The 133,125-nt window shown below is 42.7% G+C and overlaps 3 protein-coding genes, 1 non-coding gene and 2 pseudogenes across 7 annotated transcripts; 4 read left to right on the forward strand and 2 right to left on the reverse strand.

Annotated features, from left to right (window-relative positions):
• Positions 1–2,994: 2,994 nt before the first annotated feature.
• CRK (CRK proto-oncogene, adaptor protein) lies at positions 2,995–31,267 on the forward strand. 2 transcript variants are annotated; one of them, XM_006214430.4, is made up of 3 exons: positions 2,995–3,383; positions 11,717–12,082; positions 21,983–31,267. In XM_006214430.4, exons 1-3 carry the CDS (start codon positions 3,143–3,145, stop codon positions 21,988–21,990), a joined length of 615 nt encoding a protein of 204 aa, XP_006214492.1. In that variant the 5' UTR covers positions 2,995–3,142; the 3' UTR covers positions 21,991–31,267. The 2 variants fall into 2 exon arrangements, with proteins under 2 accessions (XP_006214492.1, XP_006214491.1); XM_006214429.4 differs by having other exon boundaries at positions 2,999–3,383; positions 11,717–12,252.
• On the forward strand, positions 14,071–14,176 carry LOC116283761 (U6 spliceosomal RNA). The gene has a single exon (XR_004193472.1). It is a non-coding gene; the product is annotated as a U6 spliceosomal RNA (small nuclear RNA).
• An 11,140-nt stretch (positions 31,268–42,407) lies between the features above and the next one.
• LOC116283738 (ATP synthase subunit ATP5MJ, mitochondrial pseudogene) lies at positions 42,408–42,832 on the reverse strand (annotated as a pseudogene).
• A 1,709-nt stretch (positions 42,833–44,541) lies between these two features.
• YWHAE (tyrosine 3-monooxygenase/tryptophan 5-monooxygenase activation protein epsilon) lies at positions 44,542–80,049 on the forward strand. Its single transcript, XM_006214428.4, has 6 exons — positions 44,542–44,721; positions 69,211–69,410; positions 71,845–71,951; positions 72,628–72,834; positions 74,569–74,705; positions 79,104–80,049. The coding sequence occupies exons 1-6, from the start codon at positions 44,658–44,660 to the stop codon at positions 79,154–79,156; spliced, it is 768 nt and encodes a 255-aa protein (XP_006214490.1). The 5' UTR covers positions 44,542–44,657; the 3' UTR covers positions 79,157–80,049.
• A 1,387-nt stretch (positions 80,050–81,436) lies between these two features.
• LOC102528051 (HIG1 domain family member 1A, mitochondrial pseudogene) lies at positions 81,437–89,123 on the forward strand (annotated as a pseudogene).
• A 6,037-nt stretch (positions 89,124–95,160) lies between these two features.
• Positions 95,161–120,474, reverse strand: DOC2B (double C2 domain beta). 3 transcript variants are annotated; one of them, XM_072939061.1, is made up of 10 exons: positions 119,873–120,474; positions 113,951–114,007; positions 112,294–112,373; positions 109,369–109,443; positions 106,714–106,823; positions 106,434–106,560; positions 103,590–103,747; positions 99,579–99,660; positions 98,887–98,983; positions 95,161–98,425 (listed from the first exon to the last, which is right to left on the reverse strand). In XM_072939061.1, the coding sequence occupies exons 1-10, from the start codon at positions 120,255–120,257 to the stop codon at positions 98,289–98,291; spliced, it is 1,308 nt and encodes a 435-aa protein (XP_072795162.1). In that variant the 5' UTR covers positions 120,258–120,474; the 3' UTR covers positions 95,161–98,288. The 3 variants fall into 3 exon arrangements, with proteins under 3 accessions (XP_072795162.1, XP_072795163.1, XP_072795164.1); XM_072939062.1 differs by lacking the exon at positions 113,951–114,007 and having other exon boundaries at positions 119,873–120,469; XM_072939063.1 differs by lacking the exons at positions 109,369–109,443; positions 113,951–114,007 and having other exon boundaries at positions 119,873–120,471.
• Between the last annotated feature and the right edge of the window lie 12,651 nt (positions 120,475–133,125).

A 133,125-nucleotide genomic window follows, 5' to 3' on the forward strand; every position in this document is an offset into this window, starting at 1 on the left:
AGCACCAACTGAGCTATACCCCCACCCCCATCACATCTTAAGACAGGTCATTGTTTCTAGAAAACTAAGGACTACCCACTGGGGGATGGGGCATCTCTCTTCTTCATCATCCAGAAACTCCAACAGAAATCTGGAAATTTCTCTGTCTCCTCTCTCTTTCCTCATTTCCATACATGGATGAGAACTGGGCAGAACTGTATTTTCCTACTAACACAAATGGTGCCTATACACCCATCACCTTTTCTCTTTCTCTCTCATGCACACTTTGGAAGGTGATACTGTCAGTTTTCTCTCTAAATAGCAATTTTTGTCTTCCTTTTTTTTTTTTTTTAAGGAAAAGTGAGTGTAAGTAGCCCAACTCTAGAGGGTTCCATTTACATAGGACCCTGGAGTTGTGCAGTGCACAACATGCACAGCCATATGAAGCAACTCTCATCACTTTAAGAGACACAGAGCAGGCAGGCAAAAAGGTCCCTGAATCCGTGCTCCTGGGCCACTGCTACAACAAAGAATGCCGTTCTTTGGCTAGAGGGAATGGGATGGATGACTCTGACATGTTTTTCTTTTGAACTGGGCAGCCTTCCTTTTCTTTTCCTCTTTCATCTTTGCTTCTCCTTCAGGCATATCCAGGAGCATCTTCCTAAACTAAAAGGTCACATGCTTTACATTCTTGTAGAGCAGATGTCAGGCTTATCAGGGGCAAAAGCTACCATTAGAGCTGTAATGTAAGATGTACGAAGGGGAGAGGAGGAGAAGAGAAAGGAAGAGGGGGGGGGCTGCTTTCTTCTTGTCCTGAGGTCATTCCTGTTCCAAGCTTGTTGACCTCTGAATTTGTAGGTCCTCTGTGCTCCAAGGAAGAACACCATTGAGTAGCTGCTTGGTGCTGAGTATCCCCTCCTCACCAGTCTCCTTCCTTATTTTCCAGCTCAGCTATGACTTGTTCTCCCCTCCCTCCCCTCTTTCTTTCTTCTTTTCTTTCCTTTTCTTTTATTCTTCCCTTCCTCCCTTTCTTCCTTCCCTCCTTCCTTCCTTTCCTTTTCTTCTTTTAAGGAATGTCCATGTGCCCTAGAGAGGGGACTTAGAGGCACAGCTTCAGAGCCTCACAGGCAGTCCCTGGTAAGGTCTGACCTTGAAGCCCAGGCATCCTGGGGAAATGAAGAGCAGGCGCTTCTCTTTCCCAAAGGACCAGAATTCATCCTGGGCTGGCTTCTATTGCTGGCTTGTGGTGACATGCTGTGACTAAGCCAGGGTCATGATGAGTCACTCACAGCAGGGAAGGTGCCCTTGCTCCCCACCCCTTCCCAGAGCAGGCCCAGGGATGTGTGAAGTGGGTACGGAAGAGATGTGTTATTCATGGAAGACTGTAAAACCCAGGGCTGACTGATTTTCTTTAAATGTCTATTTCTGCAGTCTTCCCCTACTCCCTATCTGCCCGCTAGTCCTATCCCAGAAGTCTGGGGATACAGCAGAGTGACCACAGCTCTCTTCTTCTAGGAGTTGAAACCCAGCTTCCAACTCAATAGCTATGTGTCACTGGACAAGTTACCTAACCTCTCTGAGCTTCATCTGTAAAGTGAGAATCATTGTAAAATATCAGCCCATAAGGTTGTTGAGACGATTACATGAAATGATCCTTATAAGGGCAGTTAGTCCTATGCCTGGAAGGTAGTAGTCCCTGAATAAATGTTAGCCATCATTATGAAATGTTTATGGCATGCCTCCTACACTAGATGCCTGGCTTTTGAGGAGATCTAGCATGGAGCAGACAGACATGTAAATGAAAGATTACAGTACAACGGGTAAGAACTGTAATGGAGATAATATGGACATAGTGCTATAGATGAAGAGAGGGAGTGCTGTGATGTCAGGAAAGGGGAGGCATTTGAGTTTGAGACCCCAAAAAGATCCCAGGAAGGAGAAACACAAGATTCGTGTAGGAACAATGAAGATGAGACTGTGGCCCAGTTTTATAGTGTGAGATAAACTGGGAGTTCTAACACCTGGAGACTGTTAAAAGTTTTATACAGGGTAGCAGCAGATTCAGAGCTATAATTTGGAAAGCACAAACTGGCAGATGTGTGTTGTGCAATTAGGGGCAGCAAGACTATAGAACACTATGTGCAGGCTGTCACAGGAATACAGATATAGATATGGAATATAAAGATAAAAATGATTGTGATGGCAGGGAGAGTAGAGGGTAACCCAAAGCTACAATTAGGGTTTAGAGAATCTGGGAAGATAACTTGAGAGCCTCAACAGAGAGATCTCCATACTTCCAACTGGCTTGGCACACTCTGTTCCCTTCATCTTGAATGCTCTTCCCCCACTTGCTATTTGATATTCAGCTCAAGCCACCTCCTCTGGGAAGCCCTCTTGGATCCCTCTACAGTGAATTAGGGGGCCTGTTCTGAGTTCCTAGAGCCCCTTGTCCCTTCCCCATCATACCACTTAGCATTCCTTCGTCATTGACTGTTTCCTGGTTCCTCCCACTGGTCTGAGAATTCGGTGAGGGATGGGCCCAGCCTTGAAGACCTTTGCACCCGCAGTGTAAGTGTGGTGTCAAATGTTTGCTGAATGAATCAATGAAAACAAGAACTTTAGCAGGCCTGGGGAGAAGCTGGAGGAACCATCAGAAAAAGACCGTCTCAGGGAACTCAGGCTGTGGGGCCATATGACCTTTTTCTACGCCAGTTCTGTCTCCTAATCGCTGCCTAGAAGCCCTGGCTCTTACAGGAACCTGAAGCCTGGAGGAGCGTAGAATGGCGCGCGGCCAAAAGTGCAAATACAAACCTCTGCGGACAGATAGCTGAGGCCCCGCCCCTCAGCCGTAGACTCCGCCTCTGCACCTTCTGCAGTCCCGGTCCCCGCCAGGCGGCGACGCCCATGAGGTCGCATGCGCAGTGAACGGGCGAGCTGTCCCTTGCCCTTCTCCCAATGGCGGGCAGCGGTCCCCTTCCCGGCATTCTCTCGGGGAGAGGGAGAGCGTCATTTCCGGTGGGGAAGGCCCGCGGCCGCCGCCGCCATTTCGGGTGCTGCTGTGAGGCTGAGACCCGAGCCGGTCCGCTGGGCGGCGGGCGCCGGGGTTGGAGGGGCGCGCGCGGCGGCGGCGGCGGCGGCCCAGCGTGTAGGCGCGGAGGCGGCCATGGCGGGCAACTTCGACTCGGAGGAGCGGAGTAGCTGGTACTGGGGGCGGCTGAGCCGGCAGGAGGCGGTGGCGCTGTTGCAGGGCCAGCGGCACGGGGTGTTCCTGGTGCGGGACTCGAGCACCAGCCCCGGGGACTATGTGCTCAGCGTCTCCGAGAACTCGCGCGTCTCCCACTACATCATCAACAGCAGCGGCCCGCGCCCGCCAGTGCCACCGTCGCCCGCCCAGCCTCCGCCCGGTGAGGGACGGACGGGACGGGAGGCCCCGGGCGGGGGTGAGGGCCGCGGAACTCCCCAGCTTGGCCGGCTGCTCTTCGAGAGCTGACCTCCACGAGGGACGTGGGCAGAGGGCTGGAGTGACCGTGGCTGGGGAGCAGGGAATTCGCTCCCACGGATGAGCGGGAGTGTGTGGGGGAGGAGGAGCCGCTGACCCAGGCCTCTGGGTGTGACTTGGGAGGACAGCCCAGGGGAAGGGGAACTGCTTCGGCCCCAGGGTGGGGCTAGTGCCTGAGCAGGGCCGGGCAACGTGGGGACAAAGAGCTGAGGGGGCTGTTGGCACTGCGGGGGCATCACTTGGCAGCGTTGCCCGGAATGAATCCTATAATCCTACAAGTGGCTTTTTAGGCTTTAAACATTTCCTGCAGTGTTGGAGAGCAGGGTTTGGCCATACTCCCCTGGTGGCCTTTGGTAGGAAGTCACCACATACTAGCCGGGAGGGATGGAGACACCCTCAGGAAATCGGTCAGCTTTTTCCTTTCTTGGGCATTTTTCCAAAATACTTTTACCGTCCTCTTCCCCCACGCAGGACGAAGGTGGTGAGCTAAGTGCCTTGGTTATAGAAGAAAGGCCTCTGTGACCAGCCTAGAATAAACTGATGCTTGGCGGACTGTCCAAGAGATGTTAGTGTCCAGAGACTGCCCTCCACAATTATGGAGTTCTAGTTTTCAAAGCGATTAGTGGAGGAAAGATTTTTTTTTCAGGAAATAAACTAGAAATAAGCCAATGGAAACAATCCTTCCCCTGAAAGTGAACGGAACTCCATTTTCCCTTGGACTTAAAACATTGTCAGTTTTGTATTTCAGGGCCTCTCCTTGCTCAGTAAGTGGGGGACTGTGGCCTGAGTCTTCCAAAATGTTGGGAACAGACCTGGCTGAACTGAGTCTCTGAGAATTTAAATTATCTGCACTGGATCTTCCTGGCCAAAGATGGAGATATGACTGTCTTACCCATGCCATTGGAGTTGTCTGGGGAGTGTTGAAGAAATTTATGCACTTGGTACCTGAGATTTGTGAGGTACAGAGTAATTCTGAGGTTACCATTATCTGTGAACAGCACCAAGAGTCTTAGTGCCTTCTCACTGTTCCCGAGTTGAAGCAGTTTCCTCCTGACCAGCTGAGACTAGATCCAGGTCAGTCTCACGTGAATTAGGAGGCTCCTGAACCAACCTTTGCAGATTTGGCCTTTTAGGGTAGTCCTAATTTAGATTTATTCACTCTGGCCAGAAATAGGGAGATGGAATAGTGTCTTTGTTGTTAACACATTCCAATTTTTAAAAGAATATGAAATCTTTAAGCCCACAAATTATCCTAGGTCTTTCTCAGTCTGGTTGGTTAAATAGGGTTATAACATGAGACTGGAACATTTATGTAACATGTATTTACCCTAAACCGAGTATGTTCTATTTTTCACCACCTTCATAGTGTCTAGAGTTTTGCATTACTGTGCAGTGGCATGATGGCAGTCAGTCACTGAAACTCAATTTTCAACCTTTTGTTTGTGTATGTGTTTTGTTGGTTGCAAAATTTGGAAATGGTGGCAGGCATTTTTATTTGAACTTTCCCCACATCTTGGCGTTACAGCTTAATCTCAGCTCTTACATTAATATGGAGCTCCACCTTTTCATAACAGATATGAGTTCAGATCCTTGGCCCAAGAGAGAAAGTGCAGATTGCCAGAGTTTGTGCATGGGGTGTGGAAAGTTCATGGGCATGGTAATTCTTTCTGCCATGTACCCTATTTTCCACATAGGAAAATTGATTCAGTTGCTGTTTTTGTAAGGATTACTTAATCTTTGTTCTCCCTCTCCTCTGTCAAGCTCTTTTTCTTTTGAAACCACACAATAGAATTTCTTGGATTTTAGAAAGGCATATACAATATTAATAGCTAACATTTATTGATTGGTTATTCCATGCCAGGTACTTCATGTGCCTTGGCTCACTTACTGTCTGTAACAGTCTAGTGAAGAAATTACTGTGATCTCCATTTATTAAAATATTTCTACCTTATAAATGAGGAAACTGAAAGTAACTTGCCCAAGGTCACACAGCTAGTAAATGACTGAGCCAGAATTTGAACCTACGAATTGTGACCTGAGAGCTGTCACTATTACACCGTACTCCTTTCTGTCAAAGCCAGTTTTCTTTTGAGATCCCAGCTGTGCACTTTGAGGACTCAACACTTTTGTCTCTGTCCTGGGTCTCAGATTCTGTTTAAAGATTAAAAGGAAAGGATAACAAGAAGAACCTGGCTTTAATATTCAGACAGTACACATCTGCCGCTCAAAGTCAGTCATGAAGAGGCTTTAATAACCTTATTTGGCAAACTGAATATGGGAATGAGCTTTTTGCTTAGAATTATATAGTGTATTTTGTGAACATAATGCATAGGTTGAATTTGTATGACTTAGATACAGATTTTAGAGGCATAGGGGCAGAATAGACCAGGTATTCTCAACCTTTTCCAGTGACCCTGTTTTTTAACTTAAGTGTTTCACTCCCACAGGCTACTAATGATGTCATAGCCTGGGATTGTCCTAACTGTGCCCAGAGCCATAGGGCAGGGCTTAGTCAAGTTTTATGGTCATACTCTGTCAGGTATACCTCTTGGGAAGGCCTTGCAATCATTGATCCACTAATTTCTTCCTCTTGGAACATTAGGTTTTATTAGATCTTGTCCGGTAGACAGTCAACAAAACTAAGTATGAATTGAGAGAGTAGTTACAAGCTTGCACTCTGAAGCCTGGATTTGAACCTTCCTTCCCTACCTCTTACTACTTATGTAACTTTGGGCAAGTTCTTTAATTTCTCTCTGCCTCAGTTTCCTCATCTGTGAAAGAGGAGAATTAGTTATACTGACCTTACAGGGTAGTTGTGAGGATTAAAAGAGCTTTAGTATATTAAATGCTTAAGAATGGGGCTGGTATATAGTAAGTACTCAATAAGCGTTAGATATATCAGTCTCTGGTTGAAGGGGAAAAGTTGAAGCAAAATGGAAAACTGTTCTCAGCTTTGAGAGGCTCACAGGACATCTGAAGGAGTAAGTGCTGGGGTGGAGCGGGTAGGGGTGCATCAAGATGTGTGAAAGAACCTTGGAGTCAGTACATGGGAATAGGATGGCACCTGCTGTTACCTGCTCAACCCAGAGCCTCCCACCTGTTGCCCTAGTGGGTGAGGGGAGCATAAAAGCTTGCCTCATTTTGGGTGTGGGGGCAGAAGCTAGGGTAATAATTATTTGTGCTGCTTCTTCAAGGTGTTGCTGGGCCAAGCCACCTCTAGAGATCCTAGGGGACTGCTGATTACCTGCTGCCACCTTTTTGTACCTTCAGCATCTGTTTCATTTGTTTACCTCGTCTTTGTAGTTCTTAAACCTGGTCCACATGTTTTACTCTTTAATATCAAAATAGTTCTCCATCCACTGGTTCTGGTGAGTTACTTAAAGGTTTTAGCACCCCCCCCCAAAATCCATTGTGAAAGGAATTGGGTTTATTTATGGCTAACTTTCCAAGCTATTACTATGCTCATGTGAAACTATGATTCCCTAAGAGAGGCAAGTATTGGATACTGGGTATTTCAAACCAATTTGACCACAGAACTTTTTGAGAAGCGTCTTGAGATTCTATGGAATCTTCTCTGGGAAACAGAACAGCAGACTCTGGATTTAGGGATGAATAGAAGATTTCTAATGGAATTTGGAGGTTTGGGGTGTGTATTAAGCTTAATTGCTTTTTCACTGGGCATTTATAATATACCAGCTACTTTCAGGAACTTTATTAGATAGATAATAGTCCCCGTAAGAAGTTAAATAACAGCTCATATAGCTAGTAAGTAGCAGAGCCAAAGTTCATCAAACTTAGTCAAACTGCTATCCCCCATTTTTAGAAAGTTCTGTTTGCTTAGGAGACCATACATCTTAATACCTCTTTGGGTGCCTTCTCAAATGGAAGTCATTGGCCTTTTTAGCCCTTTGTATTGGAGAGATGGTGAGTGTGTTTATGTAACCTCTATAAAGACCATAGGCACGAGGGGGTAGGGTATAGCTCAAGTGGTAGAGTGCATGCTTAGCATACATGAGGTCCTGGGTTCAATCCCCATTATCTCCACTAAAAAAGAAAAATAAATAATAAGCCTAATTACCTCCCCCTACAAAACAAATTTTAAAAAGGATATAATGAAATATGAAAGGTGAATAATAAAATTACTTTATTTAAAAAAAGACCATAGGCAGAAGAGGGAATGGGAATTGAGGAAAGAGGAAAGGGAGAAAAAGGAAGTGCTGTGAGATTAAGGAGAGGCTAATGATGGAGCCACTGAGGTGGTACCCATGAGAGAAATGACCTGGCCTGTTTAGCGCACAGAGCTCTTGGGTGCTCTTCATAAAACCCTCAGGGAGTGGTGTAAAAACTGACGTAATCTGAGGGACAGAATGCTTTGAAGTAGTGAGTTGAGCTTGTACAGATACATCTGACTGCACTGATTCTGACTGTTCATAACCACATTAAGAATCCAGCACAGGTTTGATGTAGAACAGTCAGTGAGGTTTTCCAAGTCCCAGCTATGAGAACTCTGTCATTGGTTCTCTTCTCTAGACTGACTGACTGTATCTCCTTTCCCGCCCTTCTATTTCCTGCCTTTGGCTGTTTGTGGTTGGAAGGAGATGAACTAGGGAAAAGAAGCTGGACATACATAGCTGTGGTGAGGTTTGGGCTTATCTGGGACTTACGGGTGTTCTGTTCCCCTCCCTTCCCTTCTGGATCAATGAAGCTTGATTGCCCCATGTATCTAACTCTGACTGCTGCAGCAGTACACAAAAAATAAGTATTCCTCTATTAAATAATTATAGTGCTATTAGAATAGAAAAAGAATTGTAGGTAAAGTAGATTTTCTCTTGGTGTTTCCTGTGTATTTATGTGTCTGTCTGGATTGCCAAGCAAAAAGCAAAAAAACATAGTGGATCCAGTTCACATTGTAAAGTATTTGAACAAGAAATGAATTGAACCAACTTCCTACCTTTCTGGCACGTGAGCTGACAGTTTTTCTTTTCAGGTTTCTCGCACTGATCTTTCTAAGGGACTTGGCTTAGTGGTATTTGTTCTTCTAAACCCCGTCTCCCACCTCCCACCCCCCCCCCCATAAAAAACACATCACTTACGGTAGTACAGGAATTGGAGGACCCATAACAATAGATGAAAGGAAATGGTTGCCTTCTTAGATGGAAAAGAGTACATTGGAAACATTCAGGAATGGGAAGAGCTGCTCTTTTATCATTATTTTGTTGTATCTTAGAGCATTGTTGCTGCTACTGTTTTTTTTGTTTTTTTGTAAGAACACATCTCCAGTGGAAAGTGAAAGCTAGGGGTCAAAAATAATGTCTTCTAAGACATGATGCTTTGCTCCTTGCTCACCAGCCACACTATGTATGCCTTTATATCCTCAGCTACACTGAGTTTCCAGAGCTGGGAACAGATTTTCATTTAACTTCTCCTCACTTCAGAGTTATGTTCATTAAGAATAATATTTAACACTTACTGAGCGATTATAGTCTGCCAACTTGGGTGACTAGTGAAAACCATTTTGGCTGTTGACATGTAGTTGGGTAAACGCTAGCAAGGGAGCTTTTCTTCCCAGGTGTCATCAGGATCATTTTCTAATCCAGGGGTGCTCTGCTGGTATGAAGGTTCTCCCTACCATTCTGCCCTGGAGTCTTTCTTGACTGGGCAGTGCAAAGTAGGTCTGGTTGGAGCTCATGCTGACCCTGTCCTTAACATAGTTTGATAGGCCTGAAGGATCTCTGAGTTAGTCTTCAGGTGATAGGTGAGGTGGACATGCATCTCCTTATTTACCAGACTTGAATAGGAATAACTGCCCATCAGTGATCCGCTTCAGTGAAGAGAAACTCCAGGATATAGCACTGCCATGCTCTGGTATGGTCATAACCAGAGTCAGCTCTCCAGTCTTGCACTTGGAACTATTGGGGCTGCATTCTGCTGGTGTCTAATGAGTGTGTTTACCATAGATTCCCAAACCCAGGATTGTCTATTTCAACATCTTGCATTAGAGAGACAGCCAACATTACTGAATGTAGGCTATTAACTTGTTTTAGTTTACAGCCATGAATTCCAAAGATGGACTTTTGCAATGTAAGAAATGTACATCTGTCCTCTAAATTGTGTCTCAGTTTTCTTTCATTTGGGTGAAAAGAGAAGGCACTCATCAGTACTCATTCTGCATTGAGGAATTTTGATTGACTTCCAGAGTTTATTTTTTTACCTCTCCCTGGTAAAGAATTTTAAAAGTACTTTTTCTTGTCTTTCTGGAACAAGTGCTTTTCTAACATTGAACAAAACAATTAGGTCTCATGTGTTTTAGAGTGGCGAAGTAATTTAGGCATCTGGGCTACCACAGTGTTCCTGTTTCACAGCATTAATAGCTATGGCTTTAGATGGGTGGGCCGGTGTTAATAGGAGTGGAGAGGGTAGGTTGGCCATTCTCCCTTAACAAAGGAGTTGAACAACTATTTCACAAAAGAAGTACAGATAATCAATAAACATGAAAAACATCAATCAAAGATGATATTTAAGAAAAGATAATATTTCTCATTAAATTTGCAGTGAGTTGCACTGATTTTCAAAATGCTATTTTGGCAAGAATATGAGGAAATGGGGCCTCAAACCACTTGTGTGGGTGTGTAAAATTGTACAAACTTTTTGGAGGGTAAGTTAGCAGCAATCACATTTCAAGGAATTTATTGTAAGGAAATAATAAAAAATGTTCATTAATACACCAAAACAAAAATACTCATAAGAACATTATTTGCAACAGTGAAAAGTTGGGAATATTTTATGGCCATTAAAAGTCATCTTCCTTTGACATATTGTAAACTGACTATACCTCATTAAAAAAAATCATCTCGAAGAACACAGGGCAATTTTTATTATCTAAAATGTTTTATTACATAATAAGAAAAGCAAAGTATAAAGCTATAGTAATCTAATTGTAAAAATTGTATTTATGACATACTGTATATACATACACATACGTGTATAATATATAAAAAAATCTGGGAGGTTATGACTCAAGTGAGTGATAATGTCCTGTGGCAGAGTTAAGGCTGATTAATAAATAAAAGTTCTGTACAGCTATGCATTACTTTATCAGGAAACCAAATAGTAAAAAAATTCAATTAAGATGATTTTATATTTTGGGTGCTTAGCAGAGTACAAGTTAAAGGTCGTATTCCCCATTAGAAACTTTGTTTCTTATATGAAATGAAATACATTCATTTTTCAATTCTATAATTGGAGAGAGAGAAATTGGAGAAGGAAAATACATTTTTCAAATATGCCATGTCTAGGACCACACACATCTTTGCGTCATGAGAATTTTAAGCCTTTCTAAGATGTCCTTTCTCTTGGACCCTCAGAGATTGAGGGTTTTAATACGTATATATTTTCCTGAGTATCCTTCTATACCTTTTTCAAGGTTGGTTTGTTTCTAAGGGAACAATCCAGTTTCTAAGCTTTATTTAAGCGAAGACCTTAGGAATTGGTTTTTAAGCAGTTAGCTTCTTAGTTTCTCTTTTTAGCTTTTTTTAGCTGTCAGAAATGAAATTGAGATCAGTAACTGTAGATTAAAAAAGATAGTCTAAAACCTTTTTCTTACTAGGAATTTATATTCTAGATATGAAGAGACAAATGTGTGAACCTAGTATAGATACCAATTTCTCCCCACCTCTTCCTGGGAAAGCTGCTGGGACCTGTGAAAAAGGAGAGCTTGCTACATTTCCTGAGAATGAAAGGAAGATTGCAACACAACCTTGAACCCTTTGTACTCTGTGAATGGGATAGCAACAATAGTTTGGGAATATGCACAGAAAGTCTCCATGTTGCTCTGTCTTTGATCCAGTATGGGAGCTGATCCTGACTGGAGCAGTTGGTCTTTCATAGCCTTCTGTTCCTTTTCTGCTGCTGGTGGTTATGAGCATCTTTCTTCCCAGGGAGTGTTTGAGCTGCAAAGTATGATTTGAGTTTACTGCGAGGAAAAGGAGTTATTTATTCTAAACAAGCTTTTTTAATCCTGATTCAATATTGACTAAATGTGTGTGGGCAATGCATAAAATCTGCATTTCATATAATATATCTTTTTTTTTTTGAGATTTAATTTTTTTAAATGGCAGTACTGGAAATTGAGCCCAGGACCTCACGCATGCTAAGCATGCACTTTACCACTGAGTTATACCCCCACCCACCTCCAATATAATGTATCTTTAAATAATACCCTGCTCTGTTTTTTTCCAGGGGTGAGCCCCTCCAGACTCCGAATAGGAGATCAAGAATTTGATTCATTGCCTGCTTTACTGGAATTCTACAAAATACACTATTTGGACACTACAACGTTGATAGAACCAGTTTCCAGATCCAGGCAGGGTAGTGGCGTGATTCTCAGGCAGGAGGAGGCAGAGTATGTACGAGCCCTCTTTGACTTTAATGGGAATGATGAAGAAGATCTTCCCTTTAAGAAAGGAGACATCCTGAGAATCCGGGATAAGCCTGAAGAGCAGTGGTGGAATGCAGAGGACAGCGAAGGCAAGAGGGGGATGATTCCAGTCCCTTACGTCGAGAAGTATAGACCTGCCTCCGCCTCAGTATCGGCTCTGATTGGAGGTAACCAGGAGGGTTCCCACCCACAGCCACTGGGTGGGCCGGAGCCCGGGCCCTATGCCCAACCCAGCGTCAACACTCCGCTCCCTAACCTCCAGAATGGGCCCATTTATGCCAGGGTAATCCAGAAGCGAGTCCCTAATGCCTACGACAAGACAGCCTTGGCTTTGGAGGTACATAATGTGTAAAATGTAGAAAGAAGAGATCTGCTACAGGGTCTCCCTTTCAGACCTCTTAGAGCTTTGTAGGAATGCTGATACGAGCACCAGCATTGTGATGTTGTTATAGATGTTGAACCATTAAGTACTGATTTTGGCATTTAATGTTGGGTTTTCTCTTTTTTTGTAGAAAACCTATTTTGGAATGAGTAAGCTTAAAATGTATAACTGAATGTTCTGATTGATCTACTAAACATACTTTGACTACTTTAATAACACCACCTGAATTCACAGGAATTAACCTAAAGTAGTTTTTCTCATCTATTTTCTAATCTGTTTCTTTCTTTTTATTTATCGTTATCTAAAATGAGGGGGGGTCACTTGCAGATTTGAGTATAATAAGTTGTCTCTATCAAAACAGTTAAATGGAATTTTCTTACACAAATTTTTTTTACTTAGGGGGTATGGGGTTTCTCACTGTTGATTGATTGTATTCAGGAGGAACAGTAAATCATATAGGTACGAAGGGGTACATACCTAAAAGTATTAATTCCAGGGAGGAACAGATTTATTTGGTCTTTGTTCAATGCATTTTATAGGCAAGAAAGCTGAGGAATACATTTTTGCCTTTTAGTGGTGAATTGTTATCCTTGGTAGCCCATCTCCTTTTGCCAACCATTGCATTGTGTTTATTCTTGTCTTTAGCATTCACAGCTTTGTCTCTTCCTCCTTCCTCCCAACTCCCTCTTCCTTTCTTCCTTTCTGAATTATGCAGAGCTAGTGGTTCAGCTTAAGAGCTAGTACCGAAGTGGCAGTGAAGTCTCATCTTTCAGAACCTATGGATACGGTAACTTGAATGTAAGCAAGTAGCTAACTTTCATAAGTACAGGCTGAAGTTATGTGAGCATAGATTAGCACAGACAGGGGCAAAGTGTATTCTTATAAAGTGAAATCTTCTCTAAATTTTGTTTTCTTTGGGTCATGTTTATACACCAAGGAGTGGGAGCTGCCCTCTGTCTAAGTGGGAGTGTTAACCTACAGAATGAGCTAGAACTTATTTGGACTAGTCTGATACTACTGGGTTTGAAATTTTTCTTCTGTGTTCTGGATAGCAGATGTAGAGGAGGAGAGTTAGTTGGATCTTACAGGTTTTACTGAAAAATGTGTTTCTAAAGCGTATTTTGTTTGAGATCATGACTTAAAAGTATTGTGCCCCAGCTTTGATGAGAAATAAAATGTATGTTGTATAGGTCACACCACTTTTTCCCACTTAAAGAGTTCCTAGCCTCATATTTTCCTTTAAGTTCAGGTGATGGCAGCATCCAACACGGTGCTGTGCATGTGACAGTGTGTGACTCTTGACATTTACTGCAGACCTTGTTAGCGCTGGGCTGGAGTGTGAAAATAGCATTCATGGAACAAGCCAGCTAACACCCCGAAAGAATGGTTATCACATTAATTTTGCTTCCGTTTGCAATTCCTTTCTCCAAGAGAATTGTTTTTAATGATGCCTGACTTGATTAAAGGCTTTAGTGCTCAAAAATAGTTCAGCTGCTCTCTGGCTGTGAAACATAAATATTGTGAAATAAAGACTTAAGTAGAAAACTAGTTCATGATTTCGGTAAGTTTTCTTTTTTGGTTGAGTATTAGTTTTGAGCCACATATGGTGATTGCTGAAGATAGCTCCTTTCAAGTTCGAAGAGATATCCCAAATAATAGCTTTAAAACACCTCATGTAGTTAAAAAAACATGGTATTAGTTTAGCATCATAGACTTATAGAGCTGGAAAAGTCCTTAGGTATCCTTATTTGCTGTATGAAAAAAGCTGGTACTGTGCTCGCTTCGGCAGCACATACACTAAAATGGGAACCATTTAGGGAAGGTTAGCATGGCCCTGCGCAAGGATGACATGCAAATTTGTGAAGCGTTCCATGTTTAAAAAAAGAAAGAAAGAAAAAAGCTGATATTAAGACAGATTGAATGAGTTGCTTAAAATAGTGGGAGATGGGGGGTAGAAGTGGGGGGAAGGGGGGAAGTGGTAGAGCACATGCTCAGCACCCAAGAAGTCAAGGATTCAAACCCCAGTACCCTCTCTAAGCAGAAATCAATGAAGAAACCTAATTACCTCCCCCTCATAAAACGAATAATACAAGCCAAAAACGTGTGCTTTAAAATAGTAGGAAGTGGAAGTATGATGAACCCACATCTACCTTGCTGCCTTTTCTAGCATACCCAGATTCAAACTGTGATTCTTCTCATCTTGTTCCAGTGATGTTGCCCTCCTCAGTGCAAGTTTTGTGTGGTTTCACTGACAGCATACCCTCAGTTGTACTGTCTGTGCAGGGAGGCAGTTTTCCTTTCCCATCTGATTTTTCATAGGAGATGATTCATAGTCCTTATTGAGATAGGGCTGGAAGATAAGATTGAGACTCTGGCTTTCTGACCTTAGCATTCTGATAAGAAAAACATTCATTGCTGTATTTGACCCAGCTATAAATTTAAACCTGTAGTTGAGCTAGGCTCATTTTAGTGGATTTTTATAGTTAACTTGAAATTAATAAATTGGAGTCATTACATTTCAGAATTGGGCAGGACTCTAAACACATGTTAGAACAACAGCAGCAAGTATCATAATAGTTCCTAGGAGGTAGCTGAGGATGCAGGGCTCTGGGTTCCCTCTCATGCTTCAGTCAAAGGAAGTCTGTTTTTGTCTGTTATATATTGGGGTCTCTCAGAGATTTTTCTTTTCCCTTCCCCTCCCTTCCCTCCCTTCCTTTCCCTTCCCTTCCAGGGTTTCTGTACTTCAGAAAAATAAATTTAAAAAATAGTTCAAGAGCACCTACCCTCACCTTACAGGTGGATGTTTCCTACATGGTATATTTGTTGTGACCAGAGTCTTGCAGTAGAGTATAAGTTACTGGCTGTTTCCTTTTTTCCCACCCACCAAATTTCTCTAGTAGGGATGAAAGCTGTGGAAAGAAGGGATTAATTCTAGGTAACAGCCAAAGTAGGGGTATTCCTCTGCCATCTGTAGTTCTGAGGGGCTATAACTGAACCAGGAAGACACTATCTGTTCCATCCTGGAGCTCCTAATGAAGAAAGATTTTAAACAAATGCAGATAGGCTGAGTGTTTTGAAGAAGAAATACTGGAAATAACACAAGAATAGTGCACAGGCACATTTAATTTTTTTAATTTTAGATTTGATCTAAGATTTTGATCTTTAATTTTTGTTTGATGGCTCCTTGGGAACTGGAATAGTGATTTGATGAATCTTATCTTATGAATGGCAGGTGTTAAAATTTATTTTATGCTTCTATAGACTGTCCAGAATAATTACACTATCTTTAAGTTACTAATCATGTAACTTCCGTTTTCTGATTCAGTGTGTCATTTTGCCTTTGATTAGATAAGACTTCAGAGTAACCAAAGAGCTCCTTTGGCTTGGACCTATTCTTCAGGGCATGGATAGGGGAGGTGTAAAGTGCTTTGGGTCCCTGACCTGATTATATGCAGCACTGACTACGTCAACTCCATATCCTCATGTGGCACTTTGTGAAACCTAGGTTTTTTTAGGCCTTTTGGCCTATATATATGGAAAATTGGAGTAAACACCCCAATTTTCCCTTTATTCCACAGGGGAAAAATGAGATTGGAAAGTATAAGAATATGAGTGATGACAAATTCTTGCTGTGTCCAATTTATCTTTTTCTGGAATTGTAGCTAATTTCTGTACTGTTGATTGAGACAGGTGTCTATTTTCCCTCTCCTTCCAGCTTTTTTGGACATCTCCTTCATTTCAGATCACAGTATCTCAATGGGGAGAGACTTTGGAAGTAACTAATCTAGCCTCTCAGACATTGAAGGCAGGCCACTGGTACCTGCACAGATGAATTTAAAGAAGTTTTTTTAATTGAAGTATAGTTGAGGTACAATATTATATGTTACAGGTGTACAAATAGTGATTTCTAATTTTTAAAGATTATACTCCATGTATAGTTATTGTAAAATATTGGCTATGTTTCCATTGTTGTACAATATGTCCTTGTAGCTTATTTTTTACATAATAGTTTGTACCTCTTAAATTCCTACGCCTATCTTACCCCTTCCCTCCAGGTGATTTTTAAACATGTGTTTGAATATCTCTGCTTTTGGGGGACTTGCCATCAACCACAACAATGCAGTCTAGAGGTTCCAAACTTTCTTGGTTCATAGAACCCATAGTGTTTCAGTAATATTTTACAATGTTCCAAGCCAGATGAAATACTTAGCAGTTCCATTTATTAAGTAAGTAGGTTCAAATAGCTTATTTATATCCTAATCACTTAAAACTCTTTTGAAAAAATAATAAACATAATTGAAAGAAAATAATGTTTTTATTTTAATAAAATAATTTCAATTACTTAACTAATGTGATGTGTACACCTGTTAGACATTGCACAGTTTCTCAAACCTTACGATTATATGAAACATTGCCATCTTCATTTTCTGTTCCACACTTATTTTTATGAGGTACTGGATTTTTATCATAGTAACTACCAAAGCTCGGGTTTGCAAAGGTATGACATCTTTGAAAGCCATATAGTATGATCTGATGTTGAAATTGTCAACTGCCTTGAGCTAGTAGTTCACGTGGCATAACAGATGTTAAATATTGCTGTGTTTCCCTCAGAAATTTAAAATACTTTGTGGCATCCCTCTGAATTTGCTGCATGCCTCTGACATGTACAGTTTGGGAACTTCAGGTCTAGTTCACTGTACTAGTTCTTAGAAGATTCTTTATGTTGAACTAAAATGTACCTCCTATATATGGTCACCTCCCCATCTCTCACCAAGGGAATTGGGAACTTAGTTTCAGTCATTATCAATTGTTGAGCTACAGAAGGTCTTTTCTGACTTGGTCTAGAATCAGGGTAAGACATATCTTCAGGATGCGGTAGAATGCTTTTCCTCTAGAATAAGAAGCCTACCTACCAGTTAAATCTCAAACACATGCAACTCTCCACCAGTACAAGCCATGCCCATTTCAGTCCATCTCTGAGGCAAGTGAATCATTAAGGCTGAATGGTCCTCACTTGTTTCCATTGATTTGGAAGGTTGTAGATGGGGACTAAATATTACCTATTCCTTAGATAAAGAGTCTGCAAACTTTTCCTGTAAAGGAACTTTACAGGCCATCTGGCCTCTGTCACTCAACTCTGCCATTGTAGCAGGAAAGCTATAGACAAAACAGATGAGCTTGCTGTGTTCCAATAAAACTATTTACAAAAACAGGCAGCAAGCTGGATATGGCTCATGGGCCATGGTTTATTGACCCCTATCTTAGGTTGCTATATGCAGTTTTTTCTTAACATTTTTCCTCCTTCAGTCAAATCGTGAAATATTTACTAAATGTGTTCTTGATGTGTTTGAAAGTGTTTGAAGACAAAGCCCTTGTACTCTGTATTTTCCATGGCTTTGTTTATATGAAATTGTATGTGTTTCCTGCCCTGAGCTCACTGGAATCCTGCAGCAAATCTGAATCAAAGAAACACTGGCGACTGTTGATGCCTTTCCTGTTAGGTAGTAGGGACAGAAACTAGAAAAGCAATCACCTGGGGTTACACCAGCAGAGGAGGTCACACAGTCCCTCATGACTCCAGTGTAGTGAATACCAAAAATTAATGCCATTTGGGTTCCAGTTTCTTTCTCATTATCACTGGAACTTGTGTAATCTTTTGCTCCTAGATTAATTCTAAATTTGTCTAATCTGTACCAAGATCATGATTGACCTTGGAAACTACACAGAGCTAGGGAGGAAAACAGTGTTCATCAAGTTCCCAGGGAGTGAAGAAGCTGAAGTATCCACATTCAGCCCTCTTTACAGATCATGCCACGATTTACTTGCAGACTTGCTGCTAAGGATGTGGTATAGGATTGAGAGGCGAGGAACTGACTGGACACTAAAATAGTACCTTGGTAGTGAAAGAATCATCACTGTCTCTCCTTTATAAGGAGCTGCCTCATAAAAAGCAGGGTTAACTGCCTTGTAGTGCTTCAGCTCCTTTATAAGTTCTTTCTTTGTTGGTATGCAGATGAGGATTTTTTTCCCATCTGTTACTTGAAGTTTGAAATCAGTAGTTTAGAACTACTGTTATTACTGCACTCAGTGATTAGTACATTCTTTTGTATCATAAGATTGTAACATTTCTGGGGCTAGTGTTCAGATTTGCTTCCTTTGTCTTTGAAGTAATATGCCAAGCTTCAGATCTATCCCTTTCCCTCTGTGGTTGGGCCTTCAGGAATTGTGCTTTAGTGAGTTGTTGCTTAATCGGAGGAGGAGCACAAATTATGGTGTCATTTCTGACTTGGAGGAGGAACTGTGCATAGTGGAGCACCATATTCCTAGACTGCCCCATCTTCTGCACTGCCCCCATCTCACCCCTGGGCTTGACAGCCACCCTTTCTTCCAAACTGCTGGAGCGGGAGGGCCTTGTGTGTTCTCAAGGATAGTTATATTGCCTTTAGGACTTGTCTGTTCTTGACCCCAGGAGTCCCCATGTACTTTGAATATTTCAGGAGAAAGACTCCAATAGGGTATTATACGTAGGGTATTTAATTTTAATAAGATCTGCCTTGAAGTATTTGCACTCCAGGGCCACTTTGGGCAGGTTAATTAGCCTATTAACTGCTTACAACTTTTCTCTTTTATCCTTTTAAAAACCAGAATCATTTTAGAGCCATGACATAGCCTTTCTTTCACCCCTTGATGTTTGGACTTCTCTGCCAAGAACCTAAAACACTGTTAAAAAGAGGATTTTGGATTCCAAAGGATGGTGTGGTTTTCCCAAGCCTTTCTCTGTAGGGTAGAACCAGGAGATGTGCATATCAGAGATGGCTCTGTTGTTCAAAGGTCTACTTTGCACATACTTCCTCCCTACTAGTAATACCTTGCCTTATGGGAGCCCCTGCTCATTTCTGCCTTTGAACTCTGAGGAAGAAAGGTCTGAGGGCAGATTAACAGGTAGTTTCCCTGCTTGTGGAGAAACTAGTGTGGTTTTGTGGTACTGGTAACAGAAATGGGGTAGGTGGTCCACATTTCAATCTACCCTCCACTTAGAGCTCTTTAGGATGTGTTTTTGAAATGTCACTTTGAATGCTTAAGAATAATGACGATATTATATGAAAAGGGAGGTGTTTAAACCTAGATTTTGATGTCAAGTAATATGGTGGACTTAAAGATGTATCCTGAAGAACCATCTTTTACAAAACACCTAGAAAAGCTGGATAAAACATAACATTCTTTTCTTTCCACCTTTTTATTTAGATATGAAATCATTCGGTAGAATCTACTAATCCTAAATATACAGCCCAGTGAGTTTACATGCATATACACCTATGTGATAACCATCCAGACTAAAGTATAGCACATTTCCAGCACTCTAGAATGTTCCCTCATGTCCCTTGGGTGTGTTTTTAATGTCAGCAAAATAGTGGATTCCAGTATAACAACTATTAGGGATGCTAGTTGGGCTGTTGTCAAACCAGCTTCTTAAAAGAAACTGGCCCCTTTGTCCCCATCTGGAGGGGAATCTAACATGAGTGGCGATTTTTTTTTCCTTTTTAGTTTTATTTTGTTTTTGCTTTTATTTCTTATGGTCAGGGACTTACATTATTCTGAGTCCAGCTACCTGAATAGCACTTTAGTATGACATGAGTGTTTTAACCTACAGTAAAATAAGTAATTAAAATGGGGGGGGATGTTCTACGCTTGTTATCATTCACCATAGCATAGTGAGGAGCTAGCAGTGCAGGGGCAATAATTCCAGTACTGTGTTGTGTGTGTATGTGTAGAGAGTGGGGAGCCAGAAACAAGTAAAATTCACTAAGGAATAGTTACGTTTTGAAGCTTATGTAGAGCCTAGCTTCTCAAAACACTGCAGGAATTTTTAAAAGAAAGAAACAAGTGAGATAGTCTGAGAGCTAAAATTAGGGAGATAGGAAGAACTCTTAAACTGTTTTTACTACAAGGAAATTTTCACTTGATGTTCTGGTCTTCTCTTTAAAGACTGAAAATTTTTGTTTGTCATAGTTGCTCTGCTCGGATATCAGGAATTGAATTGAAAGAATGCTGGGAATAAACAGAACACTGGTGTTAGCAGCCTATAGGAACTGAATCTGTCTGCGAGGATGGCATGCAATATCACTTTTCTCTCTCCTCCCCTTACACCATCATCCTTAATCTTCACATATCATTGGACTGAGCTGCTGCTTTTTTCTTATCTTTGTATCTTATCCCTTGTCGCTCTAATAGTCCATGGTTTCTGTCTTCTTTTTCTCAGCATCCTGACTCCCACCACCACTTTAGGCCTCTGTGTGGTGTTAGATAATTCTTTAGGAAATTGCAGACAGGCCAGTAGGCAAGCTGTTTCCTCTGTGAATGGGATCAGTATGGTTTTAGGGAAGGCCCTGGCCTAGACTTGAGTTGCCTTTGGCCATTAGTTGACCTACAGACATTCTTAGGGAAGAAATCCCTAGGTCCATAAGAGTATAATTTGAAAGTCCTGGTAAAGAGCATAAATGGGCTTTGGAGCCAGATACTTCTGGAGCTCAAATCCCAGCCCTGTCACTGGCTGTGACACCTCAGAACTTGTAATTGTTCTGAACCTGAGTTTTCTTATCTGTAAAATGAAAACAATTCTGATATTATAGGGTTATTATTATTAGAAGATAATTTATATAAAACATGTTCTATAATACTTGATGAAAGTTTAATATATAGTAGTTAGTAACTTAATAAAGCCAAATAAATAGTAATGCTTAGAAACCACTTGCATGCTTAGAACTCAGATGTTGATAATTAAAGGACAGTCATAAAGTTTTTATTCCAGTGACATGTGGGGCCTTGTCTCACCATTGTTAAATATTTTGCTAGGGGGTGAATCCTTTCATCAGGCTGACCTTGTCATAAGTTTCACAGTAAGATGAAGGTATATCCTAGATTGTCGAAAATACTTGATATTACAACAGGAAGCTTTTATAACAGGAAAAATACTATGTCCCCTTATTATTAACGAACAGGTACTAAGTGGTGTTGAGGGAGCAGTAAGTTCTGTCAGTATGTGGTGCGGTGGGGGTGGGAGGACTGGCAAGCAGTAGCCTGCCAGGTCGAACTTACTGAAGGTGAGGGCTTTCAGGGAGCTGATGGAATTGGGAGTTTTGGCTTACACCTGTACTAGTGGGAAAAGCCTTGCCATGGTAGGAAGGTAATGGGAATACTTCATTTCCTGGGACCAAATGAAGTATGCTTCCTATGATTGCCTTCTGCTCTACAAACACTAGCAAGCCAGGATATATGTACAAGAGTGAGCAGGGGATTGTGCTGCTGTATGCTAGTGAGGGGAGGGGGCTTCTTCCCCTAGGCCAGGCGGGAAGCTAAGGGTAGTGGAATACTAGATCAAGACCAGGAATACTAGATAACATTGCTCCTCCAGAGACACTTGAGATTTCCAAAGGGTATCATTTTCTAGGCTCCTTTCTGTTTTCTGCACTCCTTTCTGCAATGCTAAAATCACTCCTTCCTCCTGCCTGCATTAACCACAAGTAATCAGTCTGGTGGCTGGGGCTTGGGAAGCAGCAAATAGCCATTTCTGTAATATCAGCCCTAGAGCAATCACGTGGGCAGGGCATGGCTAACCAGAGAATGGAGTTTTTTATCTTGCATTCATGACTGGAAATAAAGTGCTGTCCTTATTCTCCTCCTGCAGGTCGGTGAGCTGGTAAAGGTTACGAAGATTAATGTGAGTGGTCAGTGGGAAGGGGAGTGTAATGGCAAACGAGGTCACTTCCCATTCACACATGTCCGTCTGCTGGATCAACAGAATCCCGATGAGGACTTCAGCTGAGTATAGCTCAACAAACAGTTTTGCTGACAGATGGGAACAATCTTTTTTTTTTTCTTTTTTCAATTGCCATCTATACAATTTTCTTACAGATGTCAAAGCAGTCTAGTTTATATAAGCGTTCTGTTACCTGTGATCTTTTTTAGACTAAACTACTCCATCCCAAGTCTCATTTACCGTATTCAGGGTACGAAACTGGAGGGCTTGTGTGTTAACTTCTGAATTGGCAATTTTAGATGGTAGCAGCCTTGCCTGAGTATATCTGAAGGGATAGTATCTTGCCTCCTTTGTCTCAGGCAGTACAAATCAACCTGTGGAAAACTGATGGACAGGAGGGGAGTGTTGCACACTGTTTACCCTGATTTATTCAATGGTTTTGTGTTCATTCCAAAACCATGCTATCAAATGGCAATAGACTGTTCCCTCCCACCCCCATGAAGTAATCATGCACCATGTGAATAGTACCCAGTGGGACTGCTTTTTCATTTATAGACCATGACCATTGTATGACTCATTCTGACAGTTCAAATCCTGAGAATTCTGAGGACACTACTAGAGGCATTTGTCTTCCTTCCCAGTCAATGCTTCATACTTTTTCTTGGGATTTTTTTTTTCAAGCCTTGTCATTCTTTTCCCCAAAAACCTGAAAATATGTTAATTCTCAAGATAAGTGTTTATTTTCATTCCAGATGATAAGCAGGATGTGCAGAGCACTTTATTCAGTGCATAGCTTTACGCCAGTATTGGATTCACTGCGTGGACAGCCAAACTCCCAGCTCTCTGCCTTCCCTCAAGTAGTAGGTTCACATTGCTACCGCAGCTAAATAGACTCCTGGCTAATGGGATCCAGCCAGGCCATTCCTCCTGAGTGCCTGAGTGCCAGTATCCTATTAGGGGACTCTGTGGAATTCTTAGCTTCTACTTGGAGTGGAAGGACCAATCACTTAGAATATTCCATAGAAGGTTGGGGGCCAAATTCTGCCCTTTGCTTCATGTACAACTTGTATAAAAGTGAAGTTAAAATTACCTGAGTTTTGGGATAAGGTTAGCTGTTTGAAAAATGAACCAATCATGAATTACTTATATATTACTCATTTCATATGGCCAGAATAGTGCTCGAAGTACATCACATTATAAACTGCCTTCATTTTGGACTCTTTATGTTCAAATTTAGTTTACAAACCTATTTAAGTATGGAATGATTCATATGGATCAGGTGCTCCAAAGAATAGACTTCTGAGACCAAAAATGACCTAGGCTATTTAGACTACAATATGAAACTTTCAAAATTAGTTCCTAGTCTAGAGGCACTTGCTGGTCTCTGGTGTGATATGATCAATAGAAACACCTTGTTTTTTGCTTTGGGCCTCATTTTAGAAAAGTAATGTGTCTTTCTAATTATTTTGCATAAGTTAAGATTAATTTGCATTCTTTGAACATATGCCAAATCATGGTATCCCAGTGACTAGCACAATGTCTGGCACAGTCAGAGTACAGGTGTTTTAGTGAGTGAATGAGGGGTATGCAGAAGTTCATTATATGGCACAGGGAAGCCAGCTGGCACAGGATTACATACATTACCACAAGCAAACTAATGAGTTGACGCTAATTTAATATATTTTTACCTCACACTAAAGTAATGCTTGATAAAGACATTAATACTCGACTTTTAAAATGTTAGCACAGTGCTATGCATACAGTGGGTGCTCAATAATGTTGAATGGACAGATTTGTAATACTAGACTTAATTCCATCTGACTAGTCTGTTAAATTTTCAGTTAGGACATAGATACTGTAAAATCCAAATACACATCAAATCTCGTTTTCCTGAAAGTATGACATCTGAAATATTTGTAGAAAAGCTTTGTCACAACTGATTTGAATGTTTGTATTTTCTTTTGCCTTTGACTTTGGTATTGGCTTGTAATGTCTCTTTTCATCATGTGTAATATTGGTGGAACATGCAGCTCTACCCAAATCATAAGAATTTTTCAATGATCAGTTAGTTGTCTAAAGCCATTACAGGAACTGTTGGGTTGGATTTGGCTGGGTGTGGCAGTTGTTGGACCTTAAGAAATCAGAGGACTTCTTATAAATATCTTCCAAAAGCAGATGCTAGAATTCTATTCAAGTGCATATGTACATTGTCACAGAGCAAAGTAAACTGAAATTGGCTGCTATATTTTATATAATAATTTCTGCAAAAGCCCATTTTTTTGGATACTAATATTTGACATGGTTAATTCTTATTAATTTGTTGGAATTGTTTATTGTTAATAATGCAAATAGATAATTTTTAATTATCCTTAAGTAACATTTCACTATTAATGGTTTGAAATGGGTGATAAGCAAACCAATTTGAAATAAAATATGAACATGTGCCATTGTATTATAACACTATACACTTTCTTGACAGTTAAATTTAAGAAAAAAATGGTTTTTTGTAGCATGTATTGTATATGTTTATAGTATATGTAGTAAATAAAAATATGGCCAAATGTTTGGCTTGGTGATCTTTTGAAGAAAATAATCTTTGAATATTTTTCACAAAAGAGCTAAATGTTTTACGCCTAGGGAATAAGAGTTGTGTGTACTCAACAGCTTGTAGTCAGTCAGATTATCAGATAAAGAAGCAATGATACACACTCTGTGGGTACTCATTAAAGATGGAATTAATCTTTGATGATATTTTGAAGGGTCTCCAGAAGTCATAAAATATTAATTTGAGGGGACTATAAGAACAGTGATTGTATGATGATTGGGAAGCTGGAATGATGTGAACAGAGAATGTCATACTCGCCCAGAAATGGTTATATATAGATGTAAAGAAAATATGAATGAGTATGGTAGGGGGCTTTGTGAAGCAAATAAGGAATGTGGATGTTATAAGTTTTTACAATGTTAGTACAGATACTCAGTGTAATTCTTCCTTTTTTTTTTTTATAAGTAGCACTTTTTTAGGATAGATAATTTAGGAAATTTTAAAAAGGTTAAACATTATGTTCTTCCCATCTTTTCTTAAAGCATATGTATATTTAGATACAGCCACACAGTGTGTGAATATATATACCTAAAATGTTGACATTATACTCCATAGTCTTATGTCCTGTGGGTGATGAAGTTTTAAAACGAAAAGGACAAGTTTTGCTAGTCATTTATACAGTATTCTGCCTTGGACCCAAAACAAAACATTTAGTTACTGCTGTAGACATAGCAGAATATCAACCCAGAGTTAAATAAGGGAAACTACTGCAAAGGGAGCCAGCTTCGGCATACACACACTTAACAGCCAGGTGATTAAAGTATATTTCCACTTTTTATCAGTAAGAGATAAACTCCCAAAATCTTGAGATAACTTGAGTGTTGGGTTGCTTTACATAGCTCACACCAGCTCTTACATTTTATGACCCTGATCTTCAGATTAAGTTCTGTTCCTTTTAAAGATATGAAGAAAGAAGTGGCTCTATCCATAGGTTAAAATATGAAAATAGCCCTCCAAAGTTTGGCAGGAGGAGGCTAAGAATCTGGAACTCTGCTGCCACGCATAACGTGAAGAAAAAGAAACGTGGAGGTAAAGTTGGCGGCAGGGAACAAGAAGAGCTAGCCATTAAGAAGTGAGGTTTGAAAGGAGCAGGGGTTTAAGGATTCTCTAGGGATACAGGTTGAAAGCAAGCTCAACTTGGCTTCTCCTTAACTCCAGTTTATTCTTGGTTCCAGCTTAAATGTCACTTTCTCAGAGATACCTTCTCTAAACCCCTAAATGCAGTTTATAATCATCATATTCACCTTCACAAATTGTAATTAGCAGATTGTAATTATCTATTTCTGTGATGATTTCGTTCCATTTGCTCTGTTAAGACTATAGATCAGTTCCATCAGGGCAGGAGCCACATCTCATTTGTTCATCATTCTATCTCCAGAGCCTGGTTCATAGCAGGCAATACATTTTTTTGTTTGAATGTTTTCCTTAGCAGGGTTTGAGTCTGGGGAATAGGAACCCAACTGGTTACCTCTCAGCTGTTGTTCCCGGCATCTCCGATCTTGTGTATGCTCAAAGACTGTAGGTTCATTTTAATATTGGTCAGAGTAAAACCCATTTCCAGAGGTCTTTCTGTTGTAGAAACGTGACATGCTTGACAAAGCCCGGTCTCAAGGGTTTGGATGCTTTCCTGTACCTTGCCTTTTCCATAGAAGGGGAGGTAACAGTCACTTAGAGGGGAGCTATATCCATACAATGAAGTTTATCCGCTGGTTGTATCTTAATTTCTAGTTTTAGCAATATTTTCAAACAAAGCTGAATTCCATTAACAAAAATGTCAAGATTATGTCCAAATTATTTTGTTCTAAAATACCAGTTGTAATGGAAGTAGCTTAATGTATCCTAAACAATATGCAAAGTGATTTTTCCTTATCCTGTTATTGTTTAGGTTTTTCAATAACAGACCTCAGAGGCAGCAACTCAAGAACACCTCATGTTCTTGAATTCTCTCTGCATTTATGGTAAAGGGTATGACCCCATTCTGATGTCAAGTAGTTTGAAAGTAAAAAGGATATGACCCCATTCTGATGTCAAAGTAGTTCGAAAGTAAAGAGGAAATCGACCTGAGTCTGGGGCCCTAATCCTTTTATGAGCCTTGTGATACAACAAGAAAAAAGGAGACCCATCTCCAAAAAAGAGTAACAGGAGGAAGTGTCTTATTTAAATTCTTTGGCCACATCTTTTCTCCCACTAGAATCAAGCTCTTTATCTACTTTCACTTTTTCTTTTGAAAAAGAAATTGTCCCAGTTTCTTATTTCCCTTCTTAGGCATGCCTGTGGGATTAGGTTTATGGCTGAACCACCAGGTAGTTGCTTCTTGTTCCTTAGCAAGCTTAGCCTTATGATAAAGGGCAGTCTTTTTTTGTTGTGGCAATAAATTTACATAAGCAAGAACTGGGAGAAAACATTTGTTTGGAAGAATTTGTGGTAAATTTCATTGTAATGAAAAGATAAAGTACCAACTTGGTGGGCTAGCAGCTAGAATTTGAAACAACAGAACGGACCTTTCCTTTTCCTTTTAGTGAGATCTATTTGACAGGTACCACATTTGGCTATCTAAAAAATGTAATGATCCTTAGTTCTGTCCTTAATCACATTTTCAGTAGCAATTAGGACATAGTATATATGTGGGTGTCTGTTCTTCTAAAGCAGAGATTGTCCAGAATCTTGATCCCTAGGGGATCCACAGATCAAACTCAAGGAGTATGGCAGAGATTGCTTACTCAAATCCATGTTCATTTCTTCCTGCACACACAAGGTTTCCCAGACTCCCTTTCATTACATATGACCATGTATCTGAGTTCAGCCAATGGACTGTGTGCAGAAGTGCCTACACCACTTTCAGGCCTGGCTTATAGAAACATCCCACAGGTGCTGCTCCATACTTTTCCTTTCCATCAGGCTGGAATGATGATGACACCCAAGGCAGAGCCTTCATCCACCTGAACCCAAAGTGACTACGTGGAGAAGGGCCTCTTCGGCTTGGTGACCAGCTTAACTAGTAAGAAATATAAACTTGCTCAGCCATATGTGTTTTTTGCTTGTGGGAAGGTAATTAGGTTTATGTATTTATTTAATTAATGGAGGTACTGGGAGATTGAATCCAGGACCTCGTGCATGCTAAGCAGGCACTCTAGCACTGAGCTATACTCTCCCCCCTCAACTGTACGTTTTTAAGGTCTAATAGTAGTTAGCCTACTCTAGTACAAGGGATTTGATTTGGATATGTGAGAGGTTGACCACCTGGCAGGTTATTATGACTATATGATGCCAAAGTTTTGTAGAAATCAAGATTCTTCAGGCACTTCAGATAACCAACAAATAATTTTTCAGTGTATGTCCTGTGTAATACCTGAAATTGAAATTTAACTGGGCATCCTGTATTTTTATTTGCTAAATCTGGCAACTCTCTATCCCTGGTTTCCCTTTTAGAGAAACACTGCTGCAGGGCTGCTGCTCTTTCCTCCAGGGGAACTGAATTCTTCTGAAGCAAAAACAGTCCATACCAGGACAGCTAGCGCCAACCAGCTCATTCCATAGCTCACATGCTTCTCATCTTTGCTAATTGCCCCAAGTGTCAGTCCCCTTAGTCACCTATCATTTTGTTACTGGCATCCTTAAGCTGTACTGGGTCTTCTTTGACCACACATCACCCATCTTTGGACTTTACTCCATCTTTGAAACTTTTGCCATCTTGTTACACTCCCTACCCTCTTACTATCACCAACCAAATTGCTTCTCATTTAGTGAAGACTTTTGACACTTGGTTCACAGTATTTCTTCTTGCCAAGTCTGTTGTCATCAGGGTTACCCATTCATCACCTTGGCTTCTCATTTTTTTGACCACCTCAAATCCATTGTCTTACACTGGTACATCCCCAACATCTTAAACATCTTACTCTTTGACCACTACCTTCTTGCCTTCCAGTTCTCTCAGTTTTCCCAAAGCCCTTGTTCTTCCATTTCAGCGCTCCTTCTAGTCCCTAAGTTCCTCAACTATCAGCCATCTACTATCCTTTTTTTCTCCAAGTTAGATAATGAATAAATACATAATATATTATCAGGTCTTAGATAGACCCAACTGCCTCTGATCAGCTCCATTTGGATGTCCCGAAGGCACCTCAAACTCAATAGATTCTAAACTGAATTCATCATCCCTTCCCCCATCTGCCCCTTATCTACACTCCCTGTCTCAGATTCTATCACCATTTGGCCAAGCCTAAAATCTGGGGACCATCCTTTATTCCTTCCTCTCATTCATCATCCCATTTCTAGTCATGTACCAAGTCCTAACTCCTGAACATCAGAAATCTGTCCACTTATCTCCATCCCCACTGCTTTTGCCTTAGTTCATAGTGCCAACGTCTCTCATCTGGATGACCTCAACAGCCACCTAGCTGCTCTCTCAGGTCTAGTTTTGGCCTCTCCAATCCCTCTGTCATGTTGCAGCCCTAGTGAACTTTCTGTGACTCATATTTGATTGTATTCTCCTTCAGCAGGTATCTAAACTCCTTGCAAAGAGAAACAGAGCTCCTTGTGTTCCAATTCCTGCTCCTCCCTCCAGTCTCACCTCTCCTCACTTTCCCTGCTGTACTCTGGGCTGTAGCCATATGGAATTTCTTGTCCTTTCTTTACCTGACCCTACCTGATCACCCCTCCAGGGTTTTGAACAGTCTGTACCTCTATCTGACTCACCTTCTCCCTCACCTTCTTATCTAACACACTAATTTGGGTTAGGTATCTGTTCCATGTCCTCTCCTGGCAATAAGTGCTTCTATTTGTCACACTGAACTGAAATTGCCTGTGCATGTGTTGGTCACAAGATGAAGACTGCTCGTTGTATTTCCAACACCTAGCCCTGCTTGACACACAGCAGATACCCAGGGTGTGTATTTTTAACAGAAGAATGAAAAACAGAATAGCTAGGCTAGAGGTCATCAAAAGCCAGGTGGGAGTGGGTGGGTAGTAATAATCTTAGGGACTTAAGAAAGTTACAGTATCAGTTAGCTTTTGCTGTAAAATAAATCACATACTTAGTAGCTTAAAACAATCATTTATCTTATAATTCTACAGCTCAGCAATTTGGGTTGGATTCTGCTGGGTGGTTTTTCTGGTCTGGGCTGGTCTCACATGTCTGAGGTCAGCTTCTGGTTGGCTGGGGATTGGCTGATCTTGGATGTCCCTCAGATGACAGAGTTTTTCTCTGTTTCATGTGATCTTTCATCCTCCAGCAGGGTAGCCTGGACTGGTTCTCGGCTATTGACAGGGTTCCTGGACAAGGCCTGTTAAGGGCTGGCCTTAGAAATGACACAGTGTCAATTCCACTGCATTCTATTTTGCTCAAAGTGAGTCTCAAGGCCAGCTCAGATGCAAGGAGTGAAGAAATAGACTCTACCTCTTGATGGGAGATGCTGTAAAGGGATGTGGATATAGGAAGAGTGAAGTATGGTGGCCATTTTTGCAGTCTATACAACTACTCCATAATAAGCAAAAAAACTGACTAAAATGTGTGAAGAGGCACAGATTACTAGGAAGCATCATGATGAGTCAATATCCAAATGTTCATAATTTTTCTTCATTTTATTTTGTAACTTGAACAATTTGCATGTGTAATCATGATTTTTAGTACCTGACAAAGTAGGTGTTTGGAACTGGGCCACAAGGACTGTTTAAGAAGAAAGGCACTTGGAAAAGTATCACTGAGAATGAAGACTCTGACAGTAAGCTTCATAAGGGAAAGGGTTGTGTCCACTTTACTAACTTTTATCTATAGCATCTCACATGATTAGCATATGGAAGACACAGGAAATATCTGTCGAAGGAATGATGGTAAATCTCCATTTACTGTTGTAAAGGAGAGCTGAATGCCTTTTCTTACTAGGCGTGTTGCTGCATGTGGATGTGCAGGTTATGCCCTTTCCAAGTGAAGCTGAAATCCAACCTGCACTGTGCTATCCAAGAAGCAGCCTTGGTCCCTGGCTTTGCCTGCAGGGTGCATCATTTTAAATTCAAAGACACATTTTGCTTGCTAAGCACTGAGCCCCTAGGGCTGCATCTGTGTGGAAAGGGCACCTATTTTACAAGTCTCACAAAAGTTCCCTGTGGGTGAGCAGGGCCCTGATACTCAATACAGTAGCAGAAGACTGGTTACTGAGGCATATGAGATGGCACAAAATGCACAAAGCAAGAAAGTAAAGAAAGTGCAAAATACTGTTCTTATAAATGGATCAGGATAAATGAATGAGAGATTGAGAGAAACAGGAGCAAGAAGAAAACAAAGACTTAGGTTAATACATCTGAACTGAATTCAGAAACCAACTGAGGGTTAACAGACCAGAACAGTGAAGCACACAAAATATGATTTGTTTCTATAAAAGGCAAATCTATAGAGACAGAAAATAGATTAATGGTTGCCTGGGGCTGAGAGTAGGAATGGAGGTTGACTGTAAATGGGTTCAGTTTCATTTTAATGTGATGGAAATGCTCTAAAATTAGATTATGGAAATGATTTTACAACTCTGTAAATATACAAAAATTCATTGAATTGTATGCTTAAAATGGGTGGATTGTATGGTATGTAAGTTATATCTCAATAAAGCCACTTAAAAACATTGTCTTGTCAGTCTTAGCATCTCTAAAAGTGAGTAAGACATTGTATGTCTCTGATGTGATACAATAGGAAGCTCACAGCAAGCACCATCTCTGAGGCATTCAAATCCCCCAAAATTGAACCTGACTTTGATCCTATAAACTAATAAGTTTATAGGAAGTATGAGAAATAGAGGAACAAGTTAAATAACACCATGAGGAACTGTGGAAACATCCAGGATGTGAGATATTCTACAAAACAAATGGCCCAGTCTCTTCTCAAATCAGTGACATGAAAAAGGACAGGAAAGGAGATCTGTTACGGATAAAAAGAGACTTAAGAGACCTATCCATCAACTGATGCTCTGTGTGAACTTAGTTTGTATCCTGATTCAAGTAAACCCATTGGAAAAAGACACCAGACAAACACGGGAAAGTAAACATGGATAATTAGATGATGTTAAGAAATGTTAATCTTAATTTTTATGACTGAAGTATAGTCAGTTGTAATTATCAATTTCTAGTGTACAGCATAACGTCCCAGTCATGCATATATATACACATATATTTGCTTTCATATTCTTTTTCATTAAAGGTTATTACAAGATAGTGACTATAGTTCCCTGTGCTATACAGAAGAAATCTGTCTTTTATCTATTTTTATATATAATGGTTAACATTTGCAAATTTCAAACTCCCAAATTTATTTCTTCCCATACACCTTTCCCTCGGTAACCATAAGATTGTTTACTAAGTCTGTAAGTCTGTTTTGTAGATGAGTTCATTAGAATCCTCTTTTTTTTCCTTTAGATTCCACATATGAGTGATATCATATGGTATTTTTCTTTTTTTTTTTTTACATTTTTTATTGATTCATAATCATTTTACAGTGTTGTGTCAAATTCCAGTGTTCAGCACAATTTTTCACTCATTCATGGACATATACACACTCATTGTCACATTTTTTTCTCTGTGATTTATCATAACATTTTGTGTATATTTCCCTGTGCTATACAGTGTAATCTTGTTTATCTATTCTACAATTTTGAAATCCCATTCTATCCCTTCCCACCCTCTACCCCCCCCCCCCCGGTCATATGGTATTTTTCTTTCTGTTTCTGGCTTACTTCACTTAGAATGACGATTTCCAGATCCATCCATGTTGCTGCAAGTGGCATTATTTTATTTTTTATCGCTGAGTAGTATTCCATGGTATAAATATACCACAACTTCTTTATCCAGTCATCTGTCAATGGACATTTAGGTTGCTTCCATGTCTTGGCTATTGTATACAGTGCTTCTATGAACATTGGAGTGCATGTATCTTTTTGAATTAGAGTTCCGTCCGGATATATGCCCAGGAGTGGGATTGCTGGATCATATGGTAAGTCTATTTTTAGTTTTTTGAGGTATCTCCATGCTGGCTGCACCAAACTTTTTCCATCATGGCTGCACCAAACTATATTCCCACAGGCAGTGTAAGAAATTTCCCTTTTCTCCACACCCTCTCCAGCATTTATCGTTTATGGACTTTTTAGTGATGGCCATTCTGACTAGTGTGAGGTGATATTTCATTGTAGTTTTGATTTGCATAAGAAATGTTAATCTTGTTGGGTGTAACAATGATACTGTGGTTATATTAACAAAATCTGTTAGTGATACTGTGGGAGACAAAATAATAGTCCCCCAAAGATGTCTACATCCTAATAACTGGAATTTAGGAGTATATTACCTTACATGGCAAAAGGGATTTTGTGATTGTGATTAAGTTAAAGATCTTGATGTGGGGAAATTATCCTGGATTATCTTGGTGGGCCCAATGTAATCACAGGTGTCTTTATAAGAGGGTTGCAAGAAAAGTCAGAGTCAGAAAAAGGAGATGTGACAATGGAACCAGAGGTTGTAATGAGGTACTTTAAAGGTGGAGGAAGGGGCAGTGAGCCAAGGAATTCAGGCAGACTACAGAAGCTAGAAATGGCAAGGAAATGGATTCCCTCTTAGAGCCTCCAGAAGGAACACAGTCCTGGTGACACTTTGATTTTAGGACTTCCTATCCATCAGAACCATAAAATAATAAATTTGTGTTGTAAGCCACAAAGCTTGTGGTAATTTGCTATAGTAGTAATAGGAAAATATTACAAGTATCTTCATGAATATAGCCTTTGGGCTCAACTGAATTATTTTTAGCACAAATTACCAGGAGTAGGACTACTGGATCATGGCTATTACCACCATGATTATATTGCTTTCCAAAGGATGTTTACCGGTTGTCAACACTGCCAACAGAATAACCTGGAAAGCATGGACCACCATTGAACTTTTAAACTATAATTTAGTATGCTTAAAAGTATGTCTCCCACAGCAATGTGAGTGTACTTAACACTACTGAACTGTATACTTAAAAATGGTTAAGATGATACATTTTATGTGTATTTTACTGTAATTAAATTTTTTTACTTTAAAAAATAATTTAAGTAAAAAACTTTAAAAATGCATCTTAGTTACTTTATTTGTATATTTTTATTACCAGTGAGAATGAATCTATTTATTTATTTATCCTTTGAATTTCCTCATGTATGAGTTATCAGATTATATTCTGTGCATATTTTATTTATTGGATTTACTGTTTATTCAAATAGTTGATTTTTACTCTCAATGCTGAAAGAGCATTCTTCTGCAGATCTGACAGATATTTGATTCAGTTTTATACTAGTATTTCCATAAGTTGGTTCTTGAACTTACCTCATTACATTTCAAAAATAATTGGTGAATGGCATAAAGTGTAGACCTAACTTTTTTGGGGAGGGGGGCGGTAGGTAATTAGGTTTATTTATTTATTTATTGTAATGGAGATACTGGGGATTGAATCCAAGAGCTTGTGTATGCCAGGCATGCACTTTACCACTGAGCTAAACCCTGGCCGCCCCCTTCTTTTTAATTTCTTTGTGTCCTCAAGACACTTACTGGATAATCCTTTCTAGTCCTATATCCTGGAATCTTGAGAGGTTTGGAAGCAAGGGGTTTTACAACCCAGTGTTCTGGAGAATAGCAGAATCTTGATCTGAATCAGCTACAAAAGTAGAAGGATGTAGATGCAGTGGACGGCTCATGTTCCCAAGCCTCTCTGGGCCCCTGGAAAGGAGGATTGAAGAGAGACGCAGGACTGAGAGGAGGTGCCAGGGGAGCCACACGTACTCTCATATTTCGGCACAATAAGAATGTGGCTGTTTTCCTGAGGATCAAATGGACACATAAGTTGCTGGGCTGATGAAGCTTGCTTGTAACTCCTGCAAATAACTCACACAGGTGTCCCCAGGGTAGCCAGTTACTGGCTGCCTGATATACATACAACTAAGGAGAAGTTATTCTAGCAAAGCAAATATGGCTCCATGTTAGGAAATCTATTAATATAGTTAACTATACTTACTAATTAAAGAAAAAACCCATAGTTCATAAAAGTGGAGCCTGAAAAAGCATCTGGTGACAGTCAACACTCGTTTTTAAAAAAATTTTTTAAATCTTACGTATTATTTTTCTAATGGAGTTATTGGGGATTGAACCAGGACCTCATGCATGCTAAACATACACTCTACCACTGAGCTGTGCACCCCTCAACATTCATTTTTAATAACTTCTTACCAAATTAGAAACAGAAGGATCTCTTTAGCTTGATTTAAAAAAAAAAAACTATCAGAAACCAGTAGTAAAGACTACTCTTAATGGTAAAATAGTAGAGACAATCCTATTAAAATCAGGAATTCTGCAATAATGCTGGTTTTTATCTCTCTTATTCAGTATTTCTCTGAAGTTCCACATCTATACAATAAGCAATGAAAAGTAAAAAAGAACAATACCTATTATAAAGGAAGAGGCAAAATTTTTAGTAGTTCACTCTAAAAAGCTGGGCCAATTAACTGAAAAGCTATTAGAACTAACAAGAAAGTTCAGTAAGGCAATTGGATGCAAGATAACTATTCAAAAATAATTAATTCTCATATGTACCAGCAGTAGCAATCAGAAATAAAAAGCAGAGGGGAGGACAGTTATACCTCGGTGGTAGAGCACATGCTTAGCATGCATGGGGTCCTGGGTTCAATCCCCAGTATCTCTTTTAAAAAAAATAGCAGAGGGAGATCCCATTTATAATCTCAATGGGCTCCTAAATACTTGGAAATAAAATTAAGTAGAAATAGTAAGACTTCTATAGATCTAAGTGTATGAATATAATTAAGATCATATAAAAGAGCCTTGAAAAAATGGGAGAAATATATTTTTGAGTGGGAAGACTCACTGTTGAAAAGATTTCCAATTCTCCCCTAACTAATCTATAAATTAAGAGCCACTCCAATCAAAGTGAATCTTGAGTGAACTTTTCAAATTGATTCTCTGTAGTTCATCTAGAAGGATAACTGTACAAAATGAGTGAAATCTTGAAGAAAAACCTTATCCCACCAGATATGAAAATGTACTATTAATTTGTTTATTTGTAATCAATAATATCATATTGAAATAAGAATAGATAAATGGATCTAAATTGATTCTAGAATGAGGTATAAGAAAGTTTGGTATACTATAAAGATGGTATTTCAAATCAATTTTAGAAATAATGAAAAAAATTTTAACAGCATTAGGCCTATTGATTTTTTAAAAGGTCTCTACCTTTCCAACACACACAATTTCAAATATATAAAAAAAATGTGAATTTTAAAAGCAAAACTGTAATAGAACAAGAAGAAAGAATAGGCAGATATTTTTGTGTTGCAGAATGTCTGGAAGACTTTCAAAGCATGACACAAAATTGAGAGGCCCTAAAGGAAAAGACTGAAGCATCTTACAACAAAAATATTTGAAACTTCTCCAATTTAAAAGTTGGCATAAATTTAACACGCAAATAATAAAGGAGAAAATATTCGCATCATATACAGCAAACGGGTAGCATCCATAAAACAAAGGATTCCTATAAATAGGAAAGACAATTCAGTAGAAAAATGAATAGGGATATTAATAGACAAGTTACAGAAAAACACAAGCAATAAAATCCTCAGCCTCATTAAAACCCCAAAAATGCAAATTAATGGGGCATAATTCTCACCAACCAAATTGTCAAAAATTAAAAATGTAATATCCTATGTTGGAGAGGATGTGGGAACCCGGCAGCCTAAAATATTATCGGATTATATGTAAATTGGTTTAATGCTTTTGAAAAGCAATTCCACAGTGATCATAAAAATTATAAAGTGTGCATACAAGGAGGCTTCTGCGGCTTGAGTAATGTTCTGTTTCTGGAATTGCATGCAGTTTACATGAGTCACTTTTCATTTGGTGAAAAGTCATTCAGCTGTGCACTTAATATTTGTGCACTTTTCTGTTTGTGTATTACAATTCAATGTTAAATTTACCCAAAAAGGGTGCATACTCTTTGACTTAATTATTTCCCTGGTAGAAAATTATTTTCCCTTCTAGAAACACCCTTGTATGTGTAAAGATATAAAGGGGTTTGTTGTATTATTTGTAATAGCAAAACATTTGAAAGAGCTTAAATGTTTATCAATAGAGGATTGATTAAATGATATAACACCAATTCAAGACAATATACAGTTGTTAAAAAGAAAATATGATAGCTTTATAGATACTTTTGGAAAGATAGTCATGATATATATTAAGTGGAAAAAGCAATCTGCATAACAATATTGTAATAGTAAGTTATTTTTACTTTTTTAGTTCATCTTTTTCTTCTCTAAAAGTAGTAATAATCAAAGAACTTATGAAAGTAAAAAAGCTGAAAGTAAATCAAGTATAATCCCTAAACAAAACTTATTTTAACATTCTTTTAATATATTTTCCTGATCTTTTTCCTTAGTGTGATTGTATTTTTAACAATGCAATAATATTGAATATGTGACTTCTTGGCTTTTACACTTAATCATACATTGTGAGAATTTTTCATGCGACTGCATCTCTTCAAACACATTTAAATTGTTATACTACATTAAAATGTAAAGGTTATATATATGTGTGTGTGGCAAAAAACAAATTCAAAAAAGTATAAAATACAAATAGCCTACTTTTACAAATAAAAAATGTAATAACTTTTCTTAATAAGCGCTAAACTGCAAGCTCCTGGAGGCAGTGACTAATCATATTTTTTAACGTCTTATTTCCTTCTTGTGGTGCTTAGTACACTGCCATGTGTCAGCAGTACTCAAGACAGGTCAGAAGAGTTATTTATATTAAAGTAAATTCTTCAATAAAGTTGGGAGATTCATATTTAATGGTGTGACCTGTTGACCTGGTGACTGTTTTAAAGACTTTTCAGCAGAGTGTGAAGTATCTATTAACACAGCCGCGTGAGAAGTGCACTACCTGACTGTGGGAGCCACCTCAGTACAGCACCATGATTTTTTTTTAATAACTGTTTATAATCCTAGATGCTGTATCAAAAATGTTTCTGTTTGTATTTTTGTTGCCTTGTCAACATTTCTGTGCCTTTTAGTTCTGTTTGTTTAGAGAACAGGCAGTACAGTCAGAGAATCAATCTAGGTTTAAGATTTCTGCCTTTTCAGCAGTTTCTTAGGAAGAGGCACCTTCAGATAGACTTCAGCCAGTCTTGGGAGACACTGTTCAGGAGAGAAGACCCGGTGGTTAAAAAGATGTTACCCATAATCTCTGCATGTCCTGTGGTCAACCTGGCAGCAGAGCCGGCTTTGTAGGCTTGGGTGGGTTTTGCAAACATGTGGACCAATGCTATTGTTTGGCCACCCCTATTGGCCACTCATTTCTCTTAAATGATCACCCTCTACCTCTTCACTGCTATTCTTCTCAAGAGAACCCTACACTTACCACTCCCACTTTCTCACTTTCTTTATGCTTTAACCAAATACAGTCTGGCTTCCAAAACCCTTTTGAACTGCTCCTGATGGTCACTGATGACCTAATTGCTATATCCAATGGCTTTTCCTCAGTGCTGATCTTAATGTTTCTGTAGAATTTAATTTGACCACCCCCTTATTTTTGAACTCTTCTTGCTTGTATTTTATGACACTAACTTCAAGCTTGAACCACAGAAACATTAATAAATTAACATTAGTAAATATAGCTAACATTCATTGAGTTTCAAGTTCTTTTCTTGCAATCTCCCACTTAATCCTCATTTGTATGAGGAAAATATCATTCCCATTTTATAGGTGAGAAACTGAGCCTTAAAGTAGTTGAGTAATTGGCTTCCACTGCACAGGTGATAAGGAGCTGTTGAACCCAAGGAGTCTGAGAGCAGAGCCCATCACCTTAGCTTCTGTGATGTGTCTGGAAGGGATTTCTAGAGGTCAGTAAATTCAGCTGTTTCACTTCAACTCTACAAAAAACACCACTGAAATTTTGATAGAGATTGCATTGAATCTGTAGATCACTTTGTGTAGTAATGTTGTTATCCTAACAGTACTGAATCTCTGATCCAAGAACAGAGTGTCTTTCCGTTTACCTAGGTCTCTACTTTCTTTCAGCAATGTTTTGTAGTTTTTCAAGCATACTTTCACCTTCTTGGTTAGTTTACTTCCAAGTATTTTAATCTTTCTGATGCTGTTAGGAATAGAATTATTTTCCTTAACTTCCTTTTTCTATTGTTTGTTTGCTACTGTATAAAATACAACTGACTTTTGTGTATTAACTTTGTGTCCTCCAACTTTGCTGAATTTATTAGTTCTAATAGTTTTTTTTTTGTGGAATGTTTCAGGTTTTCTACATACAAGGCCATGTCTGTGAACAGAGATTACTTCTTCCTTTACAATTTGGATGCTTTCTATTTATTTTTATTGCCTAATTGTTCTGACTAGAATTTCTAGTACTGTGCTGAATAGAAGTGTCAAAACAGGGCATCTTTATTGTGTTAATGATTTTAGGGGGAAAGCTTTTAGCCTTTCACCATTGAATATGATGTTAACTGAGTTTTTTATATGTGGCTTTTATTGTGTTGAGGAAGTTCCCTTCTATTCTTGGCTTATTATTTTTATCATGAAAGGGGGTTGGATTTTGTCAAATGCTTTTTTTTTTTTGCATCAGTTGAGCGGATCATGTTCCCCCCATCCCTTCATTCTGTTAATACAGGCTATCAATTACATAGATTGATTTTCTTGAAACATCCTTGAATTCCTGGGTTAAATCCCACTTAATCATGGTGTATAATCTTTTTAATATGCTGCTGAATTTCATTTGCTATTATTTTGTTGCAGATTTTTGCATCTACCTTTATAAAGGGTATTGGCCTATAGATTTCTTTTCTTGTAGTGTCTTTGTCTTGACTTTGGTAGTAGAGACCAAGTAGTGCTAGTCTAACAGAATGAGTTAGGAATTGTTCTATTTTTTTGGAAGAGTTTAAGAAGGATAGGTGTTAATTCTCTATTAAAGTGTTTTGTAAAATTAAAACAGAAACAGACTCACAGACAAAGAAAACAAATTTATGGGTACCAAAGGGGAAAGGGGAGGGGAGGGATAAATTAGGAGTATGTGATTAACAGATACACATGATACTTAAAATAGATAACAAGGATTTACTGTATAGCACAGGGAACTATATTCAACATCTTGTAATAACCTATAATGAAAGAGAATACGAAACTGTATACCTGAAACTAACACAATGTTGTAAATCAACTGTAGTTAAATTAAAAAAATAAAGTGTTCTGTAGAATTCACCAGTAAAGCCATCTTATCCTGGGATTTTATTAGATTTTTAAAAGTGTGGTAAAATGTGCAGAACATAAAATTTACCAGTTTAACCATTTTTTTTGTGTGTACAGTTTAGTGGTCTAAGTACATACATTCCATTGTTGTACTGTTGGGAATTTTTTGATTGCTGATTCGGTCTCCTTATTATAAATCTATTCAGATTTTCTGTTTCTTCTTAAGTCAGTCTTGGTAGTTTCTGTGTATAGTTATCTATTTTTACATACAGCAATTTCTGATACCAAACGTGTGTGTTTCCACATCAAGCAGTTTTCCAATTATCTGTGGACACCAAGTGGGTGTCCTACAATTTAATTCAATTCTGACATTACCAGGAGTTAATGCAAACCCGTAAGACTGTAGTTAAGGACTCATTCCCACAAGACTGATTCCCACTGCAAATGCCAGTCCCAGGTTAGGCAGACTTCTGTCCCATGTGACTACAAATCAAGAGTTCCCATGATCTCTTCCTCAGGTTTGATTATTTGCTATAATGGCTCACAGAACTCAGAGAAACACTATCTACTCTTACCTGTTTATTATAAAGCATACAAATGAACAGCCAAATGAGGAAGCCCTTAACGCAAGGTCTGGAAGGGTCCCAAGCTTAGAAGCTTCTGTCCTGTGTGGTTTGGAGTGCACCACCCTTCTGCCATAGTGGATGTATTCACTAACCTGGAAGCTCTGAACCCCGTTGTTTAGTAGTTTTACGGAGGTTCCATTACCTAGGCATGATTAAGTTATTGGTCACTGGTGATTACTGTAATCTCCAGGTGCTCTCCCATCCTTGGAGGTGAGTAGTGGGGTTGAAAAGTTCCAATCCTCTAATCACAGGGTTGGTTCCTCTTGAAGCTGACTAGGGGACCACCAAGACTCACCTCATTAGCGTAAACTCAGGTTAAAAGGGGCTTATTAAAAATAACAAAAGCAGCTCCTCACCCCCATCACTGGAGAAGTTACAGGCACAACTTGTAGGTATTGCCGGTTCCAGACCAGCACAATAAAGTGAAGATTGCACTGAAACAAGTCATACGAATTTTTTGTTTTCCTAGTGCATATAAAAGTTTTGTTTACACTATACTATAGTCTATTAAGTGTGCAATAGCCTTATGTCTTAAAAAAATGAACATACCTTAATTAAAAAGTAAAGCTATTAGGGAGCACCCTTCTAGTTGCTAGATGGGATGCTGCTCAAGTCATGAATCATTTAATAAAACCAATTAGATCTTCAAATTACCCCTCCCCCCAAAAAAAAACGCTCCTGGAAAGACTTGTTTGATGCAGTGTTGCCACAATCTTCAACTTGTGAAAAGCACAGTTATCTGCAAAGCTCAATAATGAGAAATGCAATAAGATGAAGTCTGCCTGTACGAGAGTTTCAGGAGCTCTGTGCCAGGAACCAAGGACAAAGACCAAGTCTATATTTCTTATTATATCATGATATCGCAGTGTGTTTCTAGGAATTTGTCCATCTCATCTGTTACCCAATTTATAAGACTCTTACCACCCTTATTTCGGTAAGGTTGGTGACAATGTTCCTGCTTTCATTTCTTTCTTTTTTTTTTTACCTGCGACTTTAATTCTGTCATTAACATTTTTTACATTGAATTATAGTTGATTTACAATATTGTGTTTTAAAAAGTGCAAAAAATACAATATCTTGTTAGTTTCAGGTGTACAGCAAAGTGATTCAGTTATTTTTAGATTATATTCCATCACAGGTTATCACAAAATATTAAATATAATTCCCTGTGCTATACAGTACACATTTTCACTTCTGATTTTAGTAATTTGAGAATTCTTTTTTTCCTAGTCAATCTAACCATAGGTTTTTCAAAGTTTTTTTCCAAAGAATCAACTCAATTTATTGATTTTCTTTCTTTATTTTCTGTTTTCTACTTTCTTTATCTTCACTTTAATCTTTATTACCTATTTCCTTCTGTTAGCTTTGGGTTTAGTTTGTTCTTTTTGTAGTTCCCTAAGGTGTACAGTTAGGTTATTAATTTGAGATCCTTTAAAAAAATTAGACTATTAATTTGAGACCCTTTAAAAAATTAGGTTATTAATTTTTGAGATCCTTTAAAAAAATCTGTTTAACAAATATTTATTGAACATCAGAAGTGTGAGTGCCTCGATCTGATCCTTAAATCCTACATGCTATTCGAGGTATTTACTCCTCGGTCCCTCAGGTTTCCTAAGGATGAGACCGCTCAGTAATACTGTCTGCACCTGCTGTGCCATAGAGATCTACTCAGAGCCCAACGGGCACAGGGGCTGAGGGAGGAACACCGGTGCAGGACGTGTGGATCTCACATTTATTCTTTCCAGGAGGGCAGCAGCACTTCTGCAAGCATACACGATGTTCCAGGTTCCCATTTAACGCCAGTTGCTGAAATCTACAGCCAGACTGACTTTCCCTTTGATGCAAACGCCAGGTAAAGCTGGTTAATGATGACCATGAGCAGGTTCAGGATGTGAAACTTTCAAAGCTTTACTTCTTTAATTAGCACTCCTGATTTTATAAGTGATAAAGCCCATCAACCCCACTCCCACCCACATCTCCAGGTAAACTTGGGTATAGTAGGGCTTCATGGGGATCCAAATATTTTAAATAAGGCTCTGAAGAATCTGGGTATAAGACCAATGACTCAGGGCGCCCCAAACTGTGAGAGCCTTTTTTTTTTTCCAGTGTTTGCCTTTACAACTATAAATTTCCCTCTTAGCATGATTTTTGCTGCATTTCATAATTTTGTTATTTTGTTTACTTTTTTATTCAAGGTATTTTCTAATTTCTCTTGTGGTTTCTTCTTTAACCTATCAGTTCTACTTAAGTGTGTGATTTAATTTCCACATACCTGCAAATTTTCCATTTTCCTTCTCATTGATTTCTAGTTCATTCCATTGTGACCAGAAAAGATACTCTATGATTTCAATCTTTAGAAATTTATTAAGATTTGTTTTGTGGCCTAACATATGGTCTCCAGTTAACTTTACAGATGAACACGAAGCTCAGAAGCTCAGGCGAAATGACTTTCTGAAGGTCACACATTTGCTTGGTTATAGAATTAGGACTAGAACCCAGGTCGTTTGATTCTCAGTCGTTTACCGTTGAAATCTGATAATATATATTAAAGTGTGAAGGGGCTGAATTTGGAATGCCATAAGCAGACACACAGTCTCCTCTGCCAGCTCTTCTGCTTCCTCATATCACTTAAAAGGAAGTATTCTCCAAGGTTTTGTGTTCGTCCCCTTCTACCCCGACACATTCTCTAGCTGCTTCCATTGCAGCCTCCCTTCAGTTTGGAATGCCAGTCCCCTTTTCCAATTTCATGTCTGTTATTCCTACCTGGGTGATTTTTGAGAAGCTTAGAACCAATACGTGATAAAAGAAACTCATGTCTTTCTCTGCATTCCATCAGTAAATTTTCCTAGCACTCCGATTTTTTGTTAATGGTACTGCCAGTCATTATCCCAGTGATGCAGGTTGGGAAGATGGAAGGTCAATTTTAATTTTTTTTTCCCTTCACAAGATCTCCACATCTGATTGGCTATGAACTGTGGTTTCTCTCTGCAGTATTATTCCTACTTGTCCTTTCCTTCCTATTTTCACTGCTATCATTTATTACGTTTTGCCTGTATTATTGTAATAGCCTGATAATTTATTTTGCTCTTTAGTCACTGCTATACAATACTTAATAACCTTTTAAAAGTGTAACTATGATGTGTCATCCTCCATTACAAAAATCATAAAAAAATAGCTTCCTTGTCCTCACTGAATTAGGTGCAAACTTCTCAGCTTGCTACTCAAGGATCTGCGTAATTTGGTTCCAACGTTTTTATTCCATGTTTATTGCAGACCCTACCACACAGCTAGTGTTCCAACTACTCGAGCTTCAGTCTTGCAACATATACTGTATTGAGTACAAGGTGCTGGGAATCCACTGGGAAGCAAAGCAGACCAGGTCCTTTCCCATTCCTGCCTCCTGGATCTCAATCCGATCCTGGTCCCACTCTTCTGCACCTTGCACTCCAGACCAGGCTGCGCTAACAAATTCCCTGCTCCTACCGATGGTGAGACTAACTGGGAAAAGAAAGTTAAAGGGGAGAAGAAGACTGCAAAGTGCGAAGGTGAAGCTGAGGTGTTAAAACCAGAGTCCTCCTTCCCCTGTCAGCTACAGCTGGGCCCAGATCTTTACCCCGGAGTTAAAAGGGTCTAAATAAGGCCCAGGACTGGGCTTGGCTGAGAAAACAGGGCCAATAGGAGAGAAACGGGTTTCAGAGAGGAGGGCCTCCCATTACAAAAAACCGTTACAAGCCACTCGTTTCTCTGCCCGCAGTCCAGGCCTTCCGGTCACTCTCCTCAGGAGCCGTCCAGGCTGGCCTCGCCTGGCCTCCCTCGAGGTGCCCTCTCTCCCCGCAGTCGCAGTTCCCGCCTCAGCCGCTGCTGAGCTTACGGAGGAGGGGCGTCCAGCGGGTTCCAGCCTTTTCTGGCGCCGAGCTCCGGGACCCGCCCCCAGCGCCAGTTGCCAGGGAGCGGTTGCCATAGAGCTGAGCAGTTGTCCGCGTGCGCAGGCGGAAGTCCCGGATTGAGGCGCCGCCATTTTTGCTGCCCGGACGCGGAGCAAGAGGCTGAGACAGTCGGAGACGCTATCCGCTTCCATCCGTCGCGCAGACCCTGCCGGAGCCGCTGCCGCTATGGATGATCGGGAGGATCTGGTGTACCAGGCGAAGCTGGCCGAGCAGGCTGAGCGATACGACGGTGAGTTGGGGGGTCAATGGGGGGCTGGAATTCTCGGACCCTCTGCCGCCGCCCACAGAGGCCGGGAGCAGGAGACAAAATGGCGGCATCGTCTCCGAGCCTGGCCCAGGGACGTGGATTTGGGAAGCAGGAAATGGCCTGTGGGCTCCCGGACTGGTAGGAGGCTGCAGGCCTAGGAATTTGACCCCTTCGGCGTCCTCGGCTGCAGACACTCGCGAGCTAGGAGGCCGAGGCGATAGGGTGGAGGGATTGGTTGTAAAATGGCGGCTGGGGGGAGGGCGAGTCCCGGGGCGGGGGAGGGGGAGGAGATGGCGGGTGCTGTCTCCGGGCGAGCAATCCCCAGGGGAGCCTCTGGGCCGGTCTTGGGACATAGTGAACAATTGGGTGGGGTGATGGGGGAAGAAACACCCGCCACATGGGGGAGAGTGGCGACAGAGAGCTGTAGCGCGGGCGCCTTTCAGGGAAATATGGCGGGTGGGGGCGGTGGCTTTTCCCCGGAGGCCCAATGTGGGGCGGCGGCTGTGGAGTCTCACAAAGGAGAACCCTTGCGAGCGGAGGGCTTCTTTGGGCTTGTGGTGGGGGGCAGTCTTGGGGAAGGGTGGGGGAAGGGGAGAGAATGGGAATCACTGCAGTTCATCCTTGGGCGGAGGCCAGCTGAGATGCTACGATCGGATTTCCTTCCGTAGGCAGGCACACCTTGTAGCGGGGTTTTTTAGGCTCTCCGTTCAACGTCGCCTTTTTTGGGGGATGTCTAGAAAAACGTCCCTTACGCTCCCTTTCTTCGGACTTATCCCAGAGAGCTTGAAGTTCCTGTAGTCATTTTGTGTCTCCATAGGCTGTGGGTTCTGGTGGATGGAACACTGAAACAGTGAACAGGAAACAAGGAGATCATGACCCGTCGTCCCTTTCCCATGCCTGTGCCTCAGTCTACCGTTTTTTTTAAACGATGACTTTCTTATTTACATTCAGCATTATGACGGATGGAAAGACCTGTTGAAAAATAAAGTTTTTTCAAATAATGTACAGTAACTGTATTTTGGTTGACTTCCGTGGCTTGGAATGCGTGTTCGTACTTCATTGGGGATCTTAACCTACCCCCGAGCACTCAGGAGAGGTTTGGGTTTTTGGATTACTTACATGGGGATCCCAGCAGATCCTGTTTTCTTTTCTCCATATTAAATAAATGGCCTTATGTACAGATTTGAACAATTGTTCTTTGTTCATTGCTCCCTTGCCCCAAAGGTTCCTTAGTCATTTTTCAGAACTTTATCGAAATGACCATTGTCTGTTTAGTCAGTCCCAGGCTGCTGCTTTTTTAAATTGCCCCTCCCGTCCCGGGTCCCCCATTTTGGACCTAGGTGCTTTAATTACTCCTACATCCGTTAAACTAGTATTATCAAAACAAAAAATCATATATATGGTTTTTGTGGTTTTAACACTGTGGTGGGGAATCAAGTTTCAGTGATCTTTAGACTTTTTCTTAATTAAGCCACTAGTTTTTCAAAATTCCATGTGGGGACCTTGCTTTCCTTGAATGCCAGTTTGGTCATGTGAATAGCCTCAGGGCTAGTCCCAGTGTATCATCATAAATTAAGATTCAGGAATTTGAAAATTGGGAGAAAAGATCTCAAACTCAAATTTAGGAAAGATCACTAAATTTCGTTTTGTAAATCCTTTAATTGTTATTTGTATTCAGTATTTGTGTTGATAGGTTCCTGCTGGGAGGGAGAAAGGAGTAAGATGGAGAAGTACAGCTCAAGGTCAGATTTGTCTTTATTTCAGTGTTTAGAAGTCAAACAATGTAAGTGTAATGAAGTTTTTGTAATGAAGTTTTTTTCTTCTTTCCCCCCATGCTCCAAATAGGTTACCCTCTTAATCTACCAGTGCCCTTGGCATGAAACTCGAAATTATATTTGAATGCCTTCTCTTCTGTAGGGATTTAGGCTCTGAGTAAACCTGCTGTGATCACCAAAAAGGACGTGGAGGAAGGTTTTTTTTTTTTATAAAGAACTTGTTTTAAAACAACTGATTTGCAAGCTAATGATTGTAGCTTCCAAATAAATGATAGTTCAGCGGTAACCATATTTTGGAATTCAGTGTTGAGGATTTTTGACCAAAGGCCTTTTTGGTTATTCAACTCAAGACTCTTAAACAGAACTACACCCTTAATATTGTTTAAACATTAGGTGTCTCTTTCAAAGGGATCTGCCAGGTGGGGAGGAACTCCTGTGACTGTTGACACAAGATAGGGAGAGATTCATTGGAAAGGAGGAAGAGGAAGGCAGTCATTGGGAATCAGCCTCTGTAGGAGTGTTCACTCCTTTATTGGGTGCTGTAATTCAGTTTTGTTTGTGGTGACAAAAGATGATTCCATAGTTTTAGTTACCAAATAATTTATCAGGTGTGGGGAGTGAAAGAAGGTGAACAGTGCATTTGAATTTGGTTTGGGATGTTTGGATATAAATACTGGCTTTTCTCTTTGTTCCTGCTGTACCTTTGTCTTCTCTTTTGCATGCTGTGTTGAACCTAATATTTAAGCTTTTTTTGTAGCATCATTTAACTCTGTCCTGGGGAATTGGAATCAATTGATAAGGATTATTTAATGGTATTGGAGGAACAGCTAAGCTGTGTTGGGGAAAAGGACAATCTGAGGTTGCAAATAGGAAATACTGAAGTTTGGGGCTAGGACTGTTCACTTGGAAGATTAAACCCAGTATCCGATCATGTAACAAAAAAGTAGTCTAAGGAGTAGTTTTTATATCATTCATAGCCACGTTAAGCAAGCCCATCACCTTTTAGCATTCCGGAATTAAGTCTTAACTTCCCATGCTACGTGAACCATGTTAGTACAGAAAAGTGGAGAATATAGAGGGAGAAAAATGAGTACTTTTTGCATTTTTTGAGAGTAGAAGGTCAGCAGAAACAACATTTGAGTTGCAGAGTAGGTGCTTGTCTTGTCCTTTCCTCACCTTTCTTCTCCCTGTGATTATTGGCTCCATGTGAGGTAGGGGTAAAATTTTGACGGTCACGTTTGATTCACTGTGAATGCACACCAGGAATGCATTGGTTCTGAGCCACTTGAGAGCTGTCCTTTTAAAGCACCATAGCTTCATCTCTAGTTTATTCTGGTAGTCTGAAGGGTGAGGGGCATGTTTTGAATTAACTCCTTAATACACGTCTTATTAGGGGGAAAAATGGGTAAGAGTAGATTAACTTAATAGTAATGAATTTGAAAGCATTTATCAACTCTTTGACTATGGGCCAGTAATAATTTCTATTATTGCTATTTCTGTTAGTGGAGTTAACTATTGAATACATATTTTTTCTCCTGCCTAAACATAAGCAGAATTGCATAATGCAATTTTTTTCCCTAATACAGTGTCTTATGTGGGGGGTGTAATTAGGTTTATGTATTTTAACAGAGGTCCTGGGGATTGAGCTCAGGACCTCACACATGTCAAGCATGCAGTCTGCCACTGAGCTATACCCTCCTTGGATAATGCAATTTAAAAAAATTGTTTCTAACAGGTAGCTTTTGGTCTTTGTATTTAAAGTAGATGCTCTGTTGTGTATACTTTAGACTTTTGTACAGTATTTTGCATATTGGGCATTATTTCAATCTTCTATTCACTTAACAGATCTGTAGAATGTAATGAAATAATCATTGCAGCTTGAGGTGATGATGGGGTAAACTCACTGAACGTTTCTAGGCAGCCTTTTCACCTATGTATGAAAAGGTCTCATTTGAATTCTAGTATAGGGAAGAACACTTTACAGCAAGAGTTAAACAGCAAATTTTGGATTCAGTAAGTACAAGCAAACCTGTTGAAAGTTCATACAAACAAGCAGGCTTTTCATAATTGTTTTATAGCTTCGTCACGGTAACATGAGATATTTAAAAACTTTCTTGATTTTAACCTGGTATATATAGCAAGTGAACTTTCAGCGTAGGAAATTAGTGTATCTAATTTTACAGATAAGTTTCAAATACTTCAAGAAGCTGATCTGAAAGCATGATTTTTTTTTAAAGGGCCATGAGGCTGATTTTGCAGGAGTTTTTTAACTTTACATTTAAAGTGTGTGTATTTAAACAGTAATTATAGGTGTAGGGTAAATGTTAAATTTTTGAACTTTGTATAATGGCATATTTATATAGAACTTAACTTTTCACAGACAACTTTCACAGAATTATTTACTTACTTTATGTAACACTGAAGTAGGTAATGTTACTTCCATTTTATGGTTCAGGAAAATGAATTTGAGAAGATTTAGTGATTTTTTTTTTCTCTCCCTGTATCACATGACTAGTCGGCAAGTATATGGCAGAGCCAGAACAAATGTCTGCTGACCTTTAGACCAGTACTCTGTTTCTTCTGAGCCACTCACAAAGACCTATGTGTAACTAAATCAGGTGGTGACTCCGGGGGCGGGGGGGGGACTTATTTTTTAGCAATTGCTTCATAATGTCTTGGTATTTATGACTTGACTGGTATCCATTGTAAATAGATAAAAATATCTTCATGATTTTTTTTCTAATTTTAATTTTATTTATTTGGGAGGGGAGGTAAACAGGTTTATTTTAATGGAGGGACTGGGGATTGAACCCAGGACCTTGTGCATGCAAAGCACATACTGTACCACTGAACTGTACTCTGCCCTTGTATTTTCATGCTTTTCTAAAGAAACTTTCTTTCAAAACAAGGCACAGTTCATTAATTGAGAGTGAGGGATTTTGTGTTTGCATTTAGTTTTTTGGTTTGTTACAGTGTATTGGGATATGACTAATACCATACATTTCTGTAAAGTACTTCTGAAAGTTTCTCCCTGTCACCTTTGTCTTAATGGATGCAGCCCTTAAATTAATGATGTAGTCATAAAACTTTCGGGAGATGGGGAAGGTTGACAGATGATTCACAAATGTGTTCCAAATAGTAGCCTGGACAGCTGTCAGACAGAATCCGTTTAAGGGTAGTGGGAAGCAGGAAAAAAATTACAAGTTCAGAAGCTCACTTAAGTTTACTAAAATGTACTAACTGCCAGAATAATAAAAGAGCCATCATAATTTATCCAAATCAGAATACTTTAACATGAGGGGTGCCAATTCACAATTGTGCTGGAACAGTCAGCATAAACTGGAACTACCCTGAGCTGCAAACTTGCCCCATGGCATCCTCCTTAAGATCATTTGTTGCTACTAGTTGTCTCATTAGGTTCGTATGAAAGTTTCCTAATTTTTGTCGTCACTGCACCTCAGAGATATCTTAGATCTGAGTCCTCAGAATATTGGTTTTCTTCTTTCAGATTAAGTTAACATTTGGTAGGACATAAGACATATTAAGAAGACAATGAAAGCTTTCCTCCTCTGAGTCTCCTCTCTCCTCAAATGGAAGCTGGAAAAGTCAAGGATATGGTGGTTGCTGAAAATAGAGCTTGCTATCATACTAACTAGTCAATCTGACTGATAGTGTCAAAGACAAGTGTGCTGGTTTTATGTTTGTCTACCTTGAGCTGTGTTTAAAAATACTTGATTTAGGTGTTATTAGCAGTATCTGTCTTAAGCTCAGAACTTCTTTCCTTAAATACATTTTGAGGTATCACCCAAGCTTCGTTATGACCATTGTGTTTAGAACACCAAATCCTGTTACAGTTTAGAGAACATATGACCCACATAACCATGATCCTGGTTTATCTTTTTTGAAGTTAAATCTTGAATTTATTGCCCTTCCAAAGACCCATCATAATAGGTAGGTGGATATGTTACTGGTATGCTTGATTTGTGATCAGGTCAGGATTTTATCTAGCCAAAGCAGTGTGAAATTTAACTGTTTTCTTCATTTATATATGAAATTTGGAGGAGACATGTTACGCTATGAGTAAGAATTGAGACTAGTTCGTACTTTGGCAAATAGGGTGTAGTGCAGAGCCCTTGGTATCATCTGGATTCCTTATCTGTAGAATGGGGATTATTAATGTCTACCTTGCTTGCAAAAATTTAGTTATGAATATGTGGGATTTTCTAAACTGCTGAGTGTAATTGTCAGATAGCATTGTGAAAAAATTCTATTACTCATTGTCAGAGATGAAGTAAATATTTTTGCTGATCTGTATTCGTATTAGAAGATAATCTACCTTTTTTGAGTTATTGTTAGCAAGCATACTCATGGGTTTAGTCTCCAAGTTACATTTGCGTAAAGAAAGATTAGTTCTCAAAACAAAACTCTTAATCTTAACTCACCTGAAAAACGGCATATCTACACAATGAAGGTTGTTCAAATTTATTCCCAAGCAATATAACCTATACTTTGACCATGTTGAACTGATAACATAGTTCTATTGATGTTAATTCCAGGTTAACATTCAGGAGGATATACTTATTTATCCCCTTAGCAAATATAACATCTGTTGTCTATGAATTTGGGATGAAAGATTCCATAGTACAAAGATGTAAAATCAGTGTTAAATCAGTGTTAAAATATTTGCGTGTTTTAGCAGTCTCAGATTACTGACTAGGAAAAAATACTACATATAGCCAATTTCATGAAATGTGATTCTAAAGGCTTAGTGTAAGCCTTGGGCAGTGAATGGGTTCTGATTAAAGAAAACTACCAATTAATACTACTTAATCCTTGGTGGCTAGTTATTTGAAGACATACATATAGGACCTTGGAATGGTTGTTGTGACTACCTTTGTGTTGTAGAAATGTTATGCCCTGCTTAAGAGTTTGTGATTGATTTTATTGATCATAATGGGCTAAATTATAAATTAAGTAGTACGAATTTGTAATAGGATTACCATAAAAATTTCAAAACGTGTGTCCTTTGCATCACCTAGGACAGTTATGATTTTGCTTTTGTAAATTTTCAAGTGGTATTCATTAATACAAAGTATTTTTCTGTGCAGAGTAGGCCCCCTCCACATTATTATAAAATACATTATTATAAAAGTGCTGAAGTTTTGATGAGGGTTTCTTGAATGTTCAAAGACTTAGGAAAATATATCAAAGTAATAAATCAGAAAAAATAGAATAATTCTTCTCCTGTATCAGTACAAGGCCTATTTCTGGTCACTTTTTTCCTGATGTATTCCAAAGCAAAATTTTAAGGATTTTTGTTTCAGCATCTAATTCTTCAAAAATTGAGAAAAGATTTAGACTTCGAGCTCTTTTTCATCCCCCCCCATACATTAAGTCATTTATCATCCCAACCTTTTACTTTCTACCTCTGCTTCCTCTGCACCTTGTCTTTTTGGTTCTACTACAGCTGAACACATTTGCCTGCTTGAGAGGGCAATTCTGAGGAGAAATCTGTTTTATTAGTTAGAGGGATCTCCCTCCCCCCATATTGAAACTAATAGGAAATATACCATTGTGCAGTCAAAATTGTAGAATCTGGGCAAAAGGATGTCTTGTTTTTCTACCTAGCAGAAGCTAATTGGGGACATTTAAAAGACTTTTAAGGCTAAATGATTCCCCCCTCCTGTTTTAGGGAAGATAAAAGTTAATTTTAGAGAGCCCCTCTGTTTAGGCTGATAGATGGAGAAAAATGGTACATATTTGAGTGTCAGGATTATTGTATTTTGAAAAGCCTTAGTATGCAAAGTATTAAAAGTAAGTTCCAAAGGCACAAACAAATACACATTGAATGCCAACTATGTACCAAGAACTGTTCTAGACACTTGGGATTCATCAGTAAACAAAATAGACAAAGGATCTCTTCAAGGAGCTTGTATTGCAGGGAATGTATAAATGCTTTTAGGATTATTCTTGTTAGCATGTGTAATTAAGAGTTAATTTGAATTAGTTAATAGCAGTGATGTTTGATATAACACAGGGGTGTTTGCCCCTGTCTCATATCAAAGACTGTAGAAAGCTATGTTCTTTCTTCATTGACTACCAGTGTTAAGTGGTATTAACAAACTGAAAAGTTTCCTAAAAAATTATTTTTATTGACTCTCTGATAATAAAACTGTAACAATACCATCTACTATTTACTGACAGCTATTCCAGATGCTTACCATTCTCCCAATCCTCAAAAACTTAACCCTGCAAAGTATGTACCACCCATTTTACAGATAAGGATTACAAGAACCTTAGGAAAGTTGACAACAGTAGGTAACATCACTGCAATTAAGCCAGTGATTTTCACTCCCAAGCTGATACTCCATCCACTTCCATACTTGTATATAAATTATTAGTCCAAACCACTTGAAGTTCTATTTCTGTTCCTTATATTTTAGTTTTATAGCTTAAAGTTTGCTTTAAATAGTCATTGTCTTAATTTCTGTTCAGTGTTTAACTTTCATATGTGAAGAAGACAGAAGGGTATGTAGGTTTAAGTATATTTTCCAGTGAAAAGGCAACAAGAAATAGTAGAATGTGCAGTGGACCAGAAGTCATTAAATTTAGGGGATGTCTGTCACGTCTGTGTTTTCGCTCTTGACTGTCCCTTCAGATATTTTGCTAAGTTACAGGGTCTTTTTTTCTTATCTGCATAACAGATTTCTGAAAACTATTTTATACAATGAATTTGCAGGCTGAAACTTTTTTTTTAATATTTGCCTTGTGACCAACAGAGTGAAGGGCTATAAAAACAAGTCTAAATTCAGCTGTAGGTTGTTTCTGCAATTTTGGGTTCTACTCCAATTAGCTAAGCCACTGGTTCATTTACTAGAGGAACTCCCCTTCTCCAAATTTGTGTTTATATTCCTACTTGTGTTCAGTGAATTACAAAGTTGAGCCAAATGAAATTGCCAAGTTCAGCCATTTTGACCTACAAAAATGATCATTTTATATGGTCCATTGTAACATTGTGGTTGGAAGACCTGAAAGGTGAGGCCTCAGTATCCCTCAAAAGTCAACAGACTTTTTTTAAGGAAGCACCCGGATTGAGGGATTGTACATGAATACTTTCCCCCAGAGGATGGTTTTGTTTTTTTAGTTATCTAAATTGATTTTACCTATTTTCACTTTCTAGGTTTGCTCTCTATTTTTTTCTATCTCTTAGAATAATGGATTCAAATTTGCTCTGTGCGATTCTTTTAATGCAGCACTTTTAGGGTCATTGTGGCCTGTACGGCTTCTCTTGGAACTGTGAAACATAGGGACCACAGATATTTTGATCATTTTGGAGAAAAGGTGGTACATAAACTACTGGTACCCCCACCCCCCAGATAATGTCAGTGGAATTTAATCCTTTTTTGCTGGTTGTCAGGATAAAGAGAATGTAAAAGGCTACTGCCTTCATTGTTCTTTTCAGGATGGATTTGTGTGGTGTACTTCACAGTTGGTAAAATGCAGTTGTAGGAAAATGTTTGAATTTACTAGATTATGCAATAGTAGCATGGTTCCTTAACTGAAACAGTAGAACTTCATTTATTAATGTGGGATTTTTCTTACAGTTTGACATTTTAAAGTACTGTTAACTTTCTCCTTTCCCCTTACTCATTGTGACAGTCTTTGTTTCTTTTTGGCTTTGAAATTATCTAGTCTTTATTCCTCAACCCCCTAGCTTTTTCAGATGGCCATTTTAATATGGTCAAGTGTTAGTTGTTTAATCAAGGAATAGAGGAATTAAACAGTGTTCAGCATAAGAAAAATACATTGTTCATAACTTTTATTGAGGTATAGTCAGTTTACAATGTTACATCAATTTCTGGTGTACAGCACACTGCTTCAGTCATACATGAATATACATATATTCATTTTCATATTTTCACTGTAAGCTACACGATAATTGAATATATTTCCCTGTGCTATACAGTTTAAACTTGTTTATCTCATAACTTCTTGATATGAGACTAAAGCTTTATAAAGGGCTGGATAAGAAAGAAACTAGGAGTTCAGTGATACAGCAGTATGGCATTTTCTTCCTGTACCTTTTCAGTAGTTGACTTTTGGGGCGTGTATTTTGACCTAGGCTTTTTCCTTTAGACTGGTTGCTGGAAAAATCAGTTTTTCCTCTTCCCAACAATTAATATATACCATCAACGTGGTCCTTAGAGGCCCCCCCCCCTTTTTAAATCCTTTACTGCTATACATTTTGTATGACTTTCTTTGCCTTTACCTTCATTTCAGAATATTACTGCCAACATTTCTTTGGTCATTTTGTCTTTACCTTTGTCTGTCACACTGCATTAGTATTTTCCCAATTTTCTTTCCTCCACTTTTAAAAGCTAACAGAACTTTGGAACACTAGTATTCTGTTTAGCAGTCTATTTTATTTCTGTATGGCTTTGAAGATAATTAGATTCAGAGAATGTTAGATTTATGCCTATCTTAGAGGCCTTCAGTGAAGTCTGGATAGATTACTAAGTAGACTTGTTTCATTAATCAAGATGTGATTTAAAGTATTAAAATGTACTCTTTTCTCTCATTTTTATTTGCCATCATTCAGGCTTTTTAAGCTTGAGAAATCTGATTTTTTAAAAATTTACTGACACTAGTGAAGCAGAGAGGAATTTAGGAGGACAGTTAATACTAAAAATAGTAGTTGGTTACATTGCGTTAAAATTGACTTGGGCATCTCGGATATTTTCCAGGTAAACTATCTATTCAGTATATTTTCTGTATTTTCTTTCCAGTTTATACATATTTATATATGGAAAATCTGAAAAATCAGGTGGAAAGAAAATTTGTATTACCTGTAATTTTCTGTGCAGAAGTTTTTTGTTTCATTATTTCATTATATTATATATATTTTTTGAGGTTTCTTTTTATGTATAGAACTCTATATATCTGATTTTACATAGTTTTGTATCATGGACATTTTTCTTATAAACTTTTTATTGTTGTATAACATGTCCAGTAACAAACTATTATGTATTTTTGGTTAGTGTATTGCTAGTAACACCATAGTGAAATATATCTAAAATATAATTTTCTGTAATTTGTGTTATTTGCTTAGGAGAGATTCTAAGAAATGGAATTTACTGGTCAAAATAAATGAATCTAAAGCATTTGACTTGTGTGCCCCCATTGTTCTCTTGGAAAGGCTTTTTTTTTAGTTTATAGTGCTACCAACTTATGAATGCACACAGTACATAACTTACTACAAAAACTCATGTATTTAAAATTTTTAAACTTTAGTTAAGATGTGAAATGTAGTTTTCCCCACTTCTTACATTATTTTAATTATAAAAGTTAAAATTAAATGTAAAGTTAAATAGTAAAGCCTTATCAAGTAAATATTAACAGCAATTTCACCGCGCTGGAAGTAACTATTGTTAGTTTGAATATACTTTCAGAATTTTCTCTTTGCTCAAATGCTCTTGCATATTTTAACACAAACATATCTTGTTTTATTGACTCTAACATATCAGTATAACATGCCTCATAAATTAATAAAGAAAAGTGCTAACTGCCTTTTATGATAGGTCATTGACTAAGAAAAATCTGGATTTCAGAGACGTTAATGTGAAAGATGTTTTCTAAAATACACACATGTAGAATATATACACATTATATACTGTATTCTTTCATAGAAATAACACTATATGTTATTCAGCAACAAGCCTTTTTCCCTCAACAAAACATTGTGAATATAGAGTCACTGAGTGCTTATTAAAAATTTAAGCATTTGATTTGTACTCCAAATTTAATATATATCTCCAGGTATACTGCTGGGTTTGACTAGGTGACTTTATAGAGCTCCCTTCAGAGGCTTTCTCAGCTGTTCAGCAGTTAAGTAATTGCCAGAGACCCAGTGTTTGAGAATATGGGAAATTCTATGTCAATACTGCATAGTTTTTAGTTTGATTTTTGTTAAACTTTTAACAGACAATAGTAATAATTATATGGACGTATTTGCCTAAGTACAGTATTAGAAGATTACTACTGCTTTACAAATGAGATACCGAATATAACTTTAGTCTATAAATGCTAGTAAGTTTAATCTCATTTTAAAATACTGTCAGTTAACTGTTGATTTTTTGAGTGGCGGTGCATACCTTATGGATGGACCTTTTACTGTCTTCTCTTCATTTACTGTAGCTTGATGATGTTACTTTTCCGTTTATCTGCCTCTATTTTTGTGTTACATTTTGATCAGTTGATATAATTAGGAATACTCTTCTTCCCTTTTCACAAGCATTCCTAAAGACCTCTTTAAATCCATCCTTGGACTTTTTAATAAGTAGATCTTGGAAATGTTTCCCCTTGTGAATGGTAAAATGATACCTAATGTAGAGGAATTTACTAGGAGTTCAGCTTTAAGGAAAACGGGCTAAAGACAGGGATGATTATTGCCAACTTCTGTGATACAGAAATTTTAGAGAAGGGGGAAACAAAGGCTGTAGTTGTCAGGGAAAATTTGAGCAATGGATGATATACTCACTGGGGTGGATAAGATTTGGATGGTGGGAAGTTCTTTCGGATATGTAATCAAAGGTACAGATAAGAGATTAAGCATATGAGACCTAAGAATGGAATATCAGGGCTAGAAAGAAAAAATGGAGCCAGATAATACAAAAAGCTTTGTTTATTAGGTTTAGATTCTAAGTTCTGTGTTCTTTATTTAGTTTATTACTGCTTCAAGCACATTAACATTCCTTTAAATGCTTACATCATCCTGGATTCCTGTTTGTTTTTAAATCTCATAAGATGCAACCAAAGAAAAGGATTTGAGGGGGGAGTATTTTAATGACTGAAACAAGACAGGTCTAAAACCACAGCTTCTGGAAGAACGATTTGTTCTTGCTGGTCTTGTATCTCTCCTTGAACTTGACTGTAGTGGATTGTCAGGCATTGCGTTTGAGAGCAGGGTCTCTGAAGACATCCTTGTTGACGGCAGTTTTGTCCAAGGGGATGTCCACAGAGTACCTTGTGGGCATGAGGCGATTATAATATAAATTTTCATGAAAGACTTGATCTTTGACCTCTTAGTGATTTTCTTCTTGCTTAGCGAAGAAAAGGATTTTAATGTATTGAGTTCCTGTTATGTGCCAGAGAATATATGATGCAGTCTCATTTTAACTCTCATAACCCAATGAACGGTGGGTTTCTTCCAAGTTGTAGCTAAGGAAACAAGTTCATAGAGGTTATGTGACATATATCAAATAGCATGTAAATAAATACCTAAGCCAGAAGGAAACTCTTATCTGAATCTTTCTATCTATAAATGTGTTGTTTTTCTACCATACTGTTTCCCAAAGTGTACGTGTCTTTTGATCCACCTAGTGAGAGTATGAGTGGTATGTAGATATGACAATAGTGAAAATGTTACTGGATAAAATAAGATATATATAGTTCAGTGGTAGAGTGCATGCTTAGCATGCACGAGGTCCTGGGTTCAAGCCTCGGTACCTCGATTAAAATAAATTAAGTAAAAACCTAATTACCTCCAACCCCCCCCAAAAAAAATCCACAAAAAAAGACCTCTTGAGAGAGGTTTCCCAGACCTGTTTTGTTTCAGTATCCTGTTTGTTTCTTTCACAGTACTTAACAAAAGTGTACTTAGATGTCAAATTTATTCTGTCCATTTTAAGCCATTTAAACCTTTGCTTAAGGAAAGATCTCAGAGGTGGCTTCCAAATCTGTTTACTAAGATTATTCCCTCTTTTATAACTCTTCTTAACACACTTAAACTACATTTCATAGTATTTTATTGGTTTTTACAAAACAGAACTAGTGATTATTACTATATAGCATTTTATATACCTGGGAAATATAAGTGGTATAGACTCCTGAAGCTACAAACATCAGGTTTTTATTGCATCCTTAGATCCTTTCCACATTATTTACTATTGGAATTAAAGTAGTTAAGAATTTTTAATAGATGGAATTATGATTTTGAGTAATATAAAATCTTAAGTTGATTTTGGTACCTCATAGAACTCTGGAAACACACTCATACAAGTGCAAAAAAACCTTTTAAAGTGATGGCATCACAAACTTTCTGCAGACTTAAGCTGCTGAATTATTAGTGATAAAACTAAAATTGTCAAATTTGGCAGGAATTTAACATTTAACAACCAATATAAGTTTAGCTTTCTGAGAATATTTTGTAATCAGTAATCTGATATGCTTATTAGAGTATAGGTCTGCCAAAAATCTTGTTCTAGGAGGGAGGGTATAGCTCAGTGGTAGAGTGTGTGCTTAGGATACATGAGGTTCAGGTCTTGGTTTCAATCTCTGGTATCTCAGTCAATAAAAGTAAGTAAATAAATAAATCCAATACCACCCCCAAAAGAAAAAAGCATCATGTACCATAGGGTTCATACTGAATTTCTTAGTTTCTGTGGTTAACTGATAATACTTGCCCTTAAAATTGTCCAAATCAAATTTCTTTCCCATGCTGTATGATACAGAGCTGTTGGTGCTGAGAGTATTTGTCAGTGTAATACAGAAAATGAATGGTTTTAGAAAAAATTTGGCTCCTGTCTGTGTATTCCTAAATTAATTACAGCAGTCATTGCTACCAATATACTCGAATCTTTAAAAAACCTCTTAAGACAAGGTGTTCTCATTGAATTATCTATATGAATTGATTGTTTAGTGTTTGTCCAAATTTTGGTTAGCTGATAATTTCATTCCTTGGAGGTTATCTAAATCCATCAGATCATCTGAAAGCAGCATAACACCTGGACATTGACATAGGTAACTTTTAACAGAAATGCCCTCACAGATTTCATGAGATAGAAGTATCTGAGTGAAGACTGCTTCTCTTGTGTAAATCTAGTCAAACATTTTCTGTGACTTATTTTACGTAAAAATTTGTATGGTAAATGCCTCTTTGATTTTAGTACCTTGGAATTTTTTTCCCCAACAATCTTGCGTATTTCTTATCGACTACAGTAAAAACAGTTTAACTTGGGACATTTTAAGTCGTTGCTTTGATTGTCATTAACTGTAGACAAAAAATTGTGGTCTGTATTAATTGTCCATAATTCCTTTGCCCTTAAATATCTCTGCCCTTATAAGTAATGTCTTGATTTGAATTGACAGCTTTTTTTTTTATCTTAATGTGGTTTCATTGGCTTTTTTTAAAGATACATTTAGACACTGTAGTGCACCCTCCCCCTCTTTTGCCAGCATCTGTACTTGGGCAATAGGGTTATGTGAGCTATTTTGGCCAGTGAAATGTGAGCAGAAATTACATCTGTAAGTGTGTGTAGAGGCAGTGAAAAACACTTTCCTGATTCTTCTGTTTTCTCTTCTTGCTTCTTTGACTAGGGAAGCCTCAAGTACCAGATGGTTACAGTCCCAAGATGGTGGACTCTCACAGTTGAGAAAGAAACCTTTGTTGTGTCAAGCCTCTCAGATTTGGGGAATAATTTGGTTCCCAAGCACATCTGTCTTATCCTTTGGGAATACAGAATTATCAGTCACAGTTCAGAAAAGTTTGAAAACGTATTTACTGTTTCTTCTGTGCTTTCAATTTTGAGATGTTAAGTAGCTTTTATCCAGGCCTCCCTGCTTTTCAGAATCTTAGGAGAGGCAGAGCTGTTTCAAAATTATATATGCCAGCTTCTCTAAAGATGAATAAAATCATCCTTTGGCTGGTATGTTAAATATGTGCTTGCTATATGAAGGACATTATGCTTTCATGGCATGCCTCAGTATGAATGAATCATACAGAGGTATACAGCACTTACCCACTGTGCAGACTAAGTGGTGGAGTTCTTTTCATTCCTTTATTTCTAAACCAGTTCTTTTTGAAACTAAGCGGAACTAAGCATTGAGATTTTAAGGAAGACATTCATCACATTAAGTTCTCTGGCCAGCCTGAGCTCTTTCATCCTAGGTCTTTGAGTTCTCCTTCAGCCTAGTTCCTCTCAGTACTCTGGCACCGGTTTGGTATTTTGCCTTTTATTCATTTGGGAGCCACTCTCTCCCCCCTGAAAATGCAGACATCAGGTTTTCCCTTCCTGCGGTACTTCTCTTCCCCCTTTTAGCCCAGAAGGCACCAATATTTTTCCTACATATGATGCAAGAACCATTCATCTTCGTACATACCAGCTTTCAATGTTAAGTTTCTCTGATAATCATAAGGTGTGAATGTTCTTATAATTTAAACAATGGACGCTGACACTCCTCTTCTAAGTTTGCCTTCCCTTTGTTATGAAGGGATAAAATACATTTTTCCTCAGCAGCTGGGAAAATATTTCAAGATATTTGGTTTCTTCCTCTTGCTGTTCTCTTCTAGTACAGAATGACTTTCTGTGGTGATTCTTTTCATTGTATTTATCTTTGTTTCAAGCTTTTTAGTTATTTTGTAAAGTATAAGATAGTCATGTGGTTAAAAAAAAAGTAAACAATGTGAGGGAACTAGTGGCATTTTAATGAAAAGCACAGCTTTTCACTGCTATTTCTAATTTAACAATAGATCTTCCTCTTTTGAAAAAGTGCTCTCATTTAGTAGAGATACTATATCTTGGGGGAAGACTTCCCTATATGTCAGTCCAAATGTATGCATTTAAAATATATTCTGATAGATCACAGACTAACAGTTTAAAAAAAAACCAAGCCTGACAACTAATAATTGGCCCAGAGAGATTTTTACCAAGGTGATTTTTATAATTACAACAGATGGATTTTACAGAGTTTTACAATTTACAGTGGTACCTTTCTCTCCCCCCTTCGCTTTTCCTGTGATAGTTCTGCGTCACCCCAGAGATAACTTTGCATTCTTTCCATTTGACATAGTGATTTGGGAAGCTGGCCTTTTATGCATGCCAGAAATAAATTTATTGTCTTAAGTTTCTTCTCATGTTGGGTCTTTGGAGGAGGTCTTTTCAACAATCCCTAGGGAACTGAAGATTCTATCATCACGTCTGTCATCTGGATTACTTTTCATTGTGAAGGAGACAGTTTGGACAGCTACTTAGTTCATCTCAGTCTTGTGTGTGTGTGTGTTAAAATACACATAACAAAATTTACTATCTTGGCCATTTTAAAGTATATTTCACTGGTGTTAAGTATGTTCACGATTTTTTTTTGCAACTCCTCCTGTCCATCTCCATAATTCTTTTCATCTTGTAACACAGAAGCTCTGTCCCATTAAACAGTAACTTCTCATTCTCCTCTCAGCCCCTGGAAACTGTTATACTTTCTTTATGAGTTTGACGAATATAAGGATATCATATAAGTGAAATTGTAAAGTATTGTCTTTTTGTGACATTCATCCATGTTGTAGCATATTGCAGAATTTCCTTATTAAACATTTGTTTCGGTGGGGGAGTGGGTATAGCTCAGTTGTAGAGCACATGCTTAGCGTGTGTAGGATGCTGGGTTCAATCCCCAGTACCTCCATTAAAAATTTTATTTTTAGTTGAAGTATAGTTGATTTACAACGTTGTGTTAGTTTTTGGTATACAGCATAGTGACTCAGTTACACATATATATTCTTGTTCATTGTAGGTTATTAACAGGATATTGAATACAAGTTCCCTGGGCTATACAGTAGGACTTTGTTCAGAATTTCCTTACTTTTTATAGCCAATAATATATTCCATTGCATGTATATGCTACATTTTGCTTATCCATTCATCCATCGATGGACACTTGGTTGCGTCCATGTTTTAGCTGTTGTGACTAGTGTGCTGTGAAGGTATCCAGATATCTCTCTTCAAGACCCTGCTTTCAGTTCTTTTTGACATATACTCAGAAGTGGAATTGTTGAGTCATATGGAAATTGTTTAAAAATTTTTTCAAGGAACCTCCATACTGTTTTACACAGCAGCTGTACCATTTTATATGCCCACGCATAGGGCATAGGGTCTAGTTATTCCACATCCTTGCTAACACCTGTATTCTGATTTCTTGATAGTGGTCATCCTAATGGATGTGAAGTGGTAGATCATCTTAGTCTTTTAAATAAAGAGCTAGGTTATTTTCTTAACTGCTTTGCTCTAAATGAGTCCTAAGGGGCTTTTGATTTTGAATCAGATCTGGTTATTGTATAAAATGGCACTTTGTTTTAGACAAATTCTGTTATGATATCACATGTGAAATCTAAAAAAATACAGCAAACTAGTGAACATAAAGAAGCAGACTGACAGAACAAACTGGTGGTTACCAGGGAAAGGGGCAATATAAGAGTTGGGGAGTAAGAGGTATAAACTATTAGGTATAAAATCAGCTATGAGGATGTATTGTACAGCATGGGGAATATAGCCAATATTTTGTAGTAATAATGGAATGTAACCTTTAAAAATATGAATCAGTATATTGTTCACCTGTAACTAATAATATTGTTCAGTAACTATACTACAGTTTTAAAAAACAGCACTTTGCTTTGCTTTGTTATAGATTGGCTTGATGGGCTTATTTCTCACCCCATCCTTTTTTTTTTTTTAAAACACCGATCATCACATTTCCATATAAAAGACAAACTATAACCCTTCACACTCACATTCTCTTTGTCTTTTTTTGATAATCTAAAGCAGGTGAATTGGTAAGAATTCTAGACAACAGTGTACCAAGTTCTCAGAATATCCCCAAATGCCTTGACTTTTGTATCATGAAAGGGTATTGATCTCCATTAGTCATTTCATATACAGGATTCAAGATCAGATCATATAGTACTAGATGACCTAATACTGTTAAGTCCCTAAGATACCGTAGTCTTGTTAATTGGAAATATTATTTGAGTGTACTATAGGCACTTTGCTGAAGTTTGATAACATAGGACACCTATGCTGAATTCCCCTTTATATATTTAATAAACAGACCTCAGACCTTCAGGATGATTCTTTGGGTCTCAGACTTCTTTATAGATAGATATAACTAAATATTCTTCTAAATAGAATGGGCTGCAGAAAAAGGCCCTGTTGAAATTGCTGAGAATAGACTAGAATCTCTAGTTCTTTCTAGAGGGGATCCTTAAATAGATTTCATTTATTTATGATGTACTTAGTCAAGCACAGAATATATTTTTTCAATCTTTGTGTTTAACTTTGTCTTATTTTCTTCATTCTTTTATCAAATGTTTGTGTGCCATTTATGTCATTAGATACTGTCCTTTTTGGGGAATAGAGAAAGACACAGTTTATGCCATTTTAGGAAGGTAATATTTGATGGGAAGAAAAACACTGATCAATACAGAGAAATATACACATGGGTTGGAGAGCACAGGAAAGTTTCACCGAGTAAGATGTTTGAGTTTGATCCAGAGGGATGAGTAGTTTCTTACGCAAAGAGGAAAGGTCATCATTGGTCAACTGATCACTCTTTACATAAGGCAAAGCCAAGATCGCTCCAGAACCTTGAGTGACAGACCTTTTGAAGGCAGTGTCTGATGCTGTAACCTTTCTCTTTCCTTGGGTTATTGCCTTCAGTATTTTAGGACTTAAGTATTTGTTTCTGTGAGCACACCACTTGGAAAGTTAGTTGAATATGGTAGTTTAGAAGGAATTAAGGCACTTAAGTTACATTGGGTTTGAATTCTGGTTTTACCACTGAATAGCTGTATGACTTTAAGCAAGTTACTTTGAGTTTCAGTTTTTTGTTTTTAAAGTTGGGATTATGGGTTATAACAGCTGGCAGACATTTTTTTCCATGTTGGAAGGTGTTAAAAGTTATGGTTATGACCCTGTAGGTTTTTTTTTTTTTTTTTTGCCACTCCACTCTGACCCTGTATACCTTGGTAGGAGGTTCGTTAATCCTATCAGTCAGTGCAGCGTCTGCTTATTTTCTCTTGACTGATTCTGAACAGTGTGCTTCCATCCTGACCCTGGATCTCATTAATCAGAAACTGTGGAATGGGCCTTGTGGTAACCTGTAGTCAGTCTGATAGGTGGAGACATGGCACCCCTTTAGGTTTTGTTAAGACTATTGAAACTCAGCAGAGACCTGTTTAACCAGCTGGGGGATAGCCTTGGGAGAAAAAGTTTACTGGGATGTTGATATAGAGCTATTAGTGGTGTGGGAATATCTGCTCTCCACTGGGCATTGGCAGTAAGTTTTTTGGAGATCTGAGGGGTTAACTTTGTAGGTGGAAAAAGATGTGTTTTAAGCAGGAATGAACTGCATTTTAATATTTTAATCTTGTGTCTCTATTGTCATTGAAGCCATTTATCTTGCATCTGTTCTTGTAAAAGCAAACAAAAAGATCCCCCTACAGGCGACTTCAAATCTAATGTAATATGATTAAATCAACACAATTCTGGAGTCAGTATCCATGTAATCCACTGAATTTGTGATTTTGAGCAAGTTTCATCTCCACAGTTTTTGGTTTCCTTGTATAAAATGGGGCTGGTACCTATGTCAGAGGTCTATTTAGAAGATTAAATGCATTAATACATGCATTAATACATGCAGGATATTTGGAGCAATGCCTGCCGTGAGGTGTTTTATTTATAATTGAGTTTATTGAATGAATGTATAAATAGTTCAAAGAGCAAAACTAAGAACCAAAGCTAAATTAAAGTTGGGATGAAAAACATTTGACTCTCCTTCTGTCAGGATAGTCACTAACAAATAGAGGCAAGCTGGTTTAATGTAATGGATGTCTAACTAGACTATTAATACAATGAAGGAGAAATGATCTGGGATGAAACAGGCTTATTAGCATTTGGTTAAGATGACCTTTGAGTTGTGAGGATTATATATTTCAGAGTTTCTGTAATAGTGGTGGTTTTCATTCAGCTACCCTTGGTCCCCAAACTATCAGAAATCCCTAAAATTATATTTTATTGCCTAAACCTCATGTATCAAACTGCCTATACATCCACAAATAGTGATTTGACTGTGAGTTGCAGTTCTCTAGTTCATAAATTGTGACCGTATCTGCTGCAAACAGATTTGACAACCTTCCCCATCCCAGAAGTGCTGAGATCACATTGATAAAATGCTGCAGAGATGATTTCATGAAATACTAGTTATGTTTGAGAAGTTTATATGACTGTAATTGGTGTTAACATTCTGCTGATGGAGGTTTTAAGGATGTGGCCAGTCTAGAGGTTTTTTTTTTTTTTTTAATAAATTAGAGTCTTCGTATAGTTTTGGGGTACGTTATAGAATGATGTTCCTGTTGCTGGTGTTAAAAGGGTAAGGATAACACCAGTGTTATCGTAAGAGTTTCATTATAGTCATAATTTGTACAAATTGATACCACGCACTGGTTGTAGAACTTTTGGGACAGTATGAAGCTCTTTCCCTCTTGTCATTAATGCTTTTATTACTATCCCTTAATCTGGTACCTTCAGGAATGGAGAAATTCTGAAGATGAAGGGCTGTGAGGAGTAGATGGGGTTTTAAAAGTAACTTAACTCCTGGGGGAAGGATATAGCTCAGTGGTAGAGTGCATGCCTGCTAACATACACAAGGTTCTGGGCTCAATCTCCAGCACCTCCATTAAAATAATTAAAAACCTAATTACCTCCTACCAAAAAAAAAAGTAACTCCTAAAACTCCAGTAATAGAGAGGCAAATGATCCAGCTTAAAAATTGGCAACGCATCTGAATAGATACTTTCCTAAGAGCATACACAAATGGCCAATTAGCACATGAAAAGATGCTCAACATCATTAGCTGTCAAGGAAATGCAAATCAAAATCGTAAGATACCACTTCATACTCACTGGGATGACTTTAAAAAAAAGAAACTAGTAAGTGTTAGTGAGAGTATGGAGAAATTAGAATTCTCCATTGCTGGTGGAATATAAAAATGGTGCAGCCCCTGTGAAAAAGTTTAGCAATTCCTTCCTCAAAAAGTTATATGACCTAGGGGGACAGTATAGCTTAGTGGTAGAGTGTGCTTAGCATGCACAAGGTCCTTGGGTTCAATCCCCAGTACCTCTGTCAAAATAAATAAACCTAATTACCCCTCCTCAAAAAAAAAAAAAGACAAAGTCACAGAGCCTAACCCTACAGTTCTTCTCCTTAAGTTTATATTCAAGAGACTTGAATGCATACTTACATGAATTTTCACAGCAGCATTATTCATAACAGCCCAAAATTGGAGTCAACTCAGATGTCCAATGACTGATGGATGGACAAATAAAATGGTATGTCCATTATAGTAAGTGGAGTATTGATAGATGCTGCACTAAGGCTGAACTTTGAAACATGCTAAATGAAAGGAGTTGCAAAAGGCAGTATATTATATGAAATGTCCAGAATAGGTAAATCCATAGAATTGGAAAGTAGATTGGTGGTTGCCTAGGGCTGAGGGATTTGTGGGTAAATGGGGAATGATGCTAATGGATATATGGAGATTTTCTTTTTCTTTTAGTTTTTTTTTGGAGGTGGGGAGGGAGGTAATTAGGTTTATTTACTTTTAGAGGAGGTTCTGGAGATTGAACCCAAGACCACTCCGTGCATGCTAAGCATGCACTTTACCGCTTGAGCTGTACCTTCCCCTTGAGATTTTTTCAAGTGATGGAAAATGTTCTAAAATGCATTATGGTAATGGTTGCACAATTCTGTGAATATACTAAAAATCGTTGAATTGTACACTTTTAAATGGGTGAGTTATATGGTATTTAATAATAACTGCTGCTGTAGTACTGTAGTTTTTTGTGCATTGTTTTGTGGCTTTCTTAATGAAGGGAATTATATACTTATGTATACTTAATTGAGTCTGGGATAGTAGAATGTCATTTAATGTTTTAGATATATCCCCCCTTACATTATAAAATTATTAAATGTTCATTGTTGAAAATTTCTAAAGCATAGAAAAGTGAAGAAAATCTAAATTATCTGGGGTACTAGCCAGAGGCATGTTGTTGAATCTTAATGTTATTAAATATTTGGGTATAGTTTTTCCATATATAATATTGCAAAGCCCTATGATTTAGAAGAATTAATGGTCTTTTTTTGTGTGTAGCTAGGTTACTTTTTAAATTGTTTTGTTGGGACCAACTTATAAAAGTGAAATACTTCACTTCTGAGGCATGTTTAATTTGCTGTTAGTTTTTGAGAACTAGTATGGCAGTGAGTATGAAATAATATCCTCTTACTCCTCTGCCACTAAGTTTAGCCTTTTTTCATGTCAATGGTTAAAAAAAAAATTGGATGTTTCAAATGAATGTTTTCAGGCTCCCACCAATCAATTAATAGTCTTAGTACCATATGCCTTAATATTTCTTTTTTTAAATGCTTCAGAATTGTATTTTTAAAAATCAGCTGTATTGGGGTAAAGTATATAAAGTACACCACTTTTCACATACAGTTCATTGTTTTGGTAACTACATTTCAGCTGTGTAGCCACCACAGTAGAACACTTCTGTTACACCCTTCCCCAAATGTCCTGAATGTCCCTAGTAGTGGGCTTGCTGAATCTTCGGGTGTTCAACTCTATAAAAAACTACTGAACTGTTTTATATTAACTTCCTGATATTCCTGAAAGGATTGCTGAAAGAATAATTTTTTTTTAAATGAGGGGAGTTACTTAGGTTGGTTGGTTTGTTTAACAGGGAGTACTGGGAATTGAACCGAGGACCTTGTGCATGCTAGGCATGCTACCAATGAGCTATACCTCCCCCCATACTTCTTTATGTTTTTTTTTAAGTGAGAGGAGTTAATTAGGTTTATTTACTCATTTATTTATATAAGGATACTGATTTATTTATATGAGGATACTTTTTTGAAATGTGTTTTCCTGGAATTACACATAATTTAGCATGTCTTTAAGCAGTGGTTCATAAAGTCATACCTTAAAGTATGTTTATGCTTAGTGTTAATGTTTGCTAAGTGTGATTGTTAAAACACAGATCCTTGGGTCTCATCACTAAAGATTCTGACTCAGTAAAGTTGGAGAGCTACATAGTAATATGGCATTAGTCTTTTCTGAAAGCATAGTTTTCATTATTTATTTAGTTAGTATTTATTGAGCTGTTTTTGGTTCTTTGCATTCACATGTATTGCCTATATTATGCTATACTTGGTATCTCCCAAGATTTATCTGGGCCCCTTTCTTTGCTCGCCATCTGGTGGTAACAAATAGAAACACGCAGAGTTTTGCCAGTGAATGAATTCATAGGTGGACAGTGCCTTCTAAAGGAGGTTTGTGCTTCTAAGTTTGGTTTGTGTTTGACTAACGAAATGCTCAGTATATGTTTGCTGTATGGGTGAATCCCCTTTCCTCCCTGTTTTTGTTTTTGTTTTTGTTTTGAGGAAATTCAGTTTATTTGTATTTATTTGGGGAATAATTTATTTGTAAGAAAATACATTTTAGAGCCTGTAAATTAAAAATTTTTGTGTTAAACTGCCAGCTCAATTATTTTACTGGGAAATGGGTAGATGTGCGTTCCTGTTTCTCGTACTTAAGATGACAGGTATCTCCAAGCTATACTAAATTATACTTGGTACTGTGTAGTCATTCTGGTTCCATACAACTTACATTCCAGATCCTCTTGTTCTAGGCTCTTAAACTTTATTTTCCATGTTTTTAGTTTTTGATTCACATTAGTCTTGATGATTGTAAAGTTATTTTGCTTAAAAAATTTTTTTGTCTTTTTTTTACGTTAGCTTGACTGAAAAAAGACCTACCATGATAGGGATGTCTTAACAAAACTTAGTTTGTAAGGTCTCATTTTACTTTTCCCTTATAGAAATGGTGGAATCAATGAAGAAAGTAGCAGGGATGGATGTGGAGTTGACAGTTGAAGAAAGGAACCTTCTATCTGTTGCATATAAAAATGTGATTGGAGCTAGAAGAGCTTCCTGGAGAATAATCAGCAGCATTGAACAGAAAGAAGAAAACAAGGGAGGAGAAGACAAACTAAAAATGATTCGGGAATATCGGCAAATGGTGAGATTGTCATATTCTAGACAACAAAGAATGGAGTCTTATGTGTTGGGCTATTTAGATTATAGCCTAGTACACGTGTTGTATACCTGTGTGACATGTATTTATATTTTAATGGATTTGCATCTTTTACTCACCTGGATTAGGAATTAGAAGCTGTACAGTATTTCAGGACAGAGGAGATCAGCTTTCTTCCTTAGAAGCTACAGAGAGCAGTGTTCAACTTTGGGCACTGTACAAATAGAGAACTAATTTAATCTTTGTTTTTATTGTGGTAACTGCAAAATACTTCCTTGAGTGACTTGAAATTATACCATTCAGAACAATTTAGCAAATATTTGTGTGCCTCTTTTGTATCACACAACTTGATAAATACTGTGAGTGCAAAGATGGGACAGATAAAGTTACTGTCTTTATGGAGGGTTAGTCTAGTCATTGTTTTATGAATAGAACAGAAAAAATCAGAAGGCATTGAACATTATTTCATAAGATTGTTTCAGACAAAATATGTGTCTATGTTGTCTTTCCTATTGTGGGTTTTAGTCAAAAAAATTTGATCTAATGCAGTGGTTTTCAACCAGAGGTGATATTGCTCCTCAGAGGACATTTGGCAGTGTCTGGAGACATTTTTGATTTGTCACAACTTGAGGGTGCTATTTGGTATTTAGTATGTAGAGACAAGGATACTGCTAAACATCTTATGCATAGAATAGTGCCCCTTCCTCCCCAATAACAAGTATGTTGCCCAAAATGTCACTAGTGCTGTTGAGAAACTGATCCTAGTGAAACAGAGATATATACATCTCATGTAAACACAGTACAGTGAGGGAAACAACATTGTAAATCAAGTTAAAAAAAAAAGTACAGTGAAGGAAATTACAGAAGCAGGCACAAAAAGGAAGTTATAATTTAGTAGTTAAATATTAGAATTTAAGACTTCCAGTAGCACAGGAGTATTGACAAGTAAGGGTCATGGAGTTGAGATCAAGGAACTTTGTTGAAAGGAATTTTATAATACCTTGGGATGTTACCAGGAATTGAAGAGACAGGCTGTAGCTACTCGTGAATGTAGTGAAAGGGCCTACGGAGATCTATTTATGACAGAAATTGAGAAAGTGTAGATGCTGAGCTTCCAGGGAGGAAGGGTTTTGGAATATTAGCACTCATACTGAGTCAGTGAGGAGTTACGAGTTCAGAAATCGTCCTTCTCTTAGAGCAGTCTCTCTCTACTTGAAAAGTCACAAGGGAGATAGTTCATGCAGGAGAGAGCTAGTTTTACTTAGAATTAGGACAAGATTTTAAGAGATGAAAGAGTGGGGGTATTATTTACCGTGGCAAGGAGTTTCCAGAGGGCATGGAAAGAATTTAGAAAGGTCGAACAGTGTCATTGAATTAATATAAAATGGAGAGCAGAATGTGTATGTGTGTTTAGGGGTGGTATGCATTTTTGGCATGATAAATTGAGATGAGTGGTGATACTTTAGTCTACAGATTTTGGGTGCCATAACTGGCTATAGAGCTCTGCCTTTAAAGTGATTGGCTGTTGAGCATAGTAGTGGTTAGGAATGTGAGCTTTGGAGGCGAACAACCTGGGTTTGAATTTTTATTCCATCCCTTACAAACTCTGACCCTAGCCATGCAACCTTCCTGGATTCAAGTCCTTAGTCTGCCTCTAAGTTCTTTAAGTTAGTGATCTTTGGGCCAATATAGTAATCTTTGCTCTCCCATGTAAATGGAGGCAATAGTTGCTACCTCATTAAAGAAACTAAAATGTTCAGCACTTAGTAGTAATTGGTGTTTTGTAGCTGACCTATGAGATTTTGGAGGGGAGGGTGAAGCAGGGGTAATTAGGTTTATTTATTATTTATAATTATAATTAATTATTCTTATTTTTGTTTTTAATGGAGGTACTGGGGATAGAACCCAGGACCTTGTGCATGCTAAAAACCACTAAGCTCTACACCTTCCCCGCACCCTCCCTTTTTCTCTTTAGCCTATGTTTTAAAATTTTAATGATTTCCTCTTGCAAAAATAACCTTTTAAAACATTTATTTTCATATTTGCCTGATTCTTTTAAAATAATATCTTCCTGTTGCCTTCTTTTTCTCTGACAGTTCTTTTTCTAATTAACTTTATTGAGATCTAATTCCATACCATAGAACATACATGTTTTGAATGTCCTGTTGGCTGTGTTGTTTTTTAAATCATGGGCCGCACGCACCCTTCCTTTTTAAAGCACTTAGGTAATGTCACATAGTAAAATAATTTTTATAACCTGGAGACAATTTTTCTTTTGTATCAAGAGCAGGGAATGGGGATTTGGAGAGAAATGTGTATGTTCTGTTTAATACGGTTCTCTTCCCCCTAACTGGAAATAGAATGTTTGAAAGTTTGTATAATTTCTTAGACTTAAACAGTTTTCGACTTTTCTTTATAGGTTGAGACTGAGCTAAAGTTAATCTGTTGTGACATTCTGGATGTACTGGACAAACACCTCATTCCAGCAGCTAACACTGGCGAGTCCAAGGTTTTCTATTATAAAATGTAGGTTCTATACTAGAAGGGAAAATGTCAGATTAAATGTTGGCCCTCTTAGAATCACTACTTTTTCTATGTAGGTTTTCAGTATTTTATTTAATGTTGGATACATGGAAGGAGTCATTCTCAAAACTAAAATTAACTTTTGAATACTCATTTGCAAATTCACTGCATGAGAAGAATCAATGTTACTGCTTTTAAGGTGGTCAGACTATTACTGTAAAAGTGTGCTAGGTTTTACTTTGCCTACTTAAATTCATTTGCTTGTGAGGGGCTGCCCCCCTAGCTACAAGCAGTGCTTTACACAGTTCAGTCTTAATATTTTATATAGAAAAAGTTTTTATTTCATGATTAACAAACTGTTGTGCCATTCTTTGGAACCACTTTCATGTTTAATTCTGGTCTATCAAGTAATAAATTTACTGATTTTTGAGCATTCTAAGTTAATTACTTTAGGATTTTGCTTATATTTGGCAATGTGAAATCTCTAAGGAGGAAAACTAAATAGATGTCAGTCATTCCTGAAAGAGACTTTTTGAAATTATTGGGAAATAATTGAAATATTGAAAAAAAGTTAATCTATGTGTTTTTGTTGCATATTTGATTTTATATAATATAGAAAAATGTAACAGTTTAAGAAACATTCCTAAGTCTATTTTTGTTTTGTCTTGTTTTGTTTTAGGAAAGGGGACTACCACAGGTATCTGGCTGAATTTGCCACAGGAAACGACAGGAAGGAGGCTGCGGAGAACAGCCTAGTGGCTTATAAAGCTGCTAGTGATATTGCTATGACAGAACTTCCACCAACACATCCCATCCGCTTAGGTCTTGCTCTCAATTTTTCTGTATTCTACTATGAAATTCTTAATTCCCCTGACCGTGCCTGCAGGTAAGTCATAGAAGAGAACAAAAGCTCTCACTGGAAGTGAAAGAGGTTACAGAAGAGAATAACTACTTGTTTGTCTGTGTTGTTCCCTGAGACTGCCTTGTTGTCTCGGTCATGTGATAAAGAATTTATTTTGGCTCTTAATGAAACTGTTTTGGATGATAGAAAGACAGACATATCTCAGATCATTAGGATAGCAGTTAGGATAAGTAGGTTGATGGGGGAAAATTTGATTGGTAGATTGAAAAGAATCTTGTTAGAGTAGGAGAAAGGAATGAGAGGAATTTTCATAATAGAATTATCTTCATTTTTGTGTATCAGCTTTCTATCTTTGTAGGCATGTTTTTAATATAGTTATGCTTTTAGTGTACATTACCATTTTTTATTTTCTATTATAAAGTTTTCCATCCTTGACTTACGTAAAAATATTCCATTTTTATACTTCAGATTGTTCCCAATTTTTGATACAGATATATAAGAAATATCTTTATGTACATAGCTTTTTACTTTTTAAATACACGTAACATGAAGTTTATCATTCTGTTTTTTAATGTGCAATTCAGAGGCATTAGGTATACCCACAATATTGTGCAACTGTCACTACTACTTCTAAAACATTTTCATCAGCTGAAACAAACCAGCTACTAAATAGTAACTCCATATTCCATTCCCCTCTGCCTCAGTCCTTGGCAATCTCCATTTTCTGTCTTAATGAATTGCCTGTTTTGGGTACCTTGTATGTTAGGAATAATGTATTTGTTCTTTGTAACTTCAGTATTGAATATGTAGGAATCAGATATTCTATGAAAGAGATTTTTATGATGTGAGGTATATTCATTTGAGTGGAAACTAGTATTATCTGAAAACATTCTAAATGACTAGTTGAATTTGTACAAACAGGTAATGTCTTAACTAAAGAAGCTGTAGCTATTCAGTTGATGTATTGGTTGAATCTTTCATTGCCATTCTCTAGTCTAGCTGTCCCACGCGTAGCTTCACCTCAAGTCACTTCCATGCTTTTACTTTAATTAGTTCAAATATGACGTCTCCATTTGCTCCCCCTCTTGAGTCCCCAAAGCACTTTCTTCAGAATAGCATGTCATCCTTCTTTTATATTAGTTATTTGTGTGGCAGTCCTTCTATTAGATGTTTTAAGTTCATTGTGGACTCAGATTGTGTCTCTTTCGTTTCCCCACCTTTGTCCAGCCTCACTTGGTGTAGATGAATGAGTATGGATTTTGTTTCTTTTAATTTAGTAAATAGCTTGTATGATTACATTTCCATGGATTCCATATTACTTTTTTTCTTACTTACTGTTAAGTTCTGTTGAATTAAACTGTGAGATCCTGTCTCACAGTTTTCTCTTTTTACATTAAAACTTTATTGAATAAGTGACCTATTGACTAGAACTTGGAAATACCTTTATTATGCCTATATTTTGGTGGTGGATTTAGGATGCAAATTGGTCTGCCTGTGGAAAGGATAGTAGTAAGTGGTGCTTCAGAAATTGCACTAGTTCCAAGGTTTCTAGATTACAAAATTTTAGAAGAAAGTTAATTTTCATCAGTTACATCAGCTTTTCCTTTATTTCAGTTCCTAAATGCAAGCATTCAAGGGTCACTTAAAATTCTGTGTGATAACTGAAGAAAAGACTGCAGTTTAACTTAAGTCATTTCTAATTCTGTGTTTGGACTTGTTTAGTTTATTTTTGTAATACATTTATGTAAATACTTGTAGGTTGGCAAAAGCAGCTTTTGATGATGCAATTGCAGAACTGGATACGCTGAGTGAAGAAAGCTATAAGGACTCTACACTTATCATGCAGTTGTTACGTGATAACCTGACACTATGGACTTCAGACATGCAGGGTGATGGTAAGGGAACTGAAGTTAAATGTGTCTTTTTCAGTTGTCAGATGTGTTTACTCTTCGAAATTCCTTGGTATTTCTTTACATTAAGCTGCAATTTAGACTTAACCTCCAAAGTATCCTAGCCTCCAAACTAACAATTAAATTACTGCCTTTATAGGAAATAATAAAGTATAGTCTTCGATTTTGGGTGAGAAGATGATAAAGTAAAAGATTTGTTTGGGAAAGGGAATCTTTTGTTAATAATCAGAGATCTGAGGTTTTGCCTCTAATAATGATTGCTAAACTTAGTTTACCTCTTCTCTCACACTGTTTTGAAAGTCTTAGAGCAGTTCATATTATCTTTCTCAGATTCAATTTTAGAGGTGTAAGATTAATTGTATTTGAATGTCATGATGACTGCTTTGGCTAGTGGTAATCCTCAGGTTAAAACTACATAGTACCAGTAGATATTTAAGAAGCATCTTTTCTATGTGTGAAAATCTTTATAAAGGAACTAGTTTCCCTCTGTATTCTATACAACAAATGGAATGTCCTGCCCATAGGTCCTTATTTAAGAGGTTTGGTATAATCTCTCTTTTGTTTTTCTAGAGTTTCAGTTGTAAATAGTTGCTGTTTTACAGAATTTAATCTTGTGAATGAGGGTGGGGTCGTTGCTTAAAATTTGTCACATTTCTTGATTTTAAGAGAGATTTTATTTTGCCCATTTCCAAAGATTCTTTTTTTATCCATGATAGATCATTGAAGAGGGGAGGAACAGGGAGATGGACACCAACCAGTGTGACATGAGTATTATGAGACTGAGTTTTTAATTGGTGGTGGTGATATGGGTAGTAGAAGCAAAGATTGTTGTCACTATTAGGTGTAGATCTTTGAAGAGTATTACCCAAACTGAAGCATATGCTGCATTACTTGAGGTTTCTGTTGGTCAGACCAACATGTTGTACTGTCTTTGGAAGCATTATACTTTTTGAAAGTGTCTCTGAAAATAGGTATCAGAATGTAGGTTGTCATTTGAAGGATAGAATCAGATTTTAGACTTAGTTGGTTTATGGTGCTCAAGTGAGAATTAGGTGACTCTGCTTCTAAAAGCATGCTAGCTCTGTGAACTTTCTAGGTACTTGACTAGGGTTGGCTTGAAATATGTGGCACATGTGACCTTGTACACTTTCAACAAAGCCAATCGGAGCCACAGATTACTTTTCAATACAGAGCTTCAGGCAACCATGACCAGTCTGTGGAACTCAAAACCAATTTAACTATCTCTGAACTAATGACTTAAGGTTCCTTCCAGCTTTAAATTCTGTTGTTTTCTAACAATAACTACTAAGAAGACTACCTAAACGGCTATGGACTCTTCATAGTCACCCCCAGTTCAGAGAAGACTATTAATCTCTCTGCCTGTTTGAGGGGATAAAAGGAAATCATGTGGAGAGTTTGGTAAGCGATATTGACCTAGCTGTATATCCCTCTGACTTCTGGGGACGTTTTTTTTTTTGGAGGGTAAAAATAACAAAAAGGTGGTCAGTTGGAAAGCCCGTTCTTAGATACTTAACTTTCTAGATTTTTTATTATCACTCATAATCAAGAATTGATTAATTGAAGTAGCCTTATAATACTTGTCATTCCAATTTTGTACAGAAACCAGATATTCTTTTTCTTAGTTAATGGATCATTTAAAAATTGGATGTCTTTAAACTGCCTATGTTTTCATAGTTGGAATGGTTCTTTGTACAAAGATGTTTTATTACATTTTAGGGTAGATTACTCTTTAATCCTAAAACATTTTTTAAAAATTTAGTGAGATTTACTTGCATCAATTTCTCTTTTTTTTAACATTTTTTATTGATTTATAATCATCTTACAATGTATCAAATATGAATTTCTCATTACTTTGTAAATTGATCAGCTAATTTAATTTGGTTGAAATAGACTAACTGATTTGAGAGCTGTCACAAGATATTTGGAATTATGAAACATAGTTTAACATGAAAAATGCAAGTAGTCTATTGAGATTTTAGTAAAATAACAAACTGTATTTATAAATTGTTGTGGGTATTAGGAAATTGCCAGTTTTACTAAAACGTAGAGTATTATGTTTTATTAAATTGGTTTTGTGACTTAGAATCAATGCTTAATGTGGAAGAATTTTGCTCATGAAATTGGCTAAGATGTAGCTTGGGTTTAGTTTTTAAGGATTTAAATGGTTTTCTCCCTTTTTATTTACTTCATATGAAAAATGGTGTGCAAAAACATTTGAATTGAGGGTTTCTAAAGGAAGAAGAGTATGTAGTTCACAAGTTTTACTTATACATGTTTGCTTTTTTAAACTGCAGGATATGTTAATGTCTGTCTGGGTGTGTTGGAGCATAATTCTTTAAGAGGAGCAGTACTTTTTCTCATCAAATGATTTCAGCCCGCCCTTCTTAACCCGTGATCAGAGGGCTGTTTAAAACACAAGTCCTTTGAGAAGAAGTGTGTTCTCTCTGTCCCTTCCCCTCCAAAATCTAGAAACAGTGGGCAAAGAAGTACATATCTGAGGAAACTCCCCCCCTTTCTGTATATCTTTTAAGAGGATATTATTTTGTCCTCTTAAAAAGGAACAGATTATTTCTTAGAGTGAAGTTTATACAAAATAAAAAGACCAAAATCTTGACTTCCCTAGGTCATTGATGTTTTTCCTCTGTCCTGCTCTTGGTTTATTTTTCTTGTAATGTTGCTTTCATATGATTGTTCTCCCTCCCTTTCTCCTTGCAATATAGATTCCTAAAGGAAAATCCAACTCTTCCTTTCCTAAAAACTCTACTTTGTAAGTCATTATCATGGCACAGTGAATTCTGCTTTTAGTTTTGGTTCTTCACTAATCATGCCTGCATATCATCATCCTGTTGCTTAAAAAACCTGCCTGTTCATTCCAGGATGGGAAACCTTCTAAGAAATTTATGATCTACTACCCTTTCTACCTCTGGTTGGGTGTGACTTACCTGACTATTTTTATGCCAAAGTTATTTGGAACTTTTGGCAAATCTAATAGTTGCTTACGAGTAAATTAGAGTGTGCTCTTTTGTTGTATGTTAACCATGTTTTGGCAGTGTATTGCTGTAAAAAATGAGAGTGAATGTTGCTATCATTTCCTAAGTTTGAATACATTATTGTTCTTTGGGGGAACAATTCGGTGGTCTATCATTTCTTCCCTTGTAAATGGTTATTTTTGTCTTTCTTTGCATGTCTTTTTCTAAATATGAATCTAAGATCTTTATTTTAAGTACTTTTTTAGAGTCACATAATTAATGTTAAATATTTTTATCACCAAAGAAGTGTTAAAATGACTAAAACTATCTTAACCATTGTTGCGGTGACAGCATTTATCAGATAATATCAAGGTCTTTAAGACTGTTTTAACAGCATTCCTCAGTAAATGCTTTATGTCTCTAGGCAGCCGGTCTTAGTGTCATTTGTCCATTCTAATTAAGTAATTTAACAAGCAGTATGAATGGATGGGTTGTCTGAACTGTCATGATTATTGGGTTAGTTAATTGATTTTTTATTTTTGATCAGACCTGTACATAAGAATTATAAGTGGTTTGTTAAAGCACAAAAGAATGTAACTTCTACTGTTTTTAGCAAATGCCTGCATGCTTCTTTATTATGGCTGACTTATTTAATGCTTTTAATAGGTAGATGACTCTCCAGTGAATAGGCTGGCTTTCTGTTGCATGTCATAGTGCAATTGAAACTCCTCAGGCTAATCATCATGTTCAAAGGGAAAAGAAAAATGGCATGAGAGAACTGGTCCAAATGCCCTTCTTTAATAACCTCAGTGGTCTGGTTTACTTTGAGCATGCTGTGTCACTCTGGAGTGAGAAATCTGGTTTATGGTTTGGTGTGACTGTCCATAATACAACATATAAAATACTCATTTACAAAACCAGAACCCTCATTCCAAAACTATAGAACTCCTTTGAAGCATTTTGCTGTTCATTTCTCTTACTGAAACCTTTCTAATATAGAGCCTGTGGATAAATTAGGTTTTGCAAAAAATTACTCTTGGTTCTTGAAGAGGTTATTGAGAAAGAGTATTTTGACTCAAGATATACATGAAAGCTTGAAAATCATTTAAATAATATGGTTACCTTGGCTGTTTAAGAGCTTATTTAGCATAAAAACGTTGAGTTTTTTTTTTTTTTTCCTCCCAATCCTGTTGATTTTTCAGGACCTTGATCCGGCAGCACCTCTTGGTTTAGGCATCTCAGATGTCAAGGGTGGTAGAAATCCTTTGCTTGTCTGTGTTTATACCAATTGTAGCAAGTGTTAAGGAATCTTTATGCTTGGAATGATACCTTAGTGACCACAGCAGCCTAATTTAATTGTTACAAAATAATTTACTGTCATTTTTATTTGCAGGTGAAGAGCAGAATAAAGAAGCGCTGCAGGATGTGGAAGATGAAAATCAGTGAGACATAAAAGCCAACAAGAGAAACCATCTCTGACCACCCTACACCTTCCCATCCCACCCCTCTTGGAAATTCCCCCATTGTCACTGAGAACCACCAAATCTGACTTTTACATTTGGTCTCAGAATTTAGGTTCCTGCCCTGTTGGTTTTTTTTTTTTTAAACAGTTTTCAAAAGTTCTTAAAGGCAAGAGTGAATTTCTGTGGATTTTACTGGTCCCAGCTTTTAGGTTCTTTAAGACACTAACAGGACTGCATAGAGGCTTTTTCAGCATTACTGTATTGTCTCCTGCCAAATGTGGCAAGATCACCATTAGAAATGGATTACATTCGAAACCATTAGACTTCTAGGTGATGCAAGCATCTAAGAGAAAGGTTAATCACACTATACAGGCATATATGGTATCATTTTTCCTTTTTCTAATTGTTTAAATTGAATTTTATACCAATGTTTAAAATTAATTGGGTGTTAGCTTGAGGTGGTTAAAAAAGGTTGTTTGGGGAGTTTGTTATAATGATTTTGCTGTAAAAAGTGTTTCAAACTCTGCTGAAGTGTTGCTGAAAAGCGTGGTGCTGGTAACAGTTCAACAATCCGTGGCTGCTCATTCTTGCCTACTTTTACTGTCCCTCTGAAGCAGGTAGCATTGAAGGTGGTATGGAAAAGCCTGCATGCGTGTTCAATTCTTTGTTTCTTCTTCTTCCCTCTCCCCCCCGGGCCCCTCCTCCCCTCCTTCGCTCGCTCAACCTCTTTTGTTCAGTATGTGTAACTTGAAGCTAATTTGTACTACTGGATATCTGACTGGAGCCACAGATACAGAATCTGTATTGTTCTTACTGAAACACAGCATGGATTAACATTAAACTTAAATAAAACAAACCTAAATTAAAAATGCCAAATATTATTGCGCCTCCATCCTTTATCCTTCTAAAATAAAATCTCTAGTCTAAACACATTGACGATATTGTTTGCCTGAATGTGAAAAGATCCCCTTTTTATTTATTTCCTTCCGTAACTCACTTGTCTGTTTCCCAAGAATGATGTATGTTTCTAGGGGGAGAAAATGTACCTATAACCTGGTTGTGAAGAACAGAAAGTATAAGCCCAAGTATCCTGTCTTCTAAACCAGGTAGCAACATAGTACTTTAATTATTAAAGCACCAGTGTATTTAATACAAGGTCTAATTATGGATCATCCTCTAGCATGCAGGTTTTTGGGTTGTATGACCAAATAAGGCCGAATGTGTCAGAATAATCTGTAGGCTGAGGTAAAACATCCCCCCAGGTCAGTGGCAGGAGTGGAGAAGAATAATTAAATGCATTGTCAGTAGTACATGTCACATGGTGAACCTTTACTGGGAATGCTCACTGTAAGTATATTCCAGAAAGATTTTACACATCATTGTGTATTAGATATTTAGTTTAAATGGGTCATTGTATATCAGGCATTGAGATACCTCATTCGAATGACTGCATCACATTGTACTCATGATTTACGGAAAAAAAGTTGGTTGCTTTTGGACATTCAGATTGTTTCCAGCCTTGCAAATGTAGATGGTGCTGCAGTGAATGTCCTTGTAATGGTCTACTACAAGAATTTCATATATATCTGTTCAGTACATTTGTAGATTTCCTGTGTCAGAAAACATACTTTTTAATTGGTAAATACTGTCCAGGTTCCCTCCAAAAGGGTTGTTTCACATTATAGCCCTGTCAACGATGTATGAGAACTAGCTTCACCACAGTTGACGCATTGTTAAATGAAATGTTGACACCAAAAGTATACCTTGGGTTAAGTTCTTTGTAGTGAAAACTTGGAAAATTAACAGATGAATTAATGTTTTAGTAGTTCTTATCTTACTAAGTGTGCCAGTAAGTTAGGATAAACGTTTTTGTGAATTGCTTTTCTGCCAGATATTTGGAGATGATTGTATATAAACTATTTGGAGCCACCTCCAAGAGATTTTCAGATTGATTTGTTCTTTTTCCAGCAGTAACGCTGCCAAATGCCTGCTGCATCTTGGTCCAAAACTAGAGGAATTCATAAAGTTCTATCACAGATTTTTAAATCACTAATGGGATTCAGGGGTTTGCAGGCTTCTCACACTAAACACAGACGTGAATGCCTGGCTTGAAGAGTTCAAATAAACACATAGGTAATGGTTTTATAAAATAGTCTGGTTTATGGAGGTGATTGTCAAGTTTGGTTGTCACTTGAGTTTGGTGAAAAGTTTCCATAGTTGGTTGTGTAGACTTCATTGTCTTATTCAGCAATCTCAGGATGCCATGAACATTTTCAATGATGTAGCAATCTTGGTATGGAGAAAAAACTTGCCTTCCAAAGAAATCAATGAAGGTACTTAGGAAGGAGAGCGGTGATTGGGACAAGTGTTTTTTTAGATCTGTATCAAAGATTGAAAGGACCAGGGAAGACTGCAAGAAGATGACTGCCTTTGTAAGGGCAATGTCTACTTCCTGTATCTGTGGTCTGCTAAGGTAGTTTCTCTTTTTCAGCTCTTAGTTTAGTCATCTTTGAGGATTAGTTGATCTCAATAGAAACTCCAGTTACCTTTTTAACTTGAATGCAGTTTTAATTTTTACTTTTTTGGTAATTGCTTTGAAAAAATTTTAAACCCAAAGATTTTCTAAAATATTAGGAGCCACCGGTAAGTGGGTTTATAAAATACTAGGAGCCACCAGTAAGTGAGTTTATAGCCATGCTTGTATTCTGGGATGGATGGCTAGAGAAGCAAATCTCTAAAGGTATTTTGCTGCTTTCTAGGAAGATGAAAATGAAATTTTGAGTTACATCATTATAAGGGCAAGTTGATGGAATGAATGTAGACATGTAATGACTCCTATTCCAGGCATACTACTTGAATTTAAATAACAAAAATCCTGAGTTAGCTGCTGTGCTGTTGGTTTGCGACAGTAGGGAGAAGAGTCAGCATGCTGAAACATTAGCAATAAAGGTGAACCTTTGTTTTGAGATTTTTAGTAAGAGTTCACAGGGGATCCCTAGTAAAATTCAAAGGTGGGAATTTTGAGTTTTTGTTTGGTTTAGATATAAAGATTTTTAATTTCCATTTTTTTAAAAAGTTGAGGTATGGTTAGTTTACAGTATTACATGATCAAGTGTACAACAAAGATTCTCAATTTTTAAAGGTTATGCACTCTATTACAAGATACTGGCTGTATTCTCTGCTGCACAATATATTCTTGTGGCTTTGGCTTATTTGTTTTATACATAGTAATTTGTACCTCTTAATCCCCAAACCCTATTTTTCCCCTCCCTTCTTTACTCCCCCCCTCTCTGGTAAGGAATTGTGAGCTTTTAAAGTGGTGATACTGGATCCAACCCACATCAGCAAAATCAAATCTTAACCTTGTTTTTTAATCTCCTTTCTTTTGAGTTTCTAGACTTGGGGTTGAAACAACTAATATTTACCTAACATTGAGTATCAGCTGTGTACCAGGTACTGTGCTCACTAAGCAGTATCTAGCACACAGGTACTCAGTAATTAGGTGAGTTGTCCACCTGCATATTGCAGATAGGAAAACTCGGATAGGGAAAAGTTGACTGCCCGAAGCGCCACAACTAGTGGCATTCAAATGGGATTCAGAGTTAGGTTTGTATGACTGAAGAGCCCCTGCTTAACCATTAAGCATTCTTTTTATTCTTTTAGGCTGTTCATGTTTTACTGACACTTTCTCTATCCAAATGGTCATTTAAATTTTAAATATTTTAATATTTCTGAGGTCAGTGTATGTTTTACAGTTGATAGTACACCTTCAAAAACTAACAGATTAAGCTGTAATATAAGTCATTAGAATTGTGGAAATAGATTATAAAGTGGTAAGTATATTTAGGGCTCTTAGGTGGCTACTGTCTTAAAAAGAGAAAGGCTTACTCCCTAGATTAATTTTTTCAGCAATTTGTTTCTTAATCTGGAGCTTAATAATTTAGAAATTAGTGTTGTTTACACATGAAGCAATTCTTCCAGTTTAAAGTAGTTTAGTTTGGACAAGTAGAACCATAATCCAAACAGATAACCAATGATTTATAGATTGTCAAGTTGCTGCAGTGCTGTGACTGAGCTTTCCATATAACCAACGTCTTATTTTTTCTTAAAAAGTGCCTTGTTTCTCGCATAATTGATGTTAAGAATGTGTACTTGCACCACCTGAGCGGTATGAATCATGTCCAGGAGCTTTCTTCCCCTGTCTAAAGGGTAAGATCATTTTTTCAGTTGTGCTGAAATTCCTGGTCTTCATGCATCCATCCCATGTTGCTTGGTTCTGGGTCTTCCACAAAGACCCTTTTCCATTTAGAATTCTGGTGCTAAACGGATGGGATAGGGCTTACTTCAGCATGTAAGGCTTCTTTCCCATTAATTAATGGTACATTTTTAGCCATAACAGACTACAATAACTGCTCGACTTCCTCAGAATTTGCTTTCCACAGAGTTCTAGGAATAAACCTTTAAATTTTTTTTTCATTTTTTTCACTCAGTATTGTTCATCATTAAGTAGACGTAAAGCAAAACATGCCAATTTCACTTAGGCAAAGGTTATAATTGGCATAGATTAGATTCTAGGATACTTTGTTGTGGTGAGGATGTAGAAAGTATGTAAGAATATTCTTGGTACTTTTTTAGAGTTTTTATTCAAGTGTAAAGAAAAAATATATCAAAGATACACATCTTAATGAATTTTCGCAAAGGGAACATACCATTAAACCACCCTTCACATCAGGAAGTAGAACAAGGCCAATGTATTCCTAGAGGACTCCCTCATGCCCTCTTTAATTTATACACCTGCAACTAGCGTCTTGTTCATTGCCATTGATTAGTTTTGCCTCTCTGAACTTGATATAAGTGTCATCATACATAAATGGCATTTTCCCCCTCTCAACACTAGGTTTGTGGGACTAGCTCATATCGCTTGTACTAACAGTTACATTCACGGTTATGTATGTAGTATTTTGTTGGATTAGTATAACACTTCTATAGATGGACGTTGGATTATTTTCAATTTTCGGATGTTACAGATGTTGCTGTGGACGTTCTTGTACATGTCTTGGCATATACGTATATGAGTTAATGTTGGCATATTTATCTAAGAATGGAATTACGGGTCATAGGGAAATATTTATGTTCAGCTTAGTAGATGTTGCAAAACAGTTTTCCAAAGAGGTTGTACTGTTTTACAGTCCTACCAGCAGTGTATGAGGATCCCAGTTGTTCTGCATCCTCACAGGCATTTGCTGTGGTCACTGTTTTTGTTGCCTTCTAGGGGGTGTGTAGTGGTATCTCATTCGGAATTTAATTTTCATTTTTCTGACAATGAGGCTGAGTACTTTTTATTATAGTTATTGGACATTTGGATATCTTTTGTTAAATGTTCACTTTTACCTATTTTTCTGTGGATTGCCATTTTCTTATTTTATTTGTAGGAGGTTTTTTTATATATTTAAGAATAGAGTGTGTCTATAGTCCAAAATATCCATATTTGCCTTTAAGGTAAGTGCTTTATATGTCCTATTTAAGAAATAATTTGTCTACCCCGAGATTGTTATCTTTTGTTTTTCTAGAAACATTGTTTGCCCTTATCTATCATATCTAGATCTAGAATCATCTAGAATCTAAATTGTGCATGTTAATAGGGAGATGTTAAAAACATTTTTCACATTGGATGTTCAGTCGATCCAGCACTATTTATTGTTCTGTTGGTCTGTTTGTCCTAGTGCCAGTGCAACACTGTGGGTTTAAAAGAATTCAATATGTGGTAATGTAAGTCCTCCAGTTTATTTTTGTTGTTGTTCAAGATTGGTTACTCCTGGCTCTTTGAACTTCCATAAACACTTTAGAATTGGCTTGTCAATTTCAGTAATAGAACAATAACAAAAACCTGCTGGGATTTTGGTTAGGATTTTATTGAATTTATAAATAAACTTGGGGAGGATTAACATCTTTACACAATTATGTTCTTTAATCCGTGAACAAAGTATATTCTTCCATTTATTTAGATCTTTAATTTTTTCCAGAAATGTTTTGTGCTTTTCTATGTAGAGATCAGGTACATTTTACTGTGCTTATTTCTAGGCATGCAATTTTTTTAGTGTTATTTTCAACAGTATTTTTTTCATTTTCCAATTGTTGCTACTTACATGAATGTTGTTATAGATTCACCTTATATTCCATGACCTTGCTAAATTAACTTATTCTAACAGTTTGATGTAGATTCTGAGACAGGCTTTTTAGAGCATTATTTGACAATATAAATGAAAGTTTTAAAAAAAAATGCATCCTTTGCTTGTGTGTGTATGCTCACAAGTATATGCAAAATATGTTCATTTCAGCATTATATTAGCAAATTAGAAATAACCTAAATGCCCATCAATTGTGATTCGTCCTTACTATGCATATTATGTTGCTGTTTTTCAAAAAAATGAGGTAAAATATTTCTGCTACCATAGAAAGATGTCTGCATACAGTGTTAAGTGAGAAAAGTAAGATACATGATGTCCATCATCTACGTGTAAAAAAAATATTCTATATGTGTGCTTGCTGTCTTCAGAAAATTTCTGAAAGATACAACTTTTTTTCATTTAAACAGCTTTTTTTTTTACTTATTCAGGCATGTATATAAATGTTACTAGTTTGATAAATTTTGGCATATGTATACACTTGTAAAAGCATCATCATAATCAAGATAGTCCGTATAGCCTTCAACTCCAAAAGTTTCCCTGTTTTGCTTTGTTATTGTCTCCCTCCTGTTGCCCCTTCCTTTCATTCCCCACACCACTGATCTTTCTGTTATTTTACATTAGTCTGCATTTTCTAGAGTTTTATATAATCAGAATCATACAGTATGTACTCTCTCTCTTTTTTTAGGGGGTCTGGCTTCTTTCAGCATAATTGTTTTGAGATTCATCCATGTTTTGTGTATCACTTATTGTTATTCCATTGTTACGATATACCACAATTTTGTCTATTCACCTCTTATTGATGGACATTTGGGTTGTTTCCAGTTTTTGTCTGTTACTAATAAAGCTGCTGTGAATGTGGACAAGTCTTTATGTGGGCATATTTTTTCCTTTTTTGTACGGCTAAATAGGAGTGGAATGGTTGGATAGTATGGTAGGTATATACTTAGCTTTTTAAGAAAATGTCACACTGTTTTACAAAGTGATTGTACCATTTTACATTCCCACTGGCAGTGTCTTGAAAGCGCCTGTCCCTCCATGTTCCCTGCAGCACTTGGTGTGATTAGTCTTTTTAGAAGTCCAGCGCACTACCCGTTGCACTGCAGAGCCGGCTTGGTCAGTCTTTTTTAATTTTTCCATTCTAATAGGTGCATAGTGGCATCTCACTGTGTCTTTGATTTATATTTTCCTAATGACTAATGATGTTGAGCATCTTTTGGTGTGCTTATTTGCCATTTTTTTGTGTACTTATTTTTGTGCTTATTTAGTGAGATACCTGTTCTAATAACAATATTGAGTCTTCTGATCCATGAACAAGGCATAGCTCTCTAATAGTTTGGGTGTTTCAAAATTTCAGCAATGTTTTGTACTGTTTGGTGTACAGGTCTCACTTTTGTCATATTTGTCCCTAAGTCTTTCATAATTTTTAATGTTTTTGTATGCTTTAAAAAATCAGTTTTAGAACATTTGTTGCTAGTATATAGAAATAAAATTGATATTTGTGTATTGGTCTTGTATCTTGCAGCCTTGCAGAACTTACTTGTTCTAGTAGTGGTGTTTTGTTTTTGGTTTTATAGATCTCATCAGATTTTCTTCATAGATAATTATATTCACTGACTATAAAGTTTTAACTTCTTTTTCCCTCCTGATTTTGTTCATCTTGCCTGATTTCACTGGCTGGAACCTCCAGCACAATGATGAATAGAAATGGTAAGAGCAGGCATCTTTGAACTGTTTCTGATCTTATGGAAAGTATTCTTTCACCATTAACTATGATGTTAGCTGCAAGTTTTTCATAGATTACCTTTCTCAGGTTGAGGAGTTCACTCCTATTCCTAGTTCGCTGAGAGTTTTTGTCAGGAATGGATGTTAGATTTGTCAGATGCCTTTTCTTCATCTATTGAGATGATTATGTTGGTTTTCTTTTTTAGTGAATATAATGAATTTAATGAATATAAGAGTTACAATTTTTTTAAATATTAAACCAACCCTCTATTCCTGGGATAAACTCCAATTGTTATGTATTGTCCTTTAAATATTTTTGGATTTTAATTGCTAAAATTTTATTTAAAATTATTTTGCATTTATGTTTGTGAGCTCATACCTGAAAGTTCTGGATTGATGAAATATTAATAGCAGCAAAAGTTTTTTTTCCTCTGTGGCACTAAGGACAAGATAGAACAGTTGGCATCCATGATAGATCTTCAAGAAGGAATGGAAGAACACCTGAAATGGTAATATTAAGGTAAATATAAAAGACTTATTTCTCTTTTAATTTCTTTACAAATCTAAAAAGTGTTAAGCAAAAATTATAACTATATTGTGGGATTAATAATATATGTAGGCACATCATACTTACGGCAACTATAGATAGCATAAAAGGCAGCCATGGGATGGTAAATGGATACATTTGATTGTAAATTTCTTATATTTTACTTGAAGTGATACAATATTAGTTCTCAGAAGACCTTGAGAGGTTGAGGGTATATGGTAATACTTAGGACAAGCACTATATAAGAATAATGCAAAGAGGTGTTGCTAAAAGTCAATAGACAACTAAAATGAAATTCTAAAAATCATTTAATCCAGAAGGCGGCAGGAGAGGACAAGAGCATTTGTGTTTACAGATCATCTCACAGAGAGGTTGAAAGCTTAATAAGACTTAATTTTGAGAGTTGAGAACTTCTGTTTGGCTTTTTTTTTTTTTTTTTTTGGCTGGAAAATTCTTAGCAGTATTGACATTTGGAAATGAATCTTCTGAGGAATTCACAGAATTGTTCTGCAGATTATGCCATGTTGTGCTTTGAAACATTGAAACCAACGTTTAAAAATATGCTCAATAGTTTTCTCATTAAAAAAATCTCTTTGCTGATGGAACTGAAATTTCAGCTGCCACCAATTGCTGGTGAGACAATTTGCATTTTGATTTCAGCTGAGTAACTGCTTGATAAAAATTTAAGTCTTCAGAGGAACATGACAGAATCTAGAGTCTCATCATTTACAATAACCTAGATATAATCCAGAACTATCCAGCACATGAAAAAATAGGAGAATGTGACCCATACTCAAGAGACAATCAGTGGAGATTATACCTGAGGTGACCCAGATATGTAAATTAGCAGAGTTTTATTGTCCTCTCACCATAGCAGACAAGAACTTTAAAGCTTCTATAATAACCTATGTTCAAAGATGGAAAGAAAATAAGTTTGTGATAAATTAAAAGAGGAAATTTCAGCTGAAATACTGAAGCTATAAAAAATAACCAAAATAGCATTTTGGAACTGAAAAATGCAGTATCTGAAATAAAAATTCACTGGATAGTCTTAACAGCAGAATAAGAATGTAAATAATAGAAGGATCAGTGAACCTGAAGTTAGCTCAATAGATTATACAATATGAAGGAGGAAGAGAGAAAAAGTTCTTTTGAACAATGAGCACCAGAAGCTGGTTGGTGCTTGAAAGTTCTTAGAAGATTCTTCAGTCACTGTCAACTGACACAGATGCTTCTCTTTCTTCATATGACAAAGATCGAGGATCTAAACTTACCCAAAAAGCTAAAGAGGCACCACTTGTCCCCACTGGAATGGTGGGTTTTGCAGCAATTTTTTCATGTGGATTATATAAATGGAAGCGCAGGGGAAATACTAAAATGTCCATTTATCAATCCACATGCGTGTAGCAGTCTGAAGCTTTGTTGTGGGAGCAATTACTCTTGCTTTGAGCTATTCCAAGTATCGGGAATTCTGGCCAAAACATAAATCTTAGAAGAAGAGATGCTGTTTTGGTCCTGTTGGTGTTGCTCGCTTTAGTTAGCTATGTCGTATTGAGGTTATATGTTTGTGTTGAAAATGTATCACTTCATTGGGTCAATTAAAAAAAAAAAAGAGCACAGCCTTGGAGGAAACTGTGAGATAGTATCAATGTCAAAAGTTCTAGCATACGTGTAAATGCAGAGGGAGGGAAGGGAAAAAATGAGGTGGGAAAAACTTCTCACATTTTGTGGAAGACAAATATACAACAGAAGTCCATTGAAAAGAAAATAAATACAAAGAAAATGAATACTAGGGCACATTGTAATCAAACTGCTGAAAAATCAAAGGAAAAATACTGAAAACAGAATATCTACATATCAACAAATGGACAGATTATATACGAGTGAATAACATTTCAAGTCATTGACTTTTCACTAGAAGTAACAGAAACCAGAAAAGCAGCAACATTAAAGTGCTCAAAGAAGAAAAAAGCTAACCCAGAATTCTATACTAATGAAAACATCCTTCAAGAATGAAAGTGAAATAAATACATTTTCAGATAAAAGAAAACTAAAAATTTATTGTGAGAAGATTTTACAATAGGGAATGTTGAAGAGTCTCTTCAGGCTGAGAGGTTTTTTTGTTATTAAGTTGTATGAGCTGTTTATATATTCTGGAAATTAAACCTTTGTCGGTCGCCTCATTTGCAAATATTTTCTCCCTTTCCATAGATTGTCATTTTATTTTGCTTATGCTTTGCTGTGCAAAAGCTTGTAAGTTTAATTAGGTCCCATTTGTTTATTTTTGCTCTATTTCTATTGCCTCGGTAGACTACCCTACGAGAACATTGCTAAGATTTATGTCAGGGAATGTTTTGTCTATGTTTTCTTCTAGGTTTATTGTGTCTTGTCTTATATTTAAGTCTTTAAGCCATTTTGGGTTTATTTTTGTTTGGTGTGAGGGAGTGTTCTAACTTTATTGATTTACATGCTGCTGTCCAGTTTTCCCAGTGCCACTTGGTGAAGAGACTATCTTTTCTCCATTGTACATTCTTGCCTCCTTTGTCGAAGATTAACTGACCATAGGTCTATGGGTTTATTTCTGGGCTCTCTATTCTGTCCCATTGATCCATGTCTGTTTCTATACCAATACCATGCTTTTTAATCTGACTACTGTAGCTCTGTAGTATTGTCTGAAGTCTGGGAGGATTATTCCTCCAGCCTTGGTCTTTTTTTTTTTTTATTTATTAAAAATTTTTTTAGTAGGGGAAGTAATTAGGTTTACTTATTTGTTTTATTTTTAGAGGAGATGCTGGGGACTGAACCCAGGACCTTGTGTATGCTAAGATGCGCCCTACCACTTGAGCTGTATCGTCTCCCCTCCAGCATTGTTCTTTTTCCTCATGATTGCTTTGGCAGTTTGGGGTCTTTTGTGGTTTCACATAAATTTTAAGATTATTTGTTCTTAAAAAAAAAAGATTATTTGTTCTTGTTCTGCGAAAAATGGGTGTTTGGTTGGGGATTGCATTAAATCTGTAGATTTCTTTGGGTAATATGACCATTTTAATAATATGAATTATTCCTGTCAAGAGCATGGGTTATCCTTCTATTTCTTTAAATCATCTTCAGTTTCCTTCGTCAGTGTTTTATAGTTTTCAGACTATAGGTTTTTCACATCCTTGGTTAAATTTATTCCTAGATATTTAATTTATTTTTCATGCAATTTTAAATGAGCTTTTGGTTTTACTTTTTCTTTCTGATATTTCATTATTAGTGTATACAAATGCAACAGATTTCTGTATGTTCCTCTTGTACCCTGCAACATTGCTGAATTTACTTATTCTAATAGTTTTTAGGTTTAGACTGAAGGGTTCTTTTATATAGAGTATTGTGTCATCAGCAAATAGTGACAGTTTTGCCTCTTCCCTGCCGTTCAGATACCTTTTATCAGCCACCCTACATCTTTTGATTGGAGCATTTAGTCCATTGACATTTAAAGTAATTATTGATAGGTGTGTATGTATTGCCATTTTAGTACTTGTTTTCGAATTATTTTTGTGGTGCTTTGTTCATTTCTTCTCTTTGCTTCCTCCGTTGGTCATTTGATGATTTTCTTCTGTAGTATGCTTGTGTTCCTTTCTTTTTGGTTTTTGTGTATCTATTGTAAGTTTTTGATTTGTGGCTACCATGGGATTCATATAAGTTGACCCATAATTATATCTACTTGGTTTAAACTGATAATCATTTAAGTTCAAACATATTCTAAAAGATCTACATTTTCTTTTTTACTCCCCTCTCCCACATTTTGTGTTTTTGATGTCATATTTTACATCTTCATGCTTATCTCTGCTGTTTATTGTATTTATAGTTGCTTTCACTTTTTTTTTAATCTATATAGTGGCTTATTTAAATGACCTTCAGTCCTTATAATATATTAGCCTTTCCTATTGAGATTTCCCTTTTTCACAGCTCTTACTTCTTTTCCATTTAGAGAAGATCCTTCAACATTTCTTTTAGGGTAGGTTTAGTATTGCTGAATTCTTTTAGTTTTTGCTTATATGAGAAGTTCTTTGCCTCTTCTTCTATTCTAAATGATAATCTTGCTAGGTAGATTCTCCTAGGTTGCAGGTTTTTCCCTTTTAGGCCTCTGGATATATCATGCCACTCACTTATGGCTTGCCAAGTTTCTGCAAGGAAATCAGCTGATAGCCTTATGGGGATTCCTTTGTATATGACTATTTTTCTCTTGCTGTCTTTAGAATTCTCTCTTTAACTTCTGCCATTTTAATTATGATGTCTTTGTGTGGGTATTTGGGGTTCATCTTGTATGGGATCCTCTGTGCTTTCTGTACCTGGATATCTGTTTTCCTTCTTTAGGTTTTGGAAGTCTTCAGCCATTATTTCTTCAAATACATTTTTGATCCCTTTCTTCTCTTTCTGGAACTTGTAAAATGTGAATATTGGCACATTTTATATCATCCTGTAGATCTTGTATGCTTTATTTTTTTTTTTTTCTGTCTTTCTGGCTGCCGTTCTGATTGGGTGATTTCCATTGTTCTATCTTCCGGATCACTTCTGTGTCATTTAGTTTGCTATCAATGCTTATAGAGTGCTTTTTTATCTCCGAGACTGAATTACCAATTTTTGATTGAGTCTTCTTTATAGTTTCTAATTCCTTGTTAAATGATCTGTGCTTAGATCAATTCTCTTTCTTAATTCAGTTAGCATATTTATTACCAACTTTTTGAATTCATTGTAGACCATCTCCTTTTCATTATTTCTTCAGGGGTTTTCTCTTGGTCTTTCAATGAGAGTAGTTTCTCTGCCTTTTCATTTCACTTAACTTTCTCTGTCTCTGTGAATTTAACTGGAACGGTTATCTGTTGTGGTCTTGAAGGGGTGTTTTTATGCGGGCACATTCCTATGTAGACTGGGTGTGCCCAGTGTCTTTGGTGTGAAGATTGGATTTGATGTGGATGCCAGCCATGTCTTTCCACAGGATGTGCTGGCTACTATCATCTTGATAAGAGGGTATGGCTGGTGTTGGAGGAGGTAAAGCCTGTGCAAGGTGAGGTGACACTTCCTCTCTGCTCACTGGCTGCAGTCGTCCTGTTGGGCAGGGTCTGCTCTCAAGTTGCTGGAGCAGAAGCTCTGAGGGTCGGGCTGGAGCTGGCTCTGTTCCCTTCAAGTGTGTGTTTTTCCTTCTCTGTACACTGGGAACTTTGCCCTGAAGGAGGGAAGCACTGAAGTAAGCAGGGTTTGTGTGCTTACAGAGCTTCAATAAGCTGCTTGTGCAGGCATCTGTGGCTCTGCTCAGATGGAGCCTAAGTTTGTGTCTTTCTTCCTGTTGTGGACATCCCAGATGTAGTACAAAGTTTTGGTGTGGACTGGGCGAGGATAGAGCATTTGCTCAGCTGGGACCAGGGAACGTGGCATTGTGGTTGTGGGAAGTGAAGCAGCTATGCTGCCATCAGAAGTTGGGGCTGCTTCTGTAGTGCTGTTTGAGTAACTGTCAACAATGGCTGCTGCCGCCCCACTTGTACCACACCCCAGGCCCCCCGGCCACCTCTGTGTCCCTAGATCAAGTCTTTCCCCAGGACCTGGAGCTGCCCTAGATCCAGTGCCAAGCTGTGGTAGGGAGTAAGTGGAGCCAGGGTTTTCACTCAGCTTGGGTTGGGGAGCCCAGTGAGGTGGCAGCTGCATCTGTGCATTCCTCACAAGTGGGGCCTAGGCTTCTTCAGCCTTCCCGTCTGTCCCAACTGTTCTCCAAGCAGCCAAGGGGTCTTGTCTCCTCCACATAGGACCCCAGGACTGTCGCTTAACCTGCTCACTCCCCAGGGTGAGGACCTACCCCTGCAAGCTCCCTCTTAATCCCCTCCCAGGACACAGGTCCTGACCTGATGCTTTTCCTCCCATTCTATCTGTTTATGCGGAATCTTTCTTGCAGCCTTGGTTGTATGGGAGTTCTGCCAGTTTCCAGGTAGTTTTTGGTGAGAATTGTTCCACATGTAGATGTATTTTTGATGTGTTTGTTGGGGGAAGTGAGCTTACCCTGCCATCTTGATCCTTCCTCCCTCTCTCCCCTCCTCACCTCTCCCTTTCTCTACTCACAGAACCTGTGGTTCCTGGGGTTCTTTTTCATCTACCCCAGGAGCAGGAGTCTTGTGCACATTCATCTGGGCTTGGACCCAGCATTATAATTTGGCACCTTTCAAAGAGTGTCTGTGTTGGCAGCTTTCATCCATTTGTTTAACAAATACTCATTAGAGCCCTACTCTAAGCTCCGTCCTGGTCTGGGGCTACTGAGGTGAATAAGACAGATGTGGCCTCTGCTCTCATGAAGGTTAGTAAGGGGAGAAAGGAATGAGCAAATACACAAGGTGATTTCGGTGATACGTGCCATGAGGAAAAGAAAGCAGGGTGATGGGGGAGAAAGTGACAGGCTGTCAAGGCAGGCCTCACAAAGGGGTGACACTTGAGACCTAGATGATCAGACTGCATCAACATCAGGCAGGATTCTTTGTTGCAAATAACAGGCTTCGACTCTGGTTAACGTAAGCAGAAAAGGAACACGCTGTAAGGGTATCAGGTAGCTCAGAGAGTGGGCGAAGGCCTGGAAGATTAGGCTGGCCACAGAGGCGGTTGCTAAAGGAGGCTGGTGGCCAAAACACTGACCAAAGTCGTGCCACAGAGGACTCTAGTTAGGACCTGGCCACCACTGCTCTGGATACTGAACTTGAACCCTGGACCCACTGGCATGCCGCCACCAGAGGGACCTCCAAAGTGGGCCTGATGGCCTGCCCCAGACCACAGGTTTGTTCACAGGTGAGCAGGAGTTCGTATCCCTCGCATGCAGAGTGAAAGCCACAGTCTTTATAGTCCTATGTGAGCCGGTGCTCGGTTCCCCTACGTCCTTGTCTACCGCTCTTCCCTGCTCTGCCCACGCGGCTCTCCTTGCAAGTCCTGTCCCGCCAAGCCCACCCCCACCTCTCGGGGCACTGGCTCTTCCCTCCATTTGGAACACTTTCCTCAAGTCTCCCCCTAGCTCCCTCCTTCACCTTCTCCAAGTCTTAGCACCAAGTCACCTTCTCTGGAGGCCACCTGACCTCCTTATTTAAGCCCAGCCTTCCCAGCCCACATGATTCCTTTATACCCTTTTTTCCCCCTTGTCATCTTTTAACATATCATTATTATATTTACTATTCATTTACCGTCTCGCTGATGAATCTGCCCCAGGTAGCTAGACCAGTGGCCGGCCTTACAGTTAACACCCCAAGCTGCTGGGTGAATACAGAGATGACTGCATAGTGTGCTGATCCTGCTGTAACAGGTCTTGGGAGGCATGAGGTGAGTCCTGGATCTGTCATTTGTGATTCTGCACAAATATTTTAACCCCTCGGAGATTTTGTTTCCCCACCTGTAACCTCAAACAGGGTCTTGGTTCAGAGTAAACAAGACAGTTCGGGTGGGGCCAGTCCCAGTTGCCAGGCTCTCGTTCTTTTATGCCCACCCACTCAAATCTATTAAAATGAGACTTCCAAGCCAACAGGATCTCAATGAACGTTTCCATTTACTTTAGATTATATGTCATTATAAATATTAACAAATAAGACTTAAAAAGGACACCTTCGGGTAAGTCAGACGAAAGTACAAAAGTTGTGTGTGGGGCTGCAGTTTAAGGACGGTTTCTGCAACCGTCACATGATAGCAAAACGGTGGTAAGCAGTGCACGAGTCTGCGTCGAAGACAGCCAGAGTCCATGCATTGGGAGGTTCTCTCGGTTGGAGAAGAAACAAAGGGAGGACATGCTCGGGCCAGGAGGTGCAGTTCCTCGCTCTCGCCACTAGAGGTCAGGAGGTTACCGCTTCGGGGTTGGAAGACGGGCCCGTTGGGTATTGGCTAGTGGTGGCGGTGGACGGGACTAGGGAGAGGGTAGGGGTGCAGGTGGATGTCGAGTGAGCATCTGGCGACCCCCTCGTTACTGACACCTGACTTTGGAATGACCTTTTTTGCTTCAAATTCCTTGACTGTGTGGGGCTGATGGGCCAGAGGAAAGATGTCAGTTTGGGGTCAAAGGCAGAGCTGATACTGCAGCTTCTCAAAGCGGTTTTTCTTTAATAGAGATACAATCTGCAAGGGTTCCAGAATAGTGCCAGAGTCCTAGTGGAGGTTCTGTCACTGCCTGGGGGGCCTCCTGGCCCTCCTCATCTAGGGCTGGCTGTTCAGAAGACCCACCTCCCAACCTGACTGTCCCTATGGTCAACTGGAACCATTTTTCAGGCCCAAGTCTGCAATAGAAAGCCTCGGACCAGGTGTCTTGAGTTCTTGTCCCAGCTGGGCCCTGTACAGGCACCTGCTTGCTGGGCCTCAGCTTCTCCATGTGTCTGATAAGGAAGCTCTCCTAGGTAAGGCTCTAGGCGTACTTCTAACTTTGCCATTCAGCATTTCCACGTGTTCACAGGGATCCTGTGAGGCTCCTTTCTGAATGAGGCCACCCCCAAAACGGCAAAGCTAAGAAGATACCCAGACCTCACCCAGACACAAGGCTCCTCAAAATAGACCATCTCTCTCTTATTTTGACTTTAGGCTCCCAGAGTTTCCCCCATTCCAGCTGTATGGAGAAAAGTGAAGACCTTGTCTCAGTCCCCTCGAGGAACCAGGGCCTGGCTCACAGGTTCAGATGTTCAGTGGCTGAATTCTGGGACCGGGCAGTAGAGACTGCTGAGGAAGCCCTAAGTGGCACAGACGATTTCAAAGCCATCTAGAAGCCAAGGCAGCTGGACCACAGGCCGAGTCCCCACACCTCCATCACCCACTGGAGTTTACCGTGTCTTCACCTGAGTATCTCTGCTGAGCCCTAACAGCCCAAAAGGGAGGGGACTGGGGAGTACTGTCCCCCAGGCAACCGGAGGACATGGCAGTCAGAAGACCTGAGCTTCAGTCCTGCTTCACCCCCTCGCAGCTGTGTGACACTGGTATCTACTCAGCCTCTCTGAATCTGTTTCCTCATCTATCAAACGGGGATGAGAGTTAAGCCCATCTCATAGGGTTGTGAAGAATCGTTTAGACAGTGCATGTAAAACCCTTGTCATGCACAAAGCCTTCTTAGGAAAAAAACAAAGGAGGTGGGGCAGGGGCCATGAACATGGTCTGCCCCAGCTGTGGTAGCGCTGGAAGGCCTTGGGTAAGTCACTTTCCCTTTCTGGACTCCGTTTCCCATCAGTGCAGTGATGGGTTGAACACAAAAATTCCTGGGTTCTGCATTTGTTCATCCAGTGTTGAAAACCCCTTGGTTGGCAGTAAGAGTTTGGGGCTTCAGGCCTGGGCCCAAGATTCTGATGCCCTCAACCCCTTCCTGGAGACCCTGACCTGGGGTGCAGGGTGGCTCTCTTTCTAATCCTGGAGGACAGAGCCAGCCCTGCAGGCCTTCCCAGAAACAAGGCCCTGGACTGCTGCCAAATACTCCTGAAAGGGACAGCAGTAGGGTGAGGATGTGCAGGCCACCACGCGGGGTCCTGCACTTCCCAACTCTGAACCCAGAAGGGCCTGGGTGGAGCGTGAGAACAGGAGGACTTTTTTATTCTTTTTGTGGAAAGAAAAAGAGACTCTCTTCTTGACTGTAGCTGACCTGATGCCTCTGGGAACAAGAGGCAGGATCCAGCTTCCTCAGGAGGAGAAAGAGATCCAAAGGTGGGAGCGCTGGGCCTGTGTAAGCCTCCACCCATGGCTACAAATCCAGGTTGGCCTGGCAGCTAGAGGTGGGGTGGGAGCAGGGCTGAGTGTCATGGCCCCTGTGTTCCACTCCTACCAAACCCTTCCCCTGCTTCCCGCCCAGAGGGACCGGTCCCTGACGTGCACTGGCCTCCCCCTCTTGTCTGCCTAGAAGCTCCACTCACCCTTCAAGGACTTGTTGAAGCATCACTTCCTCCAGGAAGACCTCCCTGCTCTTCCAGAAGTCAGTCCAGAATCTGCAGCATGTGCAGGTGGGTCAGGCTGGCCTTGGCAGTCCTCACACCCCTGTTGTAAAGGTTTGTTTCCAGCTCCCTAACTAGATGGCAACCTCCCTGAGGGCAGGCCCTGGGTCTCATTCATCCCCAGGGGCCTGAGGAATCACTAAGTGAAGTGCTTGCTCTTTGCCCACGTTCACTGGGAGCTCCCAGAACTTCACCGGACTCCTGGCTCTCAGGTCAACTTTTCCCCTCCCAGTCAAACCAGAGATGAAGAGATGTAGTCAGACCCTTTTGGGAATGAACTTTCCTCACAGTCCTGTCCTCCCCATAACGCCCCTCTCCCTGATGGTTGCCCTGCACTCCTGTTCTCAGCCTGGGGTCCCTTCAACTCACTCCCTGCTGATCTCTAGTAGGTCCTTGTCCCCTAGACGGCCCCATTCCCTTCCTCTGGGTGGGTGCTGAGGCCAAGGTCCTCTCCCCCCACCTCCAGCCCTCTTGGGCCCTAAGGGGCCAAAAGCAGGCCCAGCCCTCTGCCCTTGCTGCCCCTTCGGAGAGGCTGGGCCTCCTACAGCCTCCGAATGGGGGCTGCAGTGGCTCTGTGTCCGAGCAGGCGTCCTGGATCTCCCCCAATGTGGGGGTTGAGGCCCTTAGTGGCAGCTGAGGAAGCCCAGGGCCTGGCCGGCGCTAGGCCAGGTACCGGGCAGGGGTGGGCGCAGTGGGCGGGGCAGGTCAGTCGCTGAGAACAGCCCCCGGGAGCTCGTTGGTGAGTGTGTGCCAGCGCTCGATCCGCTTGTCCTTGTTCTTCAGGCAGTCAAACCAGTGTTTCAGACGCTCTCCCTTGGCGTTGATGCCCAGAACCACACCACCTGCAGCAGGGCCACAGTGACTCTCAGGGTCCCTGTGGAACCAGTGCCCCCCAACCCCCCCTCCCAGACTCTCTAGCCTGCCCCCTGGCTCTGAGGGTGGACAGTGGTCTGACCGCTATGCCACACTCTCGGCTCCCTCGGATCAGGGCCCGGGGATCCTGCCCTTCCTCTGCCCAGGACCAGGGCAGCTCCACTGTGCACAGCCATTAAGACCACCAGGACTTTGGGGCCACAAAGGCCTGGAGTCCAGCCCGAGGGGCTGACCATCATCACTTCTCACAACTGCTCCACCACAGACTGCTGTGTGAGCTGGCCAGGCCTCTTTCCCTCTCTGGGTCAGGCTCGAACTTGTCTGAGGCCTCTCTGGTGGCAAGATGTTTATGGCCCTGGCTTTCACCAGGAAGGTAGGATTGGGGCCTGATTCAGGGCCACTGCCCTTTGCTAAATAGGTGTCTCCTCACCAATGAAATCGTTGGATTTTCCAATGTCATAATCCCAAACGGTGATCTCCAGGGTCTTCTTGGCCAGGTCCCCGTGCTTGATCTCATAACAGAATTCCTGGTGGCCAGAAGGGGAGTGGCTGGGAGGGTGGCCAGGGCATAGTAGTGGATGATGGTGGACTCTCACCCACCTCACCCACTTCTGTCTAAGAGCCCGGCTGGGGTCCTTAGGGTCCACTTCTCTCCAACCCACCTGTCACTGAAGCTGCTTTTCTCAAGACCCTCGAGAGTCTGCTTAGTGCCCAAAGCACACTTGGCGGCCTTGGTGTGCTTGACCTCTTTTGGGTCTGACTCTGGTGACCATTCCCCTTCTTTGTGGAACCCTCTCTGCCACCAGTTGCCTCCAACATCTGGTGTCCCCCTCACTCTGGCAGTATCTCCTCGGCCTTCTCTGCTGGCACCTGAGTCACCCAGGCTCTGCCTGAGGCCCTTCTCCAGCTGTACCCACCTCCCCCTCCTGCTGCTGGGTTCCCCTTTCCACCTCCACATCACCATGGCTACAACCCCTTCCCCTCCACCTGCACAGCCTGGCCTCACTCCGCCACTCCCACATCCCCTGGCTGGGGCGCTCTCCTGCAGCCCCTTCCCACCCTCCAGCTCCCACAGTGCCCTTTGGAAAACCCAGTTCCTCCAGGGCCCCCAGCCCCTTGTACCTCATTGAACTCTGGGTTTAGGGTTTTCTTCTTTACCGCTGTCTTATGTTTGGATTTCTTGTCCACATCTGGTTTCAGGTATCTGGAATTAAACAGATAAGCAGAGGATGGGACAAAGCTCTGGGTACACATGGAGCCAGCGGGGCTTGGAAGAGCTTTGTCCCTAAGGAGAGATTCCCCGGCCCCCGTTTGTCCTAATCATCGGATGTCCCCAGCACTGCTCTGTGGGAAAAGGTGAGTGGTCAGCTGCAGTGGCAGAAGCAAGTGGTTCCTTCATCATTCACAGTGGCTTCCTGAGGCTTCCACAGAGCCCCTCCGTCTTTCCCCCTAGGAAAGAGGATTTCCCTATTTCTGAAAGTCTAATTTTCACAAACACATTTCCCACCAGAAGAACATTTTTAGCAGAGTTGGTCCCTTGTTACAGCTTTTCTTTTTTAAATAGCAGATTACGGAGATAGAATCTGCAAGCTATACAATTCATTCTTCTCCAAGGTATAATGCAGCAGTTTTTAGTATAGTCCCCGAGTTGTACAACCATCGCCGCTACCTCACTGTAGCTCTGAGGAAGGAAAAAGTCCTTTTGGGCAGTAACAGTGCTGTTTCCTACAGGGAGAGGGAAGCCCTACTTGCAGACCTGTCCCCTCCACAGGCATCAGGGCCTTAGACTTTGATGCAGAACAGCTGTCTTCATCTGGGGCTGAGAGAGGTGGTGGGACTTGCCCAGGGTCACACAGCTGGTGCTCAGAAGTCAGGACCTCTCCTTTGCAAAGCTGCTCACCCTGTCCCTGCATGGACACCAGAGTGACAGTTGCCCTGCTCCTGCTGAGGGCGTGGACCTCCTCTGTCTTACCTGCCACCAGCTGCCTGGTGCCCTGCCCAGGTGGGTCAGCGAACACAGAAAGTGGTGGTGTTATTATTACATAAGTCATCGGGGTTCATTATAGAAACACTGGAAATATGTATTGACAGAAGTTGGGGGTGGGGGAGAGAAATGAAGACATGGTCGCACAAATACCTGTTCTTTAGCCACTTTATACAGCTATCAACAATTGGAAACCACCGCGTGTTCCTCAACAGGAAGCGACCTGGCTGACAGCTTTCAGATTCTCTACCTGACGGACGACTGCTTGGCATTACAGACCTACAGACCGAACTCCAGCCGCCACCGGCTCTCCAAAGTGTTAGGTTATGTGGGAGAAGCTGGAGTCAAAAGGCAACAGCCACACTGCACGGTCGCCTTTATAGGAAATCTGGAAAAGGCAAAACTATTGGGACAAAATAAATCAACGGTTGCCTGGGGCTGGGGACCCTTCTGGGGCGACGGTATCTGTATCTTGACCGTGGTCGTTACGAGACGGTCTACATCAGTCCCAACTCAGGGGGTGAAGCCTACTGTATGTGAATTATACCTCAATAAATCTGACTTTTTAAAACAAGTTGGGGGTTCCCTTAAACCCCCACCCAGAGAGGGTGAGTTTCTTCAGTTCCTTACAAGCTCCCATATACTTCTTGACTCATCTTTGCCTGTTTTGCTTTGGGGGTGAGGAGGAGGGACGGGGGCCCTGCACAGTGGCAGTGTCTCTCAGTCCTGCTTTCAGAAGCCCTGAAGGGAAGCTATGCTGGGCTCCCCATGCCCTCAGCACTGCACAGCCAGTGTCCATCTAGTGACCCTCACCTGGCCACCAGGCCCCCATGCAGCCCCAGCTAGAGGTTGTCCTCTGCTCTGCCCCCAGGCCTCTGTGCTGTCTCCTGGCCTGTGTGGGTGAGGAGTGTACCCTGGGCAAGTCCCAGGGGCCCCCTACCTGCCCTGGCCACTGGAGCCTCCTGACAGTGCCACCTCTGGTCCCTTCTGCACAGCGACTATTGCTCACCTGAGGCCCCCAGAAGACACCACAGGGTGGGAGAAGGAAGGGGTTGCCCAGGGCAGAACAGCAAGTTGCTTGAGTTTCCTCAGTACCTCTGGGTGTAAACTGGAGATGGTAACAGAAGTGCCACCCGGGGCTGTCACGGGGGTCAGAGAGGATTAGCACAGCCCTCGGTGCTTGTTAGTGATGAGCGTTATCATCTCAGTTACTCCACAGAGCTGGATCTGGGGTCAGCCTCCAGCCTGGGGAAACAGGTAGCTGTCACCTGGGGTGAAGTTTATAAAAATAAGGGTGCCAACAAAAGGCCATCTAGGTTAGCACCTCAGCATCCTCCACCTGGCGCTTCCCTGTGGTTCTCTTCTTGGGGTCCCAAGTGCTCTGCTCAGAATCTAACCTGTGCCCTTATTTCCCCTGCTTTTAGCAAGGAGGGCACCCATGGTCCATGAAGGGGCCTTGCAGAAATAGGGAGCCCTGAGGAGGCCTGAGCAGCAGCCCCTGCACCCCACCCCAGGGAATCAGATGTGGGGTTGCTAGGCCACTGGGAGCCTCCCTCTCATGCAGGGGGCCACCCACACAGCTGCCTGTCCTTGGAAGGCCACGCTGACCCCGCCTGTGGCTACGGGGTGGGGCGGGGCTGCAGTGGGCCCAGCAACTCCCACCCCTGTGGCAGGGGAGCCCCCGTGCGGTGGACTGGCCCTGCACGCCTGCCCCTGCCTGCTCATGGGAGTTGGCTGCATCCTCTGTTGTACCAGGTGAAGCCCTGCTTTCTGAGTAACCCAGCACAGGACCCTGGGGTTCCTGTCAACTTGGCAGGTGGGCACTAAGCCTGATTTTAAAATCTCACATCATTTTGACTTCAGATCATATTTCCTTCTGTAAGAAAACCCTAGCATCACAGACACAGGTAGAGGCACCTCCCTCCCTCCCCAGAGACCATCACTACCGTATCACACTGCATGCTCCCCTCTACAGTTTGCTTTGGGCTCAGCACGCTTGTCATAGCTGTCCACGTTAATTCACCTGGTCCTAATGTGTTCACTTCAACTGCACAGTACTCCATTGTACACACACGCCACATTTTATCAATCTACTCCTCTGCTGACGAACAGCGGGCTATTTCCAGCTTATCACTATCACAAGCAACGCTGCAAAAGCAGCTTTCCACCGTGCCTGCATCTCTAGGAACCAGACCTGGGAGGGAGATGAGGTGGCCACAGGGCACACACAGCTTCCTACGTTACCAAATATCACTTACTTGCCTTCCAATCCTTTTAAGAGTCTCCTAATTGTCTTCTGAGTCTGCACAGCATTTCCTCTCAAAGTGGTCTCTCATCCATCCCAAAGCACTGCTTTGCCAATAGTTAAGGTTGGGGCCCAACTTGTTTTTTATGCAGAAAACCAGTAGTCCCTGTTACGGCCTTTGTCACCTGGCCTCCTCACCATCCCCTGTGGCCAGGCCCATCCCTGTCTCTGTATCTTAACTCCCCATCCCTTTTCATGAGCAGAAATACCTCCTTTCCGCTAAGCCACCCTTCAAGACAGTCTCGGCACGAACGCAGACCAAGATCCACCTTTTGTTCATGGACGGGCCCAAGGCACGGATGGTGGCCACCGGGACACCTGCTTCATGCCTCTCCAAATGGCCACCAGCTCCTGTCTGCCCCTCAGCTAGGATCACAGCCTGTCCTGGCACAGGTCACCTGCTATGGCCCCTGAATGTCTGTCCCCAGCACCATCATGAGCCCCACCTGGCAGGGCTGGGTGGAGCCTTACCTGCTCATGTGGCACCACATAGGCTGGGCACGTGGGGGCTGGGCTAAGTCCTGGCAGAGCACCTTCACTGGACCCCTGGCCTCCCAGCATGACTCAAACTCACAGGGAGGCCTGAACTGGCCATTAGGAGATAACTCTATCTGTGTGACTGGGGAGCCACTTGACTGCTCCAGGCCTCAGTTTCCTCATCTGAGCAATGGGGCTGGCCAGACTCAACAAGGAGCTCGGAGGGGAGCACAACCTTGTGGGCGAGGTGCCCCAGTGCTTCATTCACACAACTACTTGCCACTCCAGCAGCTGATCCCAACACACGGGCCTCCTGTCCCTCGAGGAGAGGAAGGGGAGGAGGCGGCGGCCGGCGCCGCACACTCACGTTTTCACGTAGGGGTCCGAGTAGCCATTGGCGTCCATGGCAGCCAGGTGTGCGCAGCGCACGATGCCCACCAGCAGGCCCTGTTTCTGTGAGCTGTACTTGAGGGAGATGAGGATGCGGCCCCGCTCCTCCAGGGACTTGTCTTCCGACTTGTCTACCTGTGGGGAGGGTGGGCGGTCACTTGGCTGTCCTTGCCTGCTCCCCCAACTTTCACAGCCACAGACCCAGGCCAAACAAAGCCTACAGGATGGTGAGCGGTCACCCTCGCCCCAGCCCCCTGGAAGGTGCCTCCTGGAGCCTCTCAGGGTGTAGGGGGTGCCCCACTGGGGAGAACCCAGAAGACAGAGCTTGGCACACTGCCAACCCCAGGGGCAGCTGGGAGGCAAGTGGGGAGTGGCCCAGGCCCCTCCGTCCCAGTAGCTAGCTGCCCAGTGCCCCTTCTGGGGTCAGATCTCAACTCTAGGTTTCCCACTCCTGCCCACCCCACACTTTTCCATTCATTGCCCTCCTGAGATCACCCATTTCCACCTTCCAGCTGCTACTCACCTGGAGCCCCTCACCTTTACCCTCTGTCCACCCAGCCTGAGCCCCATGACCCCCGAGGGCTCCTCCTAGGCTTCTCTGCCAAGCTCCTCTCATATGCAATCCCTTTGCCCTCAACTGTCCTCTGCCTGGCACTAAAGTGGTGCCTCATGTGGCCCCTGGTAGGCAGGGGCCGTGCCTGCACCTCTGGAAATGGGGCTCCTATGGGATGAAGGAAGGACCACTGCCCCCAACTCCCACACCCAGAGCAGACATGGCTAGCTGATCACTGAACTTGCCCTGAGCTCAAACGCAGCCGCAGCACCTTCACACAGTGCTCAGGCAGCCGTGACCCGTAGGTGAGATGAGGCAGCTGAGATTTAACTATCTGCCACTCAGGCCCAGGGCTTCCTGTGTGATAGCCTCACTAAACCATGGCTCTTGTGCTTGCTATGTGATGTGGGAAAATTAAACAGTATAAAAGAGCAGGGATATTTCCAGTTGGTTTTCTAGGGTGGGATATACTTTGGATCGTTTCTCATGAAGACCATTGAACTGGGCATCGTTCAGTGTCTACTAAGAACGAATAAGGTTTACAAGACTATGTAAAATCTAAAAGGGACCATCAAAATGAATCTGCACTGCTGAGCGATCATCCCCAGCTGCATGCTTGTCACTGTGGGCCCCTGAACCAGACAAAGGGACTCCTAGCAAACTCAAGCGAGGTTCAGCAATGCCCTGACCATGCCCGTGCACAGGCACACATGCTCTCACGCACCTCTGTGCACAAAGCGTGCTCACACTCGCATTCCACACTCTCAATGCAGATACACATATGCACACTCTGCTAATACAATTCACACTCACACCACAGGTGTTTGTTTATGCCGGGGACCAAAACTCAGGAACACAACTCCAGCAGGAATTGGTGTTGCCTTTTGTAAGTGACATAGATCATTTGGAAAAACTGGGTCACCTGCGGTTAGTGACTAATAATAAAAAGGTTATCTCCATCACACAAATGTCTCAGTGGGAGGGAACGTGACAAGGGAATCCAATATGCAAAAAGGCAGAGCTGGGATTCTGGGAGGAAATCTGACCTCAGGTCACTCGTTTCAGGGCTCCATCAGGCCAGGCTACACTGAGCATGCGTCCTAGGACCCAGGGGACAGGCACTCAGCTGGGTTCTGTCCTCTCGAGCTCTCCCCTTGCCTGGGACTTCCAAGGGGGTGGGGAGGGGAATGTCCTGGGGAGAGGACTGTGCCCTGAGACCACGCAGTCCCTGAAGGCCCAGGTTTCTTAGATCCTGGGGCCCTGAGGCCTCCTGGCCAACCCCTCCCAGCTCCTCTGAGCTGGGTGAAGGCAGGCCTCAGAGAGGGGAGGGAGTAGGGCGTGGAGAGAGGGAGGGAGGGAGGGATTGCTGAGAGACTCTGGGAGGGCTCAGCTGCTGCACACAGCCAGGGGGCAAAATCGGTTTTGACATCATTTTCAAACAATTGCCATTTCTAGGAAAGAATTATTTTCTGTCTCCTCTGGGTATCTCACAGGCTCCTCACGCCTAACATGTTCCAGTTGAGCTCCAAGAATCCCCCAGCTGCTTCTCCCACGGTCCTCTGCATCCCAGTTAATGACCCTCCATCCTTCCAAGTGCTTGGGCCCCATGCCTGAGGATACTGATCTACCCACACTTCTCCCCTTCTCCGCTGCTGCACCCCCCAGGCCTGGTCCTACTCTTCCCTCCTTCTCCCTCTCTGCACCCTCGCCCTCCATTCCCTCCCATTCTTAGGAGCCTGTTAAAATGTGCTCAGAAGCCTTGGCACCTGCCTAGCACCCTCCCGTGGTCCTTCTCACTCAGGATAAGGCCCAAGTCCTCCCACGCTGCCCACCCTGACCTCTCCTTTCAGCTCCCAGGACCCCCTCCCCTCGTTCTCTCTACCCCACTCAGTTGATCTCTTGCCTGCGCCTCCCACAGGCCAGCTTCGCACTTTTCCACATGGGGCTTTGCACCTGCTGTTCCCTCTGCCTGGAAGAGTCCCTGCTTGACGGGCGAGGCCTCCCAGAGCACCCATCCAACTCACTAGTCCTGCTTGTGCTTTCCTGCTTGGCCCTGATCCCTGCCTAACAGACGACCTGTTTGGTTATTTTATCTCATTTTTGGTGCCCAAGCTTCATGAGGACAGGGAGATATGTCTCCCCAGCACCTGCAACCATGCCAGGCACATAGTAGATGCTCAGTTAGTGCTCCTGGCCCTGCACTCTCAGCCAGGCAGGCCCTAGACGGCTGCAAAGCCCGTGGCTGGAGGGAGCGAGCGGCCCACTCACCGGCAGCTGCTTCTCCAGGCAGATGCTGAACGTCTTGGTGTGGTTGGGCTTCAGCTTCTTGAGGGGCACCCGTGTCTCCCCAATGAATTCATTGTGGCGGAATTTGTCCTCATCACAGACGGAGATCCTGGAGGGCAAGGGGCCTCTCGGTTTGCTTCCAAAGTCAGTGGGGATTTACAAGCAGTGATGGTGGTGGTGGTTGGGGTTGGGCGGGCAGGGCCAGCCCCATGGACCAGGCCGGGTGGGGTGGGGGGAGCCAGAGGCCAGGGGCCTCACCTACCGCAGGGTCTTTCGGATCATGTCTTCGTCCGTGATCCCATAGTAAGTGAGCGTCTCGTTCCACGTGGGGTTCAGAGTGTTTCGGAGAGTTTTAGTTCTCAGCTTATTTGCCTGGAGAGAGAAAAAATGATCTTCTGAGCATCAAAGAGTGTGGTGGGCAGGGTAGTGGCCCCAAAGACGACCACGTCCCAACCTCCTGAACCTGTGCATGTGCGGTCTTCCCTGGCAAAGGGGGTTACGGTTGTTAATCAGCTGACTTTAAAACAGGTGGATTGCCAGGGGAAGGTATCGCTCAGCGGTAGAGTGTGTGCTTAGCATGCACAAGGTCCTGGGTTCAATCCCCAGTACCTCTACTAAAAAATAAATGAAAAATTAATTTAAAAATATATAAATAAACTTAATACCCCCCTCCCCCCAAAAAAAACCAAAAATAAAAAATAAAACAACAACCAAAAAACCAGGCAGATTGTCAAGATGATCTGGGTGGGTCACGTCATTACGGGGCCCTTCAAAGCAGAAGAGAGAGTCAGAGACAGACGTGACGAGGGAAGAAAGGCAGAGGCAACACCAGCTTTGAAGATGGAGGGAGGGGCCATGAGCCAAGGAAAGGGGGGTTCCTCTAGAAGCTGGAAATAGGCTGGAAATAGCTTCTCCCCTAGTGCCTCCAGAACGGAATGGAGCCCTGATGACATCTGATTTTAGCATGGTGGGACCTGTGTCGGAATCGCACCCTGCAGAACTGGAAAGGTAAGAAATTTGTAGTGCGTGAGCCACAAAGTCGGTGGTAATTTGTTAAGGGAGCCTTAGGAAATGAAAACAGGGGGCTCCTGCCTCCTAGGGGTGCATGTGTGTGTGTGTTGTGTGTGTGTGTGTGTGGTGTGGTGGGGAGGGTGTCTACAGGAGGCGGTGGGGCTGGGAACCTGCCTGTGGGACTGGATTCTCTCCCTCACACCTCTCTGCCTTCGCTAGGGCTGTTCCCTGCCTGGAACGCACCTCTCCTAGAGAATGCCTGGAAGCGCAGGGTAGGGAGTGACCCATCCAAGCCACCTATGGCCTCCCCTCCTTCCCTGGTGCTTCCGGAGATCCTGGTTCTTAAACTCCTTACCTGTGTTCCCCCTGCAGACTCTGAGCTCCATATCTGAGTCCCTCTGATGTCTGCCACAGTGACCTAGGCTTTGAAGTTAGACAGCCCTGGGTTCACATCCAGCATCACCACTTACATAAGCTCTGTGGAGCCCAGTGGGTTTACCTGCCCTCTGTGAGGGTCGGGCTCCCCACTGTGAAAAGGGCATGACAACACCTCTCTCTCAGCACTGCTTTCAGACCTCTTTCTAAGAAGGCTGCGCTCTGTGGGGAACCCTACGGGAGGCCCCTAGGACTCAGCAGCCAGGTACTGTGGACTCTAGAGACACACAGTCACTGAACTCCGGGGTTGGGCACCTGCCTCGGTCCTCGGCCCTCACAGCCCTGGGGTCCTCTGGGCGGCATGAGGATGCTGGGGCCTGGAGTGGGAGGAGGGCCACTGCCACTTCCCCCACAGCCCTGCCCTCCCTACAGAGGGAATAATCACCCCTTTTGGGGAGGCCCCCCAGGGTCAATGGGAGTCCCAGCCCGACACACTCATCCAGGGAGTTTGGGCCCCAAAGTTAACTCAGGCCCCAGCAGTCTGTGGGTGCTCAGCCTGGGGATTGCCACTTGGGGGCAGGACTGGAATTGTCCTGAGCAGTGTCAGGGGAGGCCCTCTGCCCAGGAAGGTGCCCCATTGCAGATTCTTCTTCTCTGTCAGGTCAGGGCCAGGAAGGACGTCCCCATCTTTGGCTTCTGAGAAAGAGGCCAGGACTAGAACACCAGCCACTGGGCTCTGCTGCTCACACTCCTGTGTCCTGTGTCCCATATCTGTCTGCCTCTGCCCTGGTCTCTACTTGGAAGCAAAGCTGCTGGACTCCAGTTGAGTCCCTGCTGGCGTGGGGTCTGCCCAACCCACCCCTTGGGATGTCTGTGGGTCCCAGGGCCAGGGCAGGACCCAACTCTGAAAAGATGATGTGACTTTCCCTCCCATGAAATTACAAATAAAACAACACTGAACCATAAGACGTATGAAAGGAAGTCTACTCAAGTTCTGATCTAGCACCAAAGGTCACCTGTCTTTTCCTCTCCTTTTGTTGATACACCTGTTGGGCTGGCCTGTGTGTTGGGTCATCTCGCATGGGAATAAGGATTCTGTAGTCAAATAATTTGGGCAGATGCCCACCACTCCATCTCCCTTGTAAAGCATCACAGAGCAGCCCATCAATAAAGGCTCTGATAAGTCCCGCAGCAAAGAAACCTGTTTAACAATGTTTTCCAATGTTATTTGGCCACAGAACCCTTTGCACATAGTATTAATCTCCAGCTGAGGATGTTTTTTATAAAATACTGGCAGGGAAATTCTACGGGGGAGTTTCCTCAACTTAGCAGGCAGGTAGTGCTGACTCACGTTCCCTGGGAGGTCTGGAGGGTGTGGACTGACTGGGTGCTCTGGGTGGAGGTGGAGTGAACCCATCAGCTTGCTTGGGCTCCGAGTGGGTGTGGGAGCTGCAGGCCTCCCTGGATGCCCCAAGCCCAGCCTGGGCCCCAGTTGCAGGGCTGGTCAGCAGGCCTGGGGCAGGGCCCTCACCTTACTGGCTCCTGGCAGCAGGTGCAGCTTGACATAGGGGTCCGCCAGCCCATTGTGGTCCATCGGCTTCAGGCCCTGAGCAGAGGAGAGGCAAAGGGTGTAACTGGGGGGCTGGGGACACAGAGCAGTCACGGCCTCCAGGCACCTGGGTCAGCAGGCATCCTTGCTCCTGGGCCTCCTGGCTGGGTCCGTTCATGGCCCTCTTCACAGAAGCAACCCGGCCCCGCACCCCCAGAACGGGAGGTGAGGATGGCTCGGTGCTGGTACACTCCTCCTCCCCGCAAATGTCTGGCCCTGGGCAGGCGACTTGGGGCATCTTTGTCAGATGAGCTTTTCTCTTTCTCTCCTTATCATGGAGGCCAGGTGACTCACCTTTCTCTGAATAAGGGCCTTGTTACCCTGCTGTACTCGGGCCCTTTCCTCTTCCTGTCCCCCCTCCCCCAGCTCGGCAACTTCTCTCATTGACCCCAAGTCCACATGACCCTCTGTCCACTCAGCCACACGTGTCCCCCTGTGGCCATGGGAAAATGTCCTACATCTTGGACTCCAGGCTCAGTTTCTGTCTGGCTTTGCCACAGCTCTCAAAGCTCTCAACCAGTCTGTGTCCATGGAAGCCACACAAGCTGGCCGGCCACAGAGGGTCCCTCCACAAGATGGCACCCCTCACTGACTTCCAACAACCAGTCAGCGTGAATAGCCAGGGTCCCCATGGGACCATCAACAGACGGGGCTCAGTGGACCTCATATGGGCTCCTGTTTATATTTTCCTTCTGGGACGGCACACAGGGATGTAGGGAGGCAGCTGTGGCCTGTGTGGGGCTGAATGGGCAACCCCACGACATCATTCAAAGAGGAACTGCAAGTCATGACTGGCCCACCTCCCAGGGCGGCCGAGGTCCTTCTCTCTCCCTCCCCATCTTGGTTTGGAGGAGCCCCCAGGTGGGTCCTTCCAACTTCTACCAACCACTGCTCTGTTCCTGGGAAGGGGCACACAGGTTTTAGAGCCAGGCTGGCCTGGGTTTAGGTCTCAGCTTCTGCACTTACTAGCCGGGTAAGTGAGTGCGTTCTCCTGAGCCTCAGCTTTAGCATCTGTAAAAGGGGTTAACAGTCCCCACTTCCCAGGGCTGGGGAGAGAGGTGAGGAGGCAATGCTGACGCAGGGCCTGGCTGCTGGGGGATTTGCTCCCCTTCCCTGACATGCAGGCCGCTTGGAAGATGCCAGAGAAGCAGCTGAGCTGGGGTGGCATCTGAGCTCTGCCCTGCTCCAAGGGGACAGCTTCCCTCCCTAGCTGGGCGGCTCCTCCCAACACAAGTCTGTCATCCCACCTCTCACCCTTCCCCATGAAGGTGGAATTTCCCAGGACTGGTGGTTCTGTCAGAGTTTTCCCAGTTGCGTTGTGGATATGAGTGCCCGCGTGTGTGTGTAGTGGGTGGGGCGTTTGCATCAGGGCAGCATCAGGTCCTGAGCATTTACTTAATGCTCACGACAGCCGCATAGGTGGGGACAATTAACTGTCTTACAGATGAACAAACTGAGGCTGCTCTGCTCACCAAGAGGGAGGGTTAACAAGCTAGGGTCCAGAGCAGAGGCATCTGGCCTTCTCCCAGAGACCCCCGAAGGGTTCCGCCTGTCAGCTTCAGCCTTCCCACTGCCTGGGGTTCCTCCCCACACCCCAGCTCCTCCCATGCCTGTACCACCACATTCCCTACAGAACCGGATCCAAGCAGAGGATGGGGTGCACCATGGTTGGGTGCTCCCATCCCCCACCCGCAATGCCTTGAAAGACACACTCCCAAGTGGATATGCGGGCACCCCACCCCCCACCCCCAGTACACCCACACCCACACCCACACTCTGGGGCCCAGGTAGGGAAGGCAGGGCACACAGCACAGGAGGGGCCTGGTGTCTGGAGGGGAGGAGAGGGCATGGCTCTGGCCAGAGTGGCCTGGCAGCCAGTACCCATTCCCAGCCCCCAGGCCTGGACAACCTCTATACAGCTGGGTGGAGGGAGACGGGAAGGGGTCTGCCCGGGCTGTGCAGCCTGCCCTTCCCCATAGCACAGCTGAGGGTCCTAGGGCAGGTCTGGAGCTCCTGCATCACAGCCCAAGCAGCTCCCAGCTCCCAGAGAGAGCAGGGGCAGGGATGGTGCAGGCCCAGTGGGACACGACTCACCCCTGCCACGCAGTTGGGCTGGGTAGCGCACAGCTGGGGCTATACCAGGCAGTCCGCCCCTCTGGGTGGGCAGAGCCATAGGCAGGATAGGAGGAGGGGCAGAGAAGCTAGTGGGTTGAGGGGCTGGTGGGGGAGCTGGTGGGGGTGCTGGGCCCAGGCCCTTGCACGGCTCTACTGGGAGGGTCTAGAAGGCTGCATGGCCACCCTTACCTTGCGGGAGAACATCAACTTTGGCACCTTCCTCCCAGAGGGAGCGATGCAGTGGGGGGACGAAGGGAACAGTGTGGCTGAGAACACACAGCTGCCAGCCCAGGGGCGGGGGCGCAGCGGGGTTCATGGACACCCACCCCCACCCAGAGAGCAAACTCAGGCCCACTGTACCAGGACTAGCCTCCTGCCCGAGGGCGTCAGCATCCAGAGCCGGGAGGCCCAGGTGCTGGGAACCTCGGGCGGGAGGCATCTGAGTCCAACCCCTCTTCTTGGCCTCTAGGACAGGCCTATCACCTCCCCGCCTTCCCTGTCTCTCTCCATAGCTCCCCAGTTCAGTCCCCTGAAGGCCCCCGCCCCCACTTCATTCTCTCCAGCTTCTCTGTTCTCTTTCCCCCAAAGCGCAGGGCTTTTTAGGGGCAGCTGAGATGACTGAGGCAAGAACTCCCTCCCGGCCCGGCACCTGCAGAAGAGACGCCACCCAGCCAGGACGGGAAACAGGGGTGGCCCGGCCTCGGCCCCAGCGCCTCCCCCGGGGGCGCCTACCTTGGCCTTGCTGATGGTGCAGTGGAGGGCGCTGTTCTCCTGGTCGTAGAGCAGGCTGAAGTCCAGCGTGCCCAGGGCGGCTGTGGACATGGAGGGCTCAGTCAGGTGGGGGCTGCGTGGTGGAGAAGCGTCACCCACCCCGTGTGGCTGGATGAGGTGCCACGGTGACTGCCACCCACTGAGCACCTGCCGCGTGCTGATCCCCCAACCCTGGGAAACGAACATTCCCCCCAGTTTCCTGACGAGGAGCTGAGGCTCAGGAGGGTCAGGCCTGTCCTCAGCCACCGAGGGTGGTGGCCAGGAGTCAAACCTGGGCGGTGGGCCCCTGACCCCCGCACTGAGAAGCGCGGCCTGGGGCTGGTCCAGTGGAGGGGCCACGTGTGCTGGGTGCTCAGCTAAAGGGGTTCCTGCCCTCCTGGTGCAACTGCCAGTCTGGGCTAAATGAGGCTGCAGGCCCTGGCTGGGCTGACTGCCTAGTCACTTGCCGCTCCCCAGCAATACTTGGGGCTAGGGATCCCTGTCTCTCCGGTCCTTTGGTGGCCCCGGGCAGGATGCGAGGAGTCAGCTGGGCCCTCGGGCTGCTACCCCTAACCTCTGAAAGGCAGTGAGTGATTCCTAAGGGCGGGCAGAAGGTTAAGTAATCATTGGATGCAGCTGCTACCCTCGGGGGCGATCACACACGGCAGCCTTTCCGGTGGATGTGGCTCCCAGTATGAGGGTGGGGTTGAGAGTGGGGGCAGGCTTTGGGGGCAAGTCTCCAACAGCAAGATGCACATTCACAGAATGTCTTTAGAAGTCCAGATCCTGCTGTGGGCTGCTGGACTGTCAACTGGCATCCCATTCATTCATTCTTTCCCAAGTGTTTACAATATGCCAGGCCCTAGGAATGAAGGTATCAATAAGGCAGGGTTCCCGCCCTGAGGAAAGCACAGCTTAATGGGAGGAACAGATGAAACAGATTTGCCACAACAGTCTGGTGGGCCAGGATTGATGAGGGGTCCAAGGGGGAGGCCTGGCTTTGATGTGAACTGAGGCCATCAGGGAAGGCTTCCTGGAGGAAGCGACGTTTCACCTGCACCATGAGAAATGAGTAGGAGCTGGCATATACACAGGGGGCTAGGGGAAGGGGCATTCGAACCACAGGCCAACTCAAAGGGTGGGTGGCTGAGTGATGCTGAGGGGAGGGCAGTGCTCTGTTCTTCAGGCCAGGCATGCCTAGCAGCGGTCTAGATCAACCTATGGCCACCTGGCCAAGTCTGGCCACATTCATCTGTTTACATCTGGCTCATAGCTGCTTTGGCACCACAACAGCAAGAGCTGAGTAGATGTCACAGAGGCCACGTGGTCCCCAAGCTAGAGCAGGGGTCCAGACATGGCCAAGTTTCAGGTCTGCGGAAAACAGGCAATTAAGGGCCCTGTGCGCGGAGCGGTCCTTGATTCTGAAGTCTGGCACTGAGTCGTGTTCACCTTGCTCCCAGATCCTAACACAGGTTCAGGCACACAGCTCAGTGTCTCTATCACTGCCCGGCAGGGACATATGTGGGGTGCGAGACCCACCCTCTGATGTCTGCCCCTGGGTTCTAATCCCAGCTCTGCACCTCCTTGCTGTGTGGCCTTAGACCGCTTACCCAGTCTCACTGTGCTGCAGTTTCCTCACCTGCAAAATGGAGACACATCCGTCTCCACCTCACAGCGTTGTGCTTCGACACCGCGCCTGGGGTACAGGAAGTACTCAGTAGATAATTATAGAAGGAGCAGGTCCATTTAGGTGATTTTTTCTAGATAACTGTACTTGCCCCTCTGAGACGCCTTCCGGAATGAACTCGTTCCAAACTGGATCACTCCCCTCCCAGCCTTCATGAGCAGAATATACAAATGGTCTCTTACACTTTTCTGAATAACCTGAGTCATTGCTGTGAACACGGCGACCGTTTTGCGTGTCAGAGTCACAGCCCAGAGACAGAAGGGCGTGTGAGATGGTTCCTCCACCAATGGATCCCAGATGGCCACTCTTTTTGAGGTTTTCTTCCTCTTTCTGCCTCCTGCTTTGCCATCAGCTTGAAATGTCTGTTACGGTACTTGCCTCTGGTACTACAAACATCTCTCTCTCCTATTCAATAGTTACTTGGTTCCTCTATGAGACCAGGTGAGAATACTTGTTAAAATTGTGTCTAAACTAAAAATCAATAGGCCTTGAGTGAAGCCTAAGGTCCTTTCTCCTGAGGAGAGCCTGTGTGCTTTTGGTCTAGCTGTATCCAGCCCTTTGCTTCCTGTATCCAAGCTGCCCTTGGTGCAGGTGGGCAGGTGAGGGTGCTGTAAGCGAGGCCTCTATCACCACGCCTGTAACATGTAACACAGCCATGGGCCCAAGATGCTCCAGGCCCAGGCTTTTGTAAAAATATTCTCCAAAGCTCTTGGCTTTGCACGACAGTACATCCATCTGCCGTTCAGTTCAGGCCTAACGTGTGGCTTGTTCCTTGTTCCTCCTGAGGGCAGGGACCATGCCTCCATCACGCCTTGTGACACCACCAAAGAGCAGATGTTCAGTCGACACAGCTGGTCCATCCAAACCCACTGGTTCCCCAGACACTCACGGGAGCAGAGATTTGGTGTGATGCTCGTGGAAAACACCCAGTCCATGACCTCTGCCCGATTCTCCATCTCAGAGAAGGACAAGCCAGCAGAGTCCCTGCTGGGAAATTCAGCTCCAGCCCAGGAGGGGCTCTACAGACATCCCTGTTTAAGGGTGGGGCCAGGTGCTGCTCAGTGAAACCAACACCTGGTATCCCAGGAAGGCACAGCAAGCCCAGTGCTGCTCCAGGATGGGACTGTTGAAATTTCTTTCTTCCTTTTTTTAATGGAGGCACTGGGGATTGAACCCAAGACCTCATGCATGCTAAGCACACACTCTACCACTGAGCTATACCCTCCCTTGCCAATGAATGTCTTTGCATTCCAATGCAAGTTTTATAAGAAATAATATTTTATAATTAGAAGCTCAGTCACCATTTTCAGACACTTGCTGGTGGTGGAGTTCTCTTATGGAGCTTAGAGTCCAAAGTTCCCTGTATTTCCTATTTGGAGAAATGAAGCTCAGAGAGGGAAGGTGATCTGGTCAGGGTGGCACAGCAGGGCTGGACACAACCCAGACCTCTTCACTTCCATCCTGATAGCCCCTGCCTTAAAGCCTGGGGGCTTCCAAAATTTTTTTCGTCTGCCAGTTTGTTAGTTCAAACCTTAAGAGGATGCAATGGAGAAACAAAAGAGGGAAAAACAGAATTGCTCTTGGGGCTTGGGGAGCGGGGAGAGCTTGGCTGCTGCCCTGGAGGGGCCTCTGAGTTGAAACGCACCCTGGGTTTGTGCAGATGAGGAGGGCCCTAAGGGCGGGTGAAGGTGCTTGTCTGTGTGAGCCACTCAAATCACATGTCCTGCCTAAGGTTTACATCCTTGGCAAAATAATGAGGGTTGGTCACTAATGGGCCTTTGAGAGTTGTCACCCGCTTTGTTGATAATTATAGAGCTTTAAAGGGGCTAATTCAGAGAAAATCGAGCTTAAGCCCCTGTCAGTTCCTCTAGGGCAGAACATGCCTTTCCTTTGCTGATGGAGACTGACAGCATCATTTTGACCTTGGTTTGCACCTGGACTTTCCTCACCCGTACACCCTTGGGAATAGGAAATCGGTCCTGTGTTTTGTTTTTGTTTTTGTTTTTTCTAAGAAAAATGTCAGCCTCTCAAATAGTTTTTAAGAAACCATGGCAAGAACCACAGAAAATGATCAAGTCTGAGTCGAAAGCATTTCATAGTTGGGGAAACTGAGGCACTGAGCAGGGGCTTGCAGAGGGTACGAAGAGGAATGAGCCACGCATTGTACATCCCTGCCTCCCAGGAGCTCAGAGGCAGAGGGTCTGGACTTTTAGAAAACCTGTTCACTCTCCTGCTTTACACTGTTCAAAGGTTTTCCACTGCCTCCTGGACTCAGTTCAACCTCCTTAGCATGGCAATCAAGGCCCTCTGGGATATGACCGCTTTGGCCTCGTCGGTCTTTTCCCCTTGCTTCTGCCCCTGGACTCTTCCTCCTTCCACTCTGCCAGCCTGTGTCCTCCCTCCTCCCAGCCTCAGGGCACCCACTCTGTGGGGGAACTCTGCTAGCCAGTGTTTCACATTTGGGTTCCTGCCCTCACCGCTGGGCTACCTGTGGGTCTCAGTCTCTATGAACTCCCTGATGTCAGAGATTATACCGCAGGCATTCCTGAGTCTCCATGCCCAGCACAGTGCCTGACACCTAACTGGTCTTCAGTGCATAAAAATAAGGTCCAGGTAGAACATGACATCTCCAAGGAAAGGGAGTCACAGCCAGTGGGGACAGGGAAATGCCTCCAGCTGAGGGCTTTCTGGGCAGGCCTAATGGCAATTCATCTTCTCCATCCTTGCTCCAGGCCTCTGTGGGCATCAGTCCTGACCCGAGAACAAATCATGCTGAGGCAGGTGTAAGCAGGGGGCATGAGATGCAATTCTGGCCATCGTGACAGAAGGACAGTTCTCCTGAGGACTTCTGGGAGTGGCTTCCTTGATTTTAAACTTAGACAGGGGCGAGGAAATGGATCTTTATCAAATTTAGGCTCTTACTGTTACATGTGATGCCTGGACCTGCTGCAGCCACCTTGGACCATGAGGGAGATCAGCCTAAGAGGAAAAGGGCGCAGCCAGGTGCAAAGACAGAACCATTACCAGGGAAGCTGCTGCTGAGAGGCTGCATGAATATACCCCAGTGCCACATGACCTCGACAGTCCTCACTGCTTAAGGCGCTCTGAGTTTTCTGGTACTTATACCCCCCAGCATTCTAGTCATTACAGCTTGGAAGAGTGGACTGGGTTTCTGCAGATGGAGAGCGGGTGGGAGAGCATCTCAGGCAGGGGAGCAGCACATGTGGAAGGTGGGGCATAGGTCCCATCAGGGCAGAAAGCAATGGAGTCTAGCCCGGCCAGGCTACACTGTGGACCACTGGGAGGGGAGGGTATTTCTAACTCCAACATTCATGCGTCTTCTCCCGGTCATCACTCCTCTATTAGATCAGTTTGGAACCTGTCAATTGTGTGCCTGTACCTTGAGATGACTTAATAAAGGATGGGCTTTAAAGAGAAGGAAAAAAAGACCGAATAAATAAATAGCACTTCACTCTCAGCCTTGAACAACAGAGCAACCGTCCTAATTTCTTTTTGTTAGAACAGAGATAATCCAATAATTAGGGCAGCAAATAGCATAACCCCGGCTAAAGCCGTAATGAACCATCTGGCTTGAATCATTTAGGCTTATTGTAGGGATCTGGTTGTCAGAGCCGAGATGGGGGTGCGGCCTGGGGTACTACGTGGAGAGTGGTTCCAGCTCAGAACCTGGTCCTGCCACGAGCAAGAGCCAAGATTGCTGTGCTCCCAGGATGGGATGTTTGTTCAGCCTCTGATGGGATCCAAGCCCAGGGTGGCCACTCCTTGAAGGGTATCGAGGTCCCAAGCTGACCCTGGCTCAGCCACACGTCCTCTTCCTTTGCTCTTTTCAGCAGAGGGCCCTGGTGTCATGGGTGTGGCCAGCCCACAGCTCAGGCTGGCAAGACTGTGTCCAGACTGCCTTGTACTGCCGACCCCAAGTGCGTCTGTCCCCTGCTAGGACAGTGAGCATTCTGGGTCCGAGGCCCCAGCCCTGTTCCCTCTCTGCTGCTGGCATAGTGCTTGGTGAAGGACTGCTGAGTTGACGGTCTGAAGATGGGGCAGCTGGCGCGAATTTTGAATTTTCTGACCCCTCTCCTTGCCTGTGGGTTCAGGGACAGCCAAAAGAAACCACCAGATTTCTCACACCTTAGCTGTATGTCATCAGAGGGCCCTGGGTAGCACCAGGAGGGCCTGAGGCTCAGGTGGAAGCCCTGCCCTGCTTGCCTGTTCCCTTGGCACAGCAGGAAAGGCGCTGGAAAAGGGACTAAGTTCCCCACCCCTTCCTCTAGAGGTGACTGTAGACTCAGGGCACACAAAGCGGGTGACTTAGATCTTAGTTAGGGCCTGCTCAGAGGCACAGCAAGTGAGGGGGATACCCTTCCCGGGGGCCAGGAGCTGAAGGTGGGGAAGATCCAGGGCACAGCTCTAAGGGCAAGAAACTCTCAAACCCATTTCCCCAAGCTGGCAGGGAAGTGAAGGGAGAGGCTTGCCCCCCATCCCCATGTGGGGGTAGGGGGCAGGGCCTCAATATGCCAGGCTCTGGCCAGAGGGTAGTGGTCCAGGCCCAAGAAAGTGCAGAACAGGCAGCTTCCCAGCACAGGCAGGGGCTGCCATCAACTCCTCTGATAAGCTTCCTCCCACTTGCTCTTCCTGGGCCTCCCTAGGCAGGGTGATGAGAGGTCTGGCCCCATCTTTTCCCGCAGTGGTACTGGTAACCCCCACCATCAGCTTCCAGAGGCATTTTATGGTGGGGGAAACTCCAGACCCCAGGCCCAAGGCCCATGTGGACACCCAAGCCAGGAGCAGCCACCCTCCTTGTACTGCAAGGGGGATGGAACCCGGCAGGCCTGCGAGAAGCAGGCGAGCAACCCCTGCCCGGAATGAGCCACATCCTGGGCAGGGCTGGCGTTTGACGAGGGTTTGCCAGCTCTCAGGGTGACGCGGCTGGGGCTACAGCGGGTCTGGGGGCCTGCCGAGCCCCGCTGCCCGATCCCCATCCCGCGCACACCCATACTGGACAGGGCGGCGACCTCTTCGTTCTAGGTTTCCCCTCCAGTCGCAGGGCGGGCAGGGCTGGCACCCTCTGAGCCCGGAAAGGCGTCAGGAGCGGCAGCCGACCGGGCCTTGGTCCTGGGGACCCCGGCGCTTGCCTACTCCCTGGGGCTCCGGGCTCAGCCCGGGAGGATGAGGCGCCAGCTGGAGTGGGGGAGCCCTTCCTGGCCGGGAAAGCGGGTGTAACAGGTGGGCAAAGGTCGGAGGCCGGGTCGAGCGCAGCGGCGAGATCCATGGACATGGGAGGAGGAATCGCCAAGGTTTTTCCAAAGGACAAGCGGCCCCGTGGTCTCCTGGTCCTCCTCCAGGCAAGCCGCCGCGCTCTGCCGCCGCCGGGCCCACCCGGGAAGCCGCCAGGCTCCGGCTCCGGGCGCCCTCGGCCTCCCGCCCAGCCCGACCCTCGGCCGCAGGGCCCGTCCGCCACGGGCTCCGGGGCGGGGAGCGACAGCGCGGCCGGCAGCAACTGGTGTTTCCCCGGGGCGCAGCTCCGCCCTGCCCGGGAACAAAAGCCGCCGCCTGCGCCGGGGCTCCCGAAGGGTGGGCTGAGAAGGGGCGCGGGGCGGGCTCCGGAGAGCCGGGCCGCGGAAATGGGACACCCCCAGGGGGCGCCCCTAAACTTCCCACCTCTCAGATCCGCTCAGGGGAGTTGTCGGGGCTGTGTGTGAGGGGCGCGCGGAGAGCGCATGGCGCGGCCAGGGGCCGCCACCGGGGAGGGGTGTGCCGGGGGAACCGAGACCGCGGGGGGAACGAGGGTGGACGAGGGCGGCAGAGCGAGCAGCTGCACAGGGCAGGGGGCGAGGAGCCGGCGGGTGGGAAACTTACTGCAGTCGTCGGACTCGTAGCCGTCGGCGTCCGGCTCGTCCTCGGGTGGCTTGGCCGGCGGCCGCGCCGGGCTGGGGCTGGGGCCGGGGCCAGAGCCGGAGCCTGGGCTGGCGCCATAGGCTCCGAAGAGCTGGTCGACATCCTCGTCGTCGTCGCGGGCGCCGTCGGAGGGGCTGCGGCGGCCCGTGCTGGCCGCGGCAGGACGCGCGGGGGCGTCCGGGGGCGCAGCGGCGCGGGGCCCGGCGTCCGGGGGCAGGCCCCGCGGGAAGCGGGGGAAGTAGTCAGAGATCTGTTTGATGGGCCGGATGGGGCCGGGGCACACGTCGATGGCCATATGCTCCTGGATGCTGATGGTCGCCTTCTCCCCGCGCCGCCGGAGGGTCATGCAGGCAGCGCGGCCCCGCCCGGGCGCGGCCCGGCCCGACCCGGCGCTGCCCCGGCCCGGGGGCGGCTCAGCAGGCTCGGCGGGGCTTGGCCAGGGCTGCGGGCATCGCCGGCGGCGCCCCCGGACGGCCCTGACGCTGCTGCTGCCTGCTCCGCGGCGGCCGGCGAGAGTGAGTGCCAGGGGCCGGCAGGCAGGGGGCGGGCCCAGCCCGCGTCACCGGCAGCCGCCGAGCAGTGCGAGTGTGCGGGCGGCGCGGGCGGCGCGGAGCGAGCCGAGCGGCGCCGCACTCACTCGCACTCACACCGGCGCGCACGCCGGCCCGGGACCCCGCGCGCGCACACTCGGCGGGCAGGGCCACCGGGCGCCTTCCACTTACGCACCGCAGGACGGGCGGGGAGCCCAGCGGGGACCCGCAGAACGCACATCCGCACATTCCAGCGCCTGCCTGCACCTTCTGGGCTTCCTTCGCTCTCACAGGACACACGCCAGTGTGCAAGGACACTCCAGGCACACACAAACGCGTGCAGAACTGGGCGCAGGCACCCACTACTACACCTGCAGGACACACACGTACCCACACAGAGTTGCTTGAGGCTACTGTGGCACCTACACCCCCAATACACGCGCATCCCCGACAGGGCACACAGACAGCTCCCGTCGAGGTGCTCAGGGGTCCCAGGGCGCCCATGCCCCCAGCACACCTAACAGAACACACGAACACATCCCAAAAGTGATCAGGGGACTCAAGGCGCTGCTCCTCCCAATCTAGCAGGACTCACAGCCACACTCCTAGGAGTGCGGGGACAGAATGCTCACACACTAGCAAGACATGCCCATCCTCATGTCCAAGCCCGTCCAAGGTCACTACTGGCATAGTTTGTTCACACTTCCTCTCAGGTCACATACAAACACACTCTCTATAACCTTGAGTCAGTCTCTCACTTGGTCAGTGAGTAGGTTGAGGGACCCAGCCCCCTACCCACCATGGGGACAGGGTGGGTGAGGACCTTGACTACAAATGTGGTCAGGGGAGGATGGCGCAGATAGGGCCTGGGCATTCCCAGGGAATGACAAACGAGGCAGAGGTGGAGAGGCAGGGTGTGGCCAGCCCACCAGCCCAGGCTTCCCACACGGTCAGATAACTAAACAAACCCCAGACGGCCCGGCCCTGGCTGCTGTCCTGCTTTCCGGGAACACGGCGCTGTTGTGAATGGCTGCTGCTTATACAGGTGTGTCCCCAGGAAGCCCTGGGTATGGACAGAATCTTGTTTACGCTCCGGTTTTCACTGACATCAGAAATACTTATCTTCTTGGCTGGGTCCCTTCTGGGAGACTGAATGAGGGGCCCAAGCCTGTGCCCCTTCCCTGACCATAACCCCTGTGGAGCTGAGGGGAGCAGAGGGAAGAAAGAAGAGGTCTCCCTGCATCACTTCCAGCTGCGTCATTCTGGCAGATCATTGGATCTCTCTGAACCTCAGTTTCTTCAGCTATGAAATGGGGCTAATTTCAACCTCGTAGCATCGTGGGGAGGCCACATCTAGCACAGAGCATGTCAGATAAGAGGTGCTAATCAGCATCAGTTTTCTCTTCACCCTTCCCTTGGGAGATGAGCCTCACTGGTGAGACACTTGTAATGGAGATCCACATGTTGTTTCGTGGCAAGTTCTGAACTGGGTGGTAACGGTCCCCCACACCCCTGAGACCTTAGGTGCACTCTGTCAAAAGCCTTAACGGCTGTCATCTCATGATTCCTTACATCGCCCCACGATGCAGGTAGGGTAAAATGTTCCCATTTTGCAGGTGAGGAAATGAAAGCTCAGACACAGGGAGTTACCTGCCCAGGTGACTGCTGGCTGGTGGTAGAGCTGGGGTTAGAACCCAGGTGTCCTGACCTTTTGGAGGCTTCCACTGCCCTCACCCCTGCCTCTCCCTCCTCACCCCTAAAGAACAGAGCTGGGAACACAGGAAAACCTTGCTCCCCAAAGCGCTTCCTGAGGCTTCTTGGATAAGGACAGCCTGAATTGAGGAGGAAGAGAAGGGCAAGAGAGAGGGGGGCCAAGAGTCTTAGGGGTTGTGGTGGGAATGAACCAGCCTGAGGGCTCCCTAGGGACAACCTGGGCTCCTGGCAGAAGAAAAATTCAGCCTTCCAAGAGTCAAAGGCCAAGGGAGGCACAGGAGAGCCTGGAAGCCTAGCAGAGTGAGTGGGTTTCTCATTTCCGGGAATGCTTAAGGGGATTAGTCCTTAAATAGGCACAGGGTGACTTCTGTGCCAGAGGTGGCTGCATCACAAAGTGATTATGTAATGACATGAGGTATTAAAATACAGCCACTGAGCCATCATTTCATAATTCCTTCACTTGAGGAGCATGAGAGCATTGTCATCACCTGACAGATGGGGAAATGGAGGCTTCAGGAGGTCAAGTGACTGGGAACGACAGCCTGGATATCCTGACCCCTGGCCCTTTTGATGTCAAGACTCTACCCTTGTGCTCACGGCGACGGAAGGGGGCTGACCACTTCCTCCTGGCCTCTTGACCTTCAGTGGGTCTGGCTTTCTAGAGGATTGGCCCCTGGCTCTTGGCTCTGCAGGTGCTGGCTCTGGGAGGGTCCAGCCTCCAAGGCTTGGAGACAGGGAAAGACAGGGAATGCTGAAGAAACACGTGGCGTATTTGGGGCCAACCTCCGGCAGGTGGCAGAGTCGAGAGCCACTCTGAGGTTTGAGTTTATCCAGCCATGAGCCCCGCTGAGATGGGGTAGGGCCCCCTGGAGGGGTGGGGTTGGTGTTATCTGGGCCAAAGTTTAGTTTCTAGAAACAGTATGGGCAGGGGAGTCAGGCAGACTTGGATTCAAAAGCCAGTGTCTCCCTATTCTTATCTGTGTCTGATTTGGGGTAAGTGGCTTCACTTAGGCTCACCTGCGGAAGGAGGGCGGCCACGAACAACCTCGTGAGAAATGAAGGTGGAGATGTATTTAAAGCACCTGGCGCATAGGTAATAGGCACTCAGGGAATTGTCATTCTCGTGCCCCTGCCTTCCTGGTGCAAACCATTGTCTTACACCCTGTGCCTGCCTCAGTTTCTCTACCAGTGAAATGCAGTTGGCTGCCCTCTTCCTGTCCGCTGCAAGGACCACCTGAGGACACTGGGGACAGGGCGTTGAGAAGTGAATGTACTTGTCAAGGTTGGGGCACCGTCTGGTGTGTGTGTGGCTCTTTAAGCAGCTGGATGTATCCAGACCCATCAATCATGTTGCCTTCCATTCCCCACGCTGGGGTGGGCAGCTCGGCAGCTGGACCTGTCCTTGGAAAAGTTAACTGTGCAGAGTCACAGCCCTCAGGAACCCTGTATTCTTCATTCTCCCCTACCTCCTTCCTCCAACAGGCTTCTGAGTTCCCCCTACCTGCCCCCAACATGCACACAAAGGCCCCTGTCCAATTAGGTAGAAGTGGGTTCTTCGAAGGATGGCCCAGGCATCTGCATCACTGGGGTGCCTGTTAATCATGCAGATTCCAGGCTCCTGCCTCACACCCACTGACTCAGATACGTGCCTGTGGACTCAGGCTGCATCTTAACGAGTACCCTTGGATTATTTTTATGCACAATTATTTTTATGAGAATTGCTGGGTTAGAAGGTGCAAATGGTTTAATATTCTCACTTGTTTTGCTGCCCCCACCCTGTTTGATGTGCAATACTTGGGGTGAGGGTTGGAAATTCTAGAGTGCTTTCACAAAGTCCCAATGGGGAGTCTGATTCACCCCACACTGGGCATTACGACTTCTTTCCTGGCTGAGAGTGGCTAGTTACAGCCTTTCTTTCCAGGAGGTAACAGGCAGTTTAGAGGAAATGACCTCTACCCTGCACTTGGTTGGATGTCCTTGGTCAGCCTCTTTGGCTGGTGTCATGGGAGGAAGGCCCCTCCCTGGCCTTGGCCTTGGCCTAACATGTACCCCCAGTTTCCACCCTTCCCTGATTACTGGAGGAGCTCTTGGCCTGCTGCATCTCTGTATTAAGAGGAAATTTTAACAAAAAGGAGTGGCTAATTGAGGAATTCCAAGCACTTGCTGTTTGATGGAGAGGGACCTTTCTGGGGCTCCTGTCCGTTCATTTCTTTCTGAATCCACACCCTAACAAATAATTATTGAGCACCTACCCCGTGACAGGCTGCAGGCTGCGTTCTGCAGGGGGTCTGATGATAAACAAAGACCCAGTTTTCTTTAGATTCCAGATGATGGAGGACAGATCAGGAATGGACGGGGGATGGTCTCCTGCCACTTCCTTAGCCCACACCAGGGCCTCTGCATGGGAAGGGCGTGGGGAACCGACACAAGCAAGTCACTGTAGGCATTTGCTGTATAGCCCGTGGTGGCTGCAAGGCAGACTGGATGTATTAAGCAATATTAAAAATGCAGCTCTTTCTGATAATTTATTACGCACATTTCATAAACACATTCTACTCGTCACAGTCCATTTACTGGCACTGGGCCTACCAGCGGGGAAAAACTGACACTTACCTAATGATGTTATTTCGCAGATGCCAAATGCTCTCGGAGATGCTGTGATGGCCTAAGTGGTTCCAAGAGATGCTCGTCTCCTTTCCCTCCTGGGACACCTGTCCAGTGGTCTGCAGACCACAGGTCTGGGAGCCCCTAGCCTCACCCACTCTTCTTGCTTTCTGAGGCCAAGAGATGGAGGACCTGGCCCCAGGTCACTGGAGGAGTCACACCCAGGGTCTGTGTGGAGGGACTCCGGCTCTGTCCCTCCCCACCCAGGCTGTGGTCTGGGCTGCCAGATTGGAAAGAGGCCGAGGTGAGAGGCTCACCTGCCAAGAGGGGCTTAGCCCAGGATCAGGGCTGCCTCTGGCGGGAGATCAGATGCCAGGGAGGGATAATGCTGAATCCTTAGGGGAGGCTCCAGAAATAACCTGCAGGAGGACAGGGGTGGGGTGGGGGGTGGGGGGTAGCCTGAGTCTTAGGTGACAGCATGGATGAGGCAGTGCCCCCTCCTCCCACCCCAAGCAGCCTGAGGAATGCTGGAGCCCAGGGTTTTGCTCCAGTGTCTTCTAGAATGGGTGAGCATTTCAGCATTATGAATGGGCTAGAATGGGCAGGAGCTCTAACTGGCAATTTTGAAACTCAGAGCCAACAGCCACAAATGTTCCCTCAAACAGCTTTGAATTATGGTGCCATTCAGAAGATAGTAATGATGCAAATGGTGGCTTCCAATTTTAACTCACTCTACTTTTTAAATGTATAAAATATTTCAGCCATACAGAAAAGGTCTAGAATATAATAGAAAGACTGCCCGTACCCACCAGCCAGCCTAAAAACAAAACAGTACAGATTTCTCAAAAAGCTAAACATAGAATTACCATACGACCCAGCAATTCCACTCTTAGGTATAAACCTCAAAGAACTGAAAGCAGGGGCTCAAACAGATACCCCTACACTGATGTTCATTGCAGCATTATTCACAACAGCCAAAAGGGAAAAGGCCCATATGTCCATCAACAGATGAATGGAGAAAAATATATGGCATGTCTATACAATGGGACAATTACTCAGTCCTAAAAAGGAATGCAGTTCTGATCTATGCTACAACCTGGATGGATTTTGAAAACATGTTAAGTAAATAAGACAGATGCAAAATATTGGATGACTTTCCTTATATGAAATGTCTAGAATAGGCAAATTTATAGAGATAGAAACTAGATTAGAAGTTACCAGGTCACAGTGAAAAAAAAAAGTGACAATGAATATATGTATGTTCATGTATAACTGAAAATCATGGTCTACGCTGGAATTTGACACATTGTAAAATGACTATAACTCAATTAAAAAATGTTAAAAAAATTTAAATTAAATTAAAAGCTAAAAAAAAAAAAAAAAAGAAGTTACCAGGGTCTGGGGCAAGGAGAGTGAGGAGCTTAATGGGTACAGAGTTTCTGCTTGGGGTGATGAAGAAAAATTTCAGAAATAGATAGTGGTGATAGTTCCACAATATTGTGAATGTAATTAATGCCATTGAATGGTACACATTAAAATGATTAAAATGGCAAATTTTAAAAATGACAAATTTTATGTTATATATATTTCAGCACAATTTAAAAAATTACAGATGCATTTGAAATCCCCTGATATTCCTTCTCTATTGTACTGCTGTCCCCCGGGGGCAATCACTGCCTTGAATTTGTTAATTATTACTCCATGCATTCATTTTTACATTACTAAATATGTATGCATTCATAAACAATATATGGTACTGTTTTGCATGTTTTAAAACTTCATATAAATGGTATCAGACTGTACATATCCTCATTCAACTGATTTTTCCACTTATCATTGTTTATGAGATTTATTCCTGCTGATGCACATAGCTATGGTTCGTTTGTTTTCATTGCTGTATAATATTCCACCCTGTGACTACACCACAATTTATTTCTCCTTTGCCCTATTGTTGGCCATTTAGGTCGATTCCCACTCTTTGGTTTGTAAACCTGTTGCCATGGATAGCCCTGTCTCCTGGTCCACATGGGAGAGTTTCTTTGCAACTTCCTGGACAGGGAATTGCTGGGCTGAAGGACATATGTATCTTTAGCTTGACCAGATAATTTCAAAATTCTCCCTCTATGTGGTTATGACTACGTCCATTCCCACCAGCTGTGTCTGAGAGTTCCATTTCCTCCACTTCCCCATCAACCCTTGGTGTCATCTGACTTCTGAATTTTTGCTGGTCTGATTCGTATGAAAGGGCATCTCACTGTGTTAAATTTGTTCTTCTTGCTAATAAGGTGCTGTTGCATTTTTTTCTCACTAAGGGTGGGTACACACTGGCAGTGGATAAATGTAGCAAATTGAAAATTGAAGCGTTTCTATTAATAAGGGATAGGTTAAATACCCTATGATTCACCTTTACAGTGGCCATTAAAAAGGGCAAGGCAGCTCTGAGTGCACTGACATGGAAGATACATTGATATTCTGATGCACTAAAAATCTTTTCATTGCAGATACACTGTTTAATAAAAAAAGGAAGAGGCATGAAACAGTGTTTCCTTTGTATATAAATAAAATGATATATACACATGAATATTTTTATATATGCATAAAATACCTCTGGAAGAATAAATAGGAAACTGATAAAGCTTCATCTGTGAAAGGAACTGGGGGACAGGGAAATTGTTCTGTTCTGTGTATTTATACTACATACATGTATTACCCATTAAAATAAAGCCTAGAATAGGCAAATTCATAGAGACAGAGTAGATTAGAGATTACCAGAGGCTTGGGGAGGAGGTATGGGGGTTTATTATTTACTGAGGACAGTTTCTTCTTGGGATGATGAAGAAGGTCTGGGAATGGATGGTGGTGATGGGGGCACAACACTGTGGATGTACCTAACCCACTGAATCATGTACTTAGAAATGGTTAAAATGGTAAATTTTATGTTGTGGATTTCTAATCACAATAAAAAAGAAGGAAAAGATTATTCTACAATGAAAACATTTAAAAATAATGATGATTTGTCACTCTCTGAATCTCTGGCCCCTGAGACAAGTCCTAATCCTGGCTCCACAGTGGGGTTGGTGGGAGCTGGGAGCCGGGACCTAGGTCCAGCAGGCAGGGATCTCTGCCATAGGGGAGCTGTGACTTCCAGAGTCCCCCAGAAGGCAGAGGTGCCAGCTCCTGAGGCCACATCCTTGGCCAAGCACTTCCTACTTCCCCACCAAGACTCTGGTCCCATCAACGTGGTGGCCTGGGTGCTCCACGCACCTCTGAGTTTCCCCAACCCCCATGCTTCCTTCCACGGCTGCTTCCCTCTCAGCCCTGTCCCTGTGCCTGACAGATCCCTGCTTCTATGTAAATAAGACATCTGAAGACCTGGGCCTCTCCCACCATCTTGCTCTCCCTGGCCATCCCTATCCCTTGGGGATGGAGTTCCCCCATATCCCTTTGAGGCTTTACCAACCTGCTGTGCCCCTGCCCCCACCAACACACCTACCATCCCCTCCACATCATTCTCATGGCCCCTGATGCCTTTGCCCACCAACACAACAGCCCTGGTCCAGTACTCCTCAACTGGCAACTGCCTTTCCAATGGCTTCATTTCAGCCATTTCCCATGGCCACACCCTGGGCCCTGCTGTGCCCTGTGGCCGTGCTACTTCCTAAATCACGTCTACAATGCAGGCAGGGGGATCAGACGCCAAGCAGGGGGTCCTGGTCCAGGGGGCAGAGCAGCATCCTTCAGGCTCCCCTGTGCTGCTGACCACTCTCCCGCCTGCTAGTCCCTGCATCTCCACCTGCCCAAGCCCTCGGGTGGTCCCAGGCCCCCAGCGAAAGCCCAAAGCACTGCCAAGCAGGCGAGACCCCCTAACCTGGCATTCCCCAACCTCCATCACTCATAAACCAGCTTCTCATCTGGGACCGGCATTATTATTTACTATAAATCAGCTTGCATTGAAGAATGCTTTAAATACTCAGGTTAGCTTTGTCTTACCCATAATATCTGTGAAGGGAATTCATGTGCTAGTTATATTTCTCTATTATACATTGAAATCAACATATAATTATTACAATAAATAGTTTTCATTAAGTAAACGAGGTTAAGTCAGTTGCCCGGGGGCTCATAACTGGAAAGAGGCAGAACTAACACTTGAGCCCAGGCAGTTTGGCTCCCGAATCTGTATGCTGATGTGTTAGGCCCTGTCACCTCCAGGCTGTGACATTACTGTCTCCTCAACCCCCATCACCAGGCCAAGTTTGCCCCACGCTGAGGCTGAGGGTGACAGAACACAGCCCTGGGCAGGTGTGTTGGGGGTGGGGGCCGAGCATGGTGAGGCTTGCCTAGCATTCTCACAGCGTCTGCCAGCTCTGGGCCAGTGCCTTCCTCACAGGGCAGTGGCCTAGGGGACAACACTCCTTCAGGGCCAAGCCTTAGGGCTCACCTCCTTCCCTCCTTGAAGAGCCCAGTGTCCGAATCCGTGGCAGTCCCCCTCCCCTGCCCCACGGCTGGGTCTGTGTCCTCAGCTCTGGGTCCTCAGAGACTGGCTGGCCAGCACAGAAGGCAGAGATTCAGGCTCAGTCCTGCATCATGGAGGTGAGGGAGTCTGGTCAGTAAAGGGGGTGGAGGAGGGAGGAAGAGGTCCAGGCAAGACGGCTGGTGGTGGACCTGGCTGAGCTCGGGGTGTGAAGCGGGGCCCTCTGGAGCGAAGAGGGAAGCCTGATGGCCCTGCTGACACTCACACTCTCCCTGGAGGCTCCCACCCATGGGCTCCCCCTGCCTTCTGAGCAAATGTGTGGAGTGATTTACTGCGTCTGAATTTAGAGTCCAAGACTCCAGGACAGTGACAGGTCCTCACAGCTCATCCAGCCTCCCCTCCCAACACCAGCCTGATGCACAGACACACCCATCGGCCCAGCCTGGCCGCTACACCTCTGCCTGCTGCCCTCGCCTCCCCTACCTCCCCTTGACCCAAAGGCACACACCCGTGCTGCCCTTGACCCCTGCTCAGGTGTTGTTCCTTGCTGAGGCTGGGCACTCCTCCCACGATGCCCTTCCCCCTTCCTCCTGGCCACGTTAGAGCACTTATCTCATTTTCTGTGAATTTTGTTCAAGTTTCTGGAGGAACTGCTCTGCCTTTGTGGCTTTCAAAGTTGGTATGCCTCCAACACCCAGGGAAGAGTCCCAGGATTCCCCGCCAGGAGCCCAGCCTGCAGGCCCAGAGTGGGGCTGGGGACCACCCCTGCTCCTAGAGTCCTGAAGCTGGACGGCAGGCAGCCTTCCACAAGCATGGCCAGTCTTTGTTAACATGGAAACCTAAGCCCAGAGAGGTGACCTGCCCTGCCCAAGGTTGCTCAGTAACTCTGAGGCTGGGCTAGGGCTCGTGGGTCTGTGTCTGCATCTGTCTGGGGGACAAGGAGGGTAGGTCTACCCTCTCCTGCCATTCGGGATCCTTTGGGCATAGGCTTCAGCTCAGGACAGTTAGGTCAGTGGGATTTTCCTGGGACTGCGCCCTGGGCCCTGGTTGCGCTGGTGGTGATTGTACTTTGACCTCTTCCCACAGGGCTTTGTCAGAAGGTACTTAGTCCTGAAAAGGAATCCATTTCCTTTCCTTCATCCTACCCTCCCCTGTCTGGGCCAGCAGATATAAGCCTGGGTCTGCCTCAGGGCCTTTGCACTAACCAGTAACGGCTCCAAAATATCCTTGCACCACATCATCTGATGGGGGCTTATTCTCATCTTTTAGGTCTCAGCTCAAAGCCATCTCCTAAGAGGCCTGACAACACAAACAAAGCAGCTGTGTTCAGGTCCTGTTTCTTGTTTATTGTCTGACAGCTCTTTGGAGGCAGGGACCTGGCACAGTGCCTAGCCCATGGCTGGCAAGCACTTGATCCACCATGGTGGAAGGAGAGAATCAAGCATATTGGCAGCTGGGACGATCAGCACCAGCCGAGGCTGTTGGGGAGAACCTTGGGGTTGCAGGCAGGGCAGCTGGGTGGGGAGGGAAGGCCCGCAGAGGCCTCACCAGCCCGCCTGGCGCGGCTCCTCCCTGTCCGCACAAGCTCCTGCCCTGGGAAGGCTGTGGCCTTGGAGACAGCAGCATCTAGAGGGGGAGGGGGGGGAAGCGGAGGGTCATCTGTCAGCCAGGGACGTGGAGAGCCTGGTAAATCAGAGGGCTTGTCTGAGGCTCTGCCACCAAATGTCTGCCTGGCGCTCTGGACGTCTGGGAGCCTGGTGGGCAGGTGGAGGGGCTGCTTCAGCCCAGCTGCTCCTGCGGGGACTGGGGACAGCCAAGGGGACCCCAGGGCCATCTCCCCCTGGCTGTCCCCCAGGCACTTCAGTGTGCGACAATTACCTTATATAACTTTCACCCCATCCTGCAAGGCAGGTTATTTTGTTTTAATTATACTGAATTTCAATACCCAAGCGTATAAAGGCTGACTTAGCAAACCCCAAAACACTATCCACCAAAATTTTTATCTTTTTTAAAAAGAGGTTTTAACTTAAAAAAAATGTGAACTCTAACATAGAAAATTGCCTAAAATGCAGATGCACAGTGTAATGACTAGTTATAAAGCAAACACCAGCATAATCACCAGTACTTCATCACAGAGGTCACAAAATAGGAAGTTACCACACCCCATCCTTCAGCCACCCATGCTGGGTCTCTCTCATTCTACATGTCCCCTGCCTTTATATACTTTGGTTTTTTTTGCCTAGACTAGTGTCTAGATTTCCTGGTCCTTTAAGTATATAAATACAATAAAACATTACAGATAAAAATTTCCCTTCCTGAGTCCCATCCACCCAGCGGGCATCACTATACCATTCCAGGCTCTGTTTGATATTTTTACTATGTGTACTTGTATTAGAAAAATACGGTTTTATTTAGTTTAAAACTTTTCACAAGAGGCAGCAATACTGCATGTATAATTCTGCAACTTGCTTTTTCATCTGACTCTAAATGTTTTACCCAAAAAACATCTTTATTGAGCTATAATTTATACATCATAAAATTCACTGTTTCAGGTGTACGATTTAATGGTTTTTAGAAAATTTACAGTTGTGCAACCATCAGCACAGTCCAGTTTTTAGAACATTTCCATCCCTCCATAAAAAGTCTAAATGCTGTCTTGTTTTCTCTGTTTCTCTAAGTGCTTTTTTGATACACATTTTGACAACTGCCCCCTATAAAGCCCCTACTATGTGCCATGGGTTCTAAGAGCTTTATGCACATCACTCATTTAACCCTTGGAGCACCTCTGTAAGGTGAGTTCAGAGAGGGTGAGAAACAGCCCAAGGTCCCTGTGCTAGAAATTGATGGAACAGACCGGGAACCCAGCCGCTTGACCCCTGAGCCTGCAGAGCAGTCCCGCTCCCTAGCTGCTCGGAATCCGTGCATTTTGCCTGCTGTGAGCTATGTCCCAAGAACACGTTCATCCTATGGATGAGACACTGTGGCTCAGAGGGGCCAAGCGACTCACTCGGCAACCCTGAGATGGGAACCAGCAGAGCTGGGTCTTCGTCCCAGTTCTGTGTGACTCCCAGGCCCCCCTTTTCTGGTCCCCTCTGCTGCTTTTCTCTTCATTACAGAAAAGGGTAAAAGGGAGAGAAAGGAGGGGGAGGCTGGGCAGAAAGGGAGAGAGATGTCAGAACCATCTTCTAAATTCTTTCAGTGGCACAGGCACTCACCTGACCAGAGTCACTGTTCAGGGGTCCCTTGTGTTAAGAATGAAGAGAATGGCTGTGTGTGTGTGTGTGTGTGTGTGTGTGTGTGTGTATGGTGGGAGTCGGGGGTTCAGCCTTGCTGGGTCCCTTGGTGGCCCCTCTGTCAGGGTCCAGGCCTGGGAAATGCTCCATCGGGGCGGGGCCCCTCCCTGCGGGGGGACCGGGCCAGCGTTCCCATAGCCCCCTCTGGTCCCAGTGCCGGCGAGGGCCTTTGCTAAATAAAGTCTCAGCTCCAGGGAAACAGAGCTGGGCATGATCTCTAGGGACTTCACAGAGCTGCTGGAACCACAGGGCCAGCCCAACTCCTGCGTTGCCAGGAGTTGAATCACTGTCTCTGCTCATTGGCCTAGATGCTTCCTGTCCCTAAAGATTATTCCTGTCCCGGGACTCACGTGAACCTACACAAACCTGCAAGGGGAAAGAGCAGACACAGAGCAGCATGACCCGTGGCCTCAAAGCAGGTCCATGAGGTGTACGTGGTGGCTTCTGCCATTTTAAAGATGGAGAAACTGAGGTACTGGGATCCTACAGCTAACAAGGCTGGGCTGTGGGTCTGCTCCCCCTGGACTGGGAGGATACCCAGTCCCAGCCCAAGCGGCAGCACGGTGGCTGCCCTGAACCTGGAACCCAGGAGTTCCGGCATCC

The sequence above is a fragment of the Vicugna pacos genome, chromosome 16, assembly GCF_048564905.1.
Source record: "Vicugna pacos chromosome 16, VicPac4, whole genome shotgun sequence".
NCBI classification, from domain to species: domain Eukaryota; kingdom Metazoa; phylum Chordata; class Mammalia; order Artiodactyla; family Camelidae; genus Vicugna; species Vicugna pacos.

What these genes read in the sequence shown, in the direction of transcription:
- DOC2B (XM_072939061.1), bottom strand. Translation starts at nt 120,257, where the DNA reads ATGACCCTCCGGCGGCGCGGGGAGAAGGCGACCATCAGCATCCAGGAG. An exon ending in ATGATCCGAAAGACCCTGCG is followed by an intron (nt 106,561 to 106,713) that starts GTAGGTGAGGCC and finishes CTTGCCCTCCAG; the next exon opens with GATCTCCGTCTGTGATGAGG. An exon ending in TCGGACCCCTACGTGAAAAC is followed by an intron (nt 99,661 to 103,589) that starts GTGAGTGTGCGG and finishes GTTTAATTCCAG; the next exon opens with ATACCTGAAACCAGATGTGG.
- CRK (XM_006214429.4), top strand. Translation starts at nt 3,143, where the DNA reads ATGGCGGGCAACTTCGACTCGGAGGAGCGGAGTAGCTGGTACTGGGGG. An exon ending in GCCCGCCCAGCCTCCGCCCG is followed by an intron (nt 3,384 to 11,716) that starts GTGAGGGACGGA and finishes GTTTTTTTCCAG; the next exon opens with GGGTGAGCCCCTCCAGACTC. An exon ending in AGACAGCCTTGGCTTTGGAG is followed by an intron (nt 12,253 to 21,982) that starts GTACATAATGTG and finishes CTCCTCCTGCAG; the next exon opens with GTCGGTGAGCTGGTAAAGGT.
- YWHAE (XM_006214428.4), top strand. Translation starts at nt 44,658, where the DNA reads ATGGATGATCGGGAGGATCTGGTGTACCAGGCGAAGCTGGCCGAGCAG. An exon ending in TTCGGGAATATCGGCAAATG is followed by an intron (nt 69,411 to 71,844) that starts GTGAGATTGTCA and finishes TTTTCTTTATAG; the next exon opens with GTTGAGACTGAGCTAAAGTT. An exon ending in TCCCCTGACCGTGCCTGCAG is followed by an intron (nt 72,835 to 74,568) that starts GTAAGTCATAGA and finishes AAATACTTGTAG; the next exon opens with GTTGGCAAAAGCAGCTTTTG.